Here is a 144179-nt window from a genome sequence, read left to right as displayed (position 1 = left end):
AGTGGCCCACAGTCAGCTTTGATAGGATACAATGTACCTCCTGATAATCCTGAGAAATAGGAACTGGTGGATGGATAAAGTCTGATGCTTCTAGTGTTGTTGGCAATAGGTTTCCATCAGTTGGAAGATGAATGATCTCCCTATTTGTTTTGTTTTGTTTTGTTTTTAAAATTAATTAATTAATTAATTATTATTTATTTTTATTTTTGGCTGTGTTGGGTCTCCGTTTCTGTGCGAGGGCTTTCTCTAGTTGCAGCGAGTGGGGGCTACTCTTCATCGCAGTGCATGGGCCTCTCACTGTCGCGGCCTCTTTTGCTGCAGAGCACAAGCTCCAGACGCGCAGGCTCAGTAGTTGTGGCTCACGGGCCCAGTTGCTCCGCGGCATGCGGGATCTTCCCAGACCAGGGCTCGAACCCGTGTCCCCTGCATTAGCAGGCAGATTCTCAACCACTGCGCCACCAGGGAAGCCCCTCCCTATTTGTTTGTTAATACTTAAAATTCTTTTATCAGGAATCAAAAGTTTTTTGCACAACTAGAGGGTAAAAAAGCTCTGTGCTTCTGAGTATGTTTCAAGATGATCTGTTAAGCAGATTGATTCATCAAGTTGTTCCTCTGGACGTAGATATGTCATGGCCTGTTTATAGCCATATGAGTATACTCCCTCCTTTCTCCTCTCACTCCTTTCTTCCATCCTCCTCACCTGCCTTCCCTCCTTCCTTCCTATATACTTACCTGGGGAGGGATTGTTCATTTCTTCTCTTAGGGAATATTTATACCTGTCTTTGACTAATGTCTAAGAATGTTAAGACTAAGGATTACATCCCTAAGTTTCTTTTTTTTTCCTCTGGGGAATTCTGGGTATAATGATAGACATATAACCAACAAGTAACATGTTGAACGATTTGTAAGAGAGAATCAGCTTCTTCCATAAATGTGACTATACGTTCCTTGAGGATAAAATTTGAAATATTCACTCACCTCTTAGACAGATCATTGGCCACACATGCCATAGGGCATATGTGGTGAAGTTAATACAGAAATAATAGTGTATCCTTTGAAGACTGCAAAGTATGACAGGGCACCTTTAGAAGGACTGAGATTATTGGTAATTGTCTACTAAGAACTCGACAATGTACATGCTCTTGATATACATTATCTCTGAGCTTATAACAATTCTGGAATGGTAGATAGTGTGGTGCACCTTATGGAGAAAAAAAATGATCATCAAAAATCAAGGATTAAGTCCACAATAGTAAATAAGCAGTAAAGTGAGTATTAAAGTAATATATGTAAGTGATCCTATGATAACTCCAGAGCCAATAGAGTCAACTTTTACTACCTACTTTAAAAAAAAATTTTTATTTATTTTTGGCTGTGTTGGGTCTTCGTTGCTGTGCGCAAGTTTTTTCTCTAGTTACGGTGAGCGGGGACTACTCTTCATTGTGATGCGCAAGCTTCTCATTGTGGTGGCTTCTCTTGTTGCGGAGCACGGGCTCTAGGCGCATGGGCTTCAGTAGTTGTGGCACGTGGGATCAGCAGTTGTGGCTCGTGGGCTCTAGAGCGCAGGATCAGCAGTTGTGGCTCACGGGCCTAGTTGCTCCGCGGCATGTGGGATCTTCCCGGACCAGGGCTCAAACCCATGTCCCCTGCATGGGGAGGCAGATTCTTAAGCCCTGAGCTACCAGTGAACCTACTTTAAATTTTTCTATCATCATAGAGACATAGTCTGTTTTTTGTACCTGTAAGCGTTATTACAAAATAGAGATAAAACTCCAAAGATATGATATTAATGTTTTAGGTATCAATTTATTTTTTAAATGGAAATCATAATTTTCACACTTGTAGGATATAAATAGTCAATAGGAAGAGGTCAAAGATATTCTGATGTGTTGTCATTCGAGAATTAAGTAGTGCTTTTCAGCTTGAAGTAAACCATCTATCACCAGCTGTGTGAGCTCAGGGAAACAATATGTTGTAAGAGTTCATTATTTTTCTCCATTTCTAGCCACTGTCCCTATTCAGGTACAGCAGCACAGATGGTGTTGTGGTAAAGACGCATAACACTGTCAAGAGCTGTAACATGTGGCAAAAATCTGTCATTCCTCATTCCCACACGTTTCAAGGTTAAGACAGAAACTTGTCACTTTTCTGACGTTCAATTAACTCCTTTCCTTTGTCTTTATATGAAAATATAAAAGGATCTTTTATGAGATTTTTTTCCATAGTTAACTCACTTCCATGACTCTACCTACTTTTATTTCACTAACATTGATCTAATGATGTTTTGAATGATTGTAGTGTATCCTGTGTTATGCCATAAGTATGTTCTTAAAAGTTATTCGATTCGGAATTAAATTATATTTAAATGCATTAGAGAAGCTTGGTAAAGGGGTCGATGTATAATGCTTTTGCAAAGTCAAAGTTGTACCTATCTTCTTATATGTGCAGTTTTCATACATATGGTTCACTTGAAATAAGAAAGTGAATATACTTATTTTCATCAATAAATTACAGGTTTGTTGTAGGGTATATACATGAGAATGTTCTTTCCTGAGACTATAAATTACAAAGTTTCATAGGATTATAATATTCTCAAAAGAGACATGGTGAAAAAAATCTTACTAAAAATGAAAAGGCAGTAATTATCAGGAAATAAAGATAAAAATTTGGTCCGCCATAAAGCACACATAGAAATAAGTCTAAAATCATGTGCTTTCCTTCCAGGATTCTTCCTTTGAAATTCAATAACTTATTCATGTTCTCACTCATAGTCTTCATCCAGATGCCCAGTCATCCCAGGAAACAGAACAATGAGCCATCTTTGTGAAAAAACTAATTAGAGAAATTTAAAATATGTCTCTGAATATAGAAGGTATTTAACTCAACATGCTATGTTAAAGGATATTGATTAGTGTGCTTTCCCATAAAAGGCTGAAAAATTTTTCTCTTTTGGATGTTAGAAAATAGAACTAAACCGAAAGAGTAAATCTGCTTTTAAAAATGAGCACTGTTGGAGTAGAGGCATTGAATTAAGTTGCTTGTCCTCAGAAAGGTATCTTTAGATTCCCAAAATGTTGAACTTCAAAGACTAATATTTATAAGGAGCTGAGGGCTGTGTTATGTTTAGGACAACATAAAATGTCTTTTTAATATCTCTGAACCAAGATAGATTACTAGATAGACAGGTTGTTTCTCAAAATCATTTTCTCTAAGGAAATTGACAAAGTCAGCTATATTTTTATAGACCAAATGGAAATTTAAATGAGAGGATAGTGAGTATAATGTGTATAATGACAATCAGGTTCCAAAGAAACCCTGGATGATAGAAATGACAGGAATAAATCTAACAAGTTGATATTGAAAACATTTCTGTCTACATCCCAAATAAACACATGCCGAAGTACAAATGAAAACAATTGAGTTCCTTTTATGGGAAGTAAACCTAGAATCAACAGTGTCAAAAGTGTAATATGGCCATAAGAAATTTATTTGATTGTAGTTCACATTAATAGAGCCATTGTATTCAGAAAATGGCTTAACAGGCATTGCATAATTTAGGTTTTATTACTTCTCCAGCTTTATCCTTTACCATTCATTTCGCTTGCACTCCTGAATCCAATCACATTAAACTTTGCTTAGTTTCTCAGAGACATTGTGCTCTATTATTTGAGAAGTGGAAAGTCATTCTTGGGTTGATCCATCAGATTTCACCTTAGAGGCCCCATGATCAAGCAAGGTGTCCCTCATGCATTCCCATTGCACTCTGTACTTAAGAATTCTGTCCCCTGATCACACCACTTTGCACTTGTTGCCTGCCTTGCTTGATTTCCCCCATTAGACTTTAGGGTATGTGTAGGCAGGGGTATGTCTATTTTGTGATCACTGTTGCATTCATCTTCTGTGCCTAATAGAAAGTCTAGAACACAAACATCTATTGAATAAAAGTATGCAAATAAGAAAAGAGATTGCTCTGTCCATTGTGCATGTGCAGACAACTGCAAAAGAAAGTCCTCTATTCTGGAATATTTCATGTAGTATTAACTACCTGGCTGAAAAATGTACTCAGATGAGGAACTACCAATAGGGAGAGGGGAAACTGTTCTATATAATGACAGAAGAGTTATCCTCAATGAGAGAAGCACTGGAAAAGATATAGTATTTTTTTCTCAGATGAATGTACCACAGAAGGAAAATTGTATATGTTGCATGCAGCACCAGAAGACATAACTAATCTTAATAGATAGAAGTAACAGAGAGATGAATTCAACTTCACTGTAAGGAAACATCATCTGATGATTAGCCCTCTCAGAAAATGGAATGGGATCTTCTGGCACGAGTTGTTTGTCATTGGAATTGCCACTTTTGCATAAAGAATAGAAGCAGTTTACAAGTTCATGAATTAGGAAGGAAGTAATACCACGTGATTGTGTAGGGGAGGAAAAGTCATTTTCCCTCTACTCATCTAGGTTCTTGGCTGAGACCCACTCCCTACCCCCAGTAATAAAAGACAGATTAACAGGAGAAAAACACAAGTTTAATAACATGTACATAATAGGTTACTAGTTCTCCCAAGGTAACACAGGTAGTAGTTGGCAGCCAGGGCTTCAACCTAGGTTCTCTATGTAGTTGAAATCAGGACTGAAGGAGTACCCCTGGCCAAGTGGCTAGAGGTAACTCATTTTAACTGCTGCACACTATTCTCTTGTATGAACATCCTGATATAAGTGCTTTAAAATCTTTATTTTCAAAATTTTTGTACTGTTTTACAGGTACTTTTTATAAACCACATATCATCCTTTTTTTGGTAAAAGTATCCAGTCTGATTATGTCTTTTAATTAGTGGGTTTGATCTGTTTACATTTATTTTATTTTTTGAAAAATTTTATTTTATTATTATTTTTTTTATACAGCAGGTTCTTATTAGTTATCTATTTTATACATATTAGTATATATATGTCAATCCTAATCTCCCAATTCAAGGCTCATTTCCTTTTTTTTCTTTTTTGAGCACGCAAAATTCGGGATCTTAGTTCCCAGACCAGGGATGGAACCCATACATTTATTTTCTTAATAGGAATTTTGGATGTATTTCTTCAAAATTTTTTTTGTATTTCCTATTTACACTCTTGTTTGCTTGGCCTCTTTTCCCTTCCTTTTCTGCCTTTTATTGAGTTAAAGTTTTCTATATTCTGCCATACACATATTGTTTTCTTCTCTCTTCAGGATTAGAAAATATAGATTATATGTTTCAATGCTAACGTTAAAATTTTAATATTCATGCTCAATAATATATTTTGATCTAACAAACTTTATGATCATGTAATATTTCTTCTTCATAAAGACTTCAGTATGTATAAACTACTCATTAACCATTTCTCAACAACTTTTTGGTTACTTTTTCCTGAAGCACCACATACACACATACACACAAATCATATATAAAAGTCATTAGTTGTTGAATGTATCCACATATTCTAAAAATTTCTATGTTCACCATTATCCTTTTACCCAATGCTGTTCCTCTGGTCACACTTTTAATTAAAATCCATGCTTTAATAACCCCTCTGCTGAGAATTTATATGATGAACTTTTAATCTTTCTATGAATGGTTTAGCCAGGGATAATATTTTAGGCTGACATTTTTTTCCAGATTATGAAGGCATTTTTAAAATCCCTTTCTATTGATAAGGACATTTTCCTTTGGTTTAATTTTTTTCCTTCCCGGTTAATGCCATTTGTTTCTGGTTTTTAAGATTTTAAATTTATCATTGACATATGCAGTTTCTCTATCATGTTTAAGTGTGCATTTTTATTTATTTAGGCTTTTCAATACTTGGAGTGCCTTGTGAACCAGAATATTCATCCCATTCCTTGATTCTGGAAAATTATCACCATTTCCTTCTTTCAGATATGACTTCCAGTTCATTTACTCTATTTTATTCTTCTGAGACACTTAGATGTATGCTGGAGAATCCATAGTATACTTTGTATTTCTTTAATTTTTAAGATAATGTTTATATACTTGTGTTTCAGGGCTGCTGTGCTCTAAGTAAACTCCTCAGTACCATTTTCAAATTCAGCAGGTCTCTCCACAACTATGTAAACTCTGTCTAAAGGTTAGCCTGTTTACTGAGTTGGTGATTTTTTTTTTTGGTTGTTTTTTTGTTTGTTTTTGATACATGCTTCTTTATAAAGATTCCTTAAGGGTCCCTTTCCTATCCACCAGTTTTTCTTTTATCTATGTTTAGTTCATTTAAAAACCTTGATATAACTGTCATTTGTCCCTTGGAGGATTGTAAACTGTTACTTATGTGTTTTACAATCTTATTCATATAAACATTTCATCTTGGGTAAATTCAGGTTCTGATAGGTGATTTTAGGAACTATTTTTCTTAGTATTTCTACATCTATCTTGGAACTTCGGTTGCCAGGCTTGTTTTGAGTGGGAGTTTCTTAGTTTCTTTCTCTTTTTTTCCCCTATTAGTATGTTTTTCCTCTTGTGTTAATCAGTTTGGTGGTTGCCTCTACTTGTCTTTCAGTGATTATTCAGGTCCTAGAACTCATAGTAACAGTTTGGTGCTCTGACTCATAGGCGAGTAACATAAATGGCCATCAAGCAAGTGGGGAACTTGATTCATTTCTCATTTATGAAGATGTGCCCTCCTGCTCTCATACTTTCACAACTCCATATAAGTGGCAGCCCTAGAGAACAAATTTTTTTTTTTTTTTAGTCTCCTCTAATAAGCAGTAGGAGCCCTTGCACACAATCTCTGCTTTAAACACTAAGTCTGGCTCTATAAATCCATCTTATGGGAGCCCTTTTAATCCTCATGGCCCCAGAATAACTGACCTCTTGTCACTACCTGATTTTGAACTTTAATCCCAGAGGGCCAGAAGATGTTGTCCTACTCATCACCTTATATTTATGGCCCATGATAATATCTGTTCAGTTTGTAAGACCTGCTTTATCTTTATAGGTTTTTTCCCCCCTATTTTATATGTAATTGTTATGTGACTGGGGCAGGGGTTGCATCATAGTGTGATTTTACTGTCTTCTCAACGATTCTCCTTCTACCTCATCATTTCATCACTTGTGCTTGCTTTTGTTTATAATCATGGAGCACAGCACAGTACTGTATTTATTTCAGCATATTGATAAAAAAAACCCAGAACTGGACTTAAAACATAGTAACACCCTATTGCTCATGGAAAGTCAAATACATGTATACTGTATAGTAGATAGTATAGAGGAAAACCGCGGGGAAACTGTCCTTCATGGTATGCCAGGGGCATCAGTGAACTGAACTCAAGGGATTGTGATTTGACAATCATTTGTAGGGTGATTTAAGCGGCAATTGAGTTTCAACAAAACAACGTCATCTGTAATAAGAAATTAGTGTTGTTGATTTGAATACCATTGGTATTGTTGTTTTGTTTGTATTTACTTTGTAAGTGTTTTTGTTACATAAGTGCACAAGAGTCCTACACATATAGACTTTAAGTCACTCTGAATATGATCTTAACCAATATAACAAATAATGTTAAATAAATACTAGACATGTTTCCTTTTACAGGGAAAACCTCCAACTTAAAGTAGCATTAGATTTTATGATCTAATCCTCATAATACTTATGTGAGGGAGGCTCAACATTGATTTTGTTCCCTGAATTCAGATGAGGAAGTTGAGAAAGAATGTTAAGTGATTGTCACAGGTCACATAAACAATAAGCCAGGATACAAATCTGTTTACAGAACTCCCGTCCTTAATGATTAAGAAATATGCACAGATACAATGGGAAAACAGGGAAAAGGATACATTTTCAGGAAAGGCTTTCTTTCATGGAACCTTTAATGTTAACCCAGCTCACACATTCTCCAAAGTTCTAGTGTACATTGGATTTAAGGAAAGACTGAACCTGGGATCCCCAGGAAACAAGATCAAAAACTGAGAGAGAGGAAAAGGTAAACCAAATGATGTAAAAAATAAATTACAACACATAGAAAATCCTTAGATAATCAGTCAATCAAAATACATATCATGGTCATCCTTAAAATTGTCTATATTATATGCGTCCCTACTTTTCTTTTTCTTTCAGGTACAGGGAAACTTTCAACATTTCCAAGAATAACCCAAGCAGTGGAAAAACCTTATAAGTGTGACTCTGCCTGTGTGTATTTTAAAATGGTTTAAACAAAGGAGAGAATGACATTCAGGTTTTCTGAAATTAGATAATTGTAAAACTCTACTATAGAAAATTTTATGATGACGACAATATTGTTTGAATAGAAAATTAAAATTTCATTGATTATGAAGCTGTTGTAATACTATTACAAGCTTCCTTTTACCCATTAAGTTTTGATTACTGTAACCAATTTAAAATGTAATTTTTCTTTTTGGAGTTAAAACTATTCTTATCTTATTTCAAATAAATTGTTTGTCACACTTATAAGATATTTTCACGGGGAAAAATGTTCCTTGTGCCTTCCCTATTCTTTTTTTTTTTTTTAAAAACATCTTTATTGAAGTATAATTGCCTTACAATGGTGTGTTAGCTTCTGCTTTATAACAAAGTGAATCAGTTATACATATACAATATGTTCCCATTTCTCTTCCCTCTTGCATGTCCCTCCCTCCCACCCTCCCCATCCCACCCATCTAGGTGGTCACAAAACACCGAGCTGATCTCCCTGTGCTATGCGGCTGCTTCCCACTAGTTATCTATTTTACATTTGGTAGTGTATATATGTCCATGACACTCTCTTACCCTGTCACATCTCACCCCACCCCTCCCCATATCCTCAAGTCCATTCTCTAGTAGGTCTGTGTCTTTATTCCCGTCTTGCCACTAGGTTCTTCATGGCTTTTTTTTTTTTTTTTTCCCTTAGATTCCGTATATATGTGTTAGCATACTGTATTTGTTTTTCTCTTTCTGACTTACTTCACTCTGTATGACAGACTCTAACTCCATCCACCTCATTACAAATACCTCCATTTCATTTCTTTTTATGGCTGAGTAATATTCCATTGTATATATGTGCCACATCTTCTTTATCCATTCATCTGTCGATGGACATTTAGGTTGCTTCCATGTCCTGGCTATTGTAAATAGAGCTGCAATGAACATTTTGGTACATGACTCTTTTTGACCTATGGTTTTCTCAGGGTATATGCCCAGTCGTATGGTAGTTCTATTTGTAGTTTTTTAAGGAACCTCCATACTGTTCTCCATAGTGGCTGTATCAATTTACATTCCCACCAACAGTGCAAGAGTGTTCCCTTTCCTCCACACCCTCTCCAGCATTTATTGTTTCTAGATTTATTGATGATGGCCATTCTGACCGGTGTGAGATGATATCTCATTGTAGTTTTGATTTGCATTTCTCTAATGATTAATGATGTTGAGCATTCTTTCATGTGTCTGTAGGCCATCTGTATATCTTCTTTGGAGAAATGTCTATTTAGGTCTTCTGCCCATTTTTGGATTGGGTTGTTCGTTTTTTTGTTATTGAGCTGCATGAGCTGCTTGTAAATCTTGGAGATTAATCCTTTGTCAGTTGCTTCATTTGCAAATATTTTCTCCCATTCTGATGGTTGTCTTTTGGTCTTGTTTATGGTTTCCTTTGCTGTGCAAAAGCTTTTAAGTTTCATTAGGTCCCATTTGTTTATTTGTGTTATTTCCATTTCTCTGGGAGCTGGGTCAAAAAGAATCTTGCTGTGATGTATGTCATAGAGTGTTCTGCCTATGTTTTCCTCTAAGAGTTTGACAGTGTCTGCCCTTACACTTAGGTCTTTAATCCATTTTGAGTTTATTTTTGTGCATGGTGTCAGGGAGTGTTCTAATTTCATACTTTTACATGTAGCTGTCCAATTTTCCCAGCACCACTTATTGAAGAGGCTGTCTTTTCTCCACTGTATATGCTTGCCTCCTTTATCAAAGATAAGGTGACCATATGTGCGTGGGTTTATCTCTGGGCTTTCTATCCTGTTCCATTGATCTATATTTCTTTTTTTGTGCCAGTACCAAACTGTCTTGATTACTGTAGCTTTGTAATATAGTCTGAAGTCAGGGAGCCTGATTCCCCCAGCTCCATTTTTCGTTCTCAAGATTGCTTTGGCTATTCGGGGTCTTTTGTGTTTCCATACAAATTGTGAAATTTTTTGTTCTAGTTCTGTGAAAAATGCCAGTGGTAGTTTGATAGGGATTGCATTGAATCTGTAGATTGCTTTGGGTAGTAGAGTCATTTTCACAATGTTGATTCCTCCAATCCAGGAACATGGTATATCTCTCCATCTATTTGTATCATCTTTAATTTCTTTCACCAGTGTCTTATAATTTTCTGCATACAAGTCTTTTGTCTCCTTAGGTAGGTTTATTCCTAGATATTTTATTCTTTTTGTTGCAATGGTAAACGGGAGTGTTTTCTTAATTTCACTTTCAGATTTTTCGTCATTAGTGTATAGAAATGCAAGAGATTTCTGTGCATTAATTTTGTATCCTGCTACTTTACCAAATTCATTGATTAGCTCTAGGAGTTTTCTGGTAGCATCTTTAGGATTCTCTATGTATAGTAGTATCATGTCATCTGCAAATAGTGACAGCTTTACTTCTTCTTTTCCGATTTGGATTCCTTTTATTTCTTTGTCTTCTCTGATTGCTGTGGCTAACACTTCCAAAACTATGTTGAATAATAGTGGTGAGAGTGGGCAACCTTGTCTTGTTCCTGATCTTAGTGGAAATGGTTTCAGTTTTTCACCATTGAGGACAATGTTGGCTGTGGGTTTGTCATATATGGCCTTTTTTATGTTGAGGAAAGTTCCCTCTATGCCTACTTTCTGCAGGGCTTTTATCATAAATGGGTGTTGAATTTTGTCGAAAGCTTTCTCTGCATCTATTGAGATGATCATATGGTTTTTCTCCTTCAATTTGTTAATATGGTGTATCACATTGATTGATTTGCGTATATTGAAGAATCCTTGCATTCCTGGGATAAACCCCACTTGATCATGGTGTATGATCCTTTTAATGTGCTGTTGGATTCTGTTTGCTAGTATTTTGTTGAGGATTTTTGCATCTATGTTCATCAGTGATATTGGCCTGTAGTTTTCTTTCTTTGTGACATCTTTGTCTGGTTTTGGTATCAGGGTGATGGTGGCCTCGTAGAATGAGTTTGGGAGTGTTCCTCCCTCTGCAATATTTTGGAAGAGTTTGAGAAGGATAGGTGTTAGCTCTTCTCTAAATGTTTGATAGAATTCACCTGTGAAACCATCTGGTCCTGGGCTTTTGTTTGTTGGAAGGTTTTTAATCACAGTTTCAATTTCAGTGCTTGTGATTGGTCTGTTCATATTTTCTATTTCTTCCTGGTTCAGTCTCGGCAGTTTGTGCATTTCTAAGAATCTGTCCATTTCTTCCAGGTTGTCCATTTTATTGGCATAGAGTTGCTTGTAGTAATCTCTCATTATCTTTTGTATTTCTGCAGTGTCAGTGGTTACTTCTCCTTTTTCATTTCTAATTCTATTGATTTGAGTCTTCTCCCTTTTTCTCTTGATGAGTCTGGCTAATGGTTTATCAATTTTGTTTATCTTCTCAAAGAACCAGCTTTTAGTTTCATTGATTTTTGCTATTGTTTCCTTCATTTCTTTTTCATTTATTTCTGACCTGATCTTTATAATTTCTTTCCTTCTGCTAGCTTTGGGGTTTTTTTGTTCTTCTTTCTCTAATTGCTTAAGGTGCAAGGTTAGGTTGTTTATTCGAGATGTTTCCTGTTTCTTGAGGTAGGCTTGTATTGCTGTAAACTTCCCTCTTAGCACTGCTTTTGCTGCGTCCCATAGGTTTTGGGTCGTCGTATCTCCATTGTCATTTGTTTCTAGGTATTTTTTGATTTCCCCTTTGATTTCTTCAGTGATCACTTCGTTATTAAGTAGTGTATTGTGTAGCCTCCATGTGTTTGTATTTTTTACAGATCTTTTCCTGTAATTGATATCTAGTCTCATAGCATAGTGGTCGGAAAAGATACTTGATACGATTTCAATTTTCTTAAATTTACCAAGGCTTGATTTGTGACCCAAGATATGATCTATCCTGGAGAATGTTCCATGAGCACTTGAGAAAAATGTGTATTCTGTTGTTTTTGGGTGGAATGTCCTATAAATATCAATTAAGTCCATCTTGTTTAATGTATCATTTAAAGCTTGTGTTTCCTTATTTATTTTCATTTTGGATGATCTGTCCATTGGTGAAAGTGGGGTGTTAAAGTCCCCTACTATGATTGTGTTGCTGTCGATTTCCCCTTTTATGGCTGTTAGTATTTGCCTTATGTATTGAGGTGCTCCTATGTTGGGTGCATAAATATTTACAATTGTTATACCTTCCTCTTGGATCGATCCCTTGATCATTATATAGTGTCCTTCTTTGTCTCTTGTAATAGTCTTTATTTTAAAGTCTATTTTGTCTGATATGAGAATTGCTACTCCAGCTTTCTTTTGATTTCCATTTGCATGGAATATCTTTTTCCATCCCCTCACTTTCAGTCTGTATGTGTCTCTAGGTCTGAAGTGGGTCTCTTGTAGACAGCATATATATGGGTCTTGTTTTTGTATCCATTCAGCCAGCCTGTGTCTTTTGGTGGGAGCATTTAATCCATTTACATTCAAGGTAATTATCGATATGTATGTTCCTATTCCCATTTTCTTAAATGTTTTGGGTTTGTTATTGTAGGTGTTTTCCTGCTCTTGTGTTTCTTGCCTAGAGAAGTTCCTTTAACATTTGTTGTAAAGCTGGTTTGGTGGTGCTGAACTCTCTCAGCTTTTGCTTGTCTGTAAAGGTTTTAATTTCTCCATCACATCTGAATGAGATCCTTGCTGGATAGAGTAATCTTGGTTGTAGGTTTTTCTCCTTCATCACTTTAAGTATATCCTGCCACTCCCTTCTGGCTTGCAGAGTTTCTGCTGAAAGATCAGATGTTAACCTTATGGGGATTCCCTTGTGTGTTATTTGTTGTTTTTCCCTTGCTGCCTTTAATATGTTTTCCTTATATTTAATTTTTGACAGTTTGATTAATATGTGTCTTGGCGTGTTTCTCCTTGGGTTTTTCCTGTATGGGACTCTCTGTGCTTCCAGGACTTGATTAACTATTTCCTTTCCCATATTAGGGAAGTTTTCAACTCTAATCTCTTCAAATATTTTCTCAGTCCCTTTCTTTTTCTCTTCTTCTTCTGGGACCCCTATAATTTGAATGTTGGTGCATTTAATGTTGTCCCAGAGGTCTCTGAGACTGTCCTCAGTTCTTTTCATTCTTTTTTCTTTATCCTGCTCTGCAGTAGTTATTTCCACCATTTTATCTTCCAGGTCACTTATCCTTTCTTCTGCCTCAGTTATTCTGCTATTGATCCCATCTAGAGTATTTTTAATTTCATTTATTGTGTTTTTCATCATTGCTTGGTTCCTCTTTAGTTCTTCTACGTCCCTGTTAAATGTTTCTTGCATTTTGTCTATTCTGTTTCCAAGATTTTGGATCATCCTTACTATCATTATTCTGAATTCTTTTTCAGGTAGACTACCTATTTCCTCTTCATTTGTTAAGTCTGGTGTGTTTTGACCCTGCTCCTTCATCTGCTGTGTGTTTTTCTGTCGTCTCATTTTGCTTATCTTACTGTGTTTGGGGTCTCCTTTTCACAGGTTGCAGGTTCGTAGTTCCTGTTGTTTTTGGTATCTGTCCCCAGTGGCTAAGGTTGGTTCAGTGGGTTGTGTAGGCTTCCTGGTGGAGGGAACTAGTGACTGAGTTCTGGTGGATGAGGCTGGATCTTGTCTTTCTGGTGGGCACGTCCACGTTTGGTGGTGTATTTTGGGGTGTCTGTGGCCTTATTATGATTTTAGGCAGCCTCTCTGCTAATGGATGGGGCTGTGTTCCTGTCTTGCTAGTTGTTTGGCATAGGGTGTTCAGCACTGTAGCTTGCTGGTCATTGAGTGATGCTGGGTCTTGATGTTGAGATGGAGATCTCTGAGAGATTTTTGCCGTTTGGTATTACGTGGAGCTGGGAGGTCTCTTGTGGACCAGTGTCCTGAAGTTGGCTCTCCCACCTCAGAGGTATGGCCCTGATGCCTGGCTGGAGCACCAAGAGCCTTTTGTCCACACGGCTCAAAATAAAAGGGAGAAAAAATAGAAAGAAAGAGAGAAAGAGGCTATAATATAGTGAAGTAAAATAAAGCTATTATAAAGCAAAGCTATACAGACAAAATCTCACCCAGAAGCATATACATATACACTCACAAAAAAAAGGAAAAGGGGGAAAAATTAATATATCCTGCTCCCAAAGTCCACCTCCTGAATTTGGGATGATTCGTTGTCTATTCAGGTATTCCACAGATGCAGGCACATCAAGTTGTTTGTGGAGTTTTAATCCGCTGCTTCTGAGGCTGCTGGGAGAGATTTCCCCTTCTCTTCTCTGTTCGCACAGCTCCTGGGGATCAGCTTTGGATTTGGACCCGCCTCTGCGTGTAGGTCGCCTGAGGGCGTCTGTTCCCCGCCCAGACAGAACGGGGTTAAAGGAGCAGCTGCTTCGGGGGCTCTGGGTCACTCAGGCCGGGGGGAGGGAGGGGCACGGAGGCGGGGCGAGCCTGCGGCGTCAGAGGCCGGCGTGACATTGCACCAGCCTGAGGCGCGCAGTGCGTTCTCCTGGGGAAGTTGTCCCTGGCTCACGGGACCCTGGCAGTGGCGGGCTGCACAGGCTCCCGGGAGGGGCGGTGTGGAGAGTGACCTGTGCTTGCACACAGGATTTTTGGAGGCGGCAGCAGCAGCCCCAGTGTCTCACGCCCGTCTCTGGGGTCCGCGCTGATAGCCGCGGCTCGCGCCAGTCTCTGGAGTTCGTTTAGGCGGCGCTCTGAATCCCCTCTCCTTGCGCACCAGGAAACAAAGAGGCAAGAAAAAGTCTCTTGCCTCTTCGGCAGCTGCAGACTTTTTCCCGGTCTCCCTCCCAGCCAGCTGTGGTGTGCTAACCCCTTCAGGCTGTGTTCACGCCGCCAACCCCAGTCCTCTCCCTGCGATCCGACAGAAGCTGAGCCCCAGCTCCCAGCCCTGCCCACCCCGGTGGCTGAGCAGACAAGCCTCTCGGGCTGGTGAGCGCTGCTCGGCGCCGAGCCTCTGTGCGGGAATCTCTCCGCTTTTTCCTCTGCGCCCCTGTTGCTGTGGGATCCGCACTGATAGCCGTGGCTCGCGCCCGTCTCTGAAGTTCGTTTAGGCGGTGCTCTGAATCCCCTCTCCTCGCGCACCAGGAAACAAAGAGGGAAAAAAAAGTCTCTTGCCTCTTCGGCAGCTGCAGACTTTTTCCCGGACTCCCTCCCGGCTAGCTGTGGTGCACTAACCCCTTCAGGCTGTGTTCACGCCACCAACCCCAGTCCTCTCCCTGCGATCCGACCGAAGCCCGAGCCTCAGCTCCCAGCCCCGCCCGCCCCGGCGGGGGAGCAGACAAGCCTCTCGGGCTGGTGAGTGCTGGTCGGCACCGCGCCTCCGTGTGGGAATCTCTCCGCTTTGCCCTCCGCACCCCTGTGGCTGCGCTCTCCTCCGTGGCTCCGAAGCTTCCCCCCTCTGCCACCCGCAGTCTCTGCCCACGAAGGGGCTTCCTAGTGTGTGGAAACCTTTCCTCCTTCACAGCTCCCTCCCACTGGTGCAGGTGCCGTCCCTATTCTTTTGTCTCTGTTATTTCTTTTTTCTTTTGCCCTACCCAAGTACCGGGGGAGTTTCTTGCCTTTTGGGAGGTCTGACGTTTTCTGCCAGCGTTCAGTGGGTGTTCTGTATGAGCAGTTCCACGTGTAGATGTATTTCTACTGTATCTGTGGGAAGGAAGGTGATCTCCGCGTCTTACTCTTCCGCCATCTTCTCTCCTCCCTATTCTTTTTTTTTTTTTTTTTTTTTAAATTTATTTATTTATTTATTTACTTTTGGCTGTGTTGGGTCTTCGTTTCTGTGCGAGGGCTTTCTCTAGTTGTGGCAAGCGGGGGCCACTCTTCATCGCGGTGCGCGGGCCTTTCACTGTTGCGGCCTCTCTTGTTGCAGAGCACAGGCTCCAGACGCGCAGGCTCAGTAATTGTGGCTCACGGGCCCAGTTGCTCCGCGGCATGTGGGATCTTCCCGGACCCGGGCTCGAACCCGTGTCCCCTGCATTGGCAGGCAGATTCTCAACCACTGCGCCACCACTCCCTATTCTTTTTAACTGAAGGAAATAATGTATTTTATAAAAGTTCTGGTAAGAACTCTTCAATGATAACTAATATTTGATGCTATAAGACAGAAATTAAATGTTTAATTTTTTAATATGTAAAACACTGTGTCGTGCCTTGTGAGACAGGGTGAGAAACAATTGGTGGAAATATATTTCTTCTTGCATATATTTCACCTCTTCAGTAATAAGGTTAATTTCAACTTTGTAAAGCATTTCTTTATTTTTATCATATTAAATTTACCTCATATTACCTCATATTAAATATTTTACCTCATATTGGATAATTGTTGCTACAAAAAGGTAAATAGATAACTATTAAAATTTAAATAAAAATTAAATAAACAAAAATATTTAAGTATAAAACTTTTAGTGAAGGCACTTGCCAAAAGATAAAAAAAAAGTAGAATGATTGAGATCTAAGCATGTGCAACAATACCTTATACTCTTCTGGCTATTTAAAAATCAGATGTAAAAATGTTGAATAATAGTGGAGAGTAGGTAGACAGCATACGTTCAGCATTCAAACTTTTTAAGTCGTGGAGGCAGCAAATCATCATATATAGAGTATAAAATATATTCAGCCATTATCAGTAAGTTTAAGTTAAAAATAGTTCCCCCCTCCATCCTCTTAAGTCAGTAGGAATGTACTGAACATCATATTGCTGTGAGATCTAAATCATATTTGCCAGGTGGCCTCCTGAATTCAAACTGAGGCAAAATCTTTGTATTCTATTTCTCTTTTTTGTAGGGGGAAAGGGAGAAATATAGTTGCTAGAGCTAAGAAATACTTATGATATAAAAAATATGATTGGCGAGGTAAGAAATCAACAGCATCAACTGGCTCTTGTACTGACTATATGTTCAGTCACCTGTATCATAAGTTTTTAAATTACTTTATGATCTTCACTAAATATAAAGAAAAGAATCCTAACAAAATGTAAGAATATTATAAATGATCAATTATATTTGGCATACTAAATTTAGTATGGCAGAAAATGTTCATTTAAAAAGTTAAGGAAAGAACACTTTTCTTTAACATATAAATACTTTATAAAAAATTTATGGATATTTAATATGTGCCAACTTTCTAGTAATGCTCTAAATGCATTGACTCAACTTACTCCATATAAAGTAGGTAGCATATACTTTTCATTTTTATATAAATTAATAACAACAACAAATGAACCATGACACTTTTCCTGATTTTCTGGTTATTAGGCTTATTGGTGGTAAGACTCAAAGACGTTTTGGCAGGGCATCAATGTCAGACCCAATGCAAATTCTACAATAGAGGTTCTTTGTGCTATTTTATAATATCATCAGTGTTTTTAAGGGTTAGTAACCCAACATGGAAAACCCTAAATATGCATCAGAGTAAAGTGACTTCCAGTGAATCATTGAACTCTCTTATTCATATTTGTTTTGGTAGCTCTTTCATTTAGGACTTTATACACACACACACACACACACACACACACGCACACAATTTTAGGAGAATCAGAAATAAACCTCAGTTATTTATTTATTTTTTTTGCTTAATATTTAACATTAGTAACATATAAATACTATATGATATTCTATCTCTGTCTCTATCTCTCTATCTCTGTCTGTATCCATACAACATCTTTTTATCTATTTACCCATAGATGTTCACTTAGGTTGTTTCCATATCTAGGCTATTGTGTTTAATATTGTGATGAACATGAGAGTGCAGATATCTCTCTGAGATCCTGATTTCATTTTCTTTGCATATATACCAGCAGTGGGCTAACTGGATCATATGGTAGCTCTGTTTTTAATTTTTTGAAGAACTTGCATACTGTTTTCCATGGTGGTTTTATCAATTACATTCCCACCAACAGTGCACAGGGGTTCACTTTTCTCCACATCCTTGCCAACTCTTGTTATCTCTTGTCTTTTGATAGTAGGTATTCTAACAGGTGTGAGATGACATCTCATTGTTGTTTTGATGTGCATGTCCCTGATGATTACTGATGTTGAGCATCTTTCGATTTACCCGTTGGCCATTTGTAATGTCTTTTCTGGAAAAAATCTTTATTTACATCATCTGACCATTTTTTAATCAGATTGTTTTCTGCTCCTGAGTTATATGAGTTCTTCACATATTTTGAATATTAAATCCTTATCAGATATATGGTTTACAAATATTTTCTCCATCTGTAGGTTGCCTTTTTTGTTGATAGTTCCTTTTGCTGTGCAGTAGCTTTTTAGTTTGATGTAGTCCCAATTATTTATTTATTTATTTGTTGTTTGGGCTTTCAGTGTCATATTCAAATAATTGCTGCCAAGACCAATGTCAAGGAGCTTTATCTTTGTGTTTTCTTCTAGCAGTTGTATGGTTTCAGGTCTTATGTTTTTCCTTTATCCAGTTCAAGTTTATTTTTTTTTTGAGTGATGTAAGATTGGGGTCCAATTTCATTCTTTGGCATGTGAACATCTAATTTTCCTAGAACCATTTATTGAAGAGACTATCCTTTCCCCATTGTATATTCTTGGTTCCCTTGACAAATATCAGTTGATCACGTACGTGAGGCTTTATTTCTGGGTTCTTGAGTCGTTACATTGTCTATGTGTCTATTTTTGTCAGCACCATACTGTTTTGATTATTATAGCTTTGTAATATCATTTGAAATTAGAAAACTGATGCCTCCAGCTTTGTTTTTTGCTCAGGATTGCTTTGGCTATTCAGGGTCTTTTGTGGGTCTATATGAATTTTAGGGCTTTTTCTATCTTCACAGAAATAGAAAATGCCCTTGGAATTTTGATAGGGATTCCAGTGAATCTATAGATGGCTTTGGGTAGTGTGGACATTTTAACAATTTTAATTCTTCTGATCTATGAATATGGAATGTCTTTTTTGTGGTATCTTCTTTAATTTCTTTCATCAAAATCTTGTACTCTTTAGTATACAAATCTTCATCTCTGATTAATTTTATGTTTAAGTATTATATTGTTTTTGATGCTATTATGAGTGGGATTGTCTTCTTTCTTTTTCAGTTATTTCGTTGTTAGTGTACACAGATGCAACTGATTTCTTTTTTTTTAATAGATCTTTATTGGAGTATAATTGCTTCACAATACTGTGTTAGAGATTTCGTATATGGCAACTTTTCTGAATTGTAGGTTAGTTTTTTTGTTTTTGCTGGAGTCTTTAGGATTTTTTTTTTTTTATTGTATAACATCATATTATCTGTAAAGACAAACAGTTTTACTTCTTACTTTCCAATCTGGATGCCTTTTATTTCTTTTCTTTCCTCCTGATTGCTCTGGTTAGGTCTTTCACTACTATGTTGAATAAGAATGGTGTAAGTGAGCATCCTTATCTGGTTCCTGATCTTAGAAGAATGTATCTCAACTTTTCACTGTTGAGTATCATGTCACTGTGGGTTTGTAATTATGGCCTTTATTATCCTGAGATACATTCCTTCTATACCAAATTTGTTGAGAGTTTTTAATCATAAAAGGATATGTTATTTTGTCAAATGCTTTTCCTGCATCTATTGAGAAGATCATATGATTTTTATCTTTCATTCTATGAATATGGTATGTCACACTTATTGATTTGCATATGTTGAACCATCCTTGCATCCCTTGATTATGGTGTATTACCCTTCTAATGTGCTGCTGAATTCAGTTTAATAATATTTTGTTGACAATTTTTGCATCTATATTCATCAGGATTATTGGCCCATCTTTTTCTTTTCTTGTAATGTCCTTAACTGGCTTGGGTCGGAGATTAATGCTGGACTCATAAATCAGTTTGGGAGTGTCCCTTTCTCTTCAATTTTTGGAAACAGTTTGAGAAGGATTGGTACTAATTTAGACGTTTGGTAGAATTCACCGGGAAAACAATCTTGTCCTTGGCTTTTCTTTGTTGGGAGATTTTGATTATTGATTTGACTTCCTTACTTGTTATTGGTCTGTGCAGAATTTCTGTTTCTTCATGGTTCAGTCTTGGTAGATTTTATGTTTCTAGGAATTTATCCATTTCTTCTAGATTATCCAATTTGTTGGCATATTGTTGTTCCCAGTAATCTCTTATGATCTTTTGTATTTCTGTGGTATCATTTGTAATGTCTCCTCTTTCATTTCTGATTTTATTTATTTGAATGTTTTCTCTTTTTTCCTTAGTCTAGCTGAAGTTTTGTCAATTTTGTTTATCTTTTCAAAAACTTAGTTTTATTGTTCTTTTCTATTTTCTGATCTCTATATGCTTATTTTCATTCTGATCTCTGTTATTTCCTTTTTTTCTGCTAGCTTTGGGCTTAGTTATTTTTCTAATTCCTTGAGGTGTAAGGGTAGATTGTTAATTTGAAATCTTTCTTTTTTCTTAATGTAGGTGTTTGTCATTATAAACTTCTCTCTTAGAACTATGCTTGCTGCATCCCATAAGTCTTGGTATGTTGTATTTCCATTTTTATTTGTCCCATCATACTTTTGGCTTCTCTTTTGATATCTTGTTTGACCCACTGATTGTTCAGGAATGTGTTGTTTAATTTCTACATATTTGTGAATTTCCCAGTTTTCCTCCTGTTACTTATTTCTAGTTTCCTAATATTGTGCATGATTTCAATCTTCTTAAATTTGTTAAAACTTGTTTTGTGACCTATCATATGATCTATCCTGGAGAATGTTCCATGTGTGCTTGAGAAGAATATGTACTCTGCTGCTGTTGGATGGAATATTCTGTATATATTTGTTAAATCTGTTTTAAAGTATAGTTCAAGTCCAAAATTTCCTTACTGATTTTCTGCCTGGATAATTTATCCCTACTATTAATGTCTGTTGTCTATTTCTGACTTCAGATCTGTTAGTATTTGCTTAATATGTTTAGGTGCTTTGAAGTTGGTCGCATATGTATTTAGAATTATTATAACCTCTTGATGAATTGATACCTTTATCATTATGTAATGACCTTCTTTGTCTCTTGTTACAGTTTTTTGGGTTAAAATCTATTTTGTCTGATATAAATATAGCTACCAAAGCTTTCTTTTGTTTTCCAGTTACGTGGAATACCTTTCTCCATACTTTCACTTTGAGCCTATATGTATTCTTAAAATTGAAGTGAGTCTCTTGTTGGCAGCATGTAGTTGGACTGGGTTTTCTCATCCATACATGACTCTGCATTCTGATTGGAGAATTTAAGTCATTTACTTATTATTAATGGATAAGGACTTACTGATGCCATCTTATTAATAGTTTTCTGGCTTTTTTTAATTGTTCCTTTGTTCCTTTCTCCCTGTCTTGCTGCCTTCATTTTTGAATTGATGATTTTTTTTTTGTGGTAGTATGCTTTGATTCCATTCTATTTTTCTTTTGTGTATGTAATGTTGGTCTTTGCCTTGCTATTACTATGAGGGTTACCTAAGATATCTCATATATATAACAGTCTATTTTACTCTAACATCTTTTCCTTCAATTGCATACAAAAATTCTACCCTTTTACACCCCCTCCCTCCTTCTGCATTCTCTAGGCTGATTACCCAACACATGAGTGGATGAGAATACTACTGAGTCCTTTAACATATGGTGCTGGATCCCACAGCTCGTACAAAGGTACTTTTGTTTATAGATTGATGCCAAATTATTGTTGTTGAGAGTGCGCTAGTACAAGGGACATCTTATTCAACCATGTTTCTCCAAACTCCACTTCTTTCCAGAGTTACATATGTAAATATCTTTTGGATATCCTATGAATATTCCACAAGCATCTTGAATTAAGTGTTCCAGCCAAACTTATTTTCTTAAGCATATTATCTCTCCATATTTCTGCTCCTAGTTAATGCCATTGATACCACAAGTCATTGAGTTGATTAGTGACTTTTGAAGTTACCTGGAGTTATTCTTTGCAAATCCTCAGTCACTAAACTCTATTGATCTTGCTTTTAAAATCTATTTTTAAATCTCTATCCTAAAAGATACATTTTTAACCTAAATATTGCAAGACGCTCCTATTAAACCAACCCTCTACCCAATTAATCCTCTCTGTTGCCATTAAAATTATTTTCTGAAAACTAAAACAATAAAAAAAAATATTTTTCCTACTTAAAACATTTTAATAGCCATATATTTATAGAAGTAATTGTCACTCTAGGTGAGTAAATTTCCAAAAGGTGTGGAGAATAAGGAAATAGAATAGATCCAGATCAAATACCATATATACTCTTTTCTAAACTAATCTAGATATCTGTGGCTTAGGCATCATGGCTTGTTGACCTTTTTCCACTTTAAAAAGAAAGCATACCTTTGACCTCTTATGGCACATTGCATGAGTAAGTAGAAACCTGCTGTAGAACAAAAGCACTACTCAAGATGTCAGTGTTAGTTTGTGAATGAAAGTGAATGAAGCTAAAGACTAGATAACAAATACCTTTGTGAGTCAGACAGTTTGCTAGTTTTTGTTTCCAGTAAAATTCAGCTGGTAGACAATTACAAGTATTTTTTGATTTTGACATAAAACTCAGAAGGATTTATAAGAACTGAATGCTAGGGTAGAATGTAATTCTTCCTATACCCATCTACATATTAATGACAAATTCTCAAGACACATCTATAAAATAAAAAGAAGCAAAGGTTTGTTGCTTAGTTTAGCAGCAGAACATTTTTATTCATGGATATATGAACTAATTATAAAATTGTCTTAACACAGTTATTAAAGAATACATCTCAAATAAAATTGTGTTATTTTGAATAATTCTTGGTTGAAATCTACAATATTTTATGTTGTATAGTAGTAATAATCATTCTAAAATTCAGTCTACAGGAAAACAATATCTAGAGTCCTATGGATAGAGAAATTTTTTAAATCAATTTTTATCATTTTTAATAGAGCACTATGATAGAATAGACTATAAAATATTCCAGGATATGAATATAATATTGGAAAAATAACTCCATAGGAAAAATGGAGTAGAATTCAAGAGGAAAGATGAATGATATTATGTTGTCAACTATTAAAGGAGAATTTGTTTATATATTTTCAAAATAGATGATGATTTTCATATTAACTGTAGAAAGCAGATTTTATTCAATGTATTTAAGATTTGTTTTAAATGCAGTGTTATTTATAAATCCCTAGAAATTACATTCTTTGCTACTGAACTTACAATGAAAAATTTATATCAACCTAATTTTAAGGAGTTTGTTAGGCAAAAAAACATAAAGACACTGAAACTTAGAATCAAGTCAAAATTACTTATTTAGCTACACACATTTTATCATTTTACCATTCTAAGCTTGTGTCCCACCATTTACCTTTCGTGTTCTAGTTGTGCCAGATAAGTTACTGTGGCTTTACTAGTCTCATGGATTCTGTGTCTTCTGCTTGGAATTGTCTTCCGTCTCCTTTTTACTAGACAGAAACTGTATGTAACTTTGATGCTAATCACCTGACAGGCACTGTCACATTGTAGATTCAGATAATAAAATTAATTATCATTTATTGAATTTATGAGGTGTGCCAGGCAGTGAGGTAAGCATTTTACAATATCCACTTTCTTTAATCCTCACAACAACCCTAATGATTATGGAGCTAAGATTCAGGGAGACCTGAAAGTTATCTACAGTTAAGTAAGAAGTGAGCCTTGTTGATTAAATGAATGACCAAATAAAAGCTTGGCTGCTGTTGATTTTGTCTGCTTTTATGACAATATAATTCTTTGGATGTATAATTTCTAAGAAGCAGTTCAGGCCCTGTAAACTATGTTTGTTTGTTTGTTTTTTCAGGGTTTTTTTTGATATGAAAAGTCATTACACTTTATTGTTATAACCATTTACTGCCTCTCTCCCCTGACGAATTATAAGCTTCCAGTCAGGGATTATGAATATCATATTCATCATGCCCAACTTTGAACAAAGTGCCCAGCATATTCTGTGTTCTCAGTAATACATGTTAAATCCACAAATAGCCCACCCCATTTTAGTTTTTAGTCAATCCTGGTGATCTAAGATCTGTAGTCACCCTATTTTCTGATACAGTTCATCCTTGAATAGCGCAAGGGTTAATCTGTCTATAATTTATAGTCAACCTTCCATATCCTCAGGTCCTCTGTATCTGAGGATTCAACCACCCACTGACCATGGAGTACTTAATATAGAAAAATATCTGCATCCATGCTGTTCAAACCCATGTTGTTCAAAGGTCAACTGTACAATGTTTCACTTACTCTAGTCATCCTTTTATTACTTTCTTGATTTTGTCATATCTGAATGCTCCTATATTATTCTTTAATATATCTCCTTACATTGACTATCTTTACCTCCACCTATTTATTCACAAAGGAGACATTTTGTCACCAATACTAATTGAATACCTGTGTTGCTGATCATAAATACAGTAAATACAAATACAAAACAGTATTATTAAAATCCAGGTAAACACTGTCATCAAGTATGCCTATGGTTCCTTCTTTCTCTGTTAAAGAGGAAGATTACCAGCAACTAGATAGGTGCTGAAGACCAGACTAGCACAAAATTAGTATTTTCACCTTGATTTAATTAGGACTGAAAGAGCATTGTAATCATCCCAAAATTGAGGCAGTGAACTTTGGGGGCAACTGTAGACTTGGGGTTTGCTTTCTGCATCTAATTTGTTTCTGGTTTTATGTTTATCTTAGCTTAGTATTTAGAGTTTGTTATCATTGGTAGATATGTTTATTGATTTGGTTGCTCTCTTCCTTTTTTTTATATATATAGATATATATTTTTTTCCCTTTTTCTCTTTTTGTGAGTGTGTATGTGTATGCTTCTTTGTGTGATATTGTCTGTATAGCTTTGCTTTTACCATTTGCCCTAGGGTTCTGTCTGTCCATTTGTTTGTTTGTTTGTTTGTTTTTGTATAGATTTTAGTGCTTGTTATCATTGGTGGATTTGTTTTTTGGTTTGGTTGCTCTCTTCTTTCTTTCTTTCTCTTTTTTCTTTTTTTATTAGTTTTTAATTTTTTTATTTTTAATAATTAAATTTTTTTTTTAATTTTAATAACTTTTTAATTTAATTTAATTTAATTTAATTTTATTTTATTTTATTCTTTCTTTCTTTCTTTTTTGTCCCTTTTATTCTGAGCCGTGTGGCTGACAGGGTCTTGGTGCTCTGGCCGGGTGAAGGTCTGTGCTTCTGAGGTGGGAGAGCCGAGCTCAAGACATTGGGCCACCAGAGTCCTCCGAGCTCCACATAATATCAACTGGCGAAAGCTCTCCCAGAGATCTCCATCTCAACACTAAGACCCAGCTCCACTCAACGACCAGCAAGCTACAGTGCTGGACACCCTATGCCAAACAACTAGCAAGATAGGAACACAACCCCACCCATTAGCAGAGAGGCTGCCTAAAATCATAATAAGGTCAAAGGCACCCCAAAACACACTACCAGACGCAGTCCTGCCCACCAGAAAGACAAGATCCAGCCTCATCCACCAGAACACAGGCACCAGTCTCCTCCACCAGGAAACCTGCACAACCCACTGAGCCAACCTTAGCCACTGGGGCCAGACACCAAAAACAATGGGAACTACTAAAGGGAGCCTGCAAAAGGGAGACCCCAAACACAGTAAGATAAGCAAAATGAGAAGCAGAGAAATATGCAGGAGATGAAGGAGCAAGGTAAAAACCCACTGGAACAAACAAATGAAGAGGAAATAGGTAGTCTACCTGAAAAAGAATTCAGAGTAATGATAGTTAAGATGATGCAAAATCTTGGAAATAGAATGGAGAAAATACAAGAAACATTTAACAAGGACCTAGAAGAACTAAAGAGCAAACAAACAATGATGAACAACACAATAAATGAAATAAAACATTCTCTAGAAGGAATCAATAGCAGAATAACTGCGACAGAAGAACGTATAAGTGACCTGGAAGGTAAAATAGTGTGAATAACTACCACAGAGCAGAATAAAGAAAAAAGAATGAAAAGCATTGAGGACAGTCTCAGAGACCTCTGGAACAATATTAAAGGAACCAACATTCGAATGATAGGGGTCCCAAAAGAATGAAAAAAATTGAGGACAGTCTCAGAGACCTCTGGGACAACATTAAATGCACCAACATTCGAATTATAGGGGTCCCAGAAGAAGAAGAGAAAAAGAAAGGGACTGAGAAAATATTTGAGAGATTATAGGTGAAAACTTCCCTAATATGGGAAAGGAAATAGTCAATCAAGTCCAGGAAGCACAGAGAGTCCCATGCAGGATAAATTGAAGGAGAAACACAGAAAGACACATATTACTCAAACTATCAAAAATTAAATACAAAGAAAAAATATTAAAAGCAGCAAGGGAAAAACAACAAATAACATACAAGGGAATTCCCATAAGGTTAACAGCTGATCTTTCAGCGGAAACTCTGCAAGCCAGAAGGGAGTGGCAGGACATATTTAAAGTGATGAAACGGAAAAACCTACAACCAAGATTGCTCTACCCAGCAAGGATCTCATTCAGATTCGAAGGGGAAAATAAAAGCTTTACAGACAAGAAAAAGCTAAGAGAATTCAGCACAACAAAACCAGCTTTACAACAAATGCTAAAGGAACGTCTCTAGGCAGGAAACACAAGAGAAGGAAAAGACCTACAATAACAAACCCAAAACAACTAAGAAAATGGTAATAGAAACTTACATATTGATAACTACCTTAAATGTAAATAGATTAAATGCTCCAAACAAAAGACATAGACTGGCTGAATGGATACAAAAACAAGACCCATATATATGCTGTCTAAAAGAGACCCACTTCAGACTTAGGGACACATACAGACTGAAAGTGAGGGGATGGAAAAAGATATTCCATGCAAATGGAAATCAGAAGAAAGCTGGAGTAGGAGTTCTCATATCAGACAAAATAGACTTTAAAATAAAGACTATTATAAGAGACAAAGAAGGACACTACATAATGATCAAGAGGTCAATCCAAGCAAAAGATACAAAATTTGTAAATATTTATGCACCCAACATAGGAGCACCTCAATACATAAGGCAAATGCTAACAGCCATAAAAGGGGAAATTGACAATTACACAATCATAGAAGGGGACTTTAACATGCCACTTTCAGCAATGAACAGATCATCCAAAATGAAAATAAATAAGGAAACACAAGCTTTAAATGATACATTAAACAAGATGGACTTAATTGATATTTATAGGACATTACATCCAAAAACAACAGAATACACTTTCTTCTCAAATGCTCATGGAATATTCTCCAGGATAGATCATATCTTGGGTCACAAATCAAGCCTTGGTAAATTTAAGAACATTGAAATCATATCAAGTATATTTTCTGACCACAATGCTATGAGACTAGATATCAATTACAGGAAAAAATCTGTAAAAAATAGAAACACATGGAGGCTGAACACTACACTACTAAATAACCAAGAGATCACTGAAGAAATCAAGGAGGAAATCAAAAAATACCTAGAAACAAATGACAATGAAAACATGATGACCCAAAACCTATGGGATGCAGTAAAAGCAGTTCTAAGAGGGAACTTTATAGCAATACAATCCTACCTCAAGAAACAAGAAACATCTCAAATAAACAACGTAACATTGCACCTAAAGCAATTAGAGAAAGAAGAACAAAAACCCCAAAGTTAGCAGAAGGAAAGAAATCGTAAAGATCAGATCAGAAATAAATGAAAGAGAAATGAAAGAAACAATAGCAAAAATCAATAAAACTAAAAGCTGGTTCTTTGAGAAGATAAACAAAATTGATAAACTATTAGCCAGACTCTTCAAGAAAAAAAGGGAGAAGACTCAAATCAATAGAATTAAAAATGAAAAAGGAGAAGTAACAACTGACACTGCAGAAATACAAAGGATCATGAGAGATTACTACAAGCAACTTATATGCCAAAAATATGGACAACCTGGAAGAAATGGACAAATTCTTAGAAAAGCACAACCTTCCGAGACTGAACCAAGAAGAAATAGAAAATATAATCAGACCAATCACAAGCACTGAATTTGATCCTGTGATTAAAAATCTTCCAACAAAGAAAAGCCCAGAACCAGTTGGCTTCACAGGTGAATTGTATCAAATATTTAGAGAAGAGCTAACACCTATCTTTCTCAAACTCTTCCAAAATACAGCAGAGGGAGGAACACTCCCAAACTCATTCTACGAGGCCACCATCACCCTGATAGCAAAACCAGACCAAGGTGTCACAAACAAAGAAAACTACAGGCCCATATCACTGATGAACATAGATGCAAAAATCCTCAACAAAACACTAGCAAACAGAATCCAACAGCACATTAAAAGGATCATACACCATGATCAAGTGGGGTTTATCCCAGGAATGCAAGCAGTCTTCAATATATGCAAATCAATCAATGTGATAAACCATATTAACAAACTGAAGGGAAAAAACCATATGATCATCTCAATACATGCAGAAAAAGCTTTCAACAAAATTCAATACCCATTTATGATAAAACCCTCCAGAAAGTAGGCATAGAGGGAACTTACCTCAACATAATAAAGGCCATATATGACAAACCCACAGCCAACATTGTCCTCAATGGTGAAAAACTGAAACCATTTCCACTAAGATCAGGAACAAGACAAGGTTGCCCACTCTCACCACTATTATTCAACATAGTTTTGGAAGTGTTAGCCACAGCAATCAGAGAAGAAAAAGAAATAAAAGGAATCCAAATCGGAAAAGAAGAAGTAAAGCTGTCACTGTTTGCAGATGACATGACACTCTACATAGACAGATGCTTCCAGACAACTACTAGAGCTAATCAATGAATTTGGTAAAGTGGCAGGATACAAAATTAATGCACAGAAACCTCTTGCATTCCTATACACTAATGATGAAAAATCTGAAACAGAAATTAAGGAAACACTCCCATTTACCATTGCAACAACAAGAATAAAATACCTAGGAATAAACCTACCCAAGGAGACAAAAGACCTGTATGCAGAAAACTGTAAGACACTGATGAAAGAAATAAAAGATGATACAAACAGATAGAGAGATGTACCATGTTCTTGGATTGGAAGAATCAACGTTGTGAAAATGACTCTACTACCCAAAGTGATCTACAGATTCAATGCAATCCCTATCAAACTACCAATGGCATTTTTCACAGAACTAGAACAAAAATTTCACAATTTGTATGGATACACAAAAGACCCCAAATAGCCAATTCAAACTTGAGAAAGAAAAACAGAGCTGGAGGAATCAGGCTCCCGGACTTCAGACTATTCTACAAAGCTACAGTAATCAAAATAGTATGGTACTGGCACAAAAGCAGAAATATAGATCAATGGAACAGGATAGAAAGCCCAGAGATAAACCCACACACTTATGGTCACTTTATTTTTGATAAAGGAGGCAAGAATATACAATGGAGAAAAGACAGCCTCTTCAGTAAGTGGTGCTGGGAAAACTGGACAGCTACATGTAAAAGAATGAAATTAGAATACTCCCTAACACCATACACAAAAATAAACTCAAAATGGATTAAAGACCTAAATGTAAGGCCAGACACTATAAAACTCTTAGAGGAAAACATAGGCAGAACAGTCCATGACATAAATCACAGCAAGATCCTTTTTGACCCACCTCCTAGAGAAATGGAAATAAAAACAAAAATAAACAAATGAGACGTAATGAAATTTAAAAGCTTTTGCATAGCAAAGGAAACCATAAACAAGATGAAAAGACAACCCTCAGAATGGGAGAAAATATTTGCAAATGAAGCAACTGACAAAGGATTAATCTCCAAAATTTACAAGCAGCTCATGCAGCTCAATATGAAAAAAACAAAACAAAAAAAATCCAAAAATGGGCAGAAGACCTACATAGACATTTCTCCAGAGAAGACATATGGATTGCCAACAAACACATGAAAGGATGTTCAACATCACTAGTCATTATAGAAATGCAAAGCAAAACTGCCATGAGGTATCACCTCACACCAGTCAGAATGGTCATCATCAAAAAATCCTCAGACAATAAATGCTGGAGAGGGTGTGGAGAAAAGGGAACCCTCTTGCACTGTTGGTGGGAATGTAAATTGATACAGTCACTGTGGAGAACAGTATGGAGGTTCCTTAAAAAACTAAAAATAGAAATACCATACGACCCAGCAATCCCACTACTGGGCATATACCCTGAGAAAGCCATAATTCAAAAAGAGTCATGTACCAAAATGTTCATTGCAGCTCTATTTACAATAGCCAGGACACGGAAGCAACCTAAGTGTCCATCAACAGATGAATGTTAAATAAGATGTGGCATGTATATACAATGGAATATTACTCAGCCATAAAAAGAAATGAAATTGAGTTATTTGTAGTGAGGTGGATGGACCTAGAATCTGTCATACAGAGTGAAGTACGTCAGAAAGAGAAAAACAAATACCGTATGCTAACACATATGTATGGAATCTAAAGAAAAAAAAATGGTTCTGAAGAACCTAAGGGCAGGACAGGAATAAAGATGAAGGCATAGAGAATGGACTTTAGGACATGGGGAGGGGGAAGGGTAAGCTGGGACGAGGTGAGAGAGTAGCATGGACATATATACACTACCAAATGTAAAATAGATAGCTAGTGGGATGTAGCCGCATAGCATAGGGAGATCAGCTCAGTGCTTTGTGACCACCTAGAGGGGTGGGATAGGGAGGGTGGGAGGGAGACCCAAGAAGGAGGAGATATGGGGATATATGTGTATGCATAGCTGATTCACTTTGTTATGAAGCAGAAACTAACACAACATTGTCAAGCAATTATACTCCAATAAAAATGTTAAAAAAAAAAGAAAGAGCATTGTAAAGAGAGTCACGTTTTCTTTATTATTCTATTTAACTTAATGGCTTGCCCGTGTGACCCCTAAATTATCTTGGGTACTGTACTAGATGGGGCTTGTAAAATGTCTAGCCAAGTGCCTGGTATATCTCATATATTCAAATAATATCACGTATTGTTATAAATATCCCACACTTTGTAACAGTTGTAAATACGAACAAGTTCCATTCCGAGAGTGTGTTCTTAGTCCAGTTTGTTCGTAAGTCGAACAGAGTTAGCTTAGGTACCCAACTAACACAACCGGCTATATACTACTGTGCTATAATAGGTTTATAGTACTTTTCACACAAATAATACATTAAAAAACAAACACAAAAAATAAGAAAACATTTTTAATCTTAAAGTACAGTACCTTGAAAAGTACAGTATTTCAGTACAACAGCTGGCATACAGGGGCTGGCATGGAGTAAACAGGCAAGAAGAGTTACTGACTGGAGGAGGGAGAGGAGGTGGGAGATAGTAGAGCTGAAGGATTGTCAGTAATAGGAGACGGAGGGCGAGTTGCAACTTCAGTAATGCCTGACCTTGATGGCACAGGTTCTGGTTCCTTGCTGGATTCAATTCTATCTGCCCTCTTGAAAAAATGATCCAGTGATGTCTGGGTAGTAGCTCTTTTTTTCTCATCATAGATGACACAGTAGCACTGGACTGCATTCTGAATGGCTCCTGCAACCTTAGTGTATGCTTCTACATTTGGGTTCTGTGCCTCAAAAACTAACAGAGCCTCCTCTAATAAAGAAAATCCCCTTGCCATTTCCTGCGTCATGAATCTCTTCTGTTCTTCAGTTACTTTTTCTTTCTCTTGTCTCTTTTCATCCTTTCTCTGGGCCTCCAATTCCATCAGGTCTTCATTAGTAAGCTCCTTGTGTTGCACAGCAAAGTACTGTACAGTAAAGTACACAAAAGCACAACCACTTGTAGAGAATGCACGCACGTGACAACATATGCCAGACACGTGAGCTGACTTTCATGATTGCACATGCGAACACACGTTCGCATCTTTGAAAGTTTGCAACTTGAAGGTTCTTATGTAGGGGACTTACCGTAACACTCTCTTGATCCTACGGAGTTGAATCGAATGGGATCCCTGTCCCTAGAGTTGTATGTCATTGAGACTGTCACTCCTTTTTGAGTAGTTCCTGCCCACTACCATGAATGTTAATATTGATAAGATTTCTGGCAAAGAAAGTCACTGGAAATTTCTGGAGAGTATTAAAGTAAATTGAAAAAAAGAGTAGGAAGAGAGGGCTCTATAGAGTTTGATTCACTAAGGAGACAGAAGCTACTGGATCAATGACCACCTTCATACTGGATCAATGACCACCTTCACTAGAGTCAGAGGTAAGCCTGCCCTAAGATGTTACACTATTAAGCAAAGAGCAATGGTGTGTAACAATTTCTGGAAACTGAAAGAGGAGAAAGGATATTGGACTTCTAGCAACTAGTTCACAGTTATTAAGAAAGCAGACATGACTGACACTGAAAAGAAAACAGTGATTACAAATTTATTGTTTGATGCTTTAGATGCTGCTCAGAAATTATGTTTGATTCCAATCTAACTAATATTCATTGGGAATATGATTATTACAAATATGCAGTGACAAAAATAGACAATAATAAAACGGCACACGTTTCATATTAACAAAGTTGTTATATCGTCCACATTTTATTAAATTTCCTGCTTTACACACCAAAAGACCAGAAGCGTTAGGATTCCCCCAGATACCCTAATCTGTGTGAATCCCATGCTCAGATTATTTCAAATAATTAATTAATTAGATTAATTGAGGAGAAAAATAAGCATGAGTATTTGTGAATTCATAACAAATACCCTTTTACATAGCTAAAAAGTCAAGTATGTAACCTGGGTCTGGTGAATTACTACCATCCATAGAAGAGGTACTGGCAGAGCACTCTCGAGTGTCCAGCTGACATTTGCAAAAGAAAGAGTGATGAAGCTTGCTGTAATTAACTATGAAGCCATGAAAATCCACAGGTTGACAAAGCACACCCGATGTATCAACTCCCTGTTTGAACTGTGTCTTTCTTTTAACGTATAAACACCACCTGTGTCAGTGCTTTTCTCTCCAAAGCCTGAAATTGTCATAAGCTTGTTTTCAGGAAAATCAGCAGTGTATGACATTGCTTTAACATAGAAGAACAAGATTGTCCAGGCTTTAGATGACTAAAGTAAATGAGGAGGAACCAGAGTCCCTATTCACTTAAAGAGTTGGTCAGATCCCTTCATGACTAATACCTGTTTTGGAAGCCTTTGAGAAACTACTGACACTTTTGAAAAGAAGGCAACACATACTTGAAATGGTTATTCCTTATATTTTGAAATGCCATACTTGTAAGAAATTGTTACTTGATTCATGAATGGGTTATTAGGTTCCTGTCACATATTTTTTTGTGGTAAAATCTACATAACATAAAATTTTTATGTGTACATTTTTAAGTGTACAAGTCAGTAGCATTAGGTACATTCACATTGTTGTGCAACCACAATCACCATTCGTCTCCAGAACTCTTTCCGTCTACCAAAACTCACTCTGCTCCCATTAAACAGCTCCCTATTACCCTCAACCCCAGCCCCTGACAACCACCATTCTAACTTCTTTCTCTGTGAATTTGACTACTTTAAGTACCTCATATAAGTGGATTCATATAATATTTGTCCTTTTGTGACTGGCTTATTTCACTTAGCCTATCTTCAGGGTTAATGCATGTTGTAACACGTGTGAGAATCTCAGTCCTTTGTAAGGCTCAAATGTTCCATTGTAGGTATACATCACATTTTGTTTCTCCACGTATCTGTTGATGGCTACTTGGCTGCTTCCACCTTTTGACTATTCTGAATAATGCTGCTATGAACATGCATGTACAAATATCTGTTTGAGTCCTTGCTTTCAATTTTTTTGTGTGTATATACCCAGAAGTAGATATTGCTGGAGCATATGGTAATTCTATGTTTCATTTTTTGAGGAACTTCCATACCATCATGGCTTATTTTTATCCAAAGGAATCCATACTGTTGTTTTTTGTGTTTCTGTCTCATCTCACTCTTTCCACACCATTAACACCACACACACACACACACACACACACACTCTCTCTCTCTTCCTTTCATCTTTATTCAGATTAGTTTTAGCAGGGGAGAGTCATTATGAAGCCTATTAATCTTCATTTTTCTCAGCAAGATTCATTTTATAGGGCTGGAAGATGCAGAAATGGAACCACACAGCACTTTGTCAGCAGCTAGGATTTCTAAATGTGATGCCGAGTAAAAATTAAACACAAGAGACCAGACAGCAGCTCTAATAACTCAGTAATTTCTAAATAAATAGACTGAGATTGATGGAAATGAAAACAGTTTTCTCTAACAAGGGAAAGTGTGCAGGGTAGTAATATTTGCTTCAAATGCGCTTTGCATAAGGGATTAAAATTCCTGAAAGCCTCTCATTTCCCCATCAGAGAATTTGTTTCTTCTATCAGTCAAATGGTGGTTAATTATCATATTTCAAGGAGCAGCTCATTAATTCATTAACTAAAAATAACTAGATATTTATGTAGGAAGATAACACATAATAACAGATAACTTGAATAGCTCTGCCAACGTACATTTTCTTCCAATTTCATGAAAGTTTCAGGAGGTGACTGCATGCTAAAAGTTTATACCAGCTGTTAACTTCCACTTCAAGAATTTAAGAAATTTTAAATTTTGGAATGAAATAAATTTAAAACTACATCCCCAAGGAAAATCCTTCTCATTCCATTTGATCAATTTTGTTTGGCTGTTAGGTGTTGACAAAGAAAGGTACAATCAAGGGAATAAGAAACTGGAGAGGAAAGATATAAAGTATTAAAATGACAAACTAGGTCAAGGACCTTGAAAAAGGGAATAGTAGGAAAAAAAAAAGCCCCAAGAGAACTGGGGACCTTATCTTTTCTCTCCTCAATTACAAAATATGTCCCTAATTTCAGAAAAAAAAAAAAATGTATTTAGCATACTATTTAAAAAACTTCTGCTGCAAAGTTAACCCTTTCACACTTAAAATACCAATGCTTGAGAAGTGTAATTTGCTTCTTTTTAATTATTTTATTGAAAAATATTTGCCAAAGAGCATGTATATGATATTTATGATGAATTAAACTAGTGATTAAACAAACACTTGGTCACTATGCAACCGAGGAATATATAATTTTAGAGAAAACTTGATTTACATTTAAAATTTCATGACAGATGTTGTATGTTTTTCAAGCACTGACACAATTTCAACTACTGTATTTTATTTATGTTTAAGAAACAGAGTTAAGATCATCTGGAAAGACAGATTTTAAAGGACAAAGTTAAAACTCAATTTGCATACCAATTTACATAATCCTTAAATGCTGTTTACCCCTATTAAAGAAAGAAGGATAAATCTCTCCAAAGATGTGTTACATTCCTACACAGTCAGGAAGAGCTCTGATTTTTCCCTTGTCCCTACATTTTTCTTGCTGCCTACCTCTGAAGAAAGTCTCATGCACTGCAAAGATATGTTACCAGCAGTGAATTTGTTTGGAGAATCTGTCTTAAGTAAAAGTTTCCCTTTTATATCTCTGCAACTTGAACCAAGATAAATATTTGTTAATACGTAAGTATAATCATTGAGATTGGCCCTATGCCACAGAAAAACTAAGTTTGACTTACAACTTTTCAGTTTTTACTACTTTACTATGATCACAAGAAGCAGCTTCCTCCAGGAAGCCTTCCCTGATCCTGTAAATGCAGAATATGTTGCTGTTCCTCTATCTTCCCATCATTCCTTGTGCTCCCCTTGACCCTGTCCCTCAGGAACTACAGTATACTGTCACACTGAACTGTGTCAGTTAACCTATTGCATTCCCCCTCAAGAGACCTGCTAGTTCAGTAATGGCAGGGACTCTACTTGTTCTCAGTTGCATCCCAATAAATAAACTAACACAGTGCTTGCTCCATAGTTGACAACTATTTATTGCACAGTGCCATTAATCTTCCCTGAACAAAAACGTCCATTCTGTATCTGTGCACAGAATCACCTACCTGTGGAATTTAGAAAACTTTAACTTATGTTTGTCAACTTTTACAGCATAGCCACTGAGTCTAGAAGCACAGATAGACACATTTAAAAATAGTTATATTGTTTCACTATTTTATGTATAGTTCTCATGGACAAATGGATTTAGTCTACCTCAGTGCTTCTCAAGATTTAATGTACATAACAATATCATGAGGAACCTGTTAAAATTGAGATTCTGATTCTATGGGTTCTGGGCTGGGGCCTGAGATTCTATATTTCTAACAAGCTCCCAGATGTTATCACTGCTCCTGTTCCATGGACCACAGTTTGAGTAGCATCATTTTACATAAAATGTCATTTGTCATTTAATCACCTATAGTTATTTCCTCAAGATGCAAATATAAAGACATGGCCAATAAAACAGGAAAAGGAGGAGGAGGAGGAGAAGGGAAAGAAAAGAGGAAGACCCATCCTACTAACCAAGGATAATGGCAGCCATTTTTCCTGAGTAATATATTTATGTAGAAGCTTTGCATTTGAGCAAAGGAAGGCTTTAGAACAACACTACCAAATTATAAGCAAAGGCTTAGACCAAAAGAAACTTTTGACAAATATTGAGGATTTAGTGATGAGATGACCAATAAAGCACCTATTTTAGAGCATTGGATACAATTGAAAGCTCCTGTGTTAAATGATAGGCTTTAAAATAGCAGGGATGAAAATCAACAATTAATAGTAAAGAGGAAGAAGCTGGCAGGAAAAAAAAAATAGATTCTCAGGAAAGAATTCAAAACTCAACTCACCGAAGTTGAAAGAAAATAAGTGTTTGATGTACTAGGAGGAGGAATGAGAAACAATATTTTGCAGAACTGATCTCTGGTGGCCTCGGCCTGCAGCGGCTTGAAGCAGGATTTCAGTTCCCGGCCAGAGATTGAGGTCGGGCAGTGAGAGTGCTGAATCCTAGCCACCAACCAGGGACAAGTGGCCATGACAAGGCCCTGGCCTGTCAGCTGTGTAGAAATGAATTTCCACATAGAGACGGAAAGTAATGAAGCAAGTAAAGTGTTTATTAGGAAAAAGAGTACAGTACGTGTGGATAGACACATGGGTGGGCTCAGAGAGAGAGAGTCATGCCCTCGTGGTAGTTTGAATCACTTGTTTTAAAAAAATTATTTATTTATTTATTTTTGGCTGTGTTGGGTCTTCGTTTCTGTGCGAGGGCTTTCTCCAGTTGTGGCGAGCGGGGGCCACTCTTCATCACAGTGCGCGGGCCTCTCACCATCGCGGCCTCTTGTTGCGGAGCACAGGCTCCAGACGCGCAGGCTCAGTAGTTGTGGCTCATGGGCCTAGTTGCTCCGCGGCATGTGGGATCCTCCCAGACCAGGGCTGGAACCCGTGTCCCCTGCATTGGCAGGCAGATTCTCAATCTCTGCACCACCAGGGAAGCCTGAATCACTTTTATGTGGCATTTCTTTCGGGTTTCCTTTGACCAATCGTCTTGCTTTGACTGGTTCTGAGTTCGTATTTGGTATATCTCAGGGTCCTCCCATGTGTGCTTGCACGTCTCTTAGCCAAGATGGATTCTAGTGAAGAGGACTGTGGGTAGTTGACATCACTTACTGTGGGGTGGCGTCTCCTCCCTTTTTGACCTCCAAGGAGCCTTTCTGCCCATGTGTCATCGGGGAGGTCTCCTTGACTTAGAGAATGAGGAATATGTGGTCTTTTATCTCTTATCTGGGCAGGGCCCAGCCTCCTCCATCATCCTGCTTTTATGGAATTTCTGCTATTATGGAGTTTCTGGCCGCACGGGACGAACTTCAGCTGTTTGGTTGGGGGCCCATCTATCTCCTGCCTCAGAACAACAATAGAGTGAAAGAAAGCCTGGAAAGAAGGTTCAGACACCTAAATTCATTTTTTTTCAATATATATTCAGGAATATTTTCGGTCAGGCACTTTATTAGGCTTATGGGATAGAAAGTTGAATAAGACATTAGGAAATGTATAGTTACTTTAGGTAGACATATGCATAAGTAAAAAAAATTACAATAAATTGTGCCATAAAAGACATATAAAACCGGCATTTTATAATTAAAATGTTAGCATCTGATTGCTTGGCTGGGGACATACATGGGAAAGGTGACAAGAAGTCATTTGAGCTAAGTATTAAAAGATGAAAAAGTGTCCCATTCTGTGCTCCTCTTCGCCCCCAGCAAGAGAAGAAAGAGCATTCCAGGCAAGGAAAAGCACTTAAAAAGATAGGTAAACTGAGCCATGTCACTAACTGGGCCCGGGGCAATTGGTTTTATCGAGGAAGGCAGACAACTGTGTGCGATTATAGGAGCGTGTAGGAGGGAGGGAGAGCCGTAAAGAGAGAATATGTATACAAATTCATTTTGGGGGGAATAAGAGAAGATATTTTGTTTTGTTTTTTTTTGTTGGTTGGTTAGGAGAAGGATACTTTTATGTTTAAATTATATAGAGCTGTTTGGAACAACATCTTCAAGCTTCTTTGGAAAGGAGGAATACTAGTGGTGAAAAGAGACCAAACAGAGAAAAGATTGGTATACAGAACAGAGAAAGGAGTGATTAGAAAAAGATAATTTGATGCAACATTTTCAGATATAAATACTTTAGAATCTATACACAATAAATTTTTGGAGGGAGGCAACCTGGAAAGCTGAGGAATAGTGATAGCTTACAACTACGGAGACTTTGGCCTCGATTATCTCCAATTCTGAGATACAGGTCACAGGTTAAATCGCAAAGTGAAATTGTGTTATAGTGTTTATTTTGCTCCTTTATATTAAAGGATATTAGGTATAAAAGTAGTCACTTTCATTAAAACATTTCTTAAACAGCCCCCCAACATCTTTATGATCAGTCTGGTTGGGAATAATGGTAGACTAAATCTCTGGTTTGATTTTGAGTTTTCCTCTTACTTTACTATTTCTTCCCAATACAATGATAGGATTAAGCAATTACATAGTAAATTGAGACCAATCATTTTAAAGTGAAATCCCAAATAATAGCAATAACACAACATAAAAGGAGAAATGTATCCATGCAAAGTAACAGCTTTAATACTTATGGTTATATCCTGTCTCTGTCATCTATCAGCCAGTATATTCCAATATATGACATAGAAGAGGGAAATGAGTTTGGCTTTGCAATTGACTTGCAAATAGCATCACAGGCAAGTGGAATTCAATGGAAAACTACAGCAGATAGACATTTCTCATTGACTTTCATTATACGTGCAGCCTGAAATATGAGTGAGAAGACGGTGCCTCGGGGTTTGGCCTTGTCTTTCTGCAGGAGAACTGGCAGAAAAAAGGAGAGCTCAGGAGATTCACATCAGGGAAATGCTGAAAAATACTGTTAATTTTTCCCTAAGTCACTGTTTGCAAAACAAGTAGAATAAATAAGGGAAGAATACCAATTTACCATTCTCAAAGCTATATTCCTGAAAAAGACTAGCAATGTTTGAGCAGGGTAAAAATTCATCTTCAGTGAAAAAAGTTATATTTAGCCACATATACATATATATATTCTTTTCCTATAGGTAAGTATTATCCACTTTTCAGTCCTGGGCACTGGCATTTTATGAGAATATGCTCCTGGAGTACTTTTATAATTCACATCTTGCATAAAACCATATAAATATTGACAACTGAGAGATTTCCATTCACCTGCCAATTGATTACTGCTACTGTTATTAGTAACAACACATTTTGCAATTTGAAATTGTGATAACTGACATACTTCAAATTATTTTAGATTTTGCACATAAAATTGGTTTCACATAAATTTTATGCTACACTATTTTAAATTACTGTAATTCAAATTCATATACACATACATTTTTAAAGACACATTTGGAGTTTTATTTCCAAAAGTTGGCCTAATTTAACAGCCCAAGCTGATAGGGTTATATCCTTATCTTTTTGTTGACCCACCTGTGTTTCTCAAAGAAATTAAAGCTGAAAGAATTAAATGCTTCTATGAAATAATGATAAAATGCTGACCTTAATATTATATACTTGGATATAATATCTTATTAGAATTGTTACTTGTCTTCAGTCTTAAATCTTTAATACAATTAGGTAGATTAATGACTTAAACATTTTTTTATTAGCTAAATAGTCATGCATGGTTCTTGTTATACATGGTGTTACCATAGTTATTCTCCTTTTAAGAATGTGACTTTTGCGGTACTTACAAAGATGATATTATTACACAAAACCTGACACGATAGGTCTATTTAGCACACTCAATAATTAAGATTACTTGAAAATTGCTAAAAGCATATGTTCCCAAGAAGAGAAACATCTACTTAATAATCCTTTTTATTTAAAAAATGCCCTATCTTTCTTACAGAAAACTTCAGGGCTTTGTACCATTGTCAAAAACAACATTGTCTCAATTTATAGAATGATAGATAGATATCATAACATAACATAAGATAAATTACCAAATAATTCTGACAGAAGAAACAATATGTATCTTTTTTTAAAGATTATTTTTGTAACATTCTTTAGAATATAATTATGTTTCTGCTGTTTTCTATCCAATAATGAGAAAATTCTAAACTTAAGTACTAGCAAGTAGAAACTATGTATCTACCATATAACTGATGGACTAATTAAATTAGGTTTCACTATAAGGGAATTTTTTGTAGGTGAAATTAATGGCTTAGAGTTTCTTCCTGTAAATAAGCACTTTTAAAATACAAGGCCATAACTAAACCAGTACTTTGCATAGTATCAACACTAAGAATGATAGCAGTTTTATGAATTTGTGTAATAAGCTCTTTAGAATAGATGACTATAGTCCTCGTTTATTTCATCTGAGGGCTCCAAACTGTTATTACCAATATTAAATCTAATCATATTATATCCTAAAACATTATTTGAATTCACTGACGTGAAGGCAAATGATCATAAAATGTTCTCTTAAGTACATTACAGAGGAAACAAACACCCTAACCATTATTTCTGACAGAGGACAGAGTATTAAAATGCTACTAGATGATAGCCCAGCTTGGGTTTACAGAATTAATGAAGAACAAATGTTCTAGGTGACGTGTATGCATGACATTCTCTCTGTGGGATGACCTACATTCTTCCTCAGTTAGCTAATGAGGATTTCTTTGTTATTTTTCTTGCTGAAGGACCTCAGGGCCTTGTATCATTATTGAGTGAACACAATGTCACCTCAGTTGGCAGAAATGTTTCGTCTCTTGTCAGGAAGAGAAGTTTCCTTATGTCATCTGGAGAAAGCACAACAGAGGGACTTTCAATTGAGACCAGACATTTCAATCAGTAAACTCAACCCAGTGGATATGTTTAACCTGCTAGAGTTGTTTGGATCAGAATATTTAAACTCTCTTGTGTATGTCTTGGAATTTCGGATGTTGGTTATGAATGAAGAAAAAGTCACAATCTATACTCACAATATTTCTTATCTAGTTGTCAATGTTATTTGGTTATGGAGGACATCTATTTTTGTGATATTATGTATATGACATATGTATATATAAGTACATGGATATTTTTGATCCCCAAATTATCAACACATTGACACAACCTCTCTAAACCAAATTCCCAAGCAGATTTAACTGATGGTTACAAAAAGAGGGAAAGGAAAGGATAGAAGAATTACGTAACAGCTTACCAAGTAAGATACCAGCATGATATCTTCCTTTTACCCTTTTGTTTTTCTTTAACAATAAGAACAACGAAAAGCATTGGGTAATACTAATGTATTGCTGTTGTGAAAATCAGAACAGCAGAAGGTGCTATATAAAATGACAGTCATAACTTGTATCAGTAAGTCTTTTGGAAGGCAGGTTTTTCAGTGAGCTTACATATTAGTTCTTTGCATTGAAATGCATTAGGATGTGAATGTATCTCTCTATGGGTTAAATCCTATCATTTAACTCTTGAACTTTCTGCAGTCATTTGAATGCTATTCAGGGACTTGTCAATATAAAGCAGTAACAAAGAGAAAGTATAAAACCTATTTCTTTTGAAAGTGGCATCAGTGGTTAATGGCTGAAGTTATACAAGTTTGTAAAGAAGAAATAGCTCCATGTTTTTATTTCTTTTTCTTTAAAGGATTAAATTATAAGAAGGTTTCAGCCAAGGTGTTCCATGATACAGCTCATAAAGATTTGGCTTCAGGTGGCTGAAGTATCAGATCTAGCTACAACAATGTCTAGCTGATAAATCTGGGCAACAGGAAAACTTTCTCAGGCTCACAGTTCCCTCCTTCATGAAAATAGAGATGGAAAATGTACTGTAGGTCCTAGAGGGTTAATTAAATGATGTTCAATATGAGAAACTGCTTTGAAAACTTAATTGAGGGTCTACCGTCATTTATCAACATGTTATAATCAGTGTTTATAAATTTTGTTGATTACCTTGATGCTTCAACCAAATCGACTGAGTTGAGAATTTTGACCATACCGTGGAGAATTTATAACTTCTGGATAAGATGGTTCTTAGTGGCTAATTAACTAGGTATGTCAACCATGTTTCTGGCTTCTGTAAACTTGGTGCTGTAATATCTGTTCTACACGCATATGCTGAATATGCCTTATTCTGGACAACCTGATAGTATGTTGAAGTCATCTTGCTTTGGCATGCTGCCTCCCTCATCCCCTTCCTACCAGAAGTCCTCCTCCCAGGGGTGCACTTTTCAAATACAAACCAACCGATCTAGAGCCTACATCCCCAACCGCCTAACTTACTGGGCTGTCACAATCAGGCCACTAACTGCTCTAATCACTGCAGGGTCCAGGACTAGACAGCAAGGACCGCCCCGATGCCTCTGGGCTTGCTGCAATTATTCAAACGAGGCAATTCTAACCCTGCTAACTCTACCTCACCCATCCCTTTCCACAGAAACCACAATAAAGGTTTCTGCCCACAATTTGTCCCTCTCCCTCTGCCTCATGCCCGACCCTGGTGCTTCTCTGTGCGCTCCCCTCCCCCATGGCGTGGTGTAGCTTGCTCCTTCCTCTTGGGAACTGTGAGTAATAGAATCTCTTTTCAACGTCCGATTGTCTCCTGATCTGTTGGCCTTACTATACCTCAAATTTTCTATGAACATACTATATTTTAAATGATTGGATTATTTTCATACCTAGATGTGGTCAAAATTACTTTAGTTATTAAAAGACATAAAATAATTGTTTAGATAATATGCATTTACCATGGCCAGGTAGTCTAACAAAGGGACTCAAAGTAGTAATCTGATAAACGTGTTTCAGAGTCTTTTTTATTTAGGTTTTCTTCGTTTAACTTTCCATATGCATATTATTTGAGCTAACATTCAAAATATTTATAGGTATAAGTAGGAGGAAATTACTATTTTACCTTCTTTTCACTTATTCAAAATTCATTCAATAAATATTTATTATGTACCTCATGCAATGCTAGGCACTGTTCTAGCCATTGGGGATACAATAGTGATCAAAACTGACAAACGTCTCTGTTCTCATAGGACTTACATTCTAGTGTGAAGACAATGAAAAGATAAATGAGATACTATATTTTTACATGAGACAGAGGTAAGTGCTAAGAGGAAAAAATAACACATTGAAGAATGATACAGCATGTTGATGTTTGTGTGTCTGTGTGGGAGGTGAGGGGAGTTAGATAAGTCACCTGGCACTCTGGGAATGTGACTTTTGAATAAGAATCCAAAGGAAGTCAGGGAGTTAGCTATGAGCATATCTGGAGGAAAAGTATTCCAGCCAGAAGAACAGCAAGTGCAGAGACCCTGAATAGCAAGGTCAAGGATCAGAGTAGAGACTGCTGTCGCTGGGGCAAATTAGGACATGAGAGAAGGTAGGACATGAAGTAAGAGGGGAAATGGGAAAGGAAAGGAAGATCAGTGGGGCCTTGAGGGTAGCACCTGGAGATGGGAAGCATCTAGAGGAACTGACTGATATTTTAACGGAACCACTTTCACTGTTCTATTGAGAGAATGCTATAGGAGTTCAAGGGCAAAAGCAGGGAGAGTTAGGAAAGCTATAGCAACCACTGAGGTGAGAGAGCATAGCGACTTGGGCAGGAGAGTGGCAGTAGGAGTGGTAATGAGTGGCAAAATTAGTTAGGAGGAAAAATCAAATGGTTTTTTAATAGATTGTATGTAGAGTGTGAGAGAAAGAGAATCAAGGACGACACCAAATTTTTAAGCCTAGAAGAATAGATTTACTAATGATTGAAACGATAGTTTGGGGAAGGGGAGATGAATTTCCAAAGCTCAGCTTTGGATGTGTTAAGTTTGAAATTCTTATTGAAAATCCAAGAGGAGATGTAAAATAGGGAGCTTGATATATGGTGTGAAGTTTATGGAAATATGCAAGCCAGATGTAATTTGAAAGCCATCTGCATATCAATTATGTCTAAATGCATCAGGACTAGATAAGATCACCTAAGGAGCAAGCATATATGATGCAAGTTAATGCATTATCACAAAGTAAACACCCATGTAATTACTACCCGGGTCATAAAAGAATATTATCAACACCCAAAAGCATCCCTCATGTCACCTCCCAAACAATACATACTTGAAGGATATTTCACTGAGTATATTTTTTTGTTTGGAAGTTATTTCCATTTACATACTAGAGATATCATTCCAAGTTCTCTGGATTTCATTTTTCCTCTTGAGAAGGCAATTGTCATTCTGCTGATCCTTTGATCATAAGATTTCTTTTTCTCCCTTCTGGCTGTTTTTAAATTTTTATCTCTTTTTTCCTTCAGATGTTGTGCTATGAGGTGACTAGGTATGGATTTCTATTTATTTGTTCTTTCTTGCATTTGTGAAGCTTTGGGAATACTTGGCTTGATACATTTAATTAGTTTTGGAAAATTCTTAGCCATTATCTCTTCAAATATTACTTCTATCTCATTCTTTTCTCCTCTCCATTTGTAGATCCAGACTTTTCTTTTGTATCCTCTATATTCTTATTCTTATCTTCTGCATTTTCCATCCTTTAATGACTCCATTTTTCTTTTAGGGTGTTTTTTAACCTGTCTTTTCTTTCAGTTCGTTAATTTTCTCTTCAGCTGTGGTCAATCTGCTCATGATCTCATCTCTGAAATTTTTAGTTCAGTAATTCCCAGTTCTTGAACATCGTCTGCCAAATTATCAATCTTGTCTTTTATATCCTTGAAAATAGTACATATAGATAGTTTAAAGTCAAGATCTGAGGACTCCAATATCTGGAGTTTCTGTGTGTCTATTTAATTGCTCTTTGTTTTGTGCTAGGTTTGGGGGGGTTTAGTTTTTTTGTTTTGTTTTAATTTTCTCTTGTTCCCTTGTGTGCATGAATATTACTTATTCTGTACTTACAGAACTTTTAAAAATAATTAATTTTGGCAGCATTGGGTCTTGGTTGCTGCACGCGGGCTTTCTCTAGTTACGGTGAGCTGGGGCTACTCTTCATTGCGATGCACAGGCTTCTCAATGCAGTGGCTTCTCTTGTTGACGAGCACGGGCTCTAGGTGCACGGGCGTCAGTAGTTGTTTCTCATGGGCTCTAAAGCGCAGGTTCAGTAGTTGTGGCACACGGGCTTAGTTGCTCCGCAGCATATGGGATCTTCCCGGACGAGGGCTCGAACCTGTGTCCCCTGCATTGGCAGGCGGATTCTTAACCGCTGCGACACCAGGGAAGCCCTGTACTTACAGAACTTTTTAAAGAAATGTTGAGACCTCTCAATTTTTTTGAGCAATTATCTTACCTTATATTATTCATTTATTATTTTCACTTGCTCTTGCCAGCATCTGGAACCAGATAACCTCAGTCACATTTTAGAGATTGTCTTAATCATTAAGATGATTCAAAGCTGAGCTGAAATCCTTATGAGCACCTATTTCCCTTTCTTTCTCTTACTACTAAGGTATAGCCATATGAAATGCAAACCCAATGTAAAGAAAGATCACATGCGACACTTTATTGACAGTTACTCTATTCTTAAACCCAGATGCTCTCAAAAACATTTCTCAACCTCTCAGCAATCCTTAAATAGATGGTAAATGCCCACAGGAGAAAAGCAATCCTCAAATACCAGGCACACTTCTTAGAAATTCATCCTCTCCCATGTCCTGAACGTGGTATCCTGGGGCAAAAAAATACACATACACACACACACACACACACACACACACACACACGTATATAGCAGCTCCTCTCATTGTCCACACTGTGTGAATTGTTCTAAATCACCTGTCTTCCATTACTAGAGGTTTCAAATGCTGTACATTTAAAGAATGCAATATTTTTCTTTTAGATCAATTTATAAGGCACAAAATAAAATTTGACAATGCAGTAAACTATGTAAAGACAATTAGGCTTGTATTGGTACTCTTCTTTACGTACACTTTATTTACAAAGCAAAAACATTTACGCAAGCAAACCTTGTCCGTGGAATAGTTTGTAAGCTACCTTATAATATGATTTTAAAATAAACAATTTTGGCTAAGTAGCTGATTCTGAATAACACATTCAATCTCTTTTTCCCACTTCAAACAAAATTCTTTAAATTAATTTGCACTTAAAGATATTCAACACTTACCATATTTGAAAAATCTTAATGGACACTGTGTCCATAGATAGGGAAATCCCCATGAATTTAATTAGAATAATTTTTTTTAACCCCCATCTACTTTCCTTTATACTAAAAGTATATATATATATTTAGTTATTTATTTATTTGGCTGTGCTGCGTCTTAGTTGCAGCACACGGGATCTTTGTTGCCTGCGTTTGAGCTCAGTTTTGCCATTTAGTAGTTCTATGACTTTGATTAAATAACTCATTTCTTCTTTGTCTAAATTGATTCGTCTCTTAAAATGGGGATGGTACCATTACCTTTCTATACAATTAACAGTACATAACACACACTCATTAGGTTTAAAAATATCATTGGTTTTTCTTTAAGACATTAAAAAAGATGGTGCCTCCTTTTGTGAACTTTAGCCAGATACTTACCTTGAGAAAACACTATATAAGTAAATCTTTACTTGTTTTTTTAAAAATATATAATCTGTTATCTTTCACGCAAAAGATATGAACCTTTCTATTATATAATGCCCCCCAAAATAGACTTCACTTTTAATCCAAAATAGATGGATCATACGTTAAGACTTTTACGAAGTAAAAAAGGAAGATGATCTAGAGAATATTTCAATATGAAGTGCTCCTCTTACCAGGGGTTATTACACTGAGCATACAGTACTCATGAAGCTTGCCTCAGGGCTATATCAAGGCTAGCATGAATAGGGAGGAACATTTGAAGCCCCTGTGTAGTAGAACCCACATTGCACAGTGACCAAGGTGTAGGAATGCCTCACAGAAAGCATAGTGAAGGATGACATACCTGCCATGAACCAGAACCAAAACAAAAACAAGATAAAATAAAATAGAATGGCCTGTGGTAGTTTCATGTGTTCAAAGGGCATGCTGAGATTAATTCTGAAACCTCTTTCTTATTCTTTAAAAACTCCCTCAGAATGTATATATATACGTATATATATATATTGCCTTGCTTTGAATTCCTTTCCACGTTTTTTAGTACTTTGAGCATAGCCCTTGACCTGTATAGAAAAGTTGGGGAACAGGAGGAAACCTAAGTAAACTTGACTCAGTTTAAACATTGTAACATCGAACAAATATCCAAGGAACTTGTCACCTGGTATTTGGGATTTATTGTTCTCAGCTGGTTTTCCAGTATGATTACTTTAAAATCTTGAAATTGTCCACCACATGTGTGATGTATTATGTGAATATGCACATCAAAGAGAATGATAGTACAATAAAATATTATTCCCAGAACAATGAAATTAATTAGCTATTTATTATGGAATCTATTTAAATTTTTTTATTCAACTACTTTTGAAAACAAACAAAAATGTTCAGGCATGGACTAAGCATATAAAACTTCATTTTTTTGTCCTTGTCTGTTTCATATCATTAAGTTATCATAAGCCATAAGATGATATAGTATATCACAGGTACTTTTATACATCGTAGTAGGCAGTATGTTAGGATGTTGGAAAATTCTCTTATGTTGGTCACCTGCTATCATGTTAAAGTTAATAACCCCAAACTGAAAAATGAAAGGAAATGCAGATTTAAAAAGTAAAGAAATTTTATAATTTGTGTTACCTTCTGAATAAATATTATCATTAAAGAAAATCATTTTAATTCATGCAGGATTCTGAGTCAATGTCTGCAGCTGCTATCAGTGAGGAAACTTTCTGATGGTCAGGTAGATTTTTGTTTGTTTTGTTTTTACTATTTTCTATTGATGAGACCCACTGTCTGATTCCTGTGTGTACCTCAAACATTATTTGAGAAGCAAGGCTTTCAGTTCAGGGGAGGACAGTAGGAAGAAAGTGCTAGTGGTTTTCATAGAAGTAAAAAGACCAGAATATGAAAGAATAAGTAGAAGAATATGAAAAACCTAAATATGAGCATAGAGTCAAGCCACCTAGTACATAAGGTAGGACCCGATTTTTTCTAGAGCAGTGCAGTAGTCCTAGAGTCACTCAAGAAAGTCATCTGAAATTCAGTAATTTAAAAGTCTAAATTGAAGCTGGCTCTGGAAAGAATCAAGTTGAAATCTTTGCCTTTTATTTTGCTGTTTCACAAATTGGTAGGCAAGTCCAAAACTTATTCTAGAGTATAGGCCGCAGTATGGAGATATCCACACACTGACTTTGAGTAGATGTTGTTATTAATGCTTTAGTCTTCAAATCTCCCCAGCATTAAAAAATAAAAATCAGAATTGTATGTAGCAACAAACAAGGCATGGCTATTTTCACATTCACAGTTTTTCTAAACAAAATAAATCACCAGACCGCCCTTTAATGTCACAGTTTTGTTTTTTGTCATAAATACTTTATTACATTATAGTTTATATAATTTATTGTTCATTTTTACTTTATTATTTCTGTCTCAAAAATGAGTCAAAAATACCTGTTAGCTGCTAGTTATCCGGACACACGTGTCCACTATACATTCATTTCAGAGTCCTGTAGGGGACACATTAATACAATAAAGAACAGATGAGTGAGCATATGGTTTGTTAAATCATGTTTATAATAATTAAATCCAGATCACATTTAAATAAAGGGTCAGTGGCACATAAATTGGAAATTCTGATTTAACACTTTTTGGTGGTAAGAGGTTAGGGGCATTGCTACCAGTATGAGCAGAAAAGCCACATGCCATGAAATAAACAATTCTAGTCATTAAAATGTTAAAACACAGCACTGTGTAAGAAGGTAGCACATTTCAAAAATAGGTTTGATGCTTCTATGAAATCTTTACCAGATGGCCAGAGTTGCTACAAACCCATGACAGATATCAAAGTATTTCTTAATCTAGGCTACATGGAAAACAACAAAAATGTGTAGACAACAATTAATACAGATATAGTGAAAATACTTATATGCTAGCAGAATAGCTATTTATACATCTTTTTTTTTTTTTAACTTCCTATATCTAACCTAGTTTGGAAAGGTCATGTGTATTGACTTCCTAACCTAAAAATCAGTACAAATATATTGAAGTTTTTACAAGATAGATCATTTGGAGATGAGACCTTCAGAAACCATTTTCCCAACAGTATTCTCACTTAGAATTGCTACTCATTCATCATATTCGCAGCAATCTCCTAGATAAATGTTTTTCAACTCTTCTCAGAATGACCAAATGCAGGTTCTTATGGTCTACCCCAGTTCTAGTGAATCCCCAGCAAGGGAGTAGGACCTAGTAATATCCATTTTATCAAGTGAATCTTAAGTCTCAAAAATAATGACAGAGATCACCGAGGCCTATAAGTGAGGACAATTTTATTTGCTTTCTTTACACTTCACATTAGAGAATGCTACTCAATTTGGAGGATTATGATCATTGAAAGAGTAACCAGTAATCCAAGGACACAATAAAAATTTTAAAAATGATAGGCCTAGGGAAACAAGAATGAATTAAAAAGAAATCCAGGTTAATAGAAGTCCCATGTAAAAAATGAACATAACACCAATGTCAGTTAGCCTGGCGGGAAATAGCATAAAAAGAGAGAAAGATCTCCACCGGAGAGTCAGGGACACCACAGTTGATGTATGGGAAAAGGGGTCTGGACGTGGTAGTTGACAGGGAAACTGGAAAACCAGTACATGAGACTCTCTAGTTTCTTTGATTGACAAGACAGGGTGGAATTTTTGAGGAAGGACATTGGTTTTCCTTGTATTTACCAGGTGAGCTCAATAAGACTCATTCGTCTGCAGTTTAGAAGTCAAATTGCTGTTAATTTTGAATTCCAATAGGAATTATAGTGTTATTAAAATAGAATAGTGTAAGAAACCAGTATGAATGTCATTCCTGACCTGCCTTCCTAGACTTTATCAAAGATGGGCAAATAGGCACAATCGCCTCCACTTATATTCTTTGAGCTGAAGGAGTTCATGGTATAAAATTCAATAGATGAAGCTCTTTGGAAGAAAGACATGGGTGGCTTCTGTTAATTACTTAATTAATTAAATGGGTGGATAATTCTGGAAACTAGAACTGTGATCCCTTAAGGTCTTATTTCCCTTGGAAGCTAGGTTATTCTTTAGAGGTGAGTGTGTATGACTGGTTTTCCTTAGAGGGAGGATTCCTGCAAACAATGTGTTAAAAACAGGATTTTCCTGGGAAATATCAGTTTCTCAAGCCCTTTCACCTCTACCTGTTTGTCTCAGCTCCTTCCTGTTCCTCTGAATCCCTTCCCACAGTTCCTCCTAGTTCAAAGTTACTGACAGTCCTTTAGGCTTGGCATCTCCCCAATTCTCAGAAACCAGGACCCTTGGAAAGGGAAAAATAGATGGGCTGAGTTGGAAATTGTGATTCTGAATAAGCCTTACCTCCTATGCACATAGTGATGTTCAGTAAATTGTAACTGAATGAAATGAATTAATTAAAAAAGTTGTGATGGAATTGCTGTCATTAGGACATTTACTTGCTCATCAGAAATGATGGAAATTCCCCTGGCCTTATTTACAAGGAGGGCTCAAAGCTGTGGATTGTCAGGTTAACATGGAAGTCCTGGTGGTATCTTGTCTTGTTTTGCTATTATTTTTTGATGGAACAATTCCTTCTTTCTCTAAGTATTCTCAGTAATTTTCAAAGGACAAAAACTCAAATAAATGAAAATAAAACATCTCCAACATATGTACATGTATTCTAGAAATACTCTTTAAATTCTGTTTTTACCTGTGAATATACTGGTATTACGTATAGAATCTTAATATCAGCTGAACTTTGATGTAGTCTTACATTTTGTGAATATTTTTCAATGATTAATCAGATTATAGCCCCTCATTACTAAGTTAAAGGAGAATCTTCACTAAAATTGAAAAGATTTGCAATATTTCAGCAAAGCCATTGGCCATTTTCAAATTCATCCTGGGTGTTATATAGGTAACATATATTTTTTCTTTCTTCTCATGGTCAGGATAGGTCTGTGTTTACCCTAAGGCTAGAAAACAAATCAGAAGCACTTAATTTGTTTAATTACCTTAAACATTTCAATGACATAACATTCTGGCTCAAATTGGGCATATTATAAAGCATTTTTTTTACTATATTATAAAGCATTTCATTCAGGTACTTCTGTGATTTTTTTGGTCTTTTGTAATATACTTTTTTCTTTCTTCAATCATACAGTATAACATAAACAGAAACAAATTTTGGCTGTATTGCTTATAAAACGTTAACATAGAATATTTGATTTGAAAAGGTGTGGCTTTCCACACAAACTTCTATTTAACTATGATTTTAAAAGTATATGTAGTTCTTAGTTGTAGTAGTATTGAACCCAGCTACATGTCTACTTTTTCATTTTAAAAATATTTTAATGATCAATGTGTTCTCTAATATCTATATTTGTAGATAAAGATTCTCTTCCCTAGACTGTGATGCTAATTTTAGAAATAAAACTTATAGACATAAAATGCACTAACATGTCCAAAATTCTTCTAGACTAGTGTTAATTTTGCAGCAAAAACCCAAAGCATTGATTACTGTATTTATGGATGTAGAAAAAACAATGAATGCAAATGCCTTCCCCTGGTTTTATCAGAAATCTAGAAATAGTTTTCTGTTGTTGTCTGGATTAACTATCATACGTAGTTGCAACCCAGCACTCATAATTTTTAGTGGACCAATGTATTCATAACATTTTTTAGTTTATGTTATCAAGCAGTTGTCAGAAAGGAAGAAAAAAGTCACTAAGTGCTATTTTTCTGAATTTAGTTGTTTTTTCTTTTGATTACTTGAGTTGCAATTAATTGTCTTTTTCTGACAAATGATCATCTTCCAATAGAGGAAAATAAGCACAATTACAATCATCACTAACGCTGATTTTTTATTTTAGTCAAAATGTATCAACATTATATGGAACAAGAGAGCAGATATTTATTAACAAAGGGTTCCAAAAAAAAAAGAAAAGGAAAATATGACTAAATGGAAGTAATTAGAATTAAGAAATGGAGAAGAAAAATATTATAGTATAAAATATTATAGTATATTACTATAAAATATTATAGTAATGATTATAGTAATATTTTATAAATAAATAAAATATTATAGTAATAAAGATATGGATAATAATACCCATATCTTAATTAGAATTAAGAAATGGAGAGGAAAAATATTATAGTAATAAAGTAAATGTAAATCATGTTTAAAGCTAAATACCCCAAAGAATATTTACTTAAAAATTCGAATTATTTTTTATTCTGAAGCATCTCTTAATCCAGTGCTTCGTAATATTTAATGTAAACTCATGACCTCTGGGCATCTTTTTGAAATGCAGATTCAGATTCAGTAGGTCTGGGTTGGAGCCTGAGATTCCAACAAAATACTGTTGATGCTGTTGATCTGTGTACAACACTTTGAGTAGCAAGGGTCTGGAGAACAACCTGAGAACTAAATTCAAAAAAATGGAGTGTCAAACACAAACTTAAGTACAAAGATTTTAACTAGTTAAATTGAAGAGATAAAAACAAAATTTCAGGATCATAACTATAATATTGGAAAATAGCAGGCATTGAAATACTATCCTGTAAATCTTATACAATATGCTATTGAATGGTTACTAAATATTAACAGAGAATAAAAAATGGAAAACATAATTATTGATGCCTTGAAGGGTGAGACATTGAGCATCTGAATTTTATTTGAATCATTCTTAATTTGGTTTCCAAAGGTGGACTTCAGAATGTTTGTAGCCTTCTAAAAAATATTTCAAAGATTTCATTGTGACCATGTGTGCAATTTTTCAGGGGAAGGAAACCACAGATTGCAGATGTCAAATGGTTACAGGAAAAATAGCCTGAGAGATAATGAAGTCTGATTCCTCAGTTATCAACTTCAAGAAGAAAAGTAGAATATATATATCTATATATCCTATATCCATATCTATAGCTATGTCTGTACACACGTGATATACATACACACACATATATATAAACACATGTATATATGTATACATACATGCACATATGGATATACACAGATATACACATAAGTACACTGGTTATAATTTGCTAACATACTTAAACAAAATCATTTATTCATTTAAGAGTGAAAATATTGAGTTTTACATTAGTATATTTACTATCTTTCTTTTGTGTAATTATATATATAAAAAAGGTAATATAATAGTTGAATTCATACTGAGGAGTAAATGATCTGTAGCTTTATTTCAGTGCATCTGGGACAGACAATAGCTATGTTTATTATTATATATTTTCATCTACGTTTATCTTGAATTATAACCATAGCAAGTATAAGTAAATTTATCTGTTTTCTTTTTTTCTTTTTTTTGGCTGCATTGGGTCTTCGTTATTGCACGTGGGCTTTCTCTAGTTGTGGCGAGAGGGGGCTACTCTTTGTTGTGGTGCATGGGTTTCTCATTGTGGTGGCTTCTCTAGTTGCAGAGCACGGGCTCTAGGCGTGCAGGCTTCAGTAGTTGCAGCACGCAGGCTCAGTAGTTGTGGCATGTGGGCCCTGGCTTCAGTAGTTGCAGTGCACGGGCCTCAGTAGTTGTGGTGCATGGGCTTAGTTGCTCCGTGGCATATGGGGTCTTCCCGGACCAGGTATCAAACCCGTGTCCCCTGCATTGGCAGGTGGATTCTTAACCACTGTGCCACCAGGGAAGTCCCAAATTTATCATTTTGAAAATAATTATACTTCAACTTTCTTTGCAAAAGATTATATGAACAGAACATGCAAAAATACAATACAGAACTTGAAATAGCATTGTCATAAAATTTGGAAATAAAAAGGAGCAATCAGACTGTATCAAGTTTCATAAAATGTGCAAAGTACAACATTTGCACTGGTAGATGTGGTATTTCTACAAAATTTTGTATAAGAAAGTTATTTTATTTAGCCATTCTGGAAGCTAGAAAAAACAGCTCTCAAATGAATTTAGACTGTTTGGTTTGGGAAAACAAAAAAAGAAAAATCAGCAATAGAAAATGATGTATAAGTTTATCTTCAAGCGCCTTCCAGTATGATGAGTTACTTCTCATTGGCTAGTTGTTCTGAACCTCTGAAGAAGATGAAATAGGAAGTTAGAGGTAATAGGAGTAATTATGTAGAATAAAGAGTTTATTTAACTCAAAACTGATTAAACAGTCTTTCAAGGAAGAGTGTGGAGTATCTCAAAAGTCACCTATCATAAACTATGTTCATAGTCTAGCTGGTGACAATATCATTTCTGTATAAATTATCCTGTTTGCAGTTGGCAACATTTCATATATATCATATTGTCAAAATTTCAAATATGTATATAAAAACAACTTAAATATGTATTAATTTTAAGATCTCTATAGGGGACAGCCTGTTATTAATACAGTGAAGAGCAGATGCTGTAGCATATGGCATACTAACTCATATTTATGTTAATTTTATGTAAATAGGATTTTAATACAGCAACATTAATCTGTTGTTGCTTTGGTTTTCTGATATATCACTTTACCCTCCTTTTGGATAAGATTAATATAGGTAGTTTAGACTTTCTCAAAAAGTTCCTTTTTAGCAGTGTAAAGAGCAATGACTTACTTAAATCTTTAACACATATGTTTAAATAGAATGTCAGACCCATGAAGAAACTAAGAATTATCAAAATCTTGTTCTCTTGCTCAACTGAAGCAGACTTAAAGAAATAAAATGAGAAACAAATATGTATGTATGTATCAGTAGAGGATACAAATATGTATCAGTGGAGAAAATAAACATAAGTTTATTTTCGCTAAATAGCTATCAATTGGACAGGTGAAATAGACTAAAGGAAAATTCCCCCAAATTACGTTCTTAGCTTGGGAATGCTATTACAAGTGAGTATACATTTATTCTATTTTGGAAATTAAAATATTAAGTGGACACTATTTTTATTAAGGAGATTCTGGTTAACTTTTTTAAGGTCATATCATCTGCTTTTAGATAATAAGCACAAAGATGTACCCAGTTTATTTCTTTAATAGTAATGCAACTTAAAACATTTTTTAATTGATATAATTGACATATAGCATAGTATTAGTTTTAGGTGTACATTGTGTTAGCTTTAGTTTAGGTGATTTGATACATGTATGCCTCGTGAAATGATCACCCAGTTAACATCCATTATCACACATAGTTAAAAATTTTTCTTCCTTGTGATGAGACCTTTTAAGATCTACTCAGTTAGCAACTTTCAAGTATACAGTACAGTATTGTTAACTATAGTCAACATGCTGTCCATTACAACTCCAGGACTTATTCATCTTATAATTGGTAGTTTGTACCTTTTGACAGTTTCCACCCATTTCCTTCATCCCCCCCAAGCTCCTCCTCTGGTAACCACCAATCTGTTCTCTGTATCTATGAGTTCAGTTTTTTCGTTTAGATCCCAAATATAAGTGATATAACATTTGTTTTTATCTGTCTGACTTATTTCACTTGGTATAATGCTCAATTTTTTATTACTACAGTTTTCAGGTTAAAAATATAACACTTAACATTCTTATAGATGAACCATAATAGAGGAAATTTACCTCTTTAGTTTACTCAGAATTATATTAACATTATAGTGAAAGAAGATATAAAATGGAGTATTTGATATTATTTTGATATTTATTATAAATCAACAGTAATTTACACTAATGTATTGAGTTTTAACTTTATTTCCAGTTATATTATGAACTATCATATTATTATACTATATTTAACATGTCTTATAATCCAACATTAAAAGTCATTTAAAACAGAAAATGAGTCACCTAAATTTCACTCCCATAATAAATTTGTATTGGTTTGTGATCTGGCTTTGGAGGAGTCTGGAAAGGAAATTGCCTCTAATATTTGCCCACTTAAAATAATTATTTTTAAGCTGTTTAACACACATTGTTTTAAAAGGTCAGTTTTATGTTCATATAATTATGAAGCAGAATTACATGCTATTTTGCTTTTGCAGTTTGAGCAACTCAATCAAGATCAAATCAGATCTTAAAAATATATATATATATATATAATTCTAGTCTAATATGAGGAATTAATCCTGAATAAAGTCAATTTCCATAAGTAAAGGAAACCTGTAGTGATTTAAACATATGAATGACATTCTTCTGGGCAATTGATGGATATTTGAGAAGGACCAAACACTGTTATAGAATAGAATGACATTAAGCCCCTAATTCCCTAAATTTATGATAAATCCAAATTTCAGCAACTGATTTTTATTCTTTTGGACTCATTTGTTATGCATGTGAAATCTCTTTTGTGGAATAAGTTTACATAGAAATGTATTTTAAATGCACATTTAAATTGAAAAACTTTGTCATTTGACAGTATTGGAAATTATGACACAAAATACTCCTGTTAATTCTGAATCAATTTACTAGTAGTAAGCCTCATGTTGAAATGTAATTGACATGTCATATTATCATTTTATCATGATTTGAGCAGAATGTATCATTTAATGAAATATTTGGGGGCAGAGAGCAGTTTTAACAGAGAAAATATGTGCCTTCTCACATGACCTCACAGTCTTTACAGAGCAGTTTTTCTGCCAATTCAAGTTACCATTTAAAGTCTAATCCTAAATATTGTATAAATATTGAAGTTAATGATTGCTGCTATCCCACAAAAACAACTTAACTGCTGAAATATAACTACTTTTGGAACATCTGATGAGGCATGTGAAATCTCCACGCTGGAATCCTGGATTCTTTAAAAAGCCAAGCCATTCTTTGTGGTAAATACTGAATTTATTGTTTCAAAGGATATGTGATACTCTGAATATAAGTGGAAAGGCATAGGATAATATCTAATTTGCTTCATGACGTGGGCAGTGACACAGATACACCTCACACAAGAGTACAATTGATTTTACTTTGGGTGCTTACAAGTTTGGCACAATAAATGCCATTCTTGTCCATGGATTGTCATTACAACCTGATGACAATATTGTTTATGTTTTAAACAAAAATCAGAAGTACCAAAGAGAATCCAGAAATTCTGCTGTACCTATAATATCCTGAATAACTGAAATAGAAAATAATTTCTTGGCAGATATACATTCATGACATCTAATTTGGGAAATGACAAGAAAGTATAGGAAGGCAGAAAATACAGCCTGTGTAATATCCTAGGTTATCTAGTAAATGGGTTGATAAATGATATACAGTATGAACACAAAAATAAGAGTCATATTGTTAAATGATTAGACATTTTATTCAGGGGAGAACCATCATTTTGAGAGGTCAATAAATTCTTTTTATTCTCAAAATCTGTGGTAATTGGGATGTCCTGGGAATTTACAATCCAGCCACAGTGAAAGGACAACACATGTCATCATCAGGAGAATAGGATCAGATCACATATCTTTACTTGACAAGAGCTGGCAATTTAATCTGACAGGATTCTTGCCAATGAGGACAGTTTTAGGAGTTCTACTGCTGTGGTAAAGATTTGACATGTCATTGAGGGATGTTGTGCAGAAGCCTGACAATAAACCAGGACTTGCTAATGCAGTTTAGGATTGCTGTAAAAATTTATTAGAAACCAGAGACTGTAAAATTACTATACTTCTTCAGAACTGTTTTTCTTTTCCGTGCTGAATATTTATGTGATGTTTAATGCACAGCACATGTTTTAAAACTTGTTTCCTGATGGTGTAAAAGAAGTCTATTATAATGCACATGAAATTGCACGAAATTCAATTAAATGCATGAGAGAGTAAGTAGAATGTCCACCTGTAAGCCCATTTTGACAAGATTTTTTTCATTGATGGTTTTGGTGTCTGCAAATTTAAGGAGTTTCAATAATGGCACTTATGTTTTAAGAAACAAAAGACATTTACATTCAATTGGGGATTAATTTAACAGAACTTAAAAACATGTGTGACTTGGAGTAGCAACATTCTGTGTGTTTTATTTAGAGGAGATGAAGGGAAAGTCTAAATGTAAAGTTACTATTAATTGGCAATGCAGTTGTGGCTGCTGGATGATTCTGGACAATCCATATTAAGTCACTACAAGAAAATAGAAAAAGGCAAGGTAGACACATTACAATTCTGTGTTTGTTTTTGCAGTACACCAGCTCTTTAAAAGATATTTCCAAATAGTAATGTGGGTCAACTAATTCCTAGATGTAAATCAGAAAATACCATACCAATTCACACCTCCAAATATGTCTGAGCCGCTACTTAAGGTACGTGAGAATACTGATATCAACAAATAAGACTAAATTTTCCCACCCAAACCTCACTATACACCTGTCATATGCAAGGCAATCTTCTAGCTGCTATGGGAATGCAAATGTAGGAGACACAGTGAAAAATATGCAGCACAAATAATGAAGAGTTTGAGAGTGATTCATCATGATGGATATAACCTCAAAGTGACTGGCCAGCATGAAAGCATAATTAAAGGAAGACATATATTGATTTGAATTTTGGGCACTCTAACTTCCAACTATACTGTAGAATCTTTAAGGTACCTTCCTTTTTTTTTTTTTTTTTTTAAGGTATCTTTCATTTGATAAATCCTTTGTACAAATTTACTCAAGCAGTTTTAACCATTTTATTCTCTGCTCTCTATTCAGTCTTTTCCCGACCTCTTCAGTAAAGGATAACCCCCATTCTGGCTGCCCTCAACAGGAATAACTCTGTTACTTCTCTCTGCCACAAGTACCTGAGGAAAGGTGTGTGAGACTATTTGAGAGGAAAGAAACATATTGGAAACACTCTGCAATGGTTGAAAGACTGACAGGACGATCAGGCATACCTACACAGAGAATACAGTTTGGCAGTCAATCCATCATTGCTTTATTCCCATTTAGGAATGGAGCAATTTTTGCCTTGAGGATTGTGACTGCTCACTGAGTTCATTTCAGACTTTGCTGCATTTCCTCTGCATTCTGCAGACTTGGCACTCTTACTTCACTTCACACTAATTGTGATTGCTGACTCGTGCCTGGATGGGAGGCTGCCAAAAGGGCAGGTATCCCAGAGAGACATCATTACCCAGGTTGGCAAATACCTGAGAGCCCTATTTAATGATGCAATCTTATTTTTACAGCATGGGGCAGTCTTCCAGTCTCACAGCATCGGTTCCTGGCCGAAATACTGTTTGGCAAAAGGCTTTCATATACTTTTGCAAAATAAAAGGAAATAAACCATGGGGATATAGATCAATGGTAGATAATCAGATACCTGGGAAGAGTTGGGAAGATGTGAATAGCTCTAGGGTAAACATATTTATCTAATTGCTGGAGAATAAAAGTGAATGCCTTGCCTAGAATAACCTGAGAAATTATAAACATAAAAAATAGCTTTTTATAGAGAGCCAAGACTCTTTTTTTTTTTTTTTTTTACCAGATTTTGCTCAGATATTCATTCTGGAATTGAGGTCACTGCTAAGTCATTGAAAACTAGATGGAATAGGTATGACAGGGGACAGAGGATCTTTGTAGCACCCAGCAGGATACACAGGATAGTCTTTGTATTCCTTGTTATATTTTAGGGCTGCATTCTCGAAAAACTAAATGAGCTCTCCCTTTGTTTTACTTGCATAATGATTTTTAAAATGAAAAGTAATACATGTATATGGTAAAAAAAAAAAATCTAACAGTATAATAAGTTCTCCTTGCTCAGATTCCAAATCCACACAACGAATGGCAACCACTGTTAAAAATTATTTTTATATATTTCAAAAATTATCTACATATGCAATCACATAAATATTTGGGCATATCACACATACACAAACACCTCTTTAAAATACACAGATCAAAGCAGAGTGCACACACTTTATTTTATTTTTGTAGAGATTGTATACATCAACGCATATGGTTATCTTGCTTTCTTCTGAATAACTAAAGAGTAAGATATACTACATTATATGGATTTGCTGCCCTCTCATTGTGCCATTAAGGAGATTTATTATTGACACTTCCAAAAATGAATCATTGTGTGCATACTTTTGAACATTTAAAGGAGAAAATATGTTGGATTAATTTCTGGAAATGAAATTACTGGTCAATGATTTGATGATTAAAGGTTTTTAAGTATATGATTAAATCATCCTCAAAAAATTGCCCCAATTAACACCTGCCACAGTAAGTACAAAAGTGCCTGATGTTTTACACCCTTGCTAACACTGTGTATTTTCAAACTTCATCTTTTTCAAACTGATAGGTGAAGAGTGGATTCTCATTTACATTTTTTAAAGTGCCAAGCTATTGGGTGAATGTAAGAATTTTAGCAACATTTTAATGTGGGTGAGTCAAGCACATCTTCCAGCTGTACAAGTTAAGAGACCCCATTTCAAATTCACAGAATTGCTCACTATGTTAGTGACTAGGCATGAGATTCTCTTTTAGTCAAATTAAATTAACCAGTATATAGATTTTATTTTAATAGACACTAAGTCAAGACCACCAACTAAAATTATTGTGGATAATTATGGTTTAGAAAATTAATGGTTAAAGAAGGGGAAATTTTTTTAAAAAGATTCTAGGCAGCTAATTACACTCAATTTAAATCAATCTTTAGTGTGATAACTTAAGTATCCAGCTGCAGGCAAGAATTACGGCAATAGTATTTTTATAGTAAAAGTCCTGAAGTGCAGAAAAGTTTCAAGTGAGTGAACAGTTGAAAACAAAGAAAGGTTTCTCTACTGTAAAATTAGTGTAGTTTCATCACAAAAGTGAATTTTGTCAGTAATGACAGTATTGCATTATGAATAGATAGCTATTCATAACTCCAAAAGTATTCAATATAAAAAGCCAAAATACATGGTAAATACCTATACTGTACCAGTTTAGTTGCTAAGGTACCTATCTAAACTATGTCAATCATGTGAATTTTTTTATTCCATGACGCAGCTCAAAGTTTGACTCCTACTCTACTGTTTTTCTAGACTGTTAGCTCACAAAATACACTTTCCACTTCCTTGTTAAATCTCATCCATAGTTTTACAAGTGACTCAGTACAGACAAAGAAAGTCAAAATAAGCATCTTAATGTCTATGCAGGGCAAAACCTTACATAATACTAGTCTTTTCCTTGTGACACATTTTAATCTTCCACTACTGAAAATTTCTTCTTTTCCTCTTTTCCTACTTTTTGGGATTCTTGCTTAAGAACAAAGCCCATATTTCTTAGAACATTCCACTTCATATTTTTAGAAAGTAAAACTCTTGCCAGGCAAGAGACGTACTGGTACTTTATGTGGAAAGAATCAGATTCTCAATTTCTCCATCTGGGGTCTCATGCTCTCTTACAATTTTATTTCTCAAATAAGAATTTGCTCAAGTTGAAGATACTAGGTAGGGAGGATAATTTTAACCTGCCGGTATATAAATAAACAACACAGACAGAAAGAAATCTTGTATCCTAACCCATGTTAGTGCCAGTGTGTAGGGATATTTACCAAAAAAAAGAAAAAAAGGAGTTGGTTTTTTTTTTTATACATAGTTAAATGACTATCTAAGGGTTTGAATTCATTGTATAACTTCATTACAAAATGTAGTGACAAGCAACTTCAGAACATAAATATCTTATTTACACAAAATGTATTTTTCATTCACCTACATGTCCCATAGAGAAATGTAGGCTGTTTGGGCCTTTGTCATACTGTCTGTTTGAAACATAGAGTTAATTGGACATTGTGAGAAGGGAAAAGAGAGATTGCAGAATGGTCATTTTGTTATCTCTGTCTGGAAGTGACACACATGATTTCAAATAAAATTTCATTAGCTAGAATTTATCACATGTGTCTGCCTAAATGATAGAGGGCTGTGAAGTCAAATATTATATTTGTATAAAAGGAGGGGAAAAGGGGATATTTTTGAAGACTAGTAATTTATACAAAATTACCTTTTTATAAAAAGAAAAATTTCCAAAATGATATAATGACTTATTATGAAGCTGTAGTAATTAAGAGAGTATATTGTTGACATAGAGTTGAACTAATTGACCAGTGAAATAGAATAAAGAGCCCCAAAACGATCTCTGCAAAATTAGAACTTTGATTTCTCACAAAGGTGCTTCTTCCATCAGGGAAAAAAGGAGAGACCATTCTGTGGAGGTGGAAAAATGTTTATATCTAAGGAAAAAGACAAAATTGAATCTTTATTTCATATAAAAACTTAGTGCACTATGTTACATGTGAAAGAAAACTTCAAACTCATAATAGAAAATATAGATAAATATCATTTAGAACTTGGTCGGGAGAAAGTTCTTAAACAAAAGAAAAATATAACCCTTGAATAATGTAGGGGTTAGAGGCACTAACCTCCTGCACAGTTGAAAATCTGCTTATGACTTTCAATTTCCTTAAAACTTAACTACTAATAGCTTACTGTTGACCAGAAGCCTTACCGATAACACAGTTGACACATATTTTTTATATTATATCTATTATATACTGTATTCTTACAAAAAAGTAAGCTAGAGAGAAGAAAATGTTACTAAGAAAATCATAAGGAAGAGAAAATACACTTACAGTACCTTACTGTATTTAAGTTTATGTCATCTGTTTACAAGATGATGGAATGTTGGTACTTAAATCAATACTGTCTCATGATACAAACAAAACACTGTAGCTGTTAGGCATTTTGTTAACACTGGACTTCAAAAATAAAAAAAGCGAAAAAGATATTCATATTTATTTATAGGTATAGGTATAGATTCATGCATTGATAAAGAAGAAGCAGCAATATGATTGCTTTATGGTAGCCTAGTGTAATCGATAATGGCTCCACTATACACTAATGAATGGTTTTGAAATTTTCATGGCATACAGTATTACAGTCATTCATAATACAGTATTGGAAACATGTTAACATTAAAAACACCTGTGATGGTAGGCTGATACACAGTTTCTATAAGAGAGAGAGAGAGGCATACTGAACAGTAATGTAATTATTTCTTTGAAAGCAAAGATATGAAACAGTAAGAAAACTAACCCATTATTAATTTTATGTTGTATATCACTCACCTTATGTCTATGTAAGGATAGGCTATCCACTTCAATACAAGTCTTGCACAGGATATATTGTAATATATACTACACAATGAACACTTTGGGGATGATGATAATGTTGACACAAACATGTCTCATACAGTTCTTGCTGTACAGTTATTAGATTTTCACATGAAGATACACATGTACACAACAGATAAATTCATTAAATGTATGCATGATGGTTATTTACTATTCATTGAGTGGAAATCTATCATCATAATTGTCTTCATCTTTGCTGTCTTCACACTGAGTAGGCTAAGGAGAAGAAGGAGGAAAGGTTGGTTCTTACTGACTCAGGGGTGGCAGTCAGAAGAGGTGGAGGAGGTGGAAGGGGAGACGAGAGAGGCAGGCAGACTCTATGGAAATACGTCATAATTTCTGTCTGACTTTTTGCTTTTTCATTTCTCTAAAAAATGTTTCTATACAGTACCAATCCTTCTACAATTTGCTTTAGTTTCACTATCATAGAAGGGTTCATGTTGTAAAAGAAGTCAAGAGTGGATTGAATAATCAGAACCTTTCCGCCACATTGTATAGTTCTGGGCGGACAGGGACATTGTCCAATATCAAAAGGACTTTAAAAGACAGTTCCTTACTGGCGAGGTCCATTTCCTGACTTCAGGGACAAAGCATCAATAGAACCAATCTAGAAAAAGTTTCTTGGTCACCAGAAGCTGCTTCTCCTGTTATCTTGACATTTTTTAAGCAAAATCTTTTTTTTCTAAAGTTATCAAACCGTCTTTAGCTGGCATTAAATTCTCCAGCTTTATATCCTTTACCTGTCTTTTACTTTGTCATATACTGACTTTGATTTTTCTCCAATCATATTAGAGTCTATAGGTATCCTTTCTTATAGCAATCTGGCAAACACATAAAAGCTGTATTTTCAATATGCGATAAAAAAGTATTTTGCAAAAAGTGCAAGGTTTTCGTGCCTGCTGGTGTAGCTGCAGGGATGGCTTCATGAATTTGCTTTTCTTTTTTTACAATGGTCCTTAAACAGGATTCACTTATCTTGAAACGGTGGCAACCACAGCTGCAGACCTCAATCTACGATACATATCAAGCAATTCAGCTTTTTCTTGTAATGTTATGACTTTTCTCTGCTTCTCGGGAGCACTTCCAGCATCATTACCGGAACTTTGTATGGGTCCTATGATGTTATTCAAGGTTTAAGGTATCTCGCTAAACACGATGGAAATTACGCGAGAACCGCGAGCGATCACATTCCCGCGATACGAGATTTACCGGTGAGACACACCTGCTCAGGTGGGGATGATTGGCGTCTCTGGCGTTTGAAGCCGAGCCTCACAACAGTCGAGCTCTACATCGTAGCAACAGGAGGTGGCTATGAAATTATCACAGGACTACGGTATGTACTACTGTTAATTTTATGCAGTTATGACTTAATTCTGCACCTTTTCGTTTGTTTACACTTCTCTCGACTGCAAATGAGGCCATGTACAGTCTGTGTTTGTGTGCATACATTTTGACAAATTTTAACTTTTTATAGAAGATTTGTGTATATTTTATGGTAGTAAATGATAAAATAGACTAATAGCTACATATATTTTATGAGTTCTTGATGTACCTAACTTTCTCTTAATTTTTTCGACATTTCCAGGCTTTGCAGTTTGTTTGTGAGTTTTTTCAAATTGTTGCAAATCTCAAAAAATTTTTCCTAATATATTTATTGAAAAAAAAAGTGTATAAGTGGAGCCCCACAATTCAAACCTGTGTTGTTCAGGGTCAGCTTTATATTAAAATTAAGAGCTGTTTGTTCATCACCCTAAACAATGATAATACCAACAAAAACAACAACACAATCATGAACACATTTTTAGTCCACACAACCACCAATGGGAGAATAGATAACTGTACTACAATATTTACACAAGGTATTATTTCCAACAGAGAAATTAAATAAGCCATATCAGCAGTAGGTGAATCTTAGCAATATAATATTAAATGACAAAGTCTCAAACAACTAGATATAACATGATATCTTTTATAAAAGTTAAAAATTTGAAATACAATAGAAACAAGAAGACAAGGGGTACATGTAAATGCAACAAAACTATATTAAAAGGAAAACAAGGAAATGACAAACACATGATTTTGTGTTACAGAGTATGTTCACAGTTATGTAGTACATTATTAAAAGTAGCTAACTAATTAATAATGAGAAAATGTTGTGAATCCAGGATTATAGTTAATCCATTCTCTGAACCTAGGCACTTAAATTTATAGACTCCAAAGTTATATATAGTTTTAGGAAAGCATTGCCACAAACATAAAACAGGAGACCTGATTTAATAAGTATTTCTCCTTAAAAAATGGAAGTTTTTAGTTAACCATAAGCTCAGCAGAAACTAATTACTATCATAGCTGTGTAAAAAGTTAAAGTGAATTCTGTGAATTGAAAACTTGTAGCATTCCTCTCAGGTAAGGTTCTTCTACCACTCATATCACTCTACTGTAATCTTAAGTTAAATACTAGGAATATTTGTGAAGGCAACTTTGGAGAGGAGCTTTGCCAAATAAGAAACCATTGGTTGCTGTGTAGCTTGGTGGTTAAAGATATATATTTTTGTGTTTTGAAATATGAATTCAAATCTTGATTTCAACCATTTACTAAATATATTGGACAAATAACTTCAAGTCTCCTAAACTTAGCTTCCTCCTTGATAAAGCAGGACAGCAACATTTGGGATAATGCCATTAGTACAGTGCCTTAACATGTGATAATCTCACAAGAAATGAACTATTGTCATGTTTGATAGTTTCTACTGTTTTCCTGGAACTTTGAGAAGGAGGCTTACAGAAATCATTGTTACATGAAAACTATTTAGAGGAAATAAGGAAATGTTGCTTAGAGAATATTTCTAGGCTAGGGTAGGATACTCTAGGGTACAGAAGTGAGAGGTCTGGGGATTAACGTGGTATTTCTTTAAATTAATTTATTTTTGGCTGCGTTGGGTCTTTGTTGCTGTGCGGGGGCTTTCTCCAGTTGTGGCGAGCGGGACTGCTCTTCGTTGCGGTGTGCAGGCTTCTCATTGCTGTGGCTTCTCTTGTTGCGGAGCACGGGCTCTAGGCCCACGGGCTCAGTAGTTGTGGCTCACGGGCTCCAGAGCACAGGCTCAGTAGTTGTGGCGCGTGGGCTTAGTTGCTCTGAAGCATGTGGGATCTTCCCAGACCAGGACTCGAACCCGTGTCTCCTGCATTGGCAGGCAGAGTCTTAACCACTGCAGCACCAGGGAAGTCCCTAACATGATTTTTAAAAAATACATTAACGTTTTGTGATTTAATAGATACGTTAAAGCCATTTGGGTTTGCTTGAAAGAGCACAACTAGGACCAGTTGAAGGAGATTACTGGAAAGCAAAATTGAGATTAGAATAAGAAAGAATTTTCTAATTAGCTATCTAAATTTACAATAAATCACTTGATAAAAGAAAATATTTTACAACTAAAAATGTTAAAACAAAAGAGACCAACTTTTTAATATAGATCCCAACACTGAGTAATAAGTCACCTATACATCCCTTCCTTCTTCAGTGTTTGGTGATAGAAAACAAAGTAGAGATGTGAAAATTAACAGATGACCATTTCCTCAAATAAGGCTGGGGATTCTTAGTGCTTGAGCGCTGTGTTTGTTTCCTATGACTTATGTAACAAAATACCACATACTTGGTGGCTTAAAACAGCAAACGTTTATTTCTCAAAATTCTCCAGGCCAGATATCAGAAATCAATTTCACTATGCTGAAATCAAGGTGTTGGTAGGGCTCCCTCTAGAAGCTGTGGGCAGGAATCTGTTGTTTTCTTTTCTAGCTTCTGTTGGCTACCAACATTCCTTGGCTTGTGGTTGTATCACTTCAATCCTTGCCTCTTTAATCATGTTGTCTTCTCCTTTTCTGTTGTCAAATCTCCCTCTGCATCTGTCATATAAACCCAGTTATGATGGCATTTAGGGCCCACCGGGATAATCCAGGATAATCTCTCCATCTCAAGATCCTGAACGAATCTCATCTATAAAGTTTTTGTTTTGTTTTGTTTTTTTCCAAATGAGGTAACATTTACAGTTTCCATTGATTAGAGTCTAGATATTTGGCGGGGGGAGGGTGGGGTGGGGTGGTGGTGGTGAGAGAGAATAATTCAATCTAGCACAGGTACCTTCAATTTGAAACAGTTGATTTGATCACAGTTGTTTTAACTGATCAAGCCTATGTTTTTAGAGCACAAACCTATTCACATGTCATTATAATTTTGGCATATTCCTCAAAAAGTTTTATGAGAAGTTAATGCTTTACCATCTAAGTCAGTACACATGATGATTAGAATAATCAAAATTATCCATATTTGACATTAAGTATTATGATGTGTTGATTTACTTAATTAGCATAAACTTAAAAGTTCTTAGATTTTCCCATGTAGGCTCCAGATAGGCTCAGATAGGCAAAGAAGAAATTTATTCATTTTCTTTTAACTGAATTCATTTTTTACAAGTCCACATTTTCACTTATTAGAGATAACTTTATCCATCTTAGGCAACTGACCACTTAACTAAATTACAACTCAGTCTTTTTTTGGGTTACTACTCAGTCTTTTCAGAATTCCTTTTGGTCTCTTCTAAAGGTGGGCTATGTCATTCTGGCAACAAGCTGGAGATGTCATGGGGTAACTTCTGAATCTTTTGCTTTGCTTCACAAACTCCACGGAGGTGTAGTTTGCCTCTCCTGGTCCCCACCATCACTTGCTGGTATCCCCTGATGAACCCCAGCACTAGGGTCTTAGGACTCCGTATTATGTCTTAGCTTAGTCTTTTAGGTCTATCATCTTGATCTCAATCACATTTCTGCATTTTTTGTGGTGTATAAGTGGGTTTTCCAATAGTGAAGATATGGGCTTTTTTTCTGAGATGGGGTTTTTCAGGCTGTATCCTGAGCAGACTAAAATATAATCCCTTCTGCTCAGGCAGTCTACTTTAATTTAGGTTTCTATTACAACTTTATCATTGAGGCCAACCCTCTAGCACCTAGGAACTTTCTAATGAAGAGCATAGACTACCTAACTCCAGAATTCTTACTTAGTTTGGGGAAGATATGTTGTTTATGTCACCCTCTCTCCTTTATAATTTACAGTATACACTATAAACCATAAAGGGTTGGCAAACTGTGGTCCATGGGCAAAATCCAGTCGCTGCCTGTTTTTGTACAGTCCTCAAGTTAAGAAAGGGTTTACATTTTCACATGGTCAGAAAGATAAAATTTTAAAAAGAATAATTCATGACATAGGACAAGTACATGTATTTCAAAATTCAGTGTCCATAAAGTTTTATTAGTACACAGCTACACTTATTCATTTACTTATTGTCTATGGCTGCTTTCAAGCTACAATAACAGAGTTGAGTAATTGAGACAGAGATCATTAACTCCTAAGGCCTACAATATTTACTGTTTGGTCCTTTACAGAAAAAGTTTGCTGACTGACCCCTGATATAAGTGGTTTACTCAGAGTCCTCGAACTTTGTCCTTTATATGTAAAGATAAACTTTTGGAATGGATAAAACAAAACAAAAATTTTCTCTCTTAAGTGACTGGCTGTTAAAACTGAAAGACTTGGGTTCATGAATATTATCTCTGTCTCACATTAACAAAAATCTACTTAAGTGTTCAAATAACCAAAAATTTGTCCTCATTTTCTTTATTACTCATACTCTAAGGGCAGTAGATGAAGAGGAGCATGCTGTTTCTTGAATGGTGAAGAAAGGTTAGGGAAAAAGTAAATTGAGAAAGCACGGTTGCTGGTAGGCAACTCACGTTAAAGCAATTTATTTGAAGTTTGCTCAAAAATAATTAACCTTTATGAATACATTTGAGGAAAGTTTACTTTGTGCTTTACAGAGTCACACCTGCATGAAATGACAAAAATTATGTTTAGGTTAGAACTATACATGATAAAATTATTCAGTACTCAGTGAATCAGAAGACTTTCCATTAACAAAGGTAAAAATCTTGCCAATCTAAAATGATCATCAAATTAAATCCTCAGGCCAAGAACTATAAAGCTTACAATCCTTTTAATTTCTCTCTCAAGATTTTTAATATATCTCACATTGGCTGTCCAATCATACATATATACATGCATACACACAGACACTTGTATACATATATGTATGTGTGCATATATATATGTATAGATGTATATATGTATTAGGATAGATAATGTATATAGTGAAGATATGTTTGTGTGCATGTGTGTATGTACACCCTATATTAGTATGCACACTTATATTAGTATGTACACATTACTTCTCTATCTGTAAGTAGATATTAGGTCATCCAATTTATATATCATAAAGGATGAAAACAAACAAATCCAGCAGTTAGGCTACAGTTGGCCAAAATTATGGTTTGAGTTTCTAATTGCCTAATTATTAAGTCTTGTTTCTAAGGATTTCTGGAAAATATCTACCATATACAAATGGCTTTATTCTTTTTATACTTTGTATTCAAATCTCATTCATCACCTAGAATTAATTATATATCTGTAGAATCAAAACCCATTATGTTTTATAAGTGTATGCTGTTTTAATTTGGCTTAGGAGACAGATTTTCAAGGATGAATTGGGTGCTATGTTTCAGCTTCTAGTTGACGATAAAATACTATATAGAAGTTGTTCTCTTAACCGTAGTTGTCACTCGCAAGCCTACTTTAATACATTACTATATTAAATCTGTATCTCACTTTTTTCATTCTACAAATCCACTTGAGAGAGTTTTTAAAATGTTTGTTTTGGCAGGGAGAGAGTAAAAGAGGTGATAGAAAATAAAATTGAATTTATTCATTTTCTTCATATGAAAGTATCAATGTGCATAGAGTTCAAGAAAATTGTTTTATTTTGAAAATAATTTTTCCAGTTCCCTTTCCAAGATGTGATGTCTTCAGTTATGCTTCCTCAATAAATTGGATGCAGTTATCAATACTTCTACTATTCTTGAAGATAAAGCCAAACTCTTCCTTTAAAAAAATTGTTATTTTTTGAATCATCAACAGTAGTAAAAGAATTCTATGCCATATAGAAAGTCACTGGTTAGATGGTTCAATAATATAGTAGTGTTTCCTGTTTAACTAACACTAGTTATAGTTTATCATGTTAACCTTGAACAAGAAGATACTTTTAGGAGGTTGAGTAGATTATATTTCATGCTTCATTACAGTGTGTATATATATTGTGAAGTATATGCTATTATTAATATATATGGAGATAATTCATAGTCTTTAGAAACTGCTACTCAATTATTATATACAACAAAATAAATGATGTGCGCATGTTCATATTCATGAGTGTGCAGTAGTGCTATGAAGCATAAACTGTGGCAGAGATCTGTGTCTGCGTCCCAGCTCCTTGCCAATCTTAGGTAAATACATCTCCTGAGACTCAGTTTTGTCACTTGTAAAATGCCAATCACGTAAGATTTTCATGATGATTCAAAGTTATACGAAATATGTATCATATATTTAAGGCTTAAAATTTAGTGCCCACCCACTCCTTCTAAACTTTTTACAGCACAATCAGCCCTCAGGATCCGTGGGTTCGCATCCATGGATTCAAACAAGCAGGAATCCCGTATAATGTTTATGATCCTCGGTTGGTCGAATCTGCAGAATGCAGAGCCCTCAGGTATGGAGGGCTGACTGAGGGACTTGAGCATCCTTGTATTTTGCTATGGGAGGGCTTCTGGAACCAATACCCCGTGGATACTGAGAGAAGACTATATGATTTTAATTACTGTCCTCAATTTTTAAAAAGAACTATGATTACCATTCAACATAACCTTTAAATTTTAACTCCTAAATTCTACTTCATCGAATAACCAATTATCCCTGAAATCTTTCTTTTTCTTTTTCTCTTTTTAAGCTGACATATTAGAGCTAAACAATCTCAGAGTAATTCTTACTTATGCTACAATAAGCACTGCGTTTGAGTGTAAAGATCTTAGATATCCTCTAGTCAAACATCTATATAAAACTCACTTCACAACACTCATGATGATTGTTCATTCAGCCTCTGCCTTTCATGCTCCACCAGCAAGGAACTTACCAATCCTGAGACACAACATCCAATTTTAGGCAGTTCTAATTATTAGATATTTTTATATAAGGAGAGCCAACCTACAGTTCTGTGTAACTTTATTCAGCCCATCATTCCATATAAAAGGTAGATAACTCCTCCTCTAAATCATCTCTTTTCTAGGCTCAACATAAGCCTCCTTGTCCCTTGCATCAAGACAGATTCCATCTTCTTCCCCACTGAGGTTCCTATTACTATTACTGAGGCAGGAACTGTTCTAAGTACTTATCCTCTCATTTAGTGATCACAGCAACCCTATGAGGTGGGTGTCGTCATTGCCCTTGCCCCACCCATTGTTGCAGTTAACAGACGGAGACAAAACAAAGAATGGTTAGTGGCTTGGCCCGAAGTACACAGCCAGTATGAGGTAAAACTTGGCACTCACTCTGGTCTGTCAACTGAACTGTTAAGTATAATGCGTAACATGTTAAGTATAACATGGAAGGGCTCAATTTTATAAATGTTCTCTAAAGATTCTGAATGTGACTTCACTGAAGGAAAGGACTTTGCTTGCTTTGTCCTGAACACTTTAATAGAAATCAAGAAATAAAAAAAAATGAAATAACATAAACTTATTTTTCTCTGTAAAACAGAGCAAGAATGCCAATTTTGGGAATCAACTATAATTTCTACTAAAGTGTAATAAATTTCCCTTTAAAATCCAGAAAGACTTCAAGAAACCCCTTAAAGAGCCTCTATTTCTTTTTTTTTTTTTTTTAGGGTGGTCCATTAAACTATTCAGTTTATTTTATAATTTATTGATATTTATTCAAGGGGCACTGAATGTAACAGAGCCCATATTTTCGAGGACCTCACAGTCTAATGGAAAATTTATAAACTAAAAAATTCAGTATAGTATAACACATACAGTAATAGAGGACCACAAAGGAGCAGTAGACATACAATGAGAAGGAACCTCTATTTCTGAGAGAAGTAGATGAGAATAGTGAATGGAGTCCCCCCTTTTTTTTTGGGAGTGAAAATACCTAATGGAAAGGAGGAATGCTGATCTCTCTTCTTTCTGGAATGTGGAGAACAGGGGTCCCATATGAAAAGTTAAAGAAAACAACTGTGGAAAAATATGACAAGGATTTAAAAAATAGATTTAATTACTGTGGTATTTTTGGCCATTTGGAAATGATTATCTGGATATATAACTTGAGAAGGCATTTTGAACTGAATCTGGTATTGGTAGGAAAGGGTGCCATAATCAGTTAGTCATGCCTGCCATGGGCTCAGAAGTGTGTAGGAGCAGCATGTATGCTCTACATTTGCTATTTCTCAATACGGTACTATCTGGTCTGATCCCTTTTACTTTTTTGTGAAATCCAAGGATGCGTGAATACAGAGTCATTAAGAAATAACATAAAGAACATGCTTCTGTACCTATCAGTTTTGGTTACTATCCAATAATAATTCCCACTAGCTATCAGTCTTCTTTAGGAATGTCATCTCCATACTTCTAACTCAGCTTTCCACTGTCCCTTGCCTCTTCAAAAGTACCTCCCACCCCCCAACACACACAAAGCACGCTAAAAAAGCATCCTTTCTGCTGTGTACTAGGACTACGTTTTTCATGAGGTATGAATTCTACCTATAAAAAGAGTATATGTACCTTACTTTAACTGAATCCTGACCCCCTTAGGACATTTTCTCCATCAAATAATTAAGAAAAACTTGCCTTTTCCTATGGTCCTCATAGCTGAGGAGTGGGTAGTAGCTTAAGAATCCTCCTCACTCACCAGAGCCACTCAATACCTTCATTCTTATATCCTCACTTGAACTCTTGCTTCTTTCAGAGCTATAAAACTCAGCAATCTAGTTCTCTATACAATTGCTCATTATCAATTTTATAGTCTTTCTCATTCAATGAATATTTTGGTACGTGTTCTACAGTTAATTTTTTAAATCACTCCAGTGTTCTCAGTTGTTTTAAATATGACTATGGAAAACCTACACAGTGTCTTAGCAATTCATATCATGTGATATGACCTCTTTTCAACATCAGTTTCCCTCCCCAGTGTCACATGATGAATTTTATCCTTACTCATTCCACTTATGAAATCTATAAGCCCTGAAATTCCACTATCTGATGATAGCTTTCATAGCAAGTTTTTGTTGTTGTTATTTTTTGCTGTGTCACACCTACCACAATGGTTCATCTTCATTAAGATCAACAATCCCTTGACTGCTTTTCTTCTCCATACTTTTACTTGCTTTCTTAAACAGGTAAAATACGTGTGTTTTGGAAACATCCTCAATTCCTGTGCCTCATTTGTTTTTCTAATTCACCATTCTGAAAAAAATACGAGAACTTGGATGAGTTCAACTGTTCATCTACTCAACTTAATCTGGGTTGATCAGTGTTTTTAGAAACAAAACAAAAAACCAAACAGAATGTTGTTTTAATGGTATCAGCTTTTCTCCAGCTTCAAGGGGGCTTACAGCACTATATAGAGATATTTTTCAGTTTCCATGTTTACTCACAGAGAAAGATAGCAGGTATAATTTAGAAACTCCCTCAGCTTTCTGCCACCCTATGTCAAAATTTTACATATTCACACCCATATCTTTTTCCAGTTAAGATAGGAATGATGCCTTTCTTTATCTGCTTACTGCTCTGATTCTGTGTTTCAACTCATCCGCTCCTGTATCCTCACATACCTTGTACTGTTAATTTTCCCTCTTCTCCTGGTATCTTCTACCTCCTGCTCTATTGTCTTTTCCCTATATACAGGCAAATGTTCAAATTTCAATTCTCACCCAATTTAAAGTCACACTCTACATAACACCTTCTCTCTCTTTTAAATTCAAGTTTCCTGAGAGAATTGTCAACTGCACTGGCTGTTCCTCCTTTAGGAGGAAGTGCAATTGCTTGGCTCCCTGAACAACCACAAACTGACTGTGCTTTCCATGGTACTTCAAAATTTGTCTCAACAAGGACACTGTTGCTCCTGAGTCCAATAGACAGGGTGTTGTTCTTTTCTTACATAATGTCTCAGAAGTGTTAAAAATTGCTTGATCATTTTTCCCCATTGTTTGTTAAGGTATAATTTACACACAGTAAAACTGACCATTTTAGTGTACAGTTCCGAATGTGACAAATGCATACAATTATATAACCACCATTAAAGTCAATATACAGAATAGATCCCTTGTCTCCAAAATTGTCCCTGTGCCCCTTGTAAGCAACCTCACCCCCTGCTCAAACCTCTGACAACCAGTGATCTGTTTTCTGTCCTATAATTTTGATTTTTCCAAAATGTTATATAAATGGAGTCATACAATATGTTGTCTTTTCAGCCCAGCTTCTTTAACTTAACGTGAAAATGCGTTTGATATGCACTTCACCATCATATGGTGTGTGTATCAGTAGTTCACTCCTTTTACTGCTGAGTAGTATTCACTGTATGACTATACCAGAGTTTAACCATTCACCAATTTAAGGATATTTGGATTGTTTCCAGTTTGGGGAAATTCACAATTAATTCTATATAAACATTTAGGTACAGATATTTGTGTGAGAGTAAGTATTCATATGTTTTGGATAAATGCTTAGAGGTGAGATAGCTGGGTCATATCCTAAGTGTATGTTTAATTTTATGAGAAACTTTCAGACTGTTTCCAACATGGCTATACTTTCTGCACTACTGCCAGCATATTAGGGGAGTTCCAGTTGCTCCATATCCTAGCTATTATTTGGTTTTGTCAGGTTCGTTTTTGTCGTATTTTTCTCAGTTAGTCTAATAGGTGTGTAATGGTATAACATTGTGGTTTTAATTTGCATTTCCCTAAAAATAATTTACTTATTTCCATGTGCTTATTTGCCATCTGAATGTCTTCTTACTGAAACATTTGTTCAGGTGCTTGCTCATTTAAAAATTTGGGTTGTTTGCTTTTTTACTAGGGTTTTGAGAGTTCTTAATATACTTAGGATAAAAGTCCTCTGTCAGATATAATATTTGTAAATATTTTCTCCCAATCTATGGCTCATTTTTTTTTATTATTCTAACAGTGTTTCCAAGAGTAGAAGGTTCTACTTTTGATGAAATCTGGGTGTTAATTTTTTCTTTTATGGATTATGCTTTTGGTGTCATAGCTAAGAAATCTTTATCTAATTTTATTTCCTGTATGTTATGTTCTAGACAGTTTGTAGATTAAAATTTTACTTTAAGTTCTATGATAATTTGGGGGGCTTCTTTTTTTTGGTGTGTGGTATGGATCAAGGTTTAATTTTTGGCATATGAATATGCAGTATTTTTAGAACCATTTGTCAAAAAGACTACCTTACCCTTTGGAAAAAACAATCAACTGTATTTGTGTGGGTCTATTTCTGGGCTTTCCTATCGTATTGATTTATATGCCTTTTGCCAATACTGTCTTGATTACTGTGGCTTTATTATTTATCCTGAAATCAAGCAATATGAGTCCTCTGACTTTGTTGATCTCTTTCAGAAATATGTTGACTTTTATTTTAGTATCAACTCGTCTAAAAAAAAAAACACTACTAGTATTTTGATTGAAGTTGCATTTAATAGATCAGTTTGGGAAAAATTGGCATCTTAACAATATTACATGTTCCAACCAGTGAATACGGTATATATTTCCATTTCTTTAGTTTATATTTTTAATTGGTGTTTTGTAGTTTTCCGTAGATATTGCACATAGGTTTTTTTTTTAAGCTGTGTACGTAAGTACTTGGTATTTTCAGTGTAATTATAAGTGGTACCTTTTATAATTTCAATTTCCAATTGTCCATTGCTTATATATAAAAATATGATTGATTTCTTTGAAAATATTGATCTTGTACCCTGCTACCACGCTAAACTCACTTTAAGTTCTACTACCTTTTCTGAAGATTCTTTGGGATTTTTATTGCAGATGATCATGCAATCAGTGAAGTTTTTCATTTCTTCCTTTCCAGTCTGTATGCCTTTTCTCTTCTTACCTTATTTCACTGGTTACCATTTCCAGTAGAATGTTACACAGAAGGACCACTCCTTTTTGTGAACTTCTCTCCTTGGTTTTCTGACACAAATATCTATTGACCTCTAACTATTCCTTCTCAGTGTCTTTTAGTCCTCTTTCCTCTCTCTTCTGAATTTTTCTTACTCCTTTTTTTTCTCTTCAGTTCATATATGTTCCCTTCAAACTGTTGTTCAACTCTCATGATTTTGATGTACATCTAAGTGCTGTTTACTGCTGATGCAGTCATTCTTTTGAATCCCCTATCTACTTATCTAATTACTCTCACTCAATATTACAATGTATTTTCTCAAAGACATTTCAGATTCTGTAGGCCCAGAAAACAAAGTTTTTTCTTCCCTGTCCTGTGCTTGCTATCATAATAAATGATTTCACCAGCCATTCAGCTAGTCAGTTATAAGTCCTGAGAGTCATGTATGATGACTCCTTTATGCTTAACTTCTATGAGATTAAACAATATAAAGTTGTCTTTTTTAAAAAAATTTATTTATTTAATTTATTTATTTTTGTCTGCGTTGGGTCTTCGTTGCGGTGAGTGGGCTTCTCATTGTGGTGGCTTCTCTTGTTGCAGAGCACAGTCTCTAGGCATGTGGGCTTCAGTAGTTGTGTCATGTGGGCTCAGTAGTTGTGGCTCGCAGGCTCAGTAGTTGTGGCTCGCTGGCTCTAGAGCACAGGCTCAGTAATTGTGGCGCACGGGCCTAGTTGCTCCGTGGCATGTGGGATCTTCCCAGACCAGGGATCGAACCCATGTCCCCTGCACTGGCAGGCGGACTCTCAACCACTGCACCACCAGGGAAGCCCAAAGTTGTCTTTTTTATTTGTCAAAATAGTTAAATATTGGCATTTTCATATGGTTCCACCTAATATATTCATCCAACTGCTCAATTCTCATGAATATCTTTGAAATTCATCCACTTCCCCTTCATTCTATTGCCACTATCTCTATTATGGATTTCATCATCTCTATGTGAAATATATAATAGTAGCCACTCAACTGGTCTCTCAACTGGACTCTGTCTAGTCTCTGTCATACCTTCTCCAATACATTCTTCAAACTGTAGTGGCATCTTTATTTCTATCCTATCTGTTCTATTTATTTGTGCATCCTTGGGAAAATCAAGGATTTCTCAGCTTCAGTTTTTCATCTGTATGCGAACTATTATAGTTTTATCATCTGCTTGTTTTAAGGTCCAATGAGAATACGTATGAGAGGACATTTTATAAAATATGAGGCTCTTTACAAAATGTTAGTACCTGGCATTGCCTAGTATGATTAAAGTCCTTTCTTATCAATGAATTCATTTTATGTAAACCAAACCAACAAAACTGCCTTTTACAATTAGGAAATGTCATACTGTTTGCCTCATATCCATTGTAACCATGGGACTGTATTATCACCAAGAATTAAACAGTATTTTCTTATGAATAAACTTTGAAAAATTTCACATGGGTGAATTTCTTAAGTGTTCAAGACAGCATGTCTAGACTCTGTATATTAGATCTAATATGACATCTCATCCACTCAAATGACTTTATGATTAAGAGATTAAAATGGGGGAGGCATAAATTGGGAGACTGGGATTGACATATACACATTAATATGTATAAAATAGGTAAATAATAAGGACCTACGGTATAGAACAGGGAACTCTTCTTAATACTCTGTAATGATCTATATGGGAAAAGAATTTAAAAAAGACTGGGTATATGTATATGTATAACTGATTCACTTTGCTGTACAGCAGAAACTAACACAACATTTTAAATCAACTATACTCCAATAAAAATTTTAAAAAAAGAGAGATTAAAATAGTTCTTATACTGGCATAATTACAATCTCAATTTTTAACAATGTTAAAAAAAGAATACATGATAATTATGATTCATATAACTCAGTGCATAAAAGTTATACATAAGCTAATTATGTAACTTAACAAAAAATACTTTTAAAAGTGACTTGTTTTCATACCAAATATGAAAAAAGTCTTACTATGTATTGAATTTTGAAAAATTAAATCAATAGCCATTCATGGCATATATAATGCACATTTTCTATGCTTGTAAGTCATCTAACAGCTGCATTCTTGTAATTTTGAAGTAACTATATATTTGGAAACAATAGGCCAAATGAAGAGAGGTGATGTCTAAATGCGTATTTTACATTGAGCTCAAACATAAGACAAGACCAAGAAAAAATATCTTAATGGCAAAGGAGCTTTTGCAGCAAAAAAGTTTATCAATTAAAAAAGCATCTATTTTTCTGCTCTACATACATATAAATTCATACAATATTTTAATTCATCACTATAGAGTAAGAAATTTGAAGACTAGGACATTTTACAAAGAGCCTAAAGAGAGCCAGTGCTCAATAAGTATTTGTTTTTTTAAGTGAGTTAATAAATGAATAAATTGTTTACAACTTAGATGTCTGATAAATTTTATTCAGAAAACCTCTTTGGTTTTTTCATCAAGGATCTTGTCTTTACACGCACCCTTTTGTAAAGGGCAAACTCATAAAAGATCACTAACAACTTCAATTTTATTTTGTGTTCTCTGTCTTTGTAAACTATAGACTAGTAGTCCCCTCTCTGTTTCTCCAAGTCTCAGATTGTGTAATTGCTTTAAATTGTGATCACATGACCAGATGCCTGAAAATTACCTGATCTATTTAATATAACTTGTTTAGCTGAATCAATTTAATTTCCAGGCCATATGTTCACACAATTATTTCACTTAATCCATTTCAAGGTGGCTTCCTCTTCTGTGCCTTGCTGATTCACCTTCCTTTGATTGATCCAACTCTGGAATAAGTAATGACCTACATGAGAATGTTAAAATAACACTGCTGAAAAATCAAAAGACACATTCTATTCATCTTCTCAGGCCAAGCATTCCAGGAATAAGTTGTCTTTAAATTCTGTGTCTTGTCTTTTTCTTTCATAGAAAATGAAAGGCTTAAAAAAGGTATGTCCTGATCATACCTACAAATTAAAATATGAATATTGGATTATCACTGAAGGTACAATAAATTCCAGTTAAATCAAAGTATGATCCATTACATTTTCTATAGTAATTTATCAAAAGTCCCCTTTCACTTTTACATGTGCTGTGCCAGACTGAACCCTTAAATATGACGAATTGATGTAATTGACCATTTTCCCACTAGAAATTTAGGCAGTTTTGTTTTCTCATCTTTTCACATTAATTTGATTTTTAAAGTTTTTTTTTGACTGTACCTGACTTTCAAAAGTTTTAGCTAGATTGTCAAATTTTATTTCAAAATCTAATTTTCTTAGGAAAAATAATGTAGATTCAAAAGGCACCATTCTGTTCTGCATAAATTAAGTCCAACTTTCCTCCTGTCCACTTTATGTACACTTTAAGGTGATCATTATATATAAAGGGAAGTGAAAGGGGGTGGAGGGACACTCTATCTTTGCATTAATTTTCCTTTTCTCCTCTTTCCTCATTCCTAGAGTCATGATGCAGTCACATTAGACTTTTCTTAGGTAAGATTTCTATGCTATCAGAAAATACAATATGACTTTCTCTCTTTTTATTACAGATATTTATAGATTGATAGATGTGCAAAAATGCCAATTTCTTTACCTCATTTTCTTACATACAAGGTTCTGGCCTACTTTTGATAAGCTCCTTTTCACTTACTAATTGGTGTAGTCTAACATTGAGTTTCAGTTATTACTTGTGGGTATTTTTAAAAAATAAAACAACGTCTTTAGTGTTTCAAATAACTATGAAATCTTTGTATTTCAAAGAAGAGCCATTGATATTAAATTTCAGATCATTGACAATTTATTCTTTCAAAAGGATGAACTTGACTTATGCAACCTGACTTTTGGTAAAAAGCACTAGCCCTAGCTCTGGGAATACTATAACCTTACTATGTCCTTAACCCACTAAATCTAACAGATGGGTGGAAAATTCATTTTCACATGGAGTATTACACCATTTGAGCTCTAAGCAGATATGAATATGTGAGACCTGTCAACTCCTATTGATTTACCTATTTCTTTCTGAATGTTTTAAATGTTTCTTGTTAATGGAAAGCACATTTCTCAACTTTATTCCCTATAGTATCAAGTAATGAAAAATTATTTGTTGATTGACTAAGACAACAGATACGATTTAATCTGCAGGGTATTTGAAAAAAGATCACATCATCTAAAAAATAGATACATCAAATTACATTAAACCTAAAGTACTGTAAGTTCTGTGATTAAAAAAGAAAAATGTATCAGTCTGCAAGCTTAAATAATATATTCATTAATTCAACAAGTACTTGTTAAATGACCAATATATACAGAGTAATATGGGGGATACGTAACAGATGCTGTCAGGGACCTATCAAAATCTCCACACTTTGATTTCTACATAGGTGCCCGCCATCAACTGTCAGCACTTTTCTTAATAATAACTTGCTTGCAAGTAAACCCTTAACTGGCTGTCTTCTCTGTCTTGCTTCCCATTCCTCTGGTGTTAATTCCAACAATGACATTCCAAAATAACTACTTGCATTTGAATCCTTGTCTTAAAGTTTGCTTCTCTGGAAACCAAACTAAGACAGATAGATACTGATGATGTAGATATAGATAAAGTATTAGATTTACATAATGCATTGTCACCATTATCGTCATCATCATCAGGATGCTGGTCATCAATTCTGATTTGTATTTCAAAAATAATTCATTGTATACATTAAGGCCATATTTTATAGTCAGCATCTCTTCCTGTTTAAAGTTTACTAGTAATTTTCAATATTTGAAATGGTGGTAATCCTAAGAAAAATTCATTATACCAAGGAACAAAAAGAGGAACATAAAGTAATTCATTTTACGTTGATAAATAATTTATTGGCAGAGTAGTATCTTGTATATTTTAGACATCAGAGTATGATTAATAAATAATTTGTCTCAGTTTTAATTTTAGTATCCTTATATTTATAGCCAATTTCAGTTGCAAATAAACACACAGTTTTGTCTTTATTTTATAAATAAAAATGTACAAACTAAAAGTAGAATTTTTAAAAATAAACATTTTCTTCTAAATGTTTCTAAATTATTATAATTCAGTTATAACTCCTAATCTTTAAAAAATCAAGTTAATGTTTACAGCGTTAAAAAACCTCAGAATTGTTCCCAAGGCTATAAGAGATGTCACTGAAGCAAATGAAACTAAAGCGCTGGATGCTGTGTTCACATAGTTAAATGCTTTATAAAAAATAACTTAAAATAGTTGAAGACTCAAAAGAATTTGCAAAAATAATACTGAGAGTCCCTGCATACACTCGTGTACACTTCATCTATCTTTCCCTAATAATAATCTCTTAATATCCATAGAACATTGTCAGAACCAGGAAACTAAAAATATTGGTATGATACTAACTAAAATATAGACCTTATACAGATTTCACCACTTTTTACATGCACTCTGTGTGTGTGTGTGTGTGTGTTAGTGTATGCTTCTGTGTAATTTCAACACAAAGGTAGCTTTGAGTAAGCATCTCCACAATCTGGAAACAGAACTGTTCCATCACCACAAAGAAACTACTTAATATTACCCCTTAATAATTATATCCTCTCTCAATCCTAACTCCTGGCAATCACTGACCACTATAAGTTTTTCTCTTTGAGAACATTATATAAATGAAATAAAACAGTATGTAAACTCTTTAAGATTGGCTTTTTAAAATTCAGCATAATGTCCTTGCGATCTACCAGAAGTTGTTTCAAGTAGCAGTAGTTTGTTGCTTTTTATTGCTAAGTAGTATCTCATTGTATGGATATACCACAGTTTATCTATTTACATGTTGAAGGACATTCATTATGAACATTTGTGTACAGCCATTTTTGTGAGCGTAAGTTTTCATTTCTCTAGGATAAGTACTTAGGAGTGTATTTGCAAGGTGTATGTAAGTATATGTTAGTTTCTAAAGGAATGCTAAACTGTTTTCCAGAATTGCGGTACCATTTACACTTTTACCATAATGTACATGAGATCCAGTTTCTTTTCATTCTCATTATCTGTTAAATGCTTTTCTGACTATCATATAAATCACTTGGTAACTCTGGAACAATGATTCTCAAACAACCTTAGGTGTTTGTGCATAAAATCACAGGGAGTTTAAGATGCAGATGTTTCCATTATTGTTAATGATGATAGCCACAGTTTATTGTGTCTGTAATGGGCCAGATTGGCCCTAGGCTATTTAGTTCCCACAACTCTTTCAGGTAGGTTATTATTACCATCTTAATGATAAAAAAAAATTTAAGCCTCAGAGTGACTTAATAACTTATTGATGATCACACATATCGTTAAGGAGAGTGTCAGAGTTCCAAATTCGGTTTGAATTCAAAATCAAAGTTATTTCATTAAGCCACACAAAAGATAAGAGAGGCTGAACGTTTCTGCCATAATTATGAGTTGAAAATTATATAAGTTCACAAACAGGGCTGGACATGGAAGAATGACAGCAATTAATTTATTGGGATACATTTTTCTCTGCCAAAGTTAGTTTTAAAATGCTCATGGCTAGTATGTAAGGTGAAAAAAGTCTAAGCCCTCTCAAATACCTTTGAAATATAAAGATCAAAGCACAAAGTTATAAAGACTAATGTTGTTTTGCAGAGAAAAAAGAACATTTTAATTAAATGTATCTCAAATATATGCAAGCTTATGTTATTTCTAGTATCAGAAATTTACTAAACTGAAAGCAGTAAAAAAGATACTTTTAAAAGTAACTGAGGCATGACCTTTTCTACATTAAATTTGGAACATTATGTCTTACAGCAAGCTTGTATCTTGTAGAAACTAAACCTTCTGGACAAGTGCTCCTATGAGTATCAGATAATCAGAGGACCATAATCTCATTCAAGATAAAACATTTTTAATAGAAAATAATTGAATTTCCTATTGCTTGCCATAAACCCAGAAATTATGTTGGATATTCACTTAATATAACCAGCAGCCCATTTAAATGACATCTATGTAAATATTTGATGTACTGCATGATGCTGGATTTGTGCTCAGCTTTTGCTGACATGTTAGCATCTGTCTTCAATCTGTTTAGAAGAATGAGCTCCCAGGTTCTTAGTGTTTATAAGCAGCTTTTCCCCATGGCAACAGGGAAACTTATTAGAAAATATGCTTTCTTCTAACCTTAAGAATTATAGTTTAAAATACCAGTTACTAGGCTTGACTTTTAATCTAGATGTACACCTAAATTGCCTAACCTGGAGCAGTAAAGCAGTGTGTCACCACACAAATATAATCATTCTTGTGGAAAAATACTATTACTTAAAAACTACATCTCAAACGCAAAATCTCTGTCCATCCTCCACTCCTATGATTGGAAATGGGCATTCACCAACTCTGTCCCAACTACTAATAACCCAAAGTATAATTATTAGCTGTATTTCCCTGCCTTCTGCATCTTAGATTTGCTCCTTATAGGACCCAAGGAGGATGGTGAAACTTGCTACAGCTAATTTACTTGGATAGGGCAGAAGTGTGAAATATTAATCCAGCTTCCAATAGCCTCCGTTATACTTGCGAAGTAGGCCCTGCAACACCAGGCCTGTTCTGGCTTCGACGTAACTCTAGCCTCGTCCCTCTCACAGCTCTATTTATTGATCTTGCTCTTGGGCTTTCAAGTGGGCATAGCTCTTTCCTGCCTCAGGAAACCCAGGCAGTCATTCCCTCTTCCTGAAATGCTTTTGCCCAACCTCCAGCTGGTCACATCAGTGGGTTCCTCAAATTGACTTCCTCATACTTCCAAATCAACATCAGTGTTGCTGTTATACTCTCTCATATATCCTCCAGTTTTAGTTCACAATTATAACTACAAAGCATAAGTGTTATTTGTGTGATTACTTGTTTAGAGGCTGATTTGTACTTTAAAGTGGAAACTTCGTCAGGGAAGGACAAATCTTTCCTCAACATATCTAGTGCCTCACCTGACACCCGCTGTATAGAAAAAGTTCAATAAATGTTTATCATGTGAATCATCTGTTCATAAATACCTGCTCTGATAGCTTATAGGAAATTTCTGAAAAGGTCACTGTTAAGCAAACCTTGTGTTTTAAGATAGACTCCCAAGTCAGAGCCAGTCAGGGATCAAGTTTCCAGATGAGGTATTCACTGACTTTGAACAAAATTGTACTATAGCTTTCTATAGGCTAGAAATACACGTTTATTAACTAATTCATGGACAATGTTACAATTATTAGGAAAATTATATGATATGGGTAAGGTTTCATGTACAATGCTCAACAGGATTCCCTTTGAGCAAGTAAATATGTTAAACAGCCAAGATTCTCTACAATTCTGCAAAAACTTGTGTAAGTCTAATGGAATTAAAAAAAAATCATTAGTGAAAACATCAATCTTTTATTTCATTACACTTTTCCCTTTCATGGAATGTTTCACTCCCACCTTCCTGTATTTGGGGTATTATGGCTGTAACTGGGAGTTTGAAAAAATAATGTTACTTGCATTCTTTAATGAAGTGTTTTATTAGGAAAAAAATTAAAATCAGATTGTATTTGGTAAGATATTGCTATGGCAAAGATGGCTATCCAAATCTCACCTGAATAATAGATGAGGTAAGAAAGGCATTAATCATTTCATTTGAGTGACAAAATATTTTAATTGTCCACAAACTTTAAAGGTTCAGTATGATTTGGTCCAAGTGACATTATTTATTAATTCAATATTTGGCTAGTTTTCTAAAATGTATAACATTAATATAGCTTTGGTTTGGTATTATTCATATTTTTCCTAAATTAAGGGTTTAATATGGATATTAAAATGTATTTAACATTTTAACTTTTGAAAGAATCTATGCATATTTTAAAGATCATCTTAAAACATTATTTTATCCTGGACCATTATTAGAAAACTCAGTCACCTGGATAGGTAATAAGGTTTCACTGACAACGTTAGAAATTCTAGGTTTTAACTTAGACACTTGACAATCTTATATTAAAAGCGTATTTCAAATGTAGTTATGATTACTTAATATAATACAAACCAAAAGGAATTAATGACTCCAAATAAATTATATAAATTCTGCATATAAACTGGCTATATGTTTTATATTTCTTTAGAGTCTAAGAGTATGCTAGAATATGATCTTAGGCTACAATTTTTTATTTATATGAATCTGTGATTACCTAAAATAATATGAAAGTAGTACAAATATTTATTTAGGTTAATGTCCATTAAAACTATTCTTCCCAACATAAAGAATGATAACTTTTTATCAAAATAAAGGGTGATCTGACATAGTCATATGTCAGTTTCCTAAAAGAAGTAAACAAAATTGTATTTGGTTTCCTTGAAGGACAAAGCTATAAATTTCTCTACAAGAAAATAGACAACTAGGTCAAAAATTTTAATGGCTATTTGATTTTCCTGATTTGACTATCTATTCTGAAGTGTACCGGTCTATACAATCGATATAGATAAAATTAGTTTTCTTGTTTGTAACTGCATCAAGTGAAAGTAACACTAAATCAGAAGGTCCTTGGGAACACTTGGAATTAGATTATGGTCAATGGGATACGTATGAAAACCGCTTTGTAAGACCCCAAGGGAGAGCTTCAAAAAGACAGCTATCCTTCAGAACTCTTGCATATGTTAATTAGAAACCCAGACACATCTCAAGTGGGCAATTCTATAGAATATGCACCAGGGTCAGGAGCAGCAGGGACTGATGTTTGTGACATTGATTAGCGATTTTGTCAAGCAGGGTTTTCCCTTAAAGGGTACTGTACCAGGGCAGCTACAATAGTGTGTAAACTCCACTATTATGGACATTTTAGTGATGTTTATAAAAGAGGAGAGAGTTCAGCAATTTACCTAACCCTCACCCACAAATGGGGCCCCAACTGCCACCCCAGCTTTTTCCCAAGGGACAGGGATCCCAAGCAGTGCTGGAGAGGAAAGGTAACAGACAAGCAAATTGATGGTCAGTATTCTTCTCATGTTTCTTATAGCCTTCAACTCAGCATGCTTCTATCATTCAGAGTTTATTGAAAGTTATCTGAAAATTGCTGCATGTTTTTCTACCATTTCAAACTAGTGAAGTTGGAGAGCACACAGGTTTTAAATTAAATTCAAGGGAGACTAGTTTTTGCATAAAAGAAAAAATGTCCTAACAGGTGTAAGAAAATGGGATTCAGAGCAGGAAGACAAGTGAATGTTTTATAAAATTTGAACTGACTCACAACGATCAGAGTACAACTATCAGTGGCTTAGGGATTAGTCTTTAAAGATGACGATGATGGTGTCATGCTGATATGTACAAGCATCTCCCAAGAATTGACTGGCTTGTGTTTATTTAGAAAAGATTCCCTATAGGTTATCCCAGTTAAGCTTGATATCTTGTAACAAAGAGTTCCTGCCCAAGGGCATCTCATAGACATTTCACATTATGGTAAACAGCAACATAAATTTTACACTTAGAAAACAGTCTGTTTATCAAACCTTCCTAAGTTTCCCACCTTACGTGCATATTTGCAAGCCATTACAACATATCATTTGTTGGTTCACATCTCACACACCAGGACAGTAGAGCAGTTAAAAATCAGACATTAGTTTAAAAAAAAAAAAAAAAAAAAAAGATGAGTTTACCTCTAGCTGTAATTTTGCTGTAATGAGTATGAACTCAGAACACTTCTGTCACTTTTTTCATAGGCTGATAATGCTCAGTTAGCATACAGTGTAAAAAATGCTTTGCGACTGGAGATTTGTGTGGCAATGATTTTGTAAAAGAGAAATTATACCATCACCCCACTTCAAGGAAAAATGTGATTTCCAAATACTCATTGTCTGTTTTACATTTTTAAACATGTTAAAACAAACATGTCCAGGTGTCCAATTTATAATTTTGATTGCTTTTTTTTTTTTTTCTCTAAGAGAAGTTAGACTTCTTGACAGAGATTGGCAATTGCTGTTAATTGTCATAGTTCCATGAGAATTCCCTGCATGCTCATACCATCTAAATGTAAGGGTTAAATGACCTTCTATTGCTTGCTCAAAATTTTAATTAATAAAAATTAATATTTTAAAAGCGGCATGTTATCTAAAGAAAGTTAGGAAAAGAGAAATAGCAAAGATACCACTTAATGGTTAAGGCTGAAGCTGAGTTAATAAGTCAGTCAGCAGTGAGATTAGTTTTACAAGTTATCATAAGAATAAAACAAACAACAACAAAACTCAATAACCATAAAACATTTCTAATTTAAGAAAAGTTCATGAAGTAAATTTCAAGGTGAAGATCACTTGTAAATAAAATAAGAATAAAGATGTGATTGGACATAATCTCTAGTCACCTCATTGTCGTACACAGAAAAGTTTTGATCTGCAGAATGAAACCTACATCTCTAATCCCCAAATTTAACCTATGGTCGTCAACCACCATCACTACCACCAACATTATCACTGTAATCCTCACCACCATAACTACTTTTTCCTTTTCATTCTCAGACTACTCCTCAAATACTTGAAAGTCTATTATGTGCCAAGCACTTCTTAAGCCCATAGCACTAAAACAAGGTGCATTTCAGCTACAACTTCAAATCTATTTCTCTGAGTTTTTAAGTACTTATAAATGTTCTGAACTTACTAAAAATTATGCCTCTCCAATTCCGTATGTACTAAAAAGTGCTTTTAATAAATAATTTTAAGTCGCCTGTAGAACTAAAAAAATGTATTTTAACTCTTATTTAAACACACTGGTTAGGTTTATATTTTAAACAAAGATAGGACTTGAAGGCCTTGCCTTTGAACAGAAAAATACATTTTTAAACTAAACTTTAAATTTTGAGAGAAGTGTATATTCAGAGAACATCTGGATTATTTCTAGTTTTTGACTATTGCAAATAAAGCTGCCAAGAGCATTCATGCACAAGTTTTTGCACTTAAGCAATTTTCATTTCTCTTGGACAGATTCCCAAGGGTGCATATGCTGGATCATATAGTAGATACATGTTTAGTTTTATAAGAAACTGCCAATTTATGCTCCAAATAACTTCAAAGCATTTGCCAAAATGGCTGTACCATTTATATTATCAGCAGCAGCTTCTGAGTAATCTGGCTTCACTTCATCCAAACTAGCATTTGGTGTTGTCAGTATTCTTTATTTCAGGCATTCTGATATGTAACATCTCATTGTAGTTTTAATTTAGGTTTCCCTAATGGCTAAAAATGTGGAATATCTTTTCGTGTGCTTATTTACCATTATCTTTGGTGAAATGTCTGTTCATTGTTTGTTCATGTCTTTTGTCTGTTTCCTAATTTTTTTTTACTGTGAGAAATCTTTATATACTCCAGATAGTAGTCCTTTGCTAGATAAATTATTTGCAAATGTTTCTTGTGTGTGTGTGTGTGTGTGTGTGTGTTTGACTTGTGTTTTCATCCTTTCAATAGGGTCTGTTGGAGAGCAAATTCTTTTAGTTTTGAAGAGGTCCAACTAATTGATCTTTCCTTTTGTCAATCATGTTTTGTTTTTGTTTTTTAAAATAAATTTATTTATTTATTTATATTTGGCTGTGTTGGGTCTTCGTTTCTGTGCGAGGGCTTTCTCTAGTTGCGGCAAGCGGGTGCCACTCTTCATCGCGGTGCGCGGGCCTCTCACTATCGCGGCCTCTTGTTGCGGAGCACAGGCTCCAGACGCGCAGGCTCAGTAGTTGTGGCTCACGGGCCCAGCTGCTCCGTGGCATGTGGGATCTTCCCAGACCAGGGCTCGAACCAGTGTCCCCTGCATTGGCAGGCAGATTCTCAACCACTGCGCCACCAGGGAAGCCCTGTCAATCATGTTTTTGATGTCAAATCTAAGAACTCTTTGCCTAGAGTCTTAAATATTAAGACTTAAATAGCCCTAGATCTTAAATATTTTCTCCTATTTTTTCTAAAAGTTCTCTAGTTTGATATTTTTATATTTTAAGTCTGTGATCCATTTTGACTTAATTTTTATATCAGGTATGAAACTTAGGTTGAGATTGGTTGGTTGATTGATTTACCTATAAATGTCCGTTTTAACACCATTTGTCAGAGAAAGCTATCCTTCCTCTAACTGAATTGCTTTTGCTCCTTTGTCCAAACTCAGGTGGGCCTGTTTATGTGGGTCTATTTCCATTCTCTATTTGTTCTATCAATTCCTGTGTGCATTCCTCCACCAATACCACACTATCTTGATTCATTTAGCTATGTAGTAGGTCTTAATAGTGGATGGATTTAGTCTAACTACAGTATTTTTCTTTTTCAACATTATTTTATCTATTCTAGGGTTTGTGCCTTTCCAGATAAATTTTAGAATAAGTTTGTCTATATCTACGAAACATCTTGCTGAGATTTTGCTAGAGGTTGCATTAAACCTATAGATCAACTTAGGTAAAATTGACATCTTTACTATGTTGTCTTCCAGTACATAAACGTGGCTTTTTTCTCCTTCTTAAACGTTTCTTTTTAAATTTCTTTTATCAGCATTTTGTAAATATCAGCGTATGAATCGTATAGAACAAATATAATTTTGACGAGTAAAATACTTCCCCCCTCCCCCGTTTGAACTTTATTTAGAAACAAGAAAAAAATCCCAGCAGTATTAATTTAGGGGAACAACAACAAAAAAAGGTTAAAAAACCATGGAGAGGCAGGAAAAGGAGTTGCTGAACGTTCAGAAGAGGACGCAGAGGAAGTAGGAAGAGCCAGTATTCCACTGGGTGCCGAAGTGCGCGGAAGAGCTATTAATTCCGCCGTGTGTCGAAAGTGCTTCTGCGTCTCTGCGGCTGAGGCGCTCCTTCCCGCTTCCTTCACGGGCGGATAGGCAGCAGAGGGGGCGATGTAGTGACTTGAGAAGGAGCCCTGGAGCCATGTCTGGCCAAGGACACGCAGAGCAGAGTGCCTTAGATTTACCCCAATCTCCCACCTTCACCATCACGCGAATGAAGAAGCTTTTAACTCTCCTGTCCAAAGTCGTCCGAGAATTTCTTCCCTTTCAGGAGGTCGTCTGCATACACGGTCGGGTGAGCGGTGGCCAAAGGCCAGAGCGTGTCAGACCTACGCATCAGGGCCTCTACGCGTCTGTGACCAGGGACAGGCACCCAGGTCCTCTCCATGGCCCCCAGGTCCCCTGGAGGTCACCAGTATAATGCTAGAGTTGGTGCAGGAAGGGCCGCAGACCTTTCTGAAGTGTTTCCGACCGTAGTATTGAAGTGCTAGTTTTCCGTGAATACAGCGCTCTCTTGGAAGTTTCCATTACGATAAACAAGGGACTTAATGTCCACAGAGTGAAAGGTGAAAAGCAAGCTGCTCTTCCAAAAATAGTATGTGGAAGCATTTTATAAGGTATTAGAGGCACTGTAGCACTGTTCATCCAAGGTACTAGTTGACTGTTATGTGGCTACTACCAATTAAGTATTTAAACTTCGACAGAAACCTTCTGAAGGCATGTATCAAATTACGTCAACGGTGGGAATGCCAAGCTGATTGATTTTATGACTCCATACAGGTATTTTTGTTTCAATTTACTTTGTTTTATCTGGATCATTACGACTTTATAGAGCATGATATTTTAAAGTACATTTGCTCTGTGGTCAGATAAAAATTATTTTGAGTCCTGGTTCTGCTGAAAAGTAAATGAAGGGCCTTAGCCAGTTTACCCTCTTTGATCACAGTTTAACCACGTCTTATGTGGAAATAATGGCCTCTCCTTCCTGGGGAAAGGAGGATCCTAATTGTGATGATGAAATGTGGTGCTGAGCACCTACACATTTAATCATTGGTACTTTATCACTCTCATAAACTTATCTGAAGTGGAAGGTTATTCATATAATGGAAGCAAGTTAAACAGCAGTACAAAATAGGATGGAACCATCAGGAAGGTAGAGTAGACATTCGTAAATATGGTATAATTTTAGAGGTTCGATAAAGGTCTTTCACCCAGCATATCTTTCACAACCTTTGATCCATCTAAAATCCTCGTGTTAAATTGAAGCTCTGTTTCTATTATTTTTCTGCTAAAATGCAGATACTCCTGGGCAAGATAAGACATTGAAACTTCAGTAGATACTAACAACATTTTATAAATTGCTTTATCAAAATAGTTTCTATGTGCAGCATTTTATCCTATGAGAGGAGATATATTGATGTTTTTAAGCATTTCTCAAGAAACGAAGTTTTGGTTGGGGAGCCTTGAAGGTGAGAACTGGCCAAAGTTGGGAGAGAATAAGACACGACACAAACATCTATTTGCTTATTTTCTTATAAAGGTGACCAAAGTATGACTCACTGGTTCTCAGTCTTCCTGCATTTTAGAATCATTTTGAGAATTAAATGCATACAGCACATGCATACATACATACATACCTGCATACGTACGTACATACGTATCTACCCATGCCATGGCCTTACCCCAGAGATTCTGTTCTTCTTTAATTGGTCTGCAGTGGGCTTGTACATCAGTATTTTTTGACCCCTCACCTTGCCCTGTGATTTTCCATGCAGTTAGGTTTGAAATGTTCCTGTATATAAATTACAGAAACTGAATGAAGCGTTAGGTATATTGGAATGATCTCTAGATTGAGATTCAGAAGAAATGGATTCTAATTTTGAACTTTGTGAAAACAATTTGACTTTGCTAGATTTTCTCCTTCTCATTTGGAAAAATAAAATAATTCTATTGCATTTAATTATAAAGATCCTTATAGTTCTAAAATGATGTGATTCTCAATATTAAAGATGTTTTAAATTGTTCCTTCCTTTGGCTATTTGAATCAACATTTGGACATAGACTTAATTTGACAGATTCCCCCCAAAGGGGTATTAGATTAATGGATAGTTAGAGACAATTTATATATCCTGTCCCCAAAGTAAAGCTTTATCAGACATCCTGAAAGGGATCTGGGTACATTAGGGAAAATAACATTTCCATTCCAGATTCAATACAGATCCATCAAATCTGTTCGCCTGCTGTCAGCAGAAGTTATTGCCAGATGCTTGAAAGGAATGGCCAGAGCATTCCTGAATGCCACCAGTTAGCTGCACAAAACTTAACTGTGGGGAACTGTTCTTTCTTGTTCCTCCAGATACTGCTCAGACATTATGAATTATCAGCTTTAATTACATTTTTAGTAGTGTGGCTCTGAGAGTAAGAATCAGCTACTCTCAAATCCTCCACAAATAAGTTGTAAAAACCCAGTCACACTGTTAGTTTAACTGCTTCAGTAACAGTTAAATGTTCCAGTGTGTTCTAAATAATCCCAAGAAATTATTCTGGAATCTGTGCCAGTTTAATTCCCACTTCTGGAACTATAGTGTCTTAATGAATTCAACTTAAAAAAAATGTAGATTTTGATGTTTTGGTTAGGCAGTAAGTCCAAGTAGCTTCAAATTCAGAGTGAATGAGTGTGGATGCATGAGGACATGCACATGTTTACATTTAAAAATTTTGCATTTTAATAATGGGGCAAGGCAGAGTTTTAGCTAAAATGATGGCAGTAAAAGCTGTACCCCCTGCCAAGGGTGCTTGTTTTGGCTTCTCTAAGGTTGAAACTTCCTCAGAGCATGAACAGGCAACTTCATGAGAGATGGAATGCCATGTGCTCTAAGGCCTAAATCAAATAAAGATCTAGTTAAGTGCCTAATGAACCTCTCAAGCAGATGTGGAGAGTTTCAATATGCTACCTATTGTATAAGATTATTAGGTAGAAAATGCAAAATAAAATCGTGTTAAGGCATAACACTAGATATGGAAAATGGACAAAAGCAGAATGAAGACTTTTCCAGATGCTTTTTGGACTGGACTTCAGTTCAAGCTTTTAGCATATGTATGTTCTGAATGTCTTCTTTTAAAAAATAATTTAGACTTAAACCAAGTTAAAATCCCAGTTGTTTCCGAGCCTCTTAGAGGTCTTATTTATTTTTTTAATTCAGAGGAAACAAAAATTTTAAACATCTCACAATATCTATATGTTAGAATTAAATCTGATACTGTGGAAAAAGAAACAGCTATTATCTTTTAAAGGTTTCCACCTAGTGGCAAAGTTATTATGAACAAGAGATAGGACCTCAATGATTAAAGCAGATAGAAACAGTAACATTAGGCAACTGTTTCACCCTTACTCTTTAGCAAAGTTGAGAACCATGCATTAAATACATTGCAGATACTAACAGCAAAAGTAATCCACTCAACAGTAGCTTGGAATAAGGCCACTTTCTTTTAGGTTCACTTAAGATTGCCACCTTTGTTATATCTTTGTGCCTCCCATGATTTATACAATTGATATATATTTATTAAAGATAAGAACAAAGAAAAAGGCAGAGAATATACATGTTTGCTTCCATAAGATTTTGTCACAACTTCAGTATTGGCTTGTGTAACAAAATATCATAAAGCACTTGCAATAGCATTTGGAAATATCTCTAAAGCAAGTACGGTATTTGGGGGACATACTCTTATGGAACTGATGCTGTGATTGTAAGGATGATACTTATTTACCAGTGTGACCAAAGAGTTCCATTAATCACATGACCAGATGCAAGAAATGTGGGCTTTAAATGTTTACATTATTTAAGGCTGTCCCATTCTAAATGTACATTTTAGCAACATACTTGGTACCTGGGCCAGGGAGGAAGGAGAGGGAGTACCTAATTTGGATGCTCCCTGTGGACAGTCACATCTAAGATTCATAAATCCAGTGATTAAAATAAAAAGAGTACCACGGAAACTTGCATGTAACATGACATAGCCCCACAGGATATGTTGTATGTACATTAATCATACTTAGTGTAGGAGGTTCATATCAGTCCATTGTAAAGAAAAGGGCAACATAGTGACTAAAAATTTCACATTGCTTTTCCAACATTTTACTATGTTGTTTTCATGTGAAAATGGTTTAAGTTGGCCTTAAAATGACAAAGAAGTGCTAAGCACATTCAGGCACCTGAGCTCATTGTGCATTTGAAATTGCTCCGTGCTCTGCACTGAATAAACTGACCACTGGGGTTAATAGTCATCAACCAGGGCTTTCTGACCTTTTGGAAATTTAGATCTTAGCTTTCTTTGTGCTGCAGCATCCTGTGCTGATCCTCCAAGGATTTACCACAAGCTGTAGAAAGCAATTATGGGCTTGGGAAGAGATGAAGCCAAAGAGAGCAAGATTAGCTTCCTAAAGTTTGCCTTTTCTCACATTAGCGGTCTCCTCCACAATGAGTTAACAGAATGTGGTGGGGAAGATTCTCCCATAGTTTAGAAAGTTGAACCTCCTTCCTTGCTTAGGTGATGGCATTGACACTTCACACAGAGGGCTAATTTACATTTAATGCTCTGGAAATTAATTACAGGGAATAAAGATAATTGTAAAATCACCCCCCCCATATGCACTTACAAAAATAAACAAACAAACCACATCATGATTACTAAGCAGCCATTTAATGCTTAATTTTATGCACAGTGGGAAGGGCACCAGTAGTCTGGAAACAGAGAGAGGGTAGAGAAGAAAGGATACTAATTTGAAATATGTAACAGCAGAGACAGTTTTATGTGGTAATGACCTGCAGCTTTCCCAGCAGGAGTGGAAGCCCTCAAAGCCTTATGCACGGAGTCCAAGGATGTGTTTGGGTCTAGCCAGTCAGCCAGATGACTTAAATGATGATTTGACCAAGTTCGAGACTTTTTTTCCTATGCCAGTGGGTGGATATTCCAGGCATGAGTATATTGCTTTTGCTGTTACAATGAACTGGTGGTGCCTTTCAAACAAATTCCCCTGACTAAATGTATTCTTTAATATAGAAGACTGAGATTCATTTACCTGGAGAGGAAGAGTCACATGTTATCAAGTTTATATTGTTCTAGAAATATTTTTTTAAATGCTGCAGTTAATTTCAGTTGGGCAAATACAACCCTTTGTCAGATATCCCTACATGGCCTCCACCAAAAACATTTATTAGAATTTTGATGCACAGAGAACAACAAGGAAAAGTAGCACAAGTAAATAATTTTTGGTCAAATGTCAGACTGTCAATAAGGCCTTCATGCTCTAATTACCATTTAAAATAAAAAGCCTTTCTCACCTACTCTCACAGCTATTTCTTCCACTTAATATTAACTATCCCTCTTTATTTTTAATCAGATGTCATTACTTATTTGTTTGTTTATTAATGGTCTGCTGCACCTAGAATGTCAGCTTGAGGAGGGAAAGGCGTTCTGGGTCATATATCTTCAGTTTCTAGATCAATGTTTGACATACAGTAGACAAAGTTGTATGAAAGAATAAGCAGAGTTAAACTATATGCACTTTATTTTACAAGATTATCACACAGAATACAATCATACAACAGGTCTTAATCAATACACAGAGCATCTCAACCACTAAGAGAAGCCCAAGTTACTTAATCTTTAAAAAAAATTCCAAAAAGAGAGCTGCAAAACATTTAAAATGCATTTAAGTGTTATAATAAGCAAAATTAACTTTTATTGTTTTTTACTGACATACAGCATTATATTAGTTTAAGGTATATAACATAATGATTCAATATTGCTATATATTACAAAATGATCACCACAATAAGTCTAGTTAACGTTCATCAGCATTATAGGGATACTTCTGAGATCTTGTAGGTTCTGTTCCAGACCACCTCAATGAAGCGAAGATTGCAATGACGTGAGTCATGGATTTTTTTGTTTCTTAGTACATATAAGAAGTTACATTTATCCTATACTGTAGTCTGTTAAGTGTGCCAATAGCATTGAGAGTCAGTCCTCCCAAATCATGCCGCTGCTTTATCAACGGAAATTTATGTAATATTCTAAATCCTTTGTTGTCATTTCAACAGTCTTCACAGCTTCTTTCACCAGGTATAGATTTTGTCTCAAGAAACCACTTTCTTTACTCATCCATAGGAGGCAATTCCTTATCCATTAAAGTTTTATCATGTGATTGAAGCACTTCAGTCACATCCTCAGGCTCCACTTCTAATTCTGGTTCTCTTGCTTTTTTCTATCACATCTGGAGTTACTTCCTCTACTGAAGTCTTGAACCCATCCAAGGCACTCCTGAGGGTTGTAATCAACTTCTTCCAAACTCCTGCTAATGTTGATACTTTGACCTCTTCCCGTGAATCACAAATGTTATTAATGGCATCTAGAATTATGCGTCCTTTTCAGAAGGTTTCCATTTACTTTGCCCAGGCCCATCAGAGGAATCACTATCTATGCAAGCTATAGCCTTACAAAATGAATTTCTTAAAGAATGAGACCTGAGAGTCAAAATTACTCTTGATCCATGGGCTGCAGAATGGTTGTTGTGTTACCAGGCATAAAAACAGCATTAATCTCGTTGTACATCTCCATCAGAGCTCTTGGGTGACCAGGTACATTGTCAAGGAGCAGTAATATTTGGAAAGGAATCTTTTATTTCTGACAATAGGTCTCATCAATGGGCTTAAAATATTCAGTAAACCATCTTGTAAACAGTTGTGCTGTCATCCAGTCTTTGTTGTTCCATTTACAGAGCAAAGGCAGAGTAGATTTAGCATAACTCTTAAGGGTCCTAGTATTTTCAGAATGGTCAATGAGAATTGGCTTCAACTTAAAATCACCAGCTGCATTAGCTTTTAACACAAAAGTCAGCCTGCTTTTTGAAGCTTTGAAGCCAAGCATTGACTTCTTGTCTGTAGCTATGAAAGTCCTAGATAGTGTCTTCCATTTTAAGGCTGTTTCATCTCCGTTAAAAATCTATAGTTTAGTGTAGCCACCTTCATGAATTAGCTTAGCTAGATCTTCTGGATTACTTGCTTCAGCTTCTGCATCAGCATTTACGGCTTTACCTTGCACTTCTATGTTATGGAGATGCCTTCTTTCCTTAAATCTCATCAGTCAACCTCTGTTAGCTTCAAACTTTTCTTGGGCAGCTTCCTCACCTCTCTCAGCCTTTGTGGGGTTGAAGAGAGGACCTTGCTCTGGACTAGGTTTTGTCTTAAGAGAATGTTGTGGCTGGTTAGATCTTTTACCCAAACCACTAAAACCCTTTTGCTATCAGCAATAAGACTGTTTCACTTTCTTATCATTCCTATGTTCACTGGAGTAGCACTTTTAATTTCCTTCAAGAACTTTTCCTTTGCATTCATAGCTTGGCTAACTGTTTGGCACTGGAGGCCTAGCTTTCCACCTATCTCTGCTCTTGACATGCCTTCCTCACTAAGCTTGATCATTTCTAGCTTTCGAGTTAAAATGAGAGATGTGTGACTCTTCCTTTCATTTGAACACTTGGAGGCTGTTGTTGGGTTATTAATTGTCCTAATTTCAATATTGTTGTGTCTCAGGGAATGGGAGACCCAAGGAAAGGAGATAGGTGGGGCAGCAGCCTGTTGGTGGAGTAGTCAGAACACACACAGCATTTAGTGATTAAGTTGATGGTCTTATTTGGGCATGGCTTTTGGCACTGTAAAACAATTACAATAGAAATGTCAAAGATCACTGGTCACATATCACCATAATATATATAAATATGATAATTTTAAAAAGCATAAAATATTGTGAGAATTACCAAAATGTAACACAGAGACACAAAGAGAGCAAATGCTATTAGGAAAATGATGCCAATAGACTTGCTTGATGCTGAAGGGTTGCCACTAACCTTCAATTTGTAAAAAAAAAAAAAAAAAGGCAATATCTATAAAGCACGATAAAGCAGAGTGCAGTAATATGAGGTTGCCACTAACCTTCAATTTGTAAAAGAAAAAGGCAATATCTAGAGGCAACTTACAAATGCAATACAGTATTATTAACTGTATATTACATCACCATGACTTAAATTTATTTTGTAACTGGAAGTTTGTACCTTTTGACTCTCTTTACCTGTTTCACCTACCCTCCACCCATCTCCTATCACAAGCACCAATCTGTTTTCTGTATCTGTGAGCCTAGGTTTTGTTTTATTTTGTTTTTTAGATTCCAGGTATAAGTGAGAGCATGTGGTATTTGTCTTTCTCTAACTTATTTCACTTAACATAATGCCCTCAAGGTCTGTCCAGGTTGTTGCAAATGGCAACTTTCCTTTTTTATGGCTGTATAATATTCCATTGTGAATAAATAGTGTGTGTGTATATATATATATATATTTTTTCATCCATTGATGGACAGTTAGGTTGTTTCCCTATCTGGGCTACTATAAATAATGCTGCAGTGAACATGGGGGTACATACATCTTTTCAAGTTAGTGTTTTTGTTTTCTTTGGCTCAGTACCCAGAAGTGCAATTGTTGGATTATTAATTTTGTTCGGAATCTCCATAATGATTTCCATCATGGCTGTACCAACTGCATTCTCACCAACAGTGCATGAGTCTTCCCTTGTCTCCACATCCTTGTCGACACTTGTTATTTCTTGTTTCTCTGGTAATAGCCATTCTAACAGGTGTGGGGTGATACCTTGTTGTGGTTTTGATGTGCATTCCCTGATTATTACTGATATTTAGCACCTTTTCATGTACCTTTTGGCCATGTGTATGTCTTCTTTGGAAAAATGTCTATTCAGATCCTCTGCACATGTTTTAATTGAATTGTTTAATTGAATTATTTTTTTGTTATTGAATTGTATGAGTTCTTTATATAGTTTAGATATTAACTCTTTATCAGATACATGATTTGCAAAATATTTTCTCCCATTTAGTAGGTTGCTTTTGTTGATGGTTTTATTGATGGTTTCCTTTGCTGTGCAGAAGCTTTTTAATTGATGTAGTCTCACTCGTTTATTTTTGCTTTGTTGCCTTTGCTTTTGGTGTCAAATCAAAAAAAATCATCACCACTACTGATGTCAAGAAGCTTACCACCTATGTTTTTTTTAAGGAGTTTTATGGTTTCATGTCTCACATTCAAATCTTTAACCCATTTTGAGTTAATGTTTGTGTATGGTATAAGAGAGTAGTTCAATTTTATTCTTTTTCATGTGACTATCCAGTTTTCCCAACACCATTTATTAAAGAGACTGTCCTTTTTCCATAGTATATTCTTGACTTCCTTGTTGTAAGTTAATTGACCATCTATGTGTGGGTTTATTTCTGGGATATCTATTCTGTTCCATTGATCTGTGTGTCTGTTTTTATGCAGTACTATACTGTTTTGATTACTATAAATTTATAATATGGTTTGAAACATGGAGCATTATGCCTCTGTCTTTGTTCTTCTTTTTCAAGATTGCTTTGGCTCTTTGCATTTTTTTGTGGTTCCATATAAATTTTAGGATTGTTTGTCTTATTTCTGTCAAAAAAAATTCCATTGGAATTTTGATAGGGATTGTACTCAATCTGTATACAGCTTTGGGTAGTATTGACATTTTAACAATATTAATTCTTCCAGTCTGTGAGCACAGAATATCTTTTCACATATTTGTGTCTTCTTTAGTTTCTTTCATTAATGTCTTATAGTTTTCAGTGTACAGATCTTTTACCTCCTTGGTTAAATTTGTTGCTAGGTATTTTATGCTTTTTGATGCATTTGTAAATGGTATTGTTTTCTTAATTTCTCTTTCTGATAGTTTATTATTAGTATATAGAAATGCAAAAGATTTGTTGCAACAGAATTGTAATACATTTTAAAAGCATTTAAAGAGTATTCTAAACAAAATTAACTTTTAACTGAGAAAACAATGTGAAAGAATTAAGTTTTCTTAGGATAATTCCAAAATTTATAAAACGTTAATTGATAATTCACTACAGATGATAATGAAACATGAAGTTAAAATTCTCAGGATGTCTTTGTTCAATCATGACAGTATACATAACCTCATTTGTCATTAATATCCATTAGTATGTAATTTTAAGTTTTATTACTGATATGAAGTGCAGAGCAAATGTCCCTTCTGTCCCTAACTCTCTCCTCCCCCTCCCGTAAAAATGGTGTTAGAACTTTACAGCAATCTACCTGTCAAATCTCCATGTACCATTGCCATTATTTAGGAGACACAAATCACTAAATTCTAGACAAGGGAAGGAGCGGAAGACTAAGAAACAGAACCGGAATAAAATGGCTATGTTACCCTGGGCAGTTAGCTTCAAAAAGGCCATGTCCAACGGTCTTGTCAAAGTGTCAGGCCCAGTTAAATAAGGTACACATTGAGTTAGATGTTTGAATTAATTAATACACCGAGAAAAAAAAAATTCCAAAATTCATGATGGTAAAGTTAATTTTGGAATTTATTCTTTTCATTGTGTATTAGTTTCCTGTGGCTTCTGTGACAAATTACCGCAAACTAGGTGGCTGAAAACAACAGAATTGTATTCCTTCACAGGTCTCGAGGTCAGAAATTTGGTATCAGTATTTAAATCAAAATATTGGCAGGGCCACATTCCTCCTGGAGGTTCTAGAAGAAAATCTATTTTTTTCCTCCTCCATCTTTCAGTGCTGACCACATTCCTTTGCTTGTGACTACATCATTCCAATCTCTGAATCCATAGTCACATTGCCTTCTACTCTTCTGTCTCAAATTTATCTCCGCCTCTCCCTTATAAAGACGCACTGAGTGATTGCATTTAAGGCCCACCTGGATATTCCAGAATAGTTTCCTCATCTTAATCCTTAACTTAATCACATCTAAAAGTTCCTTTTTGTTACAAAAGGTAACATTTACAGATATGAGGTATTAGGATGTGGATGTCTTTGGGGGGAGGACATTATTCAGCCAACCAGTTTGTCATCTGGACCACAAAGATTCACAGCCTTCCCCGTGCAAAGTATCTTCATTCCATTCCAACATACTCAAAAGTCTCAACTCATTAGAGCATTAACTCAGGTCTAAAATATCAGCTAAATATTATGAGCTCAAAGGTTCCAAATGTCATCATCTAAATAATTTAACTTAGTATGAGTCAAAGTCTGGATATGGTTCATCCTGGGGCAAAATTTCCATCTATAGATTTGTGAAACCAGGAGACTAGTTATCTGCTTCCAAAATACAGTGGTGGGACAGGCATAGGGTAACAGCTATATATATTCTTAATTCAAAAAGGGGGAAAATTGAAGGAAAAAAGGAGTCACTAGCCCCCCAAGCAATTTCAAAATCCAACCAGCCAGTTTCCATTAGATTTCAAGGCCAGGGAATAATCCTCTGTGGCTTAAGGCTCTGCCTTTTGGACCCGTGACTCTGGCTTCTGCATAGATTTGCTCCGGTACCCATGGCTCTGGCCTCTAGACCCAAGGCTCTCCACTTGGAGTTATACTTCCTTCATTTTATCTTTCGTTCCTTTCAGACCAGTCTGGCAGTGTTTCTACTGGTAAACATTTCTCAAATCTTATAGATCTTCTGTGTATGTCATGGAGATTCACACCATTAGACAAGAGAGCCCGCCACATATCTTTTTTGGAATAATCCCATGTTTATTCCTGGCTTCTGCTGAGATGGTTGAGTGGATCCATGAACCACATGCTTAATTTCCTTAAGAACCCTCTTTGTAAGAGAATACTCTGAATCTTTGATTGTTTTGAGGCACTAGCCAATTGTGGTCCAGCCATATCCTTGGCTTTATGATCAGAGTTTATTTTAATAAAAGTAAATCTCGTAATTTTAGCATCTTTTGCAATCTGGATAGGCTGAGAATTTCTCAAATCATTAAATCCTGGTTCATTTTTGCTTTATAGTTCTTTCCTCAATTTTTCTGTTTCCTCTTGCATTTTACTATAAGCAATAAGAAGAAACCAGGCTGCACCTTGAACCACTTATCTTGGAAGTCTCCTCAGCTGAATACCCAAGTTCATCATTTACAAATTCTGTAGGGCACATTTCTGCTATAACTTCTAATGCTATATAATAAGGATCAACTTTCCTCCAGTTTCCAATAACGTGTTCTTTTTTTTCCTTCCGAGACCTCACTATAAGTGCCTTGAACATCCATAGTTCTACCAATAGTTCAAAGCAATCTAGGCTTTTTCTGTCATGCACCTCAAAATTATTCCAGCTTCTCTGCCCATTAACCTAATCTCAAAGGCACTTTTATATTTGCAGGAATTTGTTATAGTAGTACCCCACTCTCAGTATCAAAATCTGTTTTAGCTTACTGTGGCTGATATAACAAATTAGCATAAATTCAATGACTCAAAACAACAGAAATTTATTCTAAAGTCCAGAAGTCAAATCGGCATCACTAGACTGAAATCCTGGTGTCAGCATGGTGTCAACTTCCTGGTGTCAACTTCCTCTGGAGGTTCTAGGAAGGAATCTGTTCCTTGCCTCTTTCAGCTTCTGGTGACTGCTGACATTCCTTGGTTGCAGTCACATTACTCCACTTTTCAAGGGCAATATTTTAAAATCCCTCTCTGCTCCATCTTTACATTGCGTTCTTTCAGTGTGAGTACAATCTCCCTCTGCTCACCCCTCTACCCCTCATCCCCCAAAGGGACACATATGGTCACTGCCTGGATAATCCAGTATAATCTCCCCATCACAAGATTCTTAACCACGTCTGCAGAGACCCTGTTTCCATATAAGGTAACATTTACAAATTCTTGATTAGGGACTGACATGTTATTGGGAAAAAAATTTATAGTATCTGACTTGACATTCAAAATGACTTAATAGCCTCTTTTTTCATCTTAGTAATGAACATTTAATCTGCACCTATTCACTCCTCCAAACTGTTATCTTCCCTGTCTTAAATGACATCATCAAGTGCTTAAGCCAAAAATTTAGGAGTTATCATGAAGTTTCTCCTTTACCGGTTACATTTAATCTATTGGCAAGACTGCATGACTAGCACCAAGGTACTTGCTTCTCTCCTTTTCCAGTGCTACCACCCTGGTCCAAGCTGTTGCTATTTGTCTCCTGGGACATTAGCAGTAACCTCTTAAACTGTCTCCCAGCCTTTACTCTTGCCTCCCAACAATCTACTCGCCCCATAGCAGCCAGAGTATGATATTTTGAAACTCTGTCAGCTAATGCCTGTCCCCTGTTTAATACTATTCACTGGTTTCCCATCATACTTGTGATAAAACTCAAATACTCTACCTTTACTGAAAACGTCTCATATAACTTGCAATCTACTAGATTCATTTTTCTCCTTCAAATACGGGTCCCATTCTTAACACACAATAAGTAAACTAAAATAGCCATTTCTATTTTCAAAGGAAAAAAAAATTTTTTAAATGGAAACTTTCTGTACTTTATATAATGTCACTTAATTCTGTATTTTTACCTTGCTTTATAAATAATATCTTCAAGTACCTTTACAAGATATTTAGAAATATGTGTTTTCAATTACTTTTAGATGAATCTTATGTTTATTGCTTAGTCTGTGATGGATATTTTACTGGTATCAGGTTTGGACCTATCACTGGCTTATCATTTATCACTTGATGAAGGTGTCACTTAAAGTTTTCATTGTTGCACTAAAAATCAACAGTGATTTATTGAATAACTGCAATGTGTCCAAATTTATACACAGAGCAATTTGGAAGAATACATATATTTCTCCCTGACTTGTAAAAGTGTCTCCTTTTTTCCCTCTTGTCATTTAGTGCCTCAAAATTTAAGGCAGATTATGAAGAAAAATTTATTATTCCACAGTAAAAATGTCAATTTACAAAATAACACACAAACCATATTTAGCTATTGATATTAGTAGCTAAAAAAAATCACAAAATTTAAAAATTATACCTTTTGCTTGTCATATTTATGAGCGTTAATACATATTGTTAACAAAAGTATGAAAAATACAGTAACTCAGATACAGTGTACTTGTACATTGTATTTGGACAGCCATACTAGAGAGTTATTTGAAAAGAATCATCAGTGCTATCAAAATGTTCATACCTTTGAATATAGCCCTTCCCTTTAACTTAATAAAATAATCAGATACGTGCAATAACATTTAGGTATAAGGACATTTTTATATCATTATTTAAAAGAATGAAAATTCAAAAAATCTGAGTGCTAATCTAAAAACTTAGAAGATTGAATGTATAGTTTGTTACCTCCTTATGTTGAAATATACATGGCTATTTAAAATCATAATTTAGAAAAACATTTTATGACATGAGCAAAATTTTTAGGATATATAATCAAAGTAGTTTAACCCACCGCATGTGCCTTATGATACCAGTTTTTTGAGATAAGCACACATAAAATTGCGCTTCTAGAAGTAAATGATATACACACATATAATGGAGGTATTTATGATGACTTTAATTTTCTTCTTAATTTTTTTTCAAAATTTTGTGATGACAATGAACTGTTTTTGTAATATATTTGTTAAAGAGAAAACTAACAAAATCTGTGTAAATAAATAATGAAAAGAAAAAAGAGGCCCTTGTAATATCAGAGCCCTAGGAACTTTCATGCAGAGGAAACAGTGCTCTTTCTTCTCTGCTATCAAGGGAAGGAAAAGTGGGTACCTAAAGGCTAAGGTGAAAAGACCCTATGAGAGTTGATGATCTCTTACTTGTTAGCCCAATCAATGACGCAGAATCAGTATTCTTAAAGTTCCATAAAATTACACACACACATAGACACATATTCTATGTAGTCAGCTGTTACCTGTGTCAACAGAATAGAACAAAAGCAAAGTAAAACACATTTAAATTAGACTAAAAATTATTGTAGATAGAGGCTTTCATCAAGGGATACTTTGAAGTATATATGTGGGGAAGGAAGATGTTAAAGATAAATAACTCCTTAATTTTGAGAGTGCTGATAGTGTCATACTTAGTATTCATTCTGAAGGGGGGTTGCTGGGGGAAATCAACCAATTTATGTGTTTAGGGAAGTACTAACATTGTGTTTATGAGTGCCTCTTTTGTACCATAAAAATCTTATGAATATTATATTTTAATAATTTAATATGTACTAGGCCCATTAAAATAAACTAATTTTTAAAATGATAATCCATTCTTGTTAAAGGAATCAGGGAAAAAGTATGATAGACTCCAGACCCCTAGCACTTTCTTACCATCCTTTCTATAATTGTAACATCTTCACTCTTAGAAAGGAACTTGTACATTTGTTGTATCATGTAAGTAAGTAATCCAAAAAATTGTTTTATCTTATTTTCTTTGTATGCACTCAATCAATCATATTCAATTTCTTTCTTCACTGTTTCTCTTAAAGCCGGAAGTATTGTTACCACCAGCTACATAGGACCATCAATTAATACAATGTCAATTATATGCTTTCTAGCTCCCTCTATTTTTTTCAGGGAAGTTATCTCTGAAAAGAGATCCCATCAGATCCAAGAAAATGGGAAGGAGTTGGCACTGACTCAAAATTTGTTTAAATGTAGGGTGCTATACAGTGTGTATAGGTATTAAATATCCTAATTGCATATTAGTTTAACATATAGCATTTGTTTCATCATAACAGCAACTGAAAAACCAAAAACTCAATCAAAGTAATAATGAACACATACACATACTCACATGTATGTTGCCAGCTTGCTTTAATATGAGTAAGAGACTCTAGATCAACGTACTACTTAGGTCTATTGTAAGCAATTGCAAAAGACTCTGGAATTTAGGTTAGACTATGTCTTTGAAGTCCTGCCTCAGCTTTTCTAACATTCTGTCCCTCTAGCATTTCTTTGTGCTCAGAAGCTAATGAATCAGTTGCAGAGCTGTCCCATAGGTCTTCCACATTCTTATGTCCCTTCATATCCATTGTACTTCCATTTTGATCAATGGTACTTAACAAAGTAGTCCCCTTCATTCAGTGGAGCTTATAGCTCTGAAAAAACAGGGAAAACTTTCTTTATCTTTTATGTCTAGAATCAAGCAAAGTGCCTGGCACATAATAGGTTGTAGTAACTCACAATGAATATTAAAAAAATGAATCATGAAGATATATTTTGAAAATGTTATAGAAAATCAAAATTGTGGAATTTAAACAATGATGTCTCAAACAATGCTGGCCATTTACTTTTGAGAGTTATTTACAGGTTTAATGTAAGGTCTTTGTTAAGCTTTTCTTAAAAGAAAAGATATGAATAGGCTAATATAATATGAAGATTTAAAATACTTCTAGAAATTACAAGATAAATTTAAATTTCACTGAAAGCAGATGGAATTAAAGAAACTGATGAAGTGAACTCTGCTTCAGTTTACATCCTGCAAAAAGACAGCAGATTGACAAAAATGCCAGTTTTTATTTATGTAAAAATATATTAATTGCAAAAGGAAGAATTAGTGTTTTGACCTACATGTAAGCTAAGTGTTTAAAAAAATAAAAAGCACAAATGCATGTCTCATTGCAGTTTTAGCTCAAGAACAGAATGGATTGGATAGCAAGAGAGAATGTGTAGGCATGAGTGTGGTGATAGGTCTTATGTGCCAGTGTATGCATATATGTACTCCTAGTGTTGGGAATGCATCAGGATAAAATTTTGAACTTAATTCTAAGATAAAAATAAGTATTTAATACAATGAATGTAATTATTTTAGTTACCTTTGTCTTGTGAATACATTTGGGAGAGTAGAAAAATGTCTGCTTGCACTTATGCTTAAACAATTAGAGAACCTACCCCGTTCCTAGGTAATATGGTGTTTTTGCTTATTTGGTGAGCATGTGGCCTCCTTTCCTAGAATACAACCCAAACAAACAGGTTCTTATGCAATCTGTTGCAGGCTCTTTAATATAAATAGAAGATTTTTTAAAATGTCTATCCTACCAGTGTTGGTAAATTGTGTAGCTACTTTTCTACCCTGCTTTCATTGGAGCATAATTTGGGGGGCTACTTATGTGGACAACTGTAAAGCTACCCAGATGTGAAAATTTCTCTCAGTCGTTAACTGTAAAATATAAGCTGCAATTAATGTCTATCATCAAATTAGGAGTTAATGTTAGTTTTCACACTTCAGTTCTCAGTTTAATGCTTTAACTAACCTTATTAGGGGCTCTTAGCACATCAAAAAAGGGATCAGCAAAACAAATGATTAGCTCTCTGGTCAATTTGCTAGACTCCAATGGTAGTTTACTTTGTTAGCAATGTGTTTCTAATAATTGTAATTGTCACTTATTTAATGAACCTGATTTTAGTATAAACACAAAGCATGAATGTAGGTAACGTATTATAATTGGCTACCGTGTATTCTCTATACACACAAGTACTCACAAATGTATATATAGATATGTTATTTTCAATTGCATAAAAACTGTAAAAAGCATCAATTTATAATTCAAACTAAATTGCCAAATTCCATATTTTGGCTTCCAAAATTGCCAAATTCCATACTTTGATTTCTAAACCCTCTTTTCGACAAGCTTTTATCTACCTAGCAAAAGGAAATAAAGTATATGTCCTCTTTTTAAAAAAATCCTGTAAAAGCTTACTCACTGGATTTTCTTTTGGCTTTTAAGAAAACATAAAGGGGGAAGGTTTAAATGTTTAGAGGCTTACAAATGCCTAGAGAGGTTACTGAATGAATACAGTAAATTTTATTTTTCCTAATTGGTGTGTGCCACATTTAACCAGCAGAAATTCCATCTTCCTACACAGAAGAGAAGGCTCCTTTATCTCACAAGTTGGGTTTTATTTAAGCCAGTAAATGGTACATAATATTGTACAATGAATTTCCTTTCTAATTAGTCTTTTCTAATCGGTTTGATAGGGGAACTAACTCACTTAACACTTCAGGCAGATGCTTAGAATGTCTTTAGGGAATTGACCACTTCATTGCAGTTAAAAAGTATATTATTTGGAGGCGTAAATGGATACCAGATTTCCTTTTATGTTTTGGACCTCAGTACTAAGTTGTCGTAGACCACACTCCCACTGTTAGCCTTAATAGGATTAGTTTGGATATTATCAGAAGAACAATTAACACCTGCTGATATGAACACAGATGGTATCAAAGAGTAAGAGGAACTCAGTTGTTACAGGGACACTCATCTCAGGCTTTTACATTGGGAGTGCCAGTACAAAAATGGCTACAAGATTCAAGGGTAATATTCCATGTAACTAGTAGTGGTACAGTATCAAAACTGGTATGAAATTAAAAGTCTTTCTCTAGCTTGCTTAATTCTGAGGAATGGGAGCCTATTTGACAGTCTGCTAATACTAGGTCTTTGCCTCTGGGTACGTTATTTAATTTCTTTGAGCCTATGTGTCTTTAGCTGCAAAACTGAGACCAATAATAACACCCAGCTCCTGGGATTTGGTGAGGATTAAATGAGGTAATCCAGGTGAAGGGCATAACCCTGTTCCTTACGTATAAATGTGAATCCTTATTGGACTGATTTTTATAATGTTGTCTTTAGTGATTTTATGGACTCTTCAGGGATGCTTTAATAAATATGAACTTAATAAAAAATACCTTATGTTTTTGAGGGATACTATTAGCCCAATTTCTAAAGAAGATTTATGATATTAATTATGAAGTGATAGTAAATTTTATTATAGGCCTTTTCAACTTTGGAAAGTTTGTTTTTCTTCTATTTGTGTAATGTACTTCATTAACAGATTAGACATGTTGGAATAATTTAATAGTAAATTATGGTTTTTAGTATACTGCCATTTCAGTTTATAAACTGTCTGGTTTGTGTTTTAGGGCAGGGGTCCCCAACGGTCCACAGCCTGTTAGGAACCGGGCTGCACGGCAAGAGGTGAGTGGCAAAGCTTCATCTGCCACTCCCCATTGCTCGCATTACCGCCCGAGCCGTCCTACCCTCTCCTCCCCACCCCCCGGTCCGTGGAAAAATTGTCTTCCACAAAACCGGTCCCTGGTGCCAGAAAGGTTGGGGACTGCTGTTTTAGGGTCCTACTAGCCTTACAGAATGAATTGAGAATATTTGGGGCTTTCCTATGTTCTGAAACAGTTAAATAGCTAATAAGTTATCTATTCCTTCACATTTATAGAATTTTACGCTTGTGTTTCTGAACAATGGGCAGGGAATGGAAGGGAGAAAATGCTTGACTTCTTTTTCCATTTCTCTTTGGTTACTTGTATATTCAACTATGAGTCTACTTTGGTAATTGATATTTTTTTCTAGAAAAACGCAGAGGTATAGAATTCTAGAAAAGCCAAAGAGGTCTCAAAACAAAGTAGAATCTAGAAGCTAGTCCTTTGAAAGACCATCTAACCAATTTTGATGATAGAAAATAACCTTTCAAAATCAATTTGTCTTTAAGTTTCACAAAGGAATTTCATATGTAGTTACTAGTAGTACATCTTTTTGGTCCTTTCAAACAAATATGGTAGAAATGAAACAGACAGGAAACAGAAATTTAGACAATTTAGATTCAAAATCAAATGACCAGTACTACTTTATACCCATTAGAATGTCTACTATTAAAAAACAAAAACAACAGAAAATAAGTGCTGGTAAAGATGTGGGGAAATTGGAACACTCATGCTTTACTGGCGGGAATATAAGATAGTGCAGCCACTGTGGAAAACAGTATGGTTATTCCTCAAAAAATTAACAATAGAATTATCATATGATCCAGCAATTCCACTTCTGGGTATATACCTAAAAGAATTGAAAGCAGGGCTTTGAAGAGATATTTGTAGTCCTCTGTTCATAGCAGCATTATTCATAATAGCCAAAAAGTGGAAGCAACCCACGTGTCCATTGATAGATGAATGGATAAACAAAATGTGTACATACATACAGTGGAATATTATTCAGCTTTAAAAAGGACAGGAATTCTGACACATGCTACAACATGGATGAATCTTGAGATCATGATACTAAGTGATATAAAGTCACAAAAAGGCAAATACTGTATGATTACACTTTTCTGAGGTACCTAGAGTGTAAATTCATAGAGACAGCATTCATAGAGACAGCAGGGAGATGGTGGTTGCCAGGGACTAGGAGAGGGAGGGAATGGGGAGTTAGTGTTTAATGGGTACAGAATTTCAGTTTTGCAAGATAAAAAATTCTGGAAATGTATCGTGGTGATGACTGCACAAAATATGAATACACTTAATACCACTGAACTAACTGTGGTTAAGATGTGTATTTTACCATAATTATTTTTTTTAATCAAATGACCGGTAAGTGACAGAAGCAAGCCAAAGAATGCCTCCTAAGCTAGAGTCACTTGAACTATTTTTGAGCACTCGAAGCCTAATGGGTCATGTTGCCTTTATATTTAGTCCCTAAGAAAAATTTCTGGGGATTATTTCTGTGTGCTTCTGTCTTTTTATATACTAAAAAAGAAAAGAAAACATACAAAAGTTCAAACATAAGGCCCTGTGACAACACCTAATACCAGAAAATGTTTTATCCTATTCGAATGTTCTCCTCTAGGGAGCTTTGCCTAATTTTCATAACACGTCACTGTATGTACCTGTCCCCCTTCAAAATACCCACTGCATCCTAGTCTTATTTTCTTTATACCTCTCATTTTTTTCATATTCTAAATATCTGCTTATGTTCTCTTTCCCTATAGAATGGGACTCTGGAGATTAACCAGTAAAAGTTTAAAGATCTAAGTTCTACTCTGTATTTTTATTCTCATGACATGGATTTCAGTTGCTTTGTATTTCGTCTTTCCTATAAGTCCATAGTTTTTTGTAGACATACAGCCAAGTTAACAAATCTCCAAGGTCTTATTCTGTGCAGGATGCTATTCTAGATTCCAGGGAATAGCAGTACAAAACATTTTAAAAAGGCCCAAAATCTCTTTCCTCATTGAACTCACATTATAGAGGAGGCAGGCAATAAATAAGACAAATAAATGGAATACATGTTTTTTTGCATATGTGATAAAAGGAAAGTAAAGCAGGTAATGGGATATAAGGTGTCTGGGTATGTAGGAAATTTTAGATAAGGTGCCAGGGAAGATCATACAGAGTGCCTGGCTTTTGACCAAAGACCAAGTAAAAGAGGATATTAGTTTGTTAGGATCACCATAACAAAATACCACAGACGAGTAGCTTAAAAAACAGAAAATTTTTATTTTCTCACAGTACTGGCAGCTGGAAGTCCAAGATCAAGGGGTCACCCGGTTTGATTTCTCCTGAAGACTCTCTCCTTGGCTTGCAGATGGCTGGCTTCTTGCCGTGTCCTCACATGGACTTTCCTCTGTGCACACACATCCCTTCTGCCTCTTCCTCTTCTTATAAGGACATGGGTCATATGGGGTTGGGACCCCACCCCTAACAGCCTCTTTTTAACTTAATCACCCGTAAAAGATCTTTTCTCCAAATATGGTTACATTCTGAGGTACTGGGGTTGGGACTTCAACATATGAATTTTAGGGGGACACAATTCAGACCATAACAGGGAGGGAAAGAGTCATATAGCTATCAGGGGCAGGATATTTCAGAGAGAAAAAGAAAGCAAAGGCTCCGAAGTAGGAGCATGTCTGAGAGTGTTCTGGCAGCATCAAAGAGGCCAGTGCAGCTAGAACAGAGCAAAGAAGAGAGATATAGCAGGTGAGGCCAGAGAGAAAACAGGGCCAGATCTTGTATATCATTGTAAGACCTTCTCTTTTTTACTTTGAGAGGAATGGAATTCCATTAGTGAGTTTGAGCCAAGGACATGTTTGGACACATGATCAGCCAAGACCTCTCTGGTTGGTGTGTTGAGAGTAGACTAAGGTGAAGGGAGGGATTACAGAGGCTCTTGAAATAATCCAGGTAAGATATAATGGTGGTTTAGTGTAGAGTTGTGACATTGGGAGAGATGAGAGGTGATCAGGGTCTAGAGTTTTATACAGTTTGGGGGAGGGGGTTCAAATGCAGGTCCACAGCCCATGTTCTTTTCTACTGCATGACTATGGAAGAAAGTACATGTTCAACAAAGTTAGAAAAAGAAAATGAAGGAATAGCTGAAATAACTTACTCTTTTTTTTTAGTGGGGAGGGCAACAGACCTACCTTGGAGTTTTGTATATATATATTTTTTTTAACTTTGGGTTTATTTATTTATTTATTTTTATGGCTGTGTTGGGTCTTCGTTTCTGTGTGAGGGCTTTCTCTAGTTGCGGCAAGTGGGGGCCACTCTTCATCGCGGTGCGCGGGCCTCTCACCATCGTGGCCTCTCTTGTTGCGGAGCACAGGCTCCAGACGCGCAGGCTCAGTAATCGTGGCTCACGGGCCCAGTCGCTCCGCGGCATGCGGGATCCTCCCAGACCAGGGCTCGAACCCGTATCCTCTGCATTGGCAGGCAGACTCTCAACCACTGCGCCACCAGGGAAGCCCCTGAGTTTTGTATATTTTTTGATGGTTAAGCTAATAAGATTTACTGGCAGACTATATGTGTGGTATGACAAAAACCATGGATGCTGAGCCACTGGAAGAGTGTAGTTATCTGTGACCTAAAAGGGAGAAGCAGGTGAATCAGGTTTGGGAGAAATAGAGGGAGATTTCAGTTTTGAACAGGTTAAATTTGAGAGCTCTATTAAAATATGTAAGTAGATATGGCAATAGGCAACTGCATATATATGCCTAATCAAGTGTAAAGACAAAGAGTTCAGTAAATAATAGCTATAGATTATAACTATGATGATGAGGAGAAGTAAGAAGGGAAAAGAGAGGAGAAAGAAAAGAAAAGCTATTGTGTTTCCTTCACAAAACTTTCCAAACGATGCGACTTACCAAAATTATGATAGTCTTAGTACTAGGTGCTCTGTTAAAAAAATAGATATAGTACCTGTATTCTGAGAATTTCAGTTTATGTCAAGGTGACCCTCACGCATGTTGACTCTTTTGCTTGTCAGCCTTTCATGCCACATGTGGATGAGGGAGCAAAAGAAGTTGTGTTTTTGGGTAACTGTTGGCCTTTTGATGAGGTGAAGGTATCATACCAAATGTGTTTCTTGTCTTGCATCCGTCACTAAAGCTAAATGCAAGTAGTATTTTATTGACACCCATTTGTGTCTTCTGAGTCTGACAGCCAACTTCTAACTGTAGTTGTGCTGCTTCAATGATATGATCACTGTAGATAGCCTTTTTGGAAATTAGGCTCTGCAAATATCAGTGCTTATAGGAGCTAGGCAGATAGCTTATATAAATGAGGGAATCATTAAGAAAAAGACTGAAAAGAACCGAGAGAGAATGGCTGTGACAGGCTGAATAATTCTCCCCCACCATGTATCAGATTAAATATTTTGAGATGAGAGAATTATCCTGGATTATTGGGGTGATCCCAAGTAACTTAAAAGGTTCTCCTAAAATTTAGGAAGGCAAGAAAGTCAAAGAGAAAGTGATTTGATGAAGGAGCCAGAGGTTGGAGTAATGCACTTTGAAGTTGCAGGAAGGAGCTGTAAGCCAAAGGATATAGGTGGCCTTTTGAAGATGAGGGTGGCAAGGAAACAGATTATCCTGAAGAGAGAAAGAGCAGAAGAAACACAGTCTTCCTCCAGAGGAAGCACAGCTTTGCTGACACTTTTATTTTCTACTTCTGAATCTCCAGAACAGTTAGAGAATAAACTTATTTGCTTTAAACCGCTATGCTTTCTCAAAGCCATCACCATCATTTTTTAAAACTGAAATTCCACTTAAAAAATAAACACCCACAAGAATGGCCAAGGATTGAGCATTCAGGGTTCAATCCAGACTAAAGACTTCCAGGTTTCAACTACTGTTAAACTGTGATTTCCAGCAAAATATTTTGCCTACTATTTTATTTTACTGAAGATAAGTAATAAAAACCACCATGTCAAATGTATATATTATATACCATGTAAAAAAGGTGTGAATAATAATTTTCTCTAATGATAATGCTAGTAACTTTTAGGTAGAGCAGAAAAGAGGAAAAGACAATAGGTCAGTTGTTTGTCACTCATCACTGGTTTCCACCACTGCAAATTTATATCTAATTTTAAGAGGCAGATTTCCTAATCAGTAATGATAAAATATGTTAGAAGTTCAACTTTCATAATTAACCATGGCATGTGAGTTTCCGTGATTTTCAATATGAAATTTGCTTCTACAAATTATAATCAGTATAAATGGGGAGAACCTTATCAGAAGAGATAATTTAAATTGATGTCTTTCTAAAATACTGATAAAGTAATTTTTAAATGATATGCATGTAGAACCACAGCTGAAATCCAGAATAAATGCATAAGTCAAAGTATTATTTAGGGCTTCCCTGGTGGCGCAGTGGTTGAGAACCTGCCTGCCAATGCAGGGGACATGGGTTCAGGCCCTGGTCTGGGAGGATCCCACAAGCCGCGGAGCAGCTGGGCCCGTGAGCCACAACTGCTGAGCCTGCGCGTCTGGAGCCTGTGCTCCGCAGCGGGAGAGGCCGCAACAGTGAGAGGCCCGCGCACTGCCTGAAGAGTGGTCTCCGCTTGCCGCAACTGGAGAAAGCCCTCACACAGAAACGAAGACCCAACACACCCAAAACTAAATAAATAATTAAAAAAAAAAAAAAAATTAAAAAAAAAAAAAATAAAAAAAAAGTATTATTTAATCAATAAAATTGTCCAGAAAACTAGTTAATCTGTTAACACATGATAACTATATAGCTTGCATTCCCTCTAGTTGAAAATAAAAGGATGACATGTGAAATTAACAATTCTTCAGAATTTGTAATGATTATTTTCCAAATCTCCAATACAGTCCTTCAAATTAAAGTGCTGTATTTAGCTAATACTTAATCCATTTCTCCAATAATTGTAGAGGCCACATTAATTAAGATAATGCTTAAATCATAATGTAGCTTGGGTCAGAAATATAAACCAATCAGAAATAAACATAAACCTGTCACAATCAGAACTAAACATTAACTCTTAGTACAAGTTAATTCATTACTGGGGGACTTCTATTTCTGTCCAAAACAGAGAAACAGATGTACCCTCTTGCCAAAAACAGCCAAAAACAAAACCGAAAACTTCAGCAGACAAAATACATGAAACAGTGGTTTTTCATGGCACTGGATATCAGGCAGTGAGAGACAGTGATCACTGAGAGATGAGAGAGAAACCCTCAGAAGGTATGCCTCACATGAGAGGGTCCAGAGAGCATTGTCATACAGAGAACTCCAGAGATCTGCAGAGCAGCCCCTGTGTTTAGTAAGTATTGATCAACACATGTTTTCAAGGAAACTATTGAGGCAAAGAAAGAACCATCTGAAAGGATTAGTAGAATGCGTGGAACACACACAGGGCTGGGAATGTTGCCTGTTCCCACCAACTAGATTAGAGAAACTCATAATTTGCAAGTCACTGGATAGAGTATCAGAAGGGTCTTGCCTCAGTAGTGGGGAATAACTAGCCCTAGACTAAAGGTTGCTCCGGTCTTGCCAATGAATCTTAAAGGCAAGTCCCAAAATAATGTTACCGTTTCCTAGTAACTTAACTATGTTCCAGACAAAGCTCAAAAACATGTAAAGAAATACAAAAGTATATTGACCAAAAAAACATGGTGTCTGGCATCCGGTCAAAGATAACCAGGTATACAAAAGAAAAGTAGGCTCCATAATGAGAAAAATCAATAAACTGAAACTGACCCGGAACTAACACAGATGTTGTAATTATCAGGCAAAGACATGAAAATAGTGGGTACAATTGCATTCCACATGCTCAAACATTAAGTAAAGACATGGAAAATATAAAAAGACCCAAATCAAATTTCTAGAGACGAAAACTAAAATATCTGAGTTGAAAAAATACACAGGATGGGATTATGGCTGATTAAACATTGCAGAAGAAAACACTAGTGAACTTAAAGAAAGCAATAGAAGCAATCCATAATAAAACAGAACAAAAAGAGTTTATTAAATAAAAAGAGCATCAGTGAACTGTGAGACCATTCCAGATGACCTACCCAATTCAAAGAAACATGAAGAAAACTACAGTAAGACATGATATAATCAAACTGACCAAAATCAGTGATAAAGAAAAAAATCTTAAAAGAAGCGGGGGTTAGGTAGAAGACTTGTTACATACAGAGCAACAAAGATATGGATGATAGAACATCTTTAAACTATGGAAAGGAAAAAAAAAGTCGACCTAGTGTGCTGTACTAAGCAAAAATAAATTTAAAAGTGAAGGTGAAATAAAGACTTTTTCAGGCAGAGAAAAGCTGGAAGAATTCAACACCAACACATGCACACCATAAGAACTGTTACATGAAAATGATACAAGGTAGGAATATGGATCTATACAAAGGCATAATGAGTATTTCAATACACAAAATTGAATACCTCATGAGAGAACTGTTTCCAGAGTTGAATGCTGCAGTCAGTAAACAAGGCCAGGCTCCTTCAGGTGTTACTAGTTTTGTCTGAATCACCATGCACTTTATCCTGCAACTTGTTTCAGTTTCCTTGAAGTTTACCATTCACCTATTGGCTCCTCACACTTTTGATTTTCTTTTCCCCACCTTAAAGCTTCTAAATGCTCACTTATTTGCTTGTCTATTTCCCACATGATATGCCATTTTCCCATACTTTTCTATAACCTTCAGTCTGGCCAGAGACTTTGCCTCCTTATTGAAAGTACTCCACTTGACCTTGTTATAGTTACATGTAAATCTCATACATTTCTTAGTAAGACTGTAGAAGAGGTAGCTGAGGCTGTGTTCTCTGAAAGTGAAATTACTTCTGGATAGAGAATGGAGAACATGGGAAGCAGATGAAATAGCTAATAAAGCCTGTGTAGATATAACCTTGTGTAAGCTGCCCTATTTCTGCCCCTCTGACCCTATCTGTCTTCTTGAATATCTGTTGTTACCGAACCAAACTTGGGTCTGCTTGCCTGCACACAGTAAAGCCAATCTACTGGTAGTGGGTTGTGGTAAAGTACATCATTTATTGCAGAGTTCCAATCAAGGAGAATGGGCAGCTCATGCTCAAAAGACTCGAACTAGATTTCATATTTGTAAAAGTGGAAAAAAAAGCTTTATCTTCTGACACATTTAAGTTAAAATACTACTTATCGGTATATATCATTTCCTTTATTTTAAAAAAGGAAAGCAAAAAACAACAATAACAAAACCCAGTGTCTAGCGAAATAAAATGCATACTTCCTCATTCTCAGCCCTCACGTGCCCCCACTTAGTGTATCAGAAAGTTTTGAAAAGCTTTTCATAAAACATTTAAAGGAATTGCTTAAAACTAGAGTCATAGCCACCTCTTTTTTTTTATCCTAAGGAATATCAGCATCCTCTTACAGTAAGAGACAGATAATGAAACACATTGCTGCAAGAAAGGGCATATTTTGATTAATCTGAACAGGTGGTAGGAAGACTCACTGCTATTCATTTCACCTTTCACATGGCTTTAAAGCAATTATTCCCAATGTGTGGTCCTGCAATATTAGCATCACCTGGGAGCTTGTTAAAATGCAGATTCTTAGGTACTACCCCAGATTTACTGAGTCAGAAACTAAGGGTGGGTCCTAGCAATCTGTGTTTTAACAAGTCTTCCAGGTGATCCTGATGCTGGCTCAGACTTGAGAACCACTGTTTTAAAGCAGTGGTACACAGAGAAGAACGCAACTAAACTGTGCTGTAAATCCTGCTTCAGAATCATAAACTTCAATGTCATAAACTAGGCTGGGGATATTGCTCTGGAACTTCCTTAGGAGTATGAGACTAGGTAAGATCCTCTTTCATTTCTGTTATTTATAACATGGGGAAAATGCCATATATGTGTAGTTATTTCAGGTATAAAAATAATATGGTAAAAATAATAATATGGTAAAAGACTTAGTATAGTGTCACTCAGCAGCAGGCTACTACTAAAGGTTGCTATTATTAAACCAATAATATTATTAAACAAGGAAATGAATAGGTTCTGTGATTAGGAAAAGTTAGTAAACTTTTCCTGAAGTTTTAATCAAGTTCTCTAGTTTTAGTTCTCCTTCACACACCCATGTTCAGATATTAGTCATGGAAATTATGTTTAGTACACAAAAGTAGAAGATGGCAGGTTTCCACTCAGGTAAACCAAGAGGTCTACAAGTCATTGATTTATTTAATAGATGAACCTCTCCATGTTAGTCCTAACTTAGAGGGCTTAGCACAGAATCTTCAAACATGAATTTTTAAAAATACCTTTGAAACGATTAAAATATTAACAAGACCTATCCACAAAATGGCCTTAGGCCAAAAGAGTTAAAGCATTGTGTGGTTTGGTAACTTAGAGAAGGAGACTAAAACAAAAACAAAACAAAAAATAACTAAATCAGTGAAGGGGAGAAAAGTGCACAGTTTAAGCATCTAGAAGAAAACTGACAAAGTTTTATTTATTTATTCGTTTATTTGTTAAGGATAAATATTTATGTTTTAAGGAGATCATAACACCAAAAATGTATTTTAAAATAATTTCGCTTTGCCGCAGTAGTCCTTGTTTATTTAAGATTGGTATGTAGTCTCTTAGATAATTTATTATTTTGACTTTGCTGCAACACATCCCTTTTTCCTCTTGAATTTCTTTAAGTGGGCTGTTAAAGTCTCTCTCTAACTCCCTGGACAGAGTGTGCTAACGTGGAGCTGGAGTTTTCCAAAGGAGCTGTCATAATCTCTTGGCTCAATGATCCGTTAATGACACCTGAATGCTCACAGCAGAGTCTGCCTCTGCTTGCTGTTGCTCATGGCTGGCCCACTGAGGATGCAGGTGCCTTGTAAGCACCCAAATCAGCCATTAAGGTCACTTTTATTAGTGGCTTCTGCTTACAAAACAGGGCTCTGGAGGAACATGATTCAGTCTAGGTGAAACCCTGGCAGCTCAGAAGAGTCACACTGTTAGGGACCAGCCGCATCTTGTTATAATAAAGAAAGCCAGAAGAGTAATATTATTCTGTTTTCACTTTCACAGGCTCTTATGCCCTATTATAGGAATGATTAAGAACAGTGGTTTCCCACCTTACATCTTCAGTTCTCCCCTCTAGCAGTAACGAATTTTAAAGTAAATTGTCACTCAATCTCTTCTTAGTGAACTAAGATTAATTTCTTTGGAAATGTCGCATTTAGTTTGCTGAAAAAAAAAAAGTCCAATGAACAAGATGTAACTCTAAAAAGTTTAATAGACTGGCAATACAAACATTGGTAATGAAAGATAAACATCTTTAAACTCAGCCCAGCCCTACAGGAAGTACCCCTACAGGAGCCCAGCCCCGTGTGAGGCACTTTGCCTACATATTTTTTGCTCCAGACAACCTTTTAAGATTTTAAAATGTAAACAGGACCTTCTCTTGTTTGACACTGACAGACTTCTTTTAAACTTGTATCATCAACTTATGTGTTCCATTTTAGTTTATGGAGTAGTGATACCACACATTCAACCATTTTAATTTTACCTGGAATTTTAGTTGCCTAATTGTTCTTGGAGCATACTTGAAACTATTGGAAAAGCACACCAGTATTTTTTTTTTTAATTTTCCCATCATTCTTTAATTGTCACATGAGTAATAGTAATCCTCCTACTTTAATTGATATTAGAAAACAGTACCAATGTACTTAAGTACTTGAGTAAAGCAACCTATTAAAAAAGGAGTTGTAACATACTATATTTAGGGCAGAAAAAGAAAACCAACCAATATCCTTTACAGAACAACTCAGTTTTATAAAGTTGGAAAAAACACAATGTTGAAAGAGCATGGTGACCTAAATGGGAAGGAAATCCAAAAAAGGGGGGATATATGTATACGTATGGCTGATTCACTTTGCTGTACAGTAGAAACTAACACAATATTGTAAAGCAAATATACTCCGATAAAAATTAGAGAAAGATAAAGCGCATGTATCCACGTTTTTGGTTTGACATAAATAGATAATTGAACTGCCACATTTGGCTAGTATCATTGAAGAAATTGATTACTGATCAGTTATTAATATTTTCATTCATGGAAGAATTCCTGAGTGAGTTAGAGAAAATATTTTCTTCCTGCTTAATTTGTATAATGTATCACCGTATGTGGGTTTGCTCTCCACGTTCTGTTGTTTTCACTAATGGCACATCTATTGAAGTATATATTTCAGTCTTTCTATCTCCCACTCTGGACAGCCTCATGCCTGGAATGGGCTGACAACTTCTTATTCTTTCCAATTTACACAATGCTTCCAGATGAGATTATTTGAAGCAAAATTTTAACTGTGTCACTTATTTGCTCAAAAATCTTCCCTGGTTTCTTGATGCAATAAAAATAATACGGAAACTCAATAGCCTATAATTTAGAGCCCTCCATGTTCTGGTCTTGATGTAACTATGAACATCACTTCAAATTCTGCTTTTTATGCTCTTGCAACAAAAACTGCACTATGGCAGAAATGTCCTTCACGTATCTTCACTTAACCTACCTCCACTTAACTAGTTTACCAGATTCAACCATGCTCTCCTTACTCCTCTCTGAACTACATGCCTGGTATTCATCATGAGCTCCTCACACACACGTAGTAGACTAGCTGCTTTTTGCACTTCCATTTCGTCAACCAGTTGAGCAGTATGGTTACAAAGAGAGGTTTGTACCCAGACCTATTTTTATCTGTGGCTATTATAAATACAAAAATTAATTACATGATAACCAATTGGGAAATATCAGTTGAAAATAACTTTTTTTCCTATGAAAAGTAAGTTATATACTTTGGAAATAAACAATAAATTTCTTGTCTCCAAACATATTCTTGTCAAATCAGTTGTGACAAGACAGCTGTAAAATATTGGGAGAAAATCATAGAAAACTAGAAAGATTCTGCATTTATATTTCTAGTGAAATATGTTTGGATCCACCTGTGACATTTTAAAGAAATTGAAAATGTAATTCTAAGGTCATACATCTTGGGTGTGATTCATGCCGGGAAGGTGACATATTTACAGGAAGACAACATACAATAGTGGATTAATGGTGACAGTTCTTTGGGAAAGAAATTATGGAATCATGTAGACATCATATATGTAGTGACAGAAACAGACAAATCTAAATATGATGCAGAGGAGTTTGTACCAGATCCAAAATCTTAAAAAGAAAAACTGTTCCTTCTTTTTATTGTGAACATTTTCAGACATTTATGATATGTATGGTAGTTTTTTATTGTAGTAGAATTGACATTCAGAAAAATGTACTTATCTTAAGCTTGATGAATTTACATAAACTATACACATACCGGTAATCAGAAAGAGAGCATCACCAGCACCCCAGCAGGTCCTCTTGTGCTCCCTTTCAGCTACTGCCCCCTCACTCTGCAAGAATAATCACTTACTTTAACAGCATAAATTCTTTGACTCTTTTTGTAATATATATAAATTGTATTTATTATTTTGTGTTTGGCTTCCTCCTTGTAACATTATGTTGATGAAATATTAGCCTCATCTAACTATAGATCATCCAGCGTCATTGCAGCAAGCTATTCTTTGTCTCCAGATTAGATACTGAGTGAATTTAGTGAGGGAAAAGAAGGCTTTTCCTTGATCTTTCTTTTCTATGCCAATTGTTCATTTTATCACTTAATTCCCTCTACCTGACTGCTTTTGTTCTTTTTTTTAAAACCCCCATCTAATGTCGAAGTGTAATTTTTATAAAATTATATGCATGACCTTAATATAAGTACAAAATGAGCATGTGCCAAAGCTTTATTTAACTTATTAATGAGAGAACCAACAAGACGGTGAAGCTAATTTGAGGAGCATTTGAGGAACCAATTAAGTGTAGAGAGTGAGGGGAAAAACGTTAGAATGAGATTTCTAGGTGAGATACAAAGCTGGTAATTGTCCTACGAGAAAAAATCTGCAAGTTAACGTGCAACTTTAGAGTCTGGTCCCTAAATAATAGTTGATAATATGTTGAACGAAGTTGTATCCTCGTAGAAAATTAAAAAGTAATTGTTGGATGGGTCTGTTGGACAATTTCCCAGGGTAACGGTGAAGGGAAATACAGAGTTATTTTGCCTTATTTCCTATCTATCCATCAAGGTCAATTTACATCCCACCTCCACTCTGAAGTCTTTATAATCATCCCACTGGAAGTCACCTCTCTAGCCAAGGAGCGCTAGTAATACATGGAAGAAGCTCAGTATGAACTTGGTGAATGAATCATTGTATTCTGCCACTCTAGGGGCATATCACTCCTTGAGCAGAAATGGCTAATTAAGAACATAATTAAATTTTAAATTATGGCTAGAGAAATTATACTGTAGAAGAGAGATAAATTAGAATACATCATGGTGCAGTTTAGCAGGTTTGTTTTTTTAAAATGAGTGAATATGCTGTGAGAAATAATTGATTTATAAACTACTCTGCCTTTTCAATTTTCTCTTTTCTGTTTCATATTTTTGCCCTTTCTTTAGACTCTGCACTATTGAGACATTCTCTTTGTAATTCTCCCTTTATCTTAGTCGTGTTAATAAAACTACAGGAACTGTCTATCTCAAGTTCCGTTTTAGCCTTAGCAGAGATTGGAAAGGCTATCATTAGTCATGTTAAATCATGGGCTTTTAATGGTCACCAGTTACTTCTCTGACTCTGTGACCCTCATGCCATTTTTCCTACTGACCTTTGTCAAGTGCTTGCTACTCATCTCATTGGACTCACTGGACTTTGTTATTCTCTCCCCCTTAGTGTTTACAAAAACATTTTCTTCTGCAAAGCTTTGTCAAACACTAATCTTTCCTCTTTAGTGTTTCAGAATACCCCCAATAAATCATATAATTTAGCAGAAATATGTGTAATGCATCTATAAATTGAGTGTAATCTGAAACTTTTTTTTCTTGTTTTCTCAACTTCTCGTGAGTAACTAAAAGAGTTCTGTTCTTGCTGAGATGGTTTTGAATTGAATTATGTATACTGTTGCTCAGACGTACTTTTCTTGTTTTTCATACCTCCAACTGGAGTTGATAATGCAAGATAAGAGGTGGGAGGATGCAATGTAAAAGTTATCTTTTTCTCCTTGAACTCTCATCTGAAGTATGGTGAGTAATTGAAAAAAAATCCCAAATTTCTTTTTTATGAAAATCCAGGAAGAGTTTGGTGATTTTTTTTTAAGATGAAAACAGAAAATAACACAGAGGTTTGTTTTCGTGTCCTAGTTTCTTCTAGCTGTTGCTAGCAACCTGACAGTGTGTCTCTACAGCTCTTGATTCCTGCATTTTTCACCTTATCACCTGTCACAAATACATCACCCTGAGGAAGAAACAAGTAGCATTTTTCTACAGCTCACTGGGCATACCAGGAAAGTGGCCAGATCCCTGGTCCCCTCCTCTTCCCACTCGTTCTCCTGGAGTCTTCATCCCATGGCCCAAATCTTCTGTGCCCTTTAGCTACATATGGCTATTCGAATTTAAATTTAAATTTAAATAAATTAAAATTAAATAAAATTCAAAATTCGGTTCCTTAATCAAATGAGGTACATTTCAAGTGCTCAGTAGCCACGTATGGCTACCATACTGAATAGCAAAAGTGTAGAACTTTTCCATCATCACGGAAAGTTCCATTGGGCAGTGCTGACCCAAAGCATATGGTAGCTGTTCAATGCAAATATGCACACTAGTGACCTCAGTTACATTTTCAGATAAAGTGCTTCTTTTTACAGAATTTTTCCCTGAGTTCACTAGGGATTGGTATTGTCGAATGGGCTTATAAATGAGTTGGAAGAGACAAAGCCCAGTGAAATCTTCAAGTGTGCAGATGAAACTAGGCTCTTCTGGGAGTGGAAATGCCAAATTGAAAAACTGTGCCTGAAGGCTTTATGAGGGGGCAGGCATGCATCAGACGAGCTTCTCTCTGAGCAAGTATAATTTGATAAAGTTAGGTAGAAATTATTCTGTCCTTATAGGGTAGTGGATTCTGTTTTTCTTTTTAACGGTTGATAGAACAATGTTGGTTTCATTATGTAGTATTCTCTAAAATAACAAAGTTTTGTTGAGGCTCCAAATAGTAAAAATAAATTTGGGCAAAAAATAATGAGACTATTTCCTACATGTGTGCAATATTCAACACTGGGTATCTATGAAAGAAAAACTTCACAGAGGTGATATTTTACCTTGTTTTAATAGGTTAATCATAATTTTCTGAGTAGAAATGGCAGAAAAGGCAATCCTCGTAGAGGGATCACCATGAGCAAAAAACACAGTAGCATCAAAGATCGGAGTGTATTGTTTCAGAGACAAATAGTTCTTTGTGGTTGAAGCAAAAGTGCGTGATGTAATGATTTCATTTTTGAAATAAGTATCAAGCCTTATTGCAAAAGTCCTGGATAACATGCTTATCTAAAAGTTGAAGAAGAATAATTGTTAAAAGGAATTATTTAAACAGCAGAGTAAATACATAATCTAATGAGTATTTTAGAAAGACAAACTCTAGCAGTTATAGACCAGTGATTCTCAAAAGGGGTGATTTTTGTCTCCCAGGGGACAACTGACAATGTCTAGAGACAGTTTTGATTGTCACTGCTGGTTGAGAGGTGGGTACTGTCGTCGAGTGGGTAGGGAGTAGGAGTGCTTCTAAGTATCTTATAGTGGAGAGCACAGCCCCCATCGCAAAGAAATCTCTGGTCTCAAATGTTGATAGTGCCAAGGTTGAGAAACCCTGATGTAGGTGATGAATTGAAGAGATACTTCAAACAAACAAAAAAAATTGTTTAGGATGCCAATACAATAGTGCATTTGAGAAATGATAAGAGGAAAGAAAGGGATACTAATGTGTTTTTTATTGTTAAGTTGGGAAAGGCAGAGTGTTGCTAGGATGACTGCAGAGTTAATTGAATGTTCTCAAATAAAACTAAAAGGAACCTGTTGCTTCTTTTATGTTTTGTATAACTTATAAGAATGATTTACTCACAAATTTAATATAAACTAAAAACAAAATCCAAGAAAGATATATGGTACGTTGTAAGTAAAATTAATAGGAAAAGACCCATACTGACACATCTGGATTTTTTTAATTGTAAGGAAAAGGGGGGAAAATCTCATAAGTTTCTAGAAAGAATATAGAGGTACCTAAAAGTGCCAGGGAGTTCAGCATCAGAATTCTCCTTTATAACACTAAATTTCATTAGAATTTGAGAGGAAAATGGTATACCAAAATTTCATGCCAAGACAAGGTGTCTTTCGTGGGCAAAGGCAATAGAAATACTTTCAAATTTTACAAGTCTCGAAATACATATGAACGTACTCATTGAAAGAATTAAAGATGATAAACATAGTAAATTATAAAACCTTAAGAATTTACTATACAAGGGATTTATTACTCTTTTACTATTTGGTAAACTCAGGAATTAGATTGGATTTTTAAATTTTAGCCATATAAAGTGTAAATCCACTATAAAGCTTGAACCTGGTAAAACCTCATCATCTATATGTTTTTGGTTCTTTTTACTATCCAGGGACCAACACATCCTGCATTTTATATAGGATCCCTTTTTTGATTTGATCCTTTGAAGTGATAATGGTTCACATTCTGCTGGAGCACTTTGTATAATGGCTAAGAAATTGACTAGTTGGGTCATTGCCTGCTATAATTACCTTGCAAAGCTTTATTGTATGTTGTTTGTATATTCTCATCCCTATGAATGAGGAGTTCCAAAAAGAAACATGGTAGCAGTTGTAATTGTACTTAGGCAATGTGCCTCTTTACTTTTAAAAAAATTCATTGAATAGTCTTGAGTCCCTGAATTTTATTTAATAATGAAAGTCGAATAAAACAAATTATCTCCCTTCAAGTTCTACTTTATTTAATAACTCCTTTTCCTTGTCTGGGAGCAGAAAATTTTTATTCTTGTGAAAGACTCAAGAGGTTTCATGAAAATAATGATAACGAATGAAAACGTTTAAATATCTAGAAGAGACAGTGGGGTGTTTAAAATGTATGTGAAAATGCCACTGGTATTTGTTATATATATTTTAAAACCTGAATTATTTCTTAGTGATTTGGAATACTTCATGAGTTTTGGTAGAAAATTTTAACATACATGTTCTGGAATTTTTAGTTATTCTATGTAAATCATGACTAAACTCATTTTGAGTACATAAGAAATCCATATATTAACTTGGAAAGTAAATAAAGCTACATATCAGTACATTAAATCAAGACAACACAAACCACTCTGTTTTTCAAAAAAAGTAATTAATATAAAAAATTTTATAGTTAAATGTTCTGAGGAAACTTTATTAGTGCTTGCTTGTTTGTTTTAATAGCCAAAAGAAATGTTTAGAATATTTGCTTTCACTTTTTCCAGGTTAAAATTATCCCAGCTATGCACTGACGAAGTCACTAGTATATCCTGGTCTGAAGTAGACCAAGAACTTTAAAAAAAAAAAAAAACAACCTTTGTACTGAAGTACAATATGTGCACTTTTCTGTACAGCTCAATGAATTTTCACCTACTGAATACCCCTGTCACTAGCACCCAGATAAAGAAACAGATCATCCCTAGCACCCCAAGTAGACCCTCTGCTGCTTCCCCCAAAGGTAGTCAATTATCCTAACTTCTTAGAGCAGAGAATACTTGTTTGTTTTTATTTTATATGAAAGGGATAATACATTATGTACACTTTGATGTATGACTTCTGTAGCTCCACATTTTATGATTCATTCATATTGCTGCACATACAGTAATTGTAGAGTCGTTATCCTTGCTGTATAGTATACCCTTATGTGAACATACCTCAACTTATCTTACTACTGTTAATGAAGATTTGAGTAATATCCAGGTTTCAGCTATTATAAATAGTATGCAATGAACATTCCATTAAATGTTTTTTTTTTTGGCTAACATTTGTACACATTTATAATGAGCATAGACCTAGAAGTGGAATTCCTAAGTCAGAGTAGAAACTGGCGAAACAGGTTCCCAAAAAGGTTGTACCAAGTGTACATTTCTACCAGCTGTGCTTGAGAATTTTTGTTGCTCTACATCCTCAGCAACACTTGGTATTTTTTCCTTTTATTTCTGTATTTTCTGAGTGGATACTCTGGGGATTATTAAGTGGTATTTCATTATGGTTATAATTTTTATTTCCCTGATGGCTTTTCATATGTTTATTGGCCATGTGTATATCCTCAAAGAGAGGTTTTTAATGCAGAGAAACATTTACAAAAGTGATAGATGGGCAGGAAAGGGGAAGAGTGGGTGTTACCTCAAATCAAGGAATTGTTTCTGCCTGGGCACAGCTAAGCTGTACCACTGCTTCTGAAATGGGGTTGCTTCCATCTTCGTTGTTGGTACCTGAAAATGCTGGAGTCTACCCTTCCCTAGTAGTTGCCTTTCTGCTACTTCAAGTGTTGAAAACAGAATGACTTTGGACTCGCTCTGCCTTCTAAATTCCTACCAATGCTTCCCATTTACAGAGCCAATTAGGGAACAGGCAAGAGAATCTTGAAGTGTCATTTTCAGGCTTTCAGTACACCACCCTCCCTCCAAGTGAAGAGAAAAGCTTGGAAGGTCAAGAAGCAAGCTGCATAACAACTGATTCTGTCTAGCCCAGTGCCTTTTACCTTAGCCCTCTAAATATCAAGGAGGAAGGTAGTTCATAAGGGCTAAAACCATAGCAATCTGCATTTAAATGTGTATCAACATTTTCAGGCAACTGGTTAATCGATAGTTTTCATGTATGTGAGCACTTTTCAAAGTGCTCTAGAGAAATAGATAGTAAAGTACTTGCCCTCACAATTCTTATAACTTCTTAGTGAATAAAGAAAAATACACATGGAACATCAGTGGATAATACAGAAAATTAGGAAGCTGAATTGTGATAATAGACTATGAATCTTAAATGATATATCTGAGAACAGGAGGGAAGAAATTACAGCTAAACTAGTTGAGCATGCAGTGGGGTTGAGCTTTATCTCAAAGGGTAAATAATGTTGGAAAAGGTGAAGGGAAGAAGAAAAAGCATTCTGGGAAACAAGAACAATATGAGTGAAATAAAGAACACAGGACTGAGCTATGGCATCTTTCTAAAATATTAAAATTCTTTCTTACCTTGACTTGAAGTATGCTTTGGAAGAATATACCAGAATCAATAAACTAAAATTTTATAACAAGATTGCTGTTAAAGGAATCTTGGAACCACTTTGCAGTAGGAATAAGAGAGCTAAGCTGTTTAGCTCAGAGGGGAGAAAACTAAAAGGGATGCCTATGAAGTTGTTCTGTAGAAGAAAGTGTAAACTTTTTTGGGTTCTTTGAAAAGGAAGCACTCCAATCGGTGCACAAAAGTTAGGAGCATTCAGCGATAAGTTCAATGAAAAAGAATTTTTATACAATTGCTATCTAATAATGGAACATACAGCCTCATGTAGATATGATGTCTCCAGCGCCTGAGTTATTCTGATAGGAGTTAAATGACTAAGTGTACCAGAAATAGGATTCCTGCAATCAGAATAAAGAAGATGATCACAAAGTCCCTTTAATCTAAAAAATAATTTGGGACAGGTAGAGTGACACTTATCAAGAAACCTGAAAGCTGGTTAGTTTACACTTTAATAACTAAAGTAATTAGTTTTTCTTACATGTCTACTCTGCCATATACTATCCAGGTAGAATGAAATGATTCAGTGTTCTGTAAAATAAATGAGGAGGAACCCTAGACTTATAAGATGCTCCATGAAAAAAAATTAGTTTGAGGTAAAATAATGTTGAAAAATTCTGCATCCATTTAACCTCTTAATAATAAATTCACAGAATATAAAATACTTTCATGGCTCTGTGATGTCCTTCAGTAAATAAATTTGCTTAAGCTCTGTATCACCAGCTTTTTATCAAAAACATTTCAAATTTATCTCAAAAAATAATCTTCTTAAAGTCATATCAACATTCTTGAACTGGTGCTTTCACAGGACTGATTTTTTGGATGCATGTAATTGTAATCACAGCTACCACCTATGGGAGCCTATGGTCTAGTGAGGGAAACAAGTACAGCACAATAGGAAGAGCAGTGCCGTAGGGGATTGATGCAAGTTCTATGGAAACACATGGAAGGGCACCTAACACAGTCTCCATGATGGGGGAGGGACAGGAAAGAATTCCTGTAGAAGGTAATGCATAGTGATGACCTATAGTATATCCAGGATTTACTGGGAAAGAGAAAGAGGGAAAGCATGTTTGAGACTTAGGAAACTCCGAATGTGAGGGCCTATCAGTAAGTGATTATGATACATTCATGAAGAGCATGGCCAGTTTTTAAAAGAAATGCTTAATAGGGACTTGATAGTCAGAGTATATTAACAGATTTGGTTTGCGTTTCAAATTTTCTTGCAGGGTCACTACAAAGGTTACAGATGCACAGAATTACACAATCTTGAGTGTGGGGAAAAAGCTTTGAGACCCTCTAGTCAGAAACCTTGTCTACAATGGCTAACTGGAAGCTATCTCTCCCCTGTTTGAATGTGTTTAGTCACTAGAAGCGTTCTATCTCATGAAGCATTCTCCCACCCCCTTATATTAAGATGAAATCAAACTCTCTGTAACTTTCCCCTGCCCCAGGTCTGCATTCTTGAGCTTCACAGAAAGAACTCTGGGCTTTATTACTTTGGGAGTACCAGAGTCATTTTTTGTTGGCGATGGAATTTAAAATGAGATCTATTTAATGGAGTTTTCATTTGCTCTGCCTGTTCGTTTTAATACCAGGCATCTCACCATTTTTAACATGTGAAATATATCTGTTATGTCCTAAAGTTTTCTTAAGACTACAATATAAATATTGAGTTTCATATAACCTTTTTATTTATCAAGGGAGTATTTTGGGGATTTGGTTTTGGCATCTTTTTGTAAAAATGTTAGATCTTAGGAACATTTTCATAATTCAGCAGGGTCTGCAATGTTAATGGACCCGAGCAGCAGGACCCTTGGACCACATACTATAATTACTCCTCAGAGTGCTTGTAATTTCAATTCGAGAGCCTAACGCTGGCTGTAATTCATTTGCTTTTCTTCTCTTGTTGAAAGTGATTCACAGCAGTCTCCTGATTTTGGAAATCTATTGCTTTTGCTCAATTCTAAGTTAGTACTCCAAATTTACATTAAAGTATGGCAGTAGAAAAAACATGGTAGGGATTGAAAAAAGTAATGGTGAAGAAGTAAATATTTTTTATGAGCAAAAGTTTCTTTTAAAAGCTATAGTTCAACTGAAGCAAATTCCATGATGTTATAAGGAAACTGAGGCCAATTCAGGTTAAATGATTAGTAGTAGAATTAGAAGTGGAAAATCTCTGAGGATTTTCACCCTGGATGGTTGGCGTACTTTTTAAACTTGGTAATAGACCAGTAGTGTTACAATAAATGTAAACATATTTTGACTGTTCAAATGGTGACTGTAGTCTTATTTGAATAAGTATGGTCAAGTTAAAAGAAAAAAAATCTAAATTTGAAAATGAAACCTAAATATCATATGATGTAATGCTCATCATTTCTAATTTTAATGATTTATTTTTTCATGTGATGTAATGCTCATCATTTCTAATTTTAATGATTTATTTTTTCCTCACCAGGGAAATCATCTTTGGGGATCTTATGAAGAACTTCTTATGGTAAGGACATTTAATCAACAAAAATTTTATAAAAATGATCATAGCATGTTTAATGGCATTATCTGTGTTTTCAAATGGAATGTCCAGTATACAAGGGGCTGAGAAAAAGTAGATTGGTCTTCTCCAGGCACTCTTTTTTCCCATTAAACTGTTTTATTTTTTTATAGTATTTATCACCACCTGATTTTTATTTATTTGTTTATACCTTTGTTGCCCATCTTTCCCACTAGAAGGTACCTTCTAGGGGAGCCAGAATGCTTGCTTATTGATAAATGTCTGGCCTATGGAGAATATTTGTTGAATGGATGCATTAATGATCAATAAAATGATCACCTGTCATGTATCAGCACTGAGCTAGATTGTTTCAATGAAACATTTCTGCTTATCTTCTTGGTAAACCTAAGAGGTAGGTCTCAGTTCCATTATATCGCTACGGAAATGGCCTCATAGCAGGAAAATTATTTAGTCTAGATTATGTTATTATTAAGAAGGTACTTGAACTCTTGTTTGAAAATTTCAAATACCAAACACTTCCTTTCTCAGAACAGTTACCCTGTAATTCAAAATGTTAAAATGCTAAGATGAAAAAAATAAACAGGAAACTTATGCAAAAATCAGAAACAATATTTAAACACAAAATTTCCATTTCAAAAGACCCCACTGATCTTGGGCTATCTGAATATGATGCAGGATAACTGATGCACTGGTACCAACTTAATCATGTATATCTGACACATCTTTAGCAAAAGAAATAAAATTTTGGAAATGAAATATGACCTAGTCCTAATTACTTAAGTGCTTATCATTCGTTTTGCATCAGTATTTGTCTTGTAAATACATAGTCAGAAACATTGGTCTGACAGGACAGAGTTAAAGAAAAATATAAATATTCTAAAAAGAGTTAATTTCCAGGTTTTCATACTCTAATTAGAGATATATTGACCTTAGCAATTGTCACATTATTTTTAATTAAACTTTTAATTTTGAGATAATTATAGTTTTGCATGCAGTTGTAAGAACTAATACAAAGAAACCGATGTGTCCTTTACCCAGTTTTCCTCAAAGTAACATCTTGCAAAATTGTACTACAAAATCACAATCAGGTTATCGACAGTGATACGTTTAATGTACAGAACATTTCCATTACTACAGGAATCCCTCCTGTTGCCTTTTTATACATATACCCACCTTCCTATGTCCCATAACTCCTAGTAACCACTAATCTCTTCTCCATTTCTTCATACAGTCTTTTGTCTCCTTAGGTAGGTTTATTCCTAGGTATTTTATTCTTTTTGTTGCAATGGTAAATGGGAGTGTTTCCTTAATTTCTCTTTCAGATTTATAAGAAATATATCCAAATTTTCTTGAATATTTATGATGACGAGTTGCATGAAATATCAATTTCTAAAATATTGTTGTTACAAGAAAGCTGTGTAAGTGGAATCAGGCAATATGTACCCTGACAGTATTGGCTTTTTGTCACTCAGCTTAATTCCCTGGAGATGCATACAGATTATGTGTATCAATAGTTGATTCCTCTTTATTGCTCAGTGGTATTGCTTGGTATGGTTGTACCACAGTTTGCTTAACCATTTCCCCATTAAAGGACACCTAGGTTAGTTTTAATCTTTGGTTGTTATGCTGTGAACATTTACATGAAAGTTTCTGTGGGAATATAAGTTTTCCTTTCTCTGGGATAAGTTGAATTATATTAAGTCTAAAGAAACAAACCATGATTTTAAAAATTATCCTTTACATAGGGCCCTCATAGCACAACAATTAGCTAAATCAGGACAAGAAAGAGAGTTAGAATAAGTTGAAAGAAAATTAAATAACTGTTTTTTATTGATGTATGTTAGCATCCTTACTATTATTATTACTATTAAGGCTGGCGCAACTCTGAAATTAATAATATTGTCTTGCTTATCTAAGAAACATGAGTTTTACACATCGTGTTCTCTCCTTTGAACGTTTATATGCTAAGCATCAACCTTTGGTTTAGTTTGCCACCCATGTGTATTGAAGTGAGTGCCAGCTTTACATCCATATATCAACTTGTAAAAAATTAGAGCTTTAGTATTTCCATTAAGAACTAAGAATACCCTTCTACTTTGCAGGGGCATGACACACCAAAGTGTCAGGGCATGTTTTATAGCATTTATTAATAATCTATATTCCTCTCTTGAGGTATATTTGCTGGCCTGGCAGCTTGCTTCTACTCATGTAACCTCGAACTGTAAGAAAACAAACAAGATTTTGCCAAATAAACATATGGGAAGGGGACTGTTCCAAGTAATCCAAAAAGGATAATTAAATGTGTACAAATATATATATATACACACACAAACACAAAGATTTGTGTGTATGCATATATGTATGCGTTGATATACATATATATGCATACATGTATGTTTGTGTGTATGTATATATGACTACGAACAGTAAAATACTGCTCTATCATAGAAAACTTGTATCCCTAAAGGCTAAGATTAGGAGACTAAAAATAAGACTATATTTGCTAGGTACTTGTCTTATAAGAATTACTAAAATTATACCTGTCTTATTTATATCCTACTAAGATAATATGGGAATACACCCGAGTATACACATACTAACTGTAATAGAGAATGGGTAAATGTTTTTCTACCAAATTTTGAAATTCAAACAAAGTGCAGAAATCAAGAAAGACAAAAATACTGATTTCTTCGTGCGTTTAAAAAATATTTATTGATCACTTTCTTTGTGGAGGCTCTGGTATAGGTGGTGGGAAATCAAAGTGAACAAGATCCTTGCATTACATTCTAGAGCTTACATTCTAGTCAGGGGAGGTAATCCATGTGCATGGAAATAAATGAAATAAGTGAACTGAGAAATTTTCAAATATTCTACTGTGAAGAAAGTAAAATAGGGTGATGGGATAGAGTGGCTAGAGAGAGTGATGATGGGTATGTTGGCTAGAGAGGTTAGAGAGACTTCCTTGAACAGGTAACATACGCGCAAAGACATGAATGCTGAACTGGAGCTAGCAATGCAGAAATGCAGAGTAGAACATTCCAGATAGAGGGAGTGGCAATTGCAAAGAGCTTAAAATGGGAAAGCGCTAGGAGACATTGTTTGCAAGATCTGTAGATTTAGCTTTCTCAGTCATAGAAAGTAATTGTCTGGAGTACTGACTTTCTGGAGCCAGAGTCCTGACAGGCAGCACTAATCAGCTGCCACACCACCATCTTTTGATATCACATACTCAGTGGACAATAAGAACAGTTTTCATGGCAGAGAAGACATGGCATATCCTAGAGAATGACACAGAAGTCGGCAACAGAAAAAACAGAAAACTTGAAGTGCCAAATGGACTTGTGAATTAAGAAGCAAGGAGAGTTAGAGGAAAATGTAAGCATTTCAGTTTCAAAATCTTTAATAAATGAGGAGGCCAAGAGGGAGAGGAGCTGGCTGTGAGAAGGGGTGGTATGCGGTAATAGCTGATGACGTGGTTCAAAGCTAGAGCATTTCAGAGAGAAAGAAGAGAGAATAAATTGGAACTGGCGATGAGGCATAAAAAGGACAGTCAGCCCAACTCTAAGTCCGAGTGTATAAGGAAAGAGGGAGAGAACACAATGATCTGTTGGGAAAGCACTATCCTCAGAGAAGATCCAGAGGTTCTTTGAGCAAGATGAAGGGAACATTCATAGTTGAGTTTGAGGATATTGGGGATTTTGAAGATGATGTACCGTGAATTCCACAGAGCACAGTGGGCAAGTTTAGGAACTATGGAAAGCTGGGGGAAGGGTACTAAACAGGAGATGTGCAGAGCCTAAGGGGGTGAAAATGTGGGAAATAAGAGGTGAAGTAAAAGCTTCTTATGGTAATCTGAAATAAACAAGAACAAAGGGTGTAGACGTGGTGGTCTCATAGCAGGTAGAAGTGGTGATAACCTGTGGGTATCTGGGGGACCCTGTTTACTACTTCTGAAGACAGTGGGGAGGCAAGGAAAGTTCAGTATTGCATTCACACATCTCTCTTGCGACCACGGTTGCTGAAGTTTTGACACCTGATGAGGGCTGGTCTTAATTTGAATGCAAAAAGTTAGAAGTTTGTAGTGAATTTCTAGTTCATATAATAGTCATTTTTCAAGTGAAATAGTAAAAATACTTATATTCTGATCCAGGACAATTCTAATCACTTCGAAATTACCTGGGAAGGGATGGTGGTCACTATCCCAGAGTTTCCTGCAAAGTTTCACCTTGTATTTAATCTTATTTAGGTCAGTCTCAAATTATTTTTCCATCTGTGCTTTAAACAATAGGTGGCTATGCTCAGAAGCCATCTCTTTTGTATTTAATTTCTTCATTGGCTTGATTAAGTGGAACAGTTTTTCACTCTGAGATGTCTCTCACCAGGAGATTTTTCACAACTCTCCTTGTTATCCTTTCTCTTCTTTTGGTCGTCTGACAGTAAAATCATAATCCTGTCTTTTACAACATCACAGGCTGATAACAGCATGAACACACTCAGAGGATTCTTGCTCTCATGAAGCTTTTAATTTCTTTATTGACTTTAATTAAATTTGAGAGGCTTTTTCAATAACAAGAAAAAAACATGTTTGTATGTTGGATTAATAGCATTGTATTAGCCAGACTATAGGTGATATTTGGGGAAAAGGATAAACTTTTATCTAATCCTGGGATCACAGATGTGAAGTTTTCCATCTGTGTGAATTTCTTGCTTTTAAAGGAATGGACAGTCTACCATATGAACATAAAAATTGCATCCTTTCCTTAACAGAGCTTAAGAAGCCATTGACTCTCAGGTGAAGCTTTCTGAACAATACTTCAGCTGATTTCCTCAGTGTAAATTAGAGTGCCTATGCTTTTTTTAAAAAAATAAATTTATTTATTTATTTATTTATTTATCCATTTAGGCTGCGTTGGGGCTTCATTGCTGTGCACTGGCTTTCTCCATTTGCAGCAAGTGGTGGCCACTCCTCGTGGTGGCGCATGGGCTCAGTAGTTGTGGCTCGCGGGCTCTAGAGCGCAGGCTTAGTAGTTGTGGCACACGGGCTTAGCTGCTCCTGAGCATGTGGGATCTTCCCGGACCAGGGCTCGAACCCCGGTCTCCTGCATTGGCAGGCAGATTCCCAACCACTGCGCCACCAGGGAAGCCCAAAAGAGTGCCTATGCTTTTAAAATACAATGAGGATATTTATTAATTCAATGAACAAGTATTTATTGAGCACCTCTGATGTGCTGTGTGCTCTTCAAGCAATGAGCAGCAGTGGTGCTTGAGGGAATAAAGGGCCTGCTCTCACAGAGCCTGTATTATAGTAGCAGAGATAAACAATGAACAAGTAAACTGATTTAAATAAATAGTATATTTTAAAATAGTTTTATGAACCACGAAAAAAATTAAGCAGGATTACATGGTGGAGTGACCTGTGGGATGGAGGGTGGGATCAATGGGAGAAGGTGGTCAGAAAAGGTTTCTCTGCATAGCTGACAATTTAGCCAAAGGAATTATTAATTACATTTAGTGTGTCTTTCTCTAGTTTTGGTAAACTTTGATTAAATCTGCATATTGAATTAAAGTAGCATGCAGGCATTTGGAATTAAAGCTAATGGGAAGAAATAAAGGCTTATGTCGAATAATAAATTATTTACTTTATCATAAGAGGGTCCAAGTCAAATATTTTACTGATTATTTGAGATATTTGAAAGAATTAGAGTCTTGCCATAAGGGGGAAAATGAAGTAGATAAAGATGCGTAAAACCTGAGATTTGCTCCATAGTAGAAAATATTCTCTAGCTGCACTATCCAACGTGGTCCTCACTAGTCATATGTGGCTATTGAACAGCTCAAACAAGGCTAGCTCACACTGAGATACATACACTGTTAGTGTAAAATGAACAATCTACTTCAAAGACTTTGTATGACAAAAAAGTAAAGTATTTGTTTTTATTGATTACAGGTTGAAATGATAATATTTTGGATATAGTGGGTTAAATTACTTATATTTTAAAATGAATTTCACCAGTTTATTTTTACTTTTTAAAATGTGGCTACTAGGAAATTTTAAATTCTATATGCTGCTTTTGTTTATGGTTCACATTGTATTTGTGTTGGTCTGTACTGCTCAATAGAATTGTCAATAACCCCTTAAAGCATATTGCACAGAATTTATAACCTAGTCATTCAGATGAATTAAATGCTCATGAAAGATGACATGTTTTCAAATTCAGATGGCAAAATCCAAGTAGAATTTATTTAAGACAAAATAATACTGAATTTATATTGTTATAATTAATATCTATTAATGTTTGGGTATGACATGCTAACACAAAATGATCTTTGAAATCTAGTAATTTTGCATTCTGTTAGGAAAAGGAACATTCTGATTTGTTGGGAGACTTGGAGTTTCAACTAGAATAACTAACTACGCTGACTAAGTTGAATAGGTAATTTTTCATTCTTCAAGACCATGTAGAACCTGAACTAAAACCTACCTATCTTTTCAGGGGCCACCTTTGGGCAAAAATAAGTTTTCACTTTCATAAATGAAATTATTCCAACCAGAAATTACACTGGTATTTTTAATGGGACCCGAATACCATTTCAAGCAGTATTGGTCTGTGTAATTCAACCAGCCACACAAATTGTTAGAGAAATATTCTCTCTAGGTTGAAACAGTTCTAATGAGAAAAAGGTTACCATCTGTTGTTTTTATTTGTTTGCTTGCTTGCTTGTTTTACACAGCCATTTCCCATGCTTGTGAAGCATATTTTAAAGGCAGAAATACTTAGAAGTAAAATATTAAACATGTGGTAGAGATACTGGTTCACAATTACCAGTTTAGTCCTAGTAGAAAACAAAAATCCAGTTTAGTTAAAGTCCTTAAGCACATAAATTTTCTAAATAGTTCTTGGCTTGTTGGAGCCCTATAATAATACCCTGTCTGGTAAATATTGTTTAGAATTTCTAAATGGTAAGGTTCTTCCAGGCTAAATGGAGTCCTCTTTAACAATGAGTAACTGGCTATTTGAGGCTCTTGTGATGGAGATCTCTCTGCAAGGATTATCTATTTTTCTCTCCACATTTATATGGATCTCTTTTCATGCTGATAAAAACTTATTTATAATCTTTGCATAGTGATCACTATTACAGGCATACCACAAAGATATTGTGGGTTCGGTTGCTTTATTCCCAGTAAAGCAAATATCACAATAAAACAAGTCACACGGATTTTTAATTTTCCCAGTGAATATAAAAGTTATGTTTACACTATACTGTAGTCTATTAAGTGTGCTATAGCATTATGTCTAAAAAAAGTACATACCTTAGTTAAAACATACTTTATTGCTAAAATGCTAACCATTATCTGACGGTGTAGGGTTGCCACAAACCTTCAATTTGTAAAAAGCACAATATCTGTGAAGCACAACAAAGCAAGGCACGATAAAACAAGGTATACCCCAACTGAATAACAATTACTCCAATACTCAGTGGCTTAAAACAACAGTTTTGTTATGATCACTGATTCTTTGAGTTAAAAATTTAGGAAGGTCACAGCAGAAATAGATGTTCTCTGTTTAGAGAAGTCTGGGGCTTTAGCTGGAGAGACAACATTTGAGGGTGAGTGTCCGGTATCACCTGGAGATATCTTCATTCACAAATCTGGCAGTTCATTTTAGTTGTCCGCTTGGACCTGAACTTGGACTCTGGAATGGTGTAGCTACATGTGGTGTCTTTATGTGTCTTGGGCTTCCTCACGGTATGGCTTCCTCAAAATGGTTAGATTCTTACATGGCAATTCAGAGTTCCACAAGTGAGTGTTCCAGTGAGTAAGATGGAAGCTGCATTGGCTTTTATCACCTAGTCTCAGAAATCAAATGGTGTCACTTCCGTCCCATTCTGTTAGTTGCAAGCAAATTACAAGCCCACCCAGATTCAAGAGAAGGAGGGAACATAGACTCTACTTCCTGATGGAAGGAATATCGAAGAGTTGCAGACATGTTTAAAACCATTACACATTGGGGGACAAATCTCTCCCCAGAATGCATCCTGAAAGAAAATTACAGAATTGTAAAGGTAGAAACTAATGGAATAGTTTTCTGTTAATCTAATATTGATAATTATGTGATTTTTAAAATTACTGGGTATTGGGAGTGGTAGGAGAAATGTTCTTTGATCCATTAAGAAATGGGTAGGTATCCAGTTTCCTTGAAACTTGAAAAGAGGATTTGGAATGTAAGTTTTTAGCATGGCATCTTTTTTGCTTTCACTGTAACAATTTTTATTTTCCTCAAACTTTCTCTTTTTGATTAATCCTTAAAAGGAATGCATTAGTATTACTTTTTTGGAGTAAATAATGTAGATATACTATTTTCATAGAAAAGTAACATCTATGGAATGAGACTGTGATCTTTGGGAAATTATTTCTTTCATTCTTTAAGCTTTTGATATTGATTTAGGAATATTTGCTGGCTTATTTTTAAAAGAGTCGTTCTCCTAAATGATTGAAATTTTGTGTGCTCATCTGTTCCCTTCATGTGCATATAACATACATCTCTAGGTTAGTCCTGCAGAATATTCCAGTAAGTACAAAGATGTCAACCCTGCTCTTATGAAACTTATATTCTTAGTGGAAATATACATACAATAAATAAGTATGTAAACGACAGAAAACCATCAGGAAGTCATAAGTTTTATGGTGAAAGAAACATAGGGTGAAAAAAATAGAGGGAAAGTAAAATAAGGTGATGTGATAGGACTGGGGAGGAGGTATGATTTTGCTTTATATTAGAGTGTCAGGGAAGATCACAATGGCACTATAATATCTAAATCAGAACCTGAATGACAAGACAGCTGTAGATTTGTGAGAAGTTTGGGGGCTAGTGGTGATGAGGATGGTTAATTTTACATGTTTACTTCACTGGACCAAGGGATGGCCAGATAGCTGATGAAACATTATTTCTGGTGTCTGTGAGAGTGTTCTGGAAGAGGTTAGCATTTGATTCAGTAGACTGAGTAAAGAAGTCCATCCTCACCCGTGTAGGTGGGTGCCATCCAGTCTGTTGAGCGTCTAAATGGAACAGAAAGGTAAAGGAAGGTTGAATTCACCCTTTCTCTTCTTTACCTGGGATGCTCATCTTTTCCTGCCCTCAACATCAGAGCTACTGATTCTCTAGAGTTTAGTCTTGGACTAAATTGTACCACTGGCTTTCCTGGTTCTCCAGTTTGCAGACGGCAGACTATGTTGGTTCCAGGCCTTCATAACTGCATGAGCCAATTCCTATAGTAAATCTTATACATATGTACGTATATATGTCCTGTAGGTTCAGTTTCTCTGGAGAACCTGACTAATACAGGGCCCATTTCAAGTAGAACAGCCTTATCAATCACCACATTTTTTAGTGTCTCGACTCCAACCTCATGGGATAACTCAGTGTTACTAAAACATGAAATGGTTTCACCTTGCCACACATTAGCACTTCCCCCCTTGCCTATCATGTACTCCTCCTTTTCATCAAGAAAAAACAAAACAAAAAATTGAAAAATGAAAACAACTCTGTGTAAGATCCAATTCAGTTATCACTTGCCTTTTTCTCACCTTCAAAACAGTTTCCCCACTTTTCAGAATGTCTTACCACTTATATTGCATTACTAGCTTTTTTTTTTTTTTTATTGTTTACTGTTATTTTTATCACTAAATGGTGAGCTTGACTAGAGAAAATCTGTTTTTTGGGGTGTGTGTATTTGTGTCTGCCCAGTGTTTGGCACATGAAAAAATGTTTCTTTAATGTAGTTTTGAATCCAATACGCAATTTTTTAATGTTAAGAGACTGCTGTTTGGTAGTAAATATTTCCAAAAGACTTCAACTCATTCAGTTATACTTGACCATGTATTTTTGTGTCTCTACCAATCCGCGGTAGGTGGTATTATGGAAACACACCTGATAACACCCCTGGAACAATTAAAAAACCTGAAGGAGGGCTTAATGAAATGACTGTATTTTTCTGTCAGTGATGAAAAACAACCCCTGAATGAAAGGATTGATATTTGTTTTTTGGGATTTGAAGCTTTTCTAACACATTCTACCAACTAATCACCTCCTGTTAAGTGTAAATGTGTTTTCAGTGTCCTGCTATCTGAAAAACTACTCTATTCATTCTTTGGTAATTATAGGTTAGCTTGTCTATTAAGAACTGTGAAATAAAAATAACAGTGGTGATAAAACCGTACGTGTACATTCTCATGCAAGAAAAAAACAGGGGAAGAAACATACTATTTCCTCCTTGTTTTCCTGAAACTCTTGCATCCTAATGTTCCTCCTGTCTTCATCTGCTCCTTTTTTGCCTACCTTGGGTTCTCTTCCTATTTAACTATTGTTCTTATCTAAAGTTTAAACTTTTTTTGATTATGTTCTCTCTAAATTCTTGCATTGTTATTTTGGCTTCCAAATTATACTAGAGGAATGATGATAGTAACAACTGATAACTAGATTACATTTTAGAGTTTCTGAAGAAATTTCCACATATATAGTATATAGTTGACACAGCTTTTATTTGTATGAATGTATTGCCTGTAAAATACTGTTTTAAAATATCTGTCTGAATTTTACTTTTCCATTTTATCCACCTCCCTTATGTGCTAAGGTTAGTTTCCTGACTCTTCCTCGATGATGAGGTACAGATACCTTCATACTTACGATCATTCTTTATTTGCTGTCATTCCACTTCCCTTACAAAATTCTGTTTACCAATCTTAAAATTTCAAATTCTACCTCTGTGAGACATTCTCTCAGCCCTCATAAAGATTTTCATTCTTCCCACTCTAGCATTTAGGGGAGCTGATCAAATAAAATTATTATTATATTCCATTGTAACTGTTAGAGATTTTTCACATATTTATAAGTAATATTGGAAATTTCGCAAAAGAGGTAATCTGCATAAGTTAAAAGTCTTATTACTTAAAATATTGTGCAGTGTTTAACAGGGTATACAGTAAACCTTTGTGGCAAATTGATTTTCAGGAGAAAATTGTTTCATTAAATATTTGGTAAACTAAAATACAAATGAAGAAGATGATTTTGTTTACATGTTCTGATAAAATATAAATGTTACTATATTAAAATCCAGTCATATAAGAACTGGATTTTAATGCTGTAGAGTCCCTGAGTTCCAATAGTCTAAAGCCTGCTTGAAGTCTATAGGTTTTACACAAAGGTAAAGTTTGAATAAATTTATCTGGGATTAGGAACTGTATCCAAAGAATAGATTCAGGGCAGAACCTGAAGACTGAATAGCAGCTCTTTGAGAGGTTGTTAATAATACAATGAAGATGCATACTTCTTAATTCTTGTTGAGTTGATGACATGCTTAATTAGGTGTTGACACATGCATTCAATTGAATTTAGTAATTTATTGAATTACTGATCATTACTGATCATCAGCCTAGAAATTCTTTTTTCAGCTAATAGATAGATCTGAACTTAGCACACTTCCTGTAATAGGACGTATATTGAATGCCATACTTTTTCTTGTAAAAATGAGTAGGGAAAATGAATGGTGTCCATTCCCTTTATCATTCAGCATTTTTTCTTATCAGTCAATATGTAATCATTGAGTGCATCTTAAGTGTGTGACTCTGGTGAACACAGATCCTATAGTATTTAAGTGAAAGCAGAATCCTTGTAACTTTCAGCCAAGGCAAATGCTTAATGTAATTAATAGAAAAGAACTTGTATCTAGGTTTCTTGGCTTGGAGTAGGATTTGCATTTATCCAGGTGGAAAGAGTTCTTCTAATTAAATGGTGTGGCTTAAATAAATTCACATCACTGAAGCAACTGAAGCAAGAGTTATTAAAAGTATCTCCATGCCATCAGAGAACTAAGATGGGGTATGAGGGGTGGAGAGATAGTGCCTTATAGTACATTCACAGATATGCAGTTAGGAAGAAAATTCCTAGGTGATAATAACTGAGGTAGAAATTTATTAGAAAGCCTTAGAAAAATGTAAAAAAAAAACAACGATAAAGATTCTACCGAAAAAGTCAACTTTGAGAAATTGTAGATGTAGACAGATATTTATCCAATTAAAAATTTAGACCAAATACATCGAAGTGACATCTCAACACAGACTGGCATAAATGACGATTGTAATACCCACAGTAACAAAACAGCATAAAGTAAGTGATATAGAGAGGAACTGTGGTCCTGATAGGTCACACCAAAGAAAATCCTGCCTAACGATTTTCAGTGCTTAAGATATTGGGAAGTTCTGTTAGAAACCCACTCTTTATCATGATTTTATATATAATTAATGTGTAAGTAATTAACACAATAAATTAAAATCTCCTGTTATGGAACTCTGTCTTTCCTAGTCAATTGTATTGCTATTATGATAAAATTCATTCCTAAATAATCTATCCAGTAATTAAACAATAAAGATATCTGAACAGGAGGAAACCTCTCTTCTTTATATACTGTTACAGGTCAGGTGAGAAGGTCACGTTAGAAGTATCCCTAACAGACTTTTGATTGAGTAAGGCTTGTTTTCGTCCCTGCATTATATTTGCATGTAAAGCTATGGAGAATATCCTGGTGTTAAAGTATTTAAACAAGGAAGCCATTAGACTGGGGTGGCTCTAATGCCTTGGTAGCCAAGTAAGCAAGCAAACCAAAGTTTAAGCCAAGAAAACTGAATCTAAGAACAACCAATCACAAACAGCCAACTAGGATTTCCCAAACCAGGCAACTGCTTAAGCTATAACGATTCAAATGATTTCTTCACTTTCCTTTAGTGTCTTCTCTATGAAAACCTTGCCCCTAGCTCAGTTGAACCCTTTCAGCCACTCTTGTTTTGTCACTGCCCAATTCAAATCCATGTGTGCTCAAATAAATTCTTGAAGATTTTAATGTGTCTCAGTTTACCTTTTAACATTGGAGAACATAGCTAATCATAAGACAAAATTTTCCTTATAGAAATTAAATCCTATCATAAGGATAAAAACAATCATTCCTTAATATATGCAAAATAATTTAAAGT

The sequence above is a fragment of the Balaenoptera musculus genome, chromosome 3, assembly GCF_009873245.2.
Source record: "Balaenoptera musculus isolate JJ_BM4_2016_0621 chromosome 3, mBalMus1.pri.v3, whole genome shotgun sequence".
Taxonomy (NCBI): domain Eukaryota; kingdom Metazoa; phylum Chordata; class Mammalia; order Artiodactyla; family Balaenopteridae; genus Balaenoptera; species Balaenoptera musculus.
This window is presented reverse-complemented; position numbering follows the sequence as displayed.